Genomic DNA, 144,179 nt, shown 5'->3' with positions numbered 1-144,179 from the left:
CCCGCTCTCACCGCCCTGGCCCCTCAAGACGTCAGCTGCCTGCCGCATGCATGCATAGCAAGTAGTACTCCTTATGTGGAGGAGAGAGAGGCATTGACAAAGTCAAGGAGTGGGCTCTGCAAGAGCCCGTCTCTACACGTGCTCCTAGGTATAAAAAAATAATTCTAAAAAAGGCATAAAAACAATTGTGTCTTAAAAAAAGAAAGGTAAAAAACATTTGAGAGGAAATAGATAGAGAGAAAGTGAGAAAAAGCTGTAACCTGGGCATTACATGAGGAAGGAGGGAGTGGTGCACATGCCAAGTTCACTGGGCTGCCGTGTTTCACACTCCTCCGTCGTAACAGTGGAGACAATAGCTTTCATCAAAAATAAACAATGAATACTTGTTGCTCATCCTCTATATTGGAAAGAATACTTTCATTCACCGACATGTGGGACATCGACCATCCTGGTCCACCTGCCATGCACAAAATTATCCTGTTCTACCCCGGTCGTATCGCAGGCCCAACCTTTCCCACTGTAAGTTGTTCGGACGAAGGAACCATCATGACTTCGTTGAATTCCGCTTCTTCAAAAAAACTTACTGTACCCGCAATATTGCTACCACACGCGAAGACTGGACAGCACCGTACCATGTCATATCACTGAAACCCACTAGGCCAAACTAGCCCGCCTAGGTCATCTATTTTGGAACAGAGGGAGAACGTCTCTGCACTGCTATGATTTTGTGTTGCACGTTCTCTGTACTTTTGCTACGATTTTCCTACCCTATGAACCAAATGAGGCTTGAATGTATGTCGACTGTTGTCTGATCGATCACTAAGCCTACAATTTTAGGAGCTAGGGCTATTGGTCGATCAACGGGGGATAAGTATAAGCGTACCATGAGCTCATCAGCCCCAACATTTCTCTTCAGTGAGTGTTTTGCAAGTACTATATCTCGCACAGTAGCTAGCCTACTAACACCAAGAATCATCAAACAAGCCCTGCTGATATGATAAACAGTTCAAACTTACATCTAAGCATGCCATATATTACATCAAAAGCTGGTGAGGATACATCTGTTTCCATAACTCGGAGAGGGTTCACATGATTCATCGCATGATTCACTATCAAACAAAAGTAGCAAGATCCGCCCACACAAGACAGTGCACTAGCCCTAAGATGGTTTGATAACACGCATCGTTCTGGTAATTAAACACAGGGCAATGCAAACTACCCTGAAGGATTAGCGCGACCAACTATTTCTTGTCATCGATCTCTCGGGCAATGACCACAGCACGGACAACGGCATGGGAATCGATTTCTGGGGCGATGTCCACTGGATTGACCGCGACATCGGAATCGATCTCTGGGGCGATATCCATAGGATGGACAGCGGCATCGGAATCTATCTCCGAGGCGATGCCAACAGGACGGGCCACGACATCGGAATCATCAAGGACGTCCACCGGCACCTGCACAACCCTAACATATTAGCAAGCACATTGAAAATAATCAAAAACCACAACTATGGTAATAAGCCATTATTTTTTACCTTGTGCAGCTCACTGGGGGATCTCATCCCTCCGGGGGCCATCTCCTCGTCCTCGATGGGGGCCATCACCTTGCCAGGGAAATACTGCTTCTCAACGGTGACTATCTCCTCAAACACGGTCTTGAGCCTCACATAGGTGGCAATCAGAGTTCCTGGGGTAGGCATGGTGGGGCCCTTGCTGTTCTTCCACCTTCCTTTGAGGAGTTCGTCCGCCAACGCCCTCAACTCTTTGGCCAGTGCTTGTTTCTTGGAGCCTTCGTCTCCATGGGTTGGCCCGCCAACATGGTCAACTCGCTGGTCGGTGCTCGCTTCCTGGAGATCGCTGTCTCCAGTGGGTTGTCCGCCGGCAACTCTTTGCCTAGTGCTCCAGGATCCATCAATGAACTGACAAACAAAAAGCAATCAAAAGGAAACCACAATCACAATGAAAATGGGAAAAGAATAGGATGTGAGAATCGGTCGGTGCTTCGCAAAAAGAAGATTCTTGGAATGAAAATATAGCAACATAACTAATTCGCCCACCTTTCCTTCATCGGTACAGAAGAAAAATGGCAGAAGTGAGTAGCCTGGAGTGAGGTTTTCTTCAAGAAAGGGAAGAAAGGGCTTGAACGAGCGTTCCAGTGAAATGATGGTTGCTTCGTCCAGTCCAACTTGGAGGCCACCTTACCACTGCTGGTAAAGGTGTGGGTTTTGTGATATGACGGGTCATGACAGCCACACCGGGGTTACAGGTGAGTCTCGACTGTAGCACCTCGTTGTGATTTGGTGGATGGCACGCGGGCCCAGATGCTTTGAAATGTCCCGCATGTAGATAGAGCGGCTAGTCATATAGGAGTGCTCAATATTGTGCACCGCGACCAAGGCGGAGAGGAAAACGAGAGAACTACGCAATTAATGCATGAGTTTAATTAGGGTAGTTTTGTGAAGTACGAGATACATTCCTCCACTCGCAAAATGCCTTGGTTCATGAGATTTGAGATTTGAGACCTATAAACCGGAAGGGAGGGAGTACTGCACACGGTGTAGTCTAGTCACTTGTTGAAATCTCTAGAAAGGCAAATACTCCTTTCCGGTTTACAGGGCTATACTACTCCCTCCGTCTAGGTGTGTAAGTCATCTTACGAAAACCAAATAGTCCCAAAACACTTAGGCGCGGTGCATTAACTTCTACCTTGTTTCTTGTTTCTTGACATATCAACCAATAAGAGATGAGAGGTGTGCATGCTTTTAATGACTTGCAATGGCTAGTTCATTGCATGCAATGCTATTAATTAGCAAATAAACATTGGTGACCCCAGGAGGAAATGGTGCTAAGCGCGTGGACCTATGCAGAATGAGTATCAACCAATGGATAATGGAGTTCAATTGTTAAAAAATAGCAATTTTGTCTCATGCAAGAGCCTGGCTAGTACTCCAAGGAACTGCACCACGCGAGCGTTCGCAACTGCCACGTTCGGGTTGCGCTTGGCTCTTCGCCTCTTCGAGAAGACGAACAATGATGTTACTCCTACTTCTATAGTATCGAATCCACTGCTGCATGTCCGTCCACCTCGTGTGGGAGGGATAGCATCTAGCGAAAGCTTCTACTTACTGCTCCTGCCTTTGCGTCTATGACAGGTGGGCCCAACAGGTGGTTGGCCCTCCTGTCATGCAGCCAAAGGCAGGTGCAGTTAAGGCACCGGAGCTCAGTCCGCGAGGGAGAGGGTTTTGTAGTAATCAAATTTCTCGGTCTTGTACGAGTTGACGCAACACATCAAAGAACTGCACTCAATATAAGTCTTTTTACACATTTCAAATGGGCTACTTCATATGTAGGAGTAGACATATTCTGCTTCGTATGTAGTCACTTGTTGCAATCTCTAAAAAGACTTATATTTGGAAACAGAGGGAGTACAACGCATGCATGCATGTCGTGACTTTCCTTTTGATACTTGCATGTGTTGATTTGATGCACCTTGCCAAATTTTGACTATAAATTTAACTAACCAAATTTTCATGCATGTCATAAAAAATTACGGGGCTGTTTGGATTGTGACTATGTTTGTCTTATGTTGCCACATTATTTTTCCCGCACTTGCCACACTTGCCTAACCTGAGTTGCTCAAATTGTTAGACACACTTTGGCTTGCCTAAGGGAATCTTGCCACAATTTTTGTGTCTATGACATGTGGGGTTCACTGCTAATAAAAAAATCTTGTCTTAGGTGTGGCTAATAAAAAAGACTTATATTTAGGAACGGAGGGAGTAGAAAATATAAATAATAATGCATGTTGGGGAAACCCGTGTTTCCGCTAATTTTAGCCATGGGCTTGTTCACAATTTTTACGAGGGGGTGGTTGTTCATTTAATAGAGGGACTTGTAGTACCAGACTTGAACGATACAAAGTGCGACCTGGCACACCGTAACACCACTTGGAACAAGTGGGTAGCTATCTCAAAAAACAATCAACAACTAAAAAAACCGCGACCTGGCATGTAGTAGTACACAATTTTAAACGATTGTTTGGATGGAGTGAAAAAGGAAAACTACCCCACTACGTATATATAGGCCAGAGCCTCCGCGCTTGCTTGCTAGGGTTGCTCTATTCACACACTCTCATCCTCTCCAGATCTAAACAAGATAGGGGTAGTAACACTGTCTTTCTCCCTTCAAAAAACACTGGCTTTCTATCCTCACCACTGGTAACAGATCCGGACGTATCCCCCTTCGCCGGTGAAGGGGAGGAGGGGCAGCGTTTAGGCCGTCGTCGACAGCGAGGGAGGAGACCCACTGTCGGCCGCACTGTTATCTCTGGCCGAGCGTCGGCGCGGGAGGTCCTCCGATCCCTTCGTCGTTGCCTGTGGGCGGATCCGGCCTCCTGCCGCCCACCTATCCACATCCCTACGACCTTCAGGTATATCTTCATTCGAAACCGCCTTAGCTCTACTTCCCCAGCTCGCTATGTCGCTGCATGTGCATCATTTTCTACCTCTCAGCCCCTCTTGATCGGATGGTCCAACATCACATATTTTTTTCTTCTATTGTTAGAGGTAAAGCTACTTCATGGAGTCGAATCTTGTAGTACTTGGTTCAAACAAGAAATAAAGTGGGGGTGGGGGAATTCAGTATGTACATCGGACTTGGTACAAACAGGAAGGAAAGGGGGTGAAAGTAGTACAGACTAGTCATCCAACCGGTCTCCTGGTCGAAAAGGGAAATATAGGGGTAACGCTGTACACAGTGGTTTGACCAGGACTAGATTTGCTATCCACACATAGGAGTAGGTGGCTAGAGTGAACAAAAATGGTACCAACCCAGATATGTTTCTTGGATGTTTGTTTCTCGGGGCAACAAACTATGAATCACCACTTTATGCCCCTGTTTACGTACATGGTGCTGGACTGCTGGTGCACCCACTGTTCTTAATCTAATGTCCCTGGTAAAAATGAAGCCATGCCACTGTTATAAGCCATGACAAGTTTAGCCAAATGTTTTTGCCTGTAATTGTTTGAGACTCTGACTGTTTCATCTGTGCCTTTTTGTGCAAACAGGGATATCCAATTCACCTGATTGCTGTTGTGACCTTTTGGTGCACTGCACAAAACTCTTCTTAAAAGAAGTGACTTTTGTGCTGTTTAACTGGAATGTCAGAATGGAACAGTTGGTTCATTTTGGTGGAACTGCACAAAGGGAGATCTGTGTTCCAATCCTCATCATCCATATTTGCACCATAACCTTCCTTTAGGTAAGAATGATATTTAATGCATGTGTTCATCTCTATTTTCCGACTGCCATGAGACAATAATGCTGTTTTTTACTAGTACACTTGTACTCCCTCACTGACAAAACCAATTCTGAATTAGAAGGCTAATCATGTACTTGGTTTCACCAACTGGTGAGGAGAAAGAGAAACAGAGCATGAAGAGGAAGAAGAAGAAGAATAAACAGTGCCAAGGCGATCTTGCTGAAGCCTGAGGCCTCAGTCGAGGCCATTCAAGGGCTCCGGTAACGACTACCTTACATGTGAGACGATCCTCACACAGGTTGGTACTGGTCTTTATCCTGATTATTGTGCCTGTCATATGTATTGGTAATTTGGTATTGTGCTACTGTTTGCCGATTTCACAAAGGAGTAATTTGGAGCCTGGACTCGCAGGCAAATCATTACATCGGGTGATTTCAGTAGAACTGCACAAAATGATCAGATGGACAGGTACTTCTGCTGCTGCTATGTACTCCAAAGTTCACTCAGACAAGCATCGATGTCAACAAGAAGTGCCTATATTCATTCGAGTATCAACCGGCGTCAACCAATTGTCAAACTCCAAGTATTAGGAGAGTGTACGCCAAAAATATTGCTTGGTGCATAGCCCAGAAAAACGCAGTCTAGTCTTTGGTCCCAACTTGTGCCTTTTGGTTATCGACACATATGGTAGCGAACTATATGGCATGGAGTCTAAAGATTCCAGACAAGTTGGTTGACGCGTATATTCATCTGGCACTTAATCAGTATGCACGCCAAGGATGCTCCATTTCAGTTGAGCCGCACAAAAAATTTGGGTGGTTCATTTTCTCAACCGCCTCCTTTCTCGTCTGCAATATAGAATTTTGGCGAGATACAGGACCAAGATGAGCCAGTAAACTAGTTGGATGAAAGTAGTGGCCAAGTTGCTCAAACCTCCCTCGGCACGAGGCCACTATTTGAGGATAAACCTACAAGCAAAGTTCAGATTGTCTGTGCTGCCTCTTATGTACTCGAAAGTTTACTCGTACAAGAACTAATTTTAGCAAGAAGTACCTCCGATTGAACACCATTTACCAGTTTGTACCCTAGGTAATTAAAGTTCGTCCATGGATCATATTGGCTGTGATCTCAATCATTTGGATGTATAAACATACTGAACATGTGTATATCTGAATCTTTTTGTGAATTATGTATGAATATTGTCGTGTGATCTATCAATCATTTGGATGCATAGATATGCTGAGCTTGTGTATATATGAATCTTTTGAGTTGTTGATAGTGAATGTTGGCTATGAATATGAACGTGTCCTATGAACCTGAGTTTGATATGAATGTTTACCTTTTCTGTTGTATTTGTGTGTGAACTTGTTAGTATGCCTACTGTGGGGTATAAAATGCAGGTCTCTTATAAAAGTAATGCTGTGTCCAATTTATGTTTTCCCTTATAACCACATTATATATAATAGCAAAAGGGCCCGTGCGTTGCAATGGGAAAAAATATGGCACACCCTTACGTTCTATTCTTCTTTACCAGGTCTGTCATTACATGTGCTCCGGTGTAATAACATCATAAATTACCAAACTGCCTTAGGAGTTTTTGTCTCAAGCACCACAGTGAGAATGATTGACAATATGAGCATCACCAGCCTGAAGAAAGTTGTTGCTGTTATGACCGGCATGGCCAAGAGGATATATGATGCGCACTGACATCCAACAATAATATTTCTCATGGTTTCAGTTTTTTTCCGAACCAGTGCTATATTTGATTATTTGGCACAAAAAAGTTGTAATTCTTTCACTCCAACTATGGCCAACATGGCTCGTCATTCTTCCAAAAGATGTCCCTTATGATATTTTTTCAGAAAAAAGGAGTGCATTATCTCCTTGCTGTCGTCTAACTGAAGGAAACTGAATGCAAAAATTTAAGTGTATATAGACTGACCCACTCGGAGTGCATACAAAATATTTTTATCCAAGTCGTCAGTGCCAACACTGTACCTCCAATGTCCATCTGCATCTACATGGCTAGGTCTAATCTTAAGCAAGAATGAAACTACCAAGCAAACTGAGATAACTACATGTAGCCAACCCCGGGCAGCAGGTGGTCAGGGATCATCAGCAGAGAAACACGAAGTCGGCTGACGACCGCCGAGCATGGCCAGGCCCATCTCGCTCTCGTGGCTACCGTGGTGGCTCCCGGGCCTCTCCGTGGCTCCTCCACTCCGAGTCCACAGCCCAACCTCAGCATTCCGCCTCCATCCTCCTCCGCCCTCTGTCCCGCGTGCTCCTCCACACCTCCCTCTCCAAGCCGACGGATCCGACCTTCCCCTCGCTGGATCCGGTCCACCACGAGCCTCAAGCCACCCTGCCGCCGCGCTCGTGTCCATGTCATGCGTGGTGTAGTGGTGGCCAGCGTGTGGAACATGCTGCGTCGCAGGCATCTGCGTGCTGCGCCTCCGCTTCTTCACCTCGGCGAGCGCCGGACTGAACAGCTTCGCGCCGGACTGTCGTTTTGTTGTACAATTTCCCTTCGTTCTCATTCTGTGTTTGTTGATTCAAGAGGCTCGTTGTTGATATGCAATTTTCCTAGGTATATAAACTGGTAGACTTTCATGTAAGCAATCGAGGTGGGATTACTCCAAGTACATGTGTGAAAATCAGGTAAGGTACAGATACAAAAGCATGCATGCAGGCCGAAACATGCGTGCAGGCCCAATAAGAGAATGTGGACGTGGACCAATTGGATGGAGAAAGTTTTAGTACCGCCTCGCAGCAATTGGACGGACTGTCGATCAAAACTAACGGAAAAAACTGAAAGCGTAAATTCACGGAAAGAAGCGTATTGTGACGGTGAACCCAAAGAGTCAATCCGTGCTTTATTATTAGGGAAAGATTTATATTATTACTATTATTGTATATTTCATAGAGACTTATATATACATTATAAAAACAACCCACGTGTTATTAACTTATAAAAGTAAATGTTTAACGGAAGTTGGCAAGGAAAATCCTGGTTGTTTTTGACTCACAGGCAAGGAAAATCCTGGTGATTGCGTACAAAAGCTTGCAAAGATTTTAAGGACCAATTTATAATAACACGCTCATTTTTATTTTGAGCAATAACTCGCTAATTTCTTAATTATATATATATATAATGTGTCTCTCCGGTTTATTCTTTGATATTAATTGCTCCTTCTAACATAACATTATATATATAACGAGCCCACCTAATACGTGTATTTCAAGGAAGTGCAAATGGGCTGGGATTTCTTAGAAAATATAAATGGGCCTGATTGATGCGAAATTATTTGTTCACCCAGCCCAGCAAATGGACTGTACATTCTAGAAAACATGGGTTAAATATATGCCACATTTTTGCAGGCTGACATGTGGGCCAATAGGTCAAAGCCTACGCAGGGCGTTGTCAACTTGGTCAACAAATGATTGTGTCATCCACAGCCATTGGATTTATATCCAATGGCCGGCATGCACCTTCAATCTCTCATCTTCTTCCTCCAACGTCGCCGGGACCGCCTGGTCCAGCCTCCGGCGGCTAGCGGCTTTGCTTAGCACGCATCGCTGCGAAGCGCTACCCCACCGCCGGCCAGGCTATCCCTCCACCCCTCGACACCTCCTGTTATTCTCCACAGACTACAGCCCCACGCCACAACAGAACCAATTATAACCCTTTTCCTCCTCTCAATCTGCGACTCCACTGCCGCGTTTTCCCATCTCCGAGTCGTTCCCGTCCGGGGCCTCGCCGTCGTCCACCGCTTCGCTGCGTTCGGTGCGGCGTGGTCAACAAACGAGAGTCATCGAAAGAGGACTGTACGTGGAGAGCCTGATGGTTGGGACACACGAGGTCCATGGTCACACGCAAGGAAAGTTCCTCCTTATTAAGCTGAAAAAAAATGTTTCCTCCACCTGACAGCTGGGACCCACCGGCTGTATCTTCGCACGGAAGGAAGTGCCTCCTTGTTTTGCGAAAAAAATTATTCATCCCGTTGACAGCTGGGACTCGTCAGATTTGGTGACTGACTTATGGGCCTACTAAGAGGACGTGTACGCACGGCTTTGTCAACTTAATCAACAAATGATTCTATTAGCTGGACCGTTGGATGTTAGTCCAACAGACGTGCTCCTTCTTCAACCTCTGTTCTTGCTCCTGTCTCCCATGGGCGGCACCGCGGCTGTGCTGCCGCGCACCCGAACCAGTGAAATTTCCCACTCCTCTCCATCTGCGACTCCACTGCCCCGTCTTCCCCATCTCCGGGTCGTTCCAGTCTGGGTGCGCTCGGCACGGTGTGGTCAACGTGGTCAACTACCGAGAGTCATCGAAAGATGACTGTATGTGAGAGGCTGACAGTGGGGACGCACCACGCCCATGGACGCATGCATGCAACGGAACGCGGCGAGGTCAACGTGGTCAAGGAACGACTTCCATCGGAAGTATACTGTATGTGGAGAGTCTCAGCTGGGTCCACGGCCGCGGCAAGTAAGTGCCTCCTTATTACGCGGAAAATAATGATTCCTCCAACTGACAGCAGGGACCCACTGGACGGGCCATCGTATTTTGCGAAAAAATGTTTGCCCCCTGACTGCTGGGACCCACCTGACGGGCCACCGTATTTCGCGAAAAAAACGTTCCCCCCGCTGTCAGCTCGGACCCACCGGAAGTGCCTCCTTATTACGCACAAAAAATGAATATTTCCCCGGCTACCTGGGACCCACCTTGGTGGGAGGCTGACTTGTGGGCCTACTAAGTTGACGGGGACGAAGGGCTTTGTCAACTTAGTCAATATGAATGATTCTAGCTCCAGTGACCGTACGATGTCCATCCAAAGGCCATAGTGCTTCTTCAACTTTTGGTCTTCTTGCTCCAGCCGCCCAAAGCAGCGCCGGTCGTGCCGCATGCTCCTGCCTCCCATGGCCGGCTGTGCTGCCGCGGAGGCCTCACCGCCCCTACTATTCCCACCGCTGGCCAGGCCCTACGGCGACGGTAGCCTCACACCGCAGCCGAACCAGTGAACCCTCGTACTCCTCTCCGCGCGGGCTTCCACTGCCGCGTCTTCCCCGGCTCCGCATCGTCCCCTTCCTAGGCCTCGCCGTCGTCCACCGCCGTGGTGCTCTCCGTGCGGCGTGGTCAGCGTGGTCAAGGAACGACTTCCATCGGAAGAGTACTGTACGTGGAGAGGCTGACAGCTGGGTCCACGGCCACAACCCAGTTTTTTTTTGTGATTTGCCAAGTCGCTTTGTCAGGCCTGTTGGGCTGCAAATCTTTCAAGACGAGGAGATCTTTCATTCGGCTGGCCGAGAAAATGGCCCATTAGTAATGAGAAATGGGCTGTACATTTTTAGAACACATCAAACCGGCAATTAGTTTCAAATATCTGTTTTTCATTTCGAGATTTTAAATTACATTATTTTTTATGTGTGGAGAATTTGTTGGATTTTATATTGATATACATTTATTTTTAAAATCAGTTTGAATGTGAGTCGAAATTTCGGGATTAAAAACAGTTCGGACCGCACCGAAATATGCAAATTTCGTATAGGTTTTTAACCGTGGACACAATATGGGATGTAATGCTAACAAAAAGAATATGGGCTCCAAAAAAAACCTTAAGAATTAGCAAATGGGTTGTAAATTATTAGAAATAATGGCAGATGGGCTGTATGCTGTTTTCCACAGATTTGAGGCTTTCCTAAAAAAAGGTTGACACACAAGCAGTGACTGTTGGATGTCCATCGAACGGCCGTCGTGCTTCTTCAATCTCTGCTCTTCCTGCTCCACCGCTCAAACAAGCGCCGGCGGGACTGCCTGCTCCCTCCTCCCCGCGGCCGGCTGTGCTGCCGCGCAGGCCTCACCGCCCCGCCGTACTCCCATCGCTGGCCTAGCCATCCCTCTACTCACCCACACCTGCTGTTATTCTCCGGCGACGGCAGACAAACCAGTAAACCCTCGTACAGTCGTACTCCCCTCCGCGTGGGAAACAACTGCCGAGTCTTCCCTGCCTCCGTATCGTCCCCTTCCTAGGCCTCGCCATCGTCCACCACCGTGGTGCTCTCAGCGCGGCGTGGTCAATGTGGTCAACGACTGACTTCCACCGGAAGAGTACTGTGCGTGGATACGCTGACAGCTGGGTCCACGGTCACAGAAAGGAAGTGCCTCCTTATTACGCGCAAAATAATTATTCCTCCACCTGACAGCGGGGACCCACCGGACAGGCCACCGTATTTCACAAAACAATGTTTCCCTCCTGACTGCTGGGACCCACCAGCTACACCTTCGCACGCAAGGAAGTGCGTCCAAAAAAACAAAACGATTCGCCCCCTTGACTGCTGGGACCCACCAACTACATCTTCGCACGCAAGGAAGTGTCTGACAGTCGGGACCCACCTGGTCGAAGCGTACGTAGCGTTGTCATTCTGGTCGTGATGTGTACGTACATATATACTGGTGGATGTAGAGGCGCGCATGTGTCGTAGTAGAGGCGCGTACGTGTCGTAGTAGAGGCGCGCACGTAGCATGTACACGCACATACAGCGGCCAGGGTGCAAGAAAGAAAATACGGCCACGTCTGTGTACATACGGGCGGGGTCTCGAACGCCTACTCACGCATACGTACGGCCAGGGCTCGTGTACATGGCTGGGTCGGAATGGAGAAACATCGTCGTCGTCGTGTTCATGGGAAGGCAACAGAATGCGTCGTGTTCATGGGGAGGCACCGGAATGCGTCGTGTTCACGGGGAGGCAACGGAATGCGTCGTGTTCATCGGGAGGCAACGGAACGCGTGGGAGCCAACCGGCTAGGTCGGAACGGAATGCGTGCTCGTGTTCATCGGGAGGGCTTGGACGGAATAGGCGATGGAAACGAGGCCTAGCGTGCCGCACGAGGCCTAGCGTGCCGCACAACGGAGGAAACAGACCTCCTACGTTTGGAACGGGGTCCTGTTGATTGGGAGGGGTCTGGCGTACCGCAAAACAGAGTAAACAGACCTCCTACGGTCGAAACGGGGGTCCTGTTGATCGGGAGGGGTGTGGCGTACCGCAAAACGGATGAAACAGACCTCCTACGGTCGAAACGGGGGTCCTGTTCATCGGGAGGGGTGTGGCGTACCGCGAAACAGGACTCCACGGGATACTGTTCATCTCCACCGTCGACCTCCTCCAGCCTCCACGGGCTCCTGTTCATCCAGCCACCACCGCGCACTACTCCACCGGCTACTGTTCAACCACCCCTCCACCGTCTACTGTTCATCCAGCCCTCCACACCACGGGGTCCTGTTCAACCACCCCTCCACGGGCACCCCTCCACCGTCTACTATTCATCCAGCCCTCCACACCACGGGGTCCTATTCATCCACCCCTCCACGGGCACCCCTCCATCGTGTACTGTTCATCTAGCCCTCCACCACACCGCGGGGTCCTGTTCATCTAGAGGCAACGCCACCGCTCACTGTTCATCCAAACCGCCCCCCCCCCCCCCCGCAACACTCACTATTCATCCCAGAGGCAGCATCGATCGGCTTTAGTTAGCAGCAGTAGCGAAGGAACCGCTCGATCGGGTTCAGTTAACAGCCATCGATCGATCGCTCGGGTTCAGTAACGCGTAGCCTGCAGTGCAATCGCTCGGGTTCAGTTAGAGCCCAACGCCTCGCTCGGGTTCAGTTAGAGCCAACGCCTCGCACACACGTGCGTACGTGTACGAGAGAAACGCGCATCGCTCGGCCCCCGACCTCCCACCGTAACCGGGAACTCCCCGAAATTTTCCTCCCCCTCGCTTCTACCACGGTTTTTTTCCATCATGGACGGCCCAAAGAATGTCATGCAGCTGTGTCTCCGGCCCGCCCAGGACGAAAACCCAATTTTCTGTCATGATTTTTTGTCATAGAAGTAGGAGCCCACCACATCTATGATGATACCGGTTTTGTCACTATTATCGTCATAGAAGTGTCATACGTATGACAGAATTTTTTTCATTCGGCCCAAAATGTCACGGATGTGTCTTTTTTTTTGTAGTGCTAGGGCCGGCCTCCTCCTCCCTTGCTCCTTTATATACGGGGGCAGGGGGCACCCCAACACACACAAGTTGACCTGTTGATCTCTCCCAGCCGTGTGCGGTGCCCCCCTCCACCATATTCCACCTCGGTCATATCGTAGCGGTGCTTAGGCGAAGCCCTGCATCGGTAGCAACATCATCACCGTCATCATGCGGTCGTGCTGACGGAACTCTCCTGTGAAGCTCTGCTATCGGAGTTCGCGGGATGTCATCAAGCTGAACGTGTGCTGAACTCGGAGGTGCCGTACGTTCGGTACTTGATCGGTCGAATCGTGAAGACGTATGACTACATCATCCGCGTTGTGCTAACGCTTCCGCTTTCGATCTACGAGGGTACGTGGACAACACTCTCCCCTTTCGTTGTTGTGCATCACCATGATCCTGTGTGTGCGTGGATTTTTTTTGAAATTACTATGTTCTCCAACATCGCAATCATAAAAGATGTCCAAGATAGTGTATTTGCATGTGAATCTTCTCTTCCCTTATTAATTCTTTCATGAATTGCATCATTGACAAATGCTATGTTTGTCAATCTCCAACAAATTTTACCACTTATACTTTTCCTTATGTGATGTCATTACTTACCATAAGATTAGCATATGATCTTTTTCATTTATTTTCCTTTATTTTTATTGGAACATAAAAGTAAAGAAACAAAACTCAAACTACTCTTTATTATATATCTTGAACACGGTTACATAGATAGATAGATCACTAAGCAAACACTCGAAGAAAGATTGAACTAAAATTTTATTCAACTAATTCAAAAGATGACTAAAAATCGAACTAAGATAAATAAAGGCAAAGATAGTGGTGGTGATACGATACCGGGGCACCTCCCCCAAGCTTGGCACAAGCCAAGGGGAGTTCCCATACCATGAACTCAAGTCTCTTTTGGTGATGAAGAAGGTGGTGGTGTAGATGAGGTAGTAGCTTCATACTTAAAGCTCAAGAGATACTCCAATCTACGAATGATGGTCCGGAGGGTGATGACATGCTCTTGCAATAGAATATTTTCACAAGTAAGATATTTATTTTGCACACGAACCGCTTCGATGACCCGAAAAGCTTCAATTTCAGTAGGGGTAAGATAATCATAGTATGGTTTAAGGATGTCTTCTTCTTCTGCTGCTGGAACGGTTCGCCATATTGTTGAGGCTTGATCTCCTACAACTCCCTTGGCCTTGTAACCCTTGATGGTTTCCTCTGGTGCCTCTCTCTCTTTAGTTCTATCTTCATTAACCAAGCATCCTCTTCTACTTTGTTGGAAGAGGAGGAAGACATGATGCCTGGCTCGATGGATCTGACAGAAAAACAACAAGAAAGAAGAACAGAAGATTTCTCTGTGATACGGTGGTCAATGCATTTGGGGGGTATTTAAAGATTTTTTTTATCTTGGGAAACAAGCAAAATGAGGGGAAAATAGAGTCAGGAAGGTGCCCGAGGTGGGCACAACCCACCTGGGCGCGCCAGGCAAGCCAGGCACTCCCTGGTGTCTTGTGCCCTCATTGGTTGCCTTCCGGGTTGTTTCTTATTTTCCTAATTTTTGTAATATTCCAAATTGACAGAAAATATTTTTGCAGATTTTTTGGAGTCCGTTTACTTACGTATCATGTACCTCCTCTTTTTTTCACGATTCTAGAGTGTTCCGGAAGGTTTCTTTTATGTGTTCCTCCGGTGTCATGGTTTGAATAATATTGCTTTCAACATTAATAGGCGTACCTAAGATATAGTGTTTAATTCTTTGCCCATTGACCACCTTCGGGTTAGTACCTTCGGAATTATTTATTTTGATAGCTCTAGAATGATAAACCTCTTCGATAATTTATGTTCCTTCCCATTTGGAGAGAAGTTTTCCTGCAAAGAATCTAGAACGAGAGTTGTACAAAAGAACATATTCACCCAATTCGTGCTTTTGGATTCTTTTGTCATGCCATCTTTTAACCTTTTCTTTAAATTCTCCATTCATCTAGTGAGCTAATATCAAATAACCTCTTTTCACCAGCAAGTTTGAAGTCATAGTTGAGTTCTTTAATTACCCAATATGCTTTATGTTCTAACTCAAGAGGCAAATTACAAGCCTTTCCATAAACCATTTTATAAGGAGACATACCAATAGGATTTTTATAAGCTGTTATCTAGGCCCAAAGTGCATCATCCAATTTCTTAGACCAATTCTTTCGGGACCTATTGACAGTCTTTTTTAATATTAATTTTATTTCTCTATTGCTAAGTTCCACTTGACCACTAGATTGAGGGTGATAGGGTGATGCAATTATATGGTTGACATCATATTTAGCAAGCATTTTACGAAAAGCACCATGAATAAAGTGTGAACCGCCATCAGTCATTAAATATCTAGGGACTCCAAACCTTGGGAAATAACTTCTTTAAGCATTCTAATGGAAGTTTTATGATCAATGCTACTAGTTGGAATAGCTTCTACCCACTTAGTAACATAATCAACAACAACTAAAATATGAGTGTACCCATTAGAGGAAGGAAAAGGTCCCATATAATCAAAACCCCAAACATCAAATGGTTCAATAGCAAGTGAATAATTCATAGGCATTTCCTGACGCTTACCGATATTGCCAATTCTTTGACATTCATCACAAGATAAAACAAACTTAGGGGCATCCTTGAAGAGAGTAGGCCAATAAAAACCAGATTGTAATACCTTCTGAGCAGTTCTATCTCCCGCATGATGTCCTCCATAAGATTTGCAAGAACTACTTGATGGTCGTAAGGCTGTTGGGTGCAGATGGATTTTAAAAGGAAGACAGACAATGATGGTAAGTGTCACCATCAAGAAAGCTCGACTTGTCATTAAGATGTTTTCCGACAAGTTCAAGGAGTTGACTACGATGAGACTTTCTCACTCGTAGCGATGCTAAGAGTCTGTTGGACTTATGTTAGCAGTTACTGCATTATTTATGAAATCTTGCAGATAGGATGTCAAAACATTGTTTACTCGACGATTTTCTCGAGGAAAGGTTGTATGTGATACAACCAGAAGGTTTTGTCAATCCTGAAATATGCTAACAAGTATGCAAAGCTCCAGCAATCCTTCTAAGGACCGGAAAGCATCTCGGAGTTGGAATGTACGCTTTGATGAGATGATCAAAGATTTTGGGTTTATACAAAGTTTATGAGAAACTTGTATTTCCAAAGAAGTGAGTGGGAGCACTATAGAATTTTTAATGAGTATATGTTATTAACATATTGTTGATCAGAAATGATGTAGAATTTCTGGAAAGCATACAGGGTTATTTGAAAAGTGTTTTTTAATGGAAAACCTGGATTAAGCTACTTGAACATTGAGCATCAAGATCTATAAGGATAGATCAAAAACGCTTAATAGTACTTTCAAATGAATACATACCGTGACAAGATTTTGAAGGAGTTCAAAATAGATCAGCAAAGAAGGAGTTCTTGGCTGTGTTACAAGGTGTGAGTATTGAGTAAGACTCAAGACCTGACCATGGCAGAAGAGAGAGAAAGGACGAAGGTCGTCCCCTATGCTTTAGACGTAGGCTCTACAATATGCTATGCTGTGTACCGCACCTGAAGTGTGCCTTGCCATGAGTCAGTCAAGGGGTACAAGAGTGATCCAGGAATGGATCACATGACAGCGGTCGAACTTATCCTTAGTAACTAGTGAACTAAGGAATTTTCTTGATTATGGAGGTGGTAAAAGAGTTCGTCGTAAAGGGTTACGTCAATGCAAACTTTGACACTAATCTGGATGACTCTGAGTAGTAAACCGAATTCGTATAGTAGAGCAGTTATTTGGAATAGCTCCAAGTAGCTCATGGTAGCTGCATCTACAAGATGACATAGAGATTTGTAAAACACACATGGATCTGAAAGGTTCAGACCCATTGACTAATAAACCTCTCTCACAAGCGAGATATGAACAAACCCCATGGGTGTTGGATTCATTACAATCACATAGTGATCTGAACTAGATTATTGACTCTAGTGCAAGTGGGAGACTATTGGAAATATGCCCTAGAGGTAATAATAAAATGGTTATTATTGTATTTCCTTGTTCATGATAATTGTCTATTGTTCATGCTATAATTGTATTAACTGGAAACCGTAATACATGTGTGAATACATAGATCGTAATATGTCCCTAGTAAGCCTCTAGTTGACTAGCCCGTTGATCAATAGATGGTTATGGGTTCCTGACCATGGACATTGGATGTCATTGATAACTGGATCACATCATTAGGAGAATGATGTGATGGACAAGACCCAATTTTAAGCGTAGCACAAGATCGTGTAGTTCGTTTGCTAAAGCTTTTCTAATGTCAAGTATCATTTCCTTAGACCACGAGATTGTGCAACTCCCGGATACCGTAGGAATTCTTTGGGTGTACCAAACGTCACAACGTAACTGGGTGGCTATAAAGGTGCACTACAGGTATCTCCGAAAGTGTCTGTTGGGTTGGCACGAATCGAGACAGGGATTTGTCACTCCGTATGACGAAGAGGTATCTCTGGGCCCACTCGGTAATGCATCATCATAATGAGCTCAATGTGACTAAGGAGTTGGTCATGGGATCATGCGTTACGGAACGAGTAAAGAGACTTGCCAGTAACGGGATTGAACAAGGTATGGGGATACCAACGATCGAATCTCGGGCAAGTAACATACCAATAGACAAAGGGAATTGTATACGGGATTGATTGAATCCCCGACATTGTGATTCATCCGATGAGATCATCGTGGAACATGTGGGGAGCCAATATGGGTATCCAGATCCCTCTATTGGTTATTGGCCGGAGAGATGTCTCGGTCATGTCTGCATGGTTCCCGAACCCGTAGGGTCTACACACTTAAGGTTCGGTGACGCTAGAGTTGTTATGGGAAATAGTATGTGGTTACCGAAGGTTGTTCGGAGTCCCAGATGAGATCCCAGACATGACGAGGAGTTCTGGAATGGTCCGGAGGTGAAGATCAATATATTGGACGAAGGGTATTGGAGTCCGACATTGTTCCGGGGGTACCAAGTGACGACCAGCGTGTCCGAAAGGGGTTTCGGAGGCCCCCGCAAGCGTTGGGGGGCCTTATGGGCCAAGGGGAGGGGGCACATCAGCCCACTAAGGGGCTGAGCACCCCTCCCATCCCATCTCACGTAACTTGGAGAGGTGGGGGCGCCTCCCCTAGGGCAGCCACCCTTCCCGGCTTGGGGGCAAGTTTCCTAGGGGTGGGGGCGCCCAAACCCATCTAGGGTTTCCCCTATGGCCGCCGCCCCTCCCCTAGGGATCCCTAGGGTGCCTCCTCCACCCCCCTTCCCCCTATATATAGTGAGGGAGAGAGAGGGCAGCCACACACCCTTCCCCTGGCGCAGCCCCTCCCCCTCTCCTACACCTCCTCCTCCTCCGTAGCGCTTGGCGAAGCCTTGCCGGAGAACCACGAGCTCCATCACCACCACGCCGTCGTGTTGTTGGAGTTATCCCTCAACTTCTCCTCTCCCCTTGCTGGATCAAGAAGGAGGAGACGTCCCCGGGCTGTACGTGTGTTGAACGCGGAGGCGCCGTTGTTCAGCGCTTAGATCGGAATCGACCACGATCTGAATCGTTGCGTGTACGACTCCACCAACCGCGTTCTTGTAACGCTTCCGCTTAGCGATCTTCAAGGGTATGAAGATGCACTCCCTCTCTCTCGTTGCTAGTATCTCCTAGATTGATCTTGGTGACACGTAGGATTTTTTTTGAATTATTGCTACGTTCCCCAACACAAGGCTAAAAGTTATATATGTAATTCCGATCACGATGAACTAGATGCATAGGATAATTTTTTTGGGGAAATTCCAATTTCGATCGATTCCAATTCTAAGATCAAATATCACGCATAGTCTATACCATGCCAATGCTTTTCCCTTCAAAGATAAAGGGAAAACCTTCTTCTTAGTTTCATCTCCGTATAAACATGCAAGCTTAAACACTCCACAAATTTCATCCACATATATTAAGTGCATATGAGGATGTTCAGTTCCATCTCCTACATAAGGATTAGCTAGCAGTTGTTCTATCATACCCAAAGGAATTTCATAACCAATATTTTAAGTAGGTGCAGTAGGTTGAGGGGCAACTAATTGTGGTTTCGGTCAGTGTGAAGATACCCCGAACAAACCCCTCAAAGGATGGTTCTCCATAGTAACAAGTGATAATAAATTTCAGCACGTAGTAATATTTTTTCCTTACCGACTTCCACTTACCAAGAGTGCTTCACTCCCCGGCAACGGCGCCAGAAAAGAGACTTGGTGACCCACAAGTATAGGGGATCAATCGTATTCCTTTTGATAAGTAAGAGTGTCAAACCCAATGAGGAGTAGAAGGAAATGACAAGTGGTTTTCAGTAAGGTAATTTCTACAAGCACTAAAATTGTTGGTAACGAGTAGTTTTCTAGCAAGGTAATTTGTAACGAGCAAGTAACGGTAAATAAAGTGCAGCAAGATAGCCCAATCCTTTTGTAGCAAAGTACATGCCAAAATGGTTTCTTATAATAAGCAAAGCGTTCTTGAGGGTACACGGGAATTTCATCTAGTCACTTTCATCATGTTGGTTTGATTCGTGTTCACTACTTTGATAATTTGATATGTGGGTGGACCAGTGCTTAGGTGTTGTTTTTACTTGAACAACCTTATGATTAACCCCCTCGCAAGCATCCGCAACTACCAGAAAAGTATTAAGATAAAATCTAACCATAGCATTAAATTTTTGGATCCAAATCAGTCCCTTACGAAGTAGCGCATAAACTAGGGTTTAAGCTTCTATCACTCTACCAACCCATCATCTAATAACTACTCCACTATGCACTCCCTTAGGCCCAAATATGGCGAAGTGCCATGTAGTCGATGTTCACATCACACCACTAAGGGAATCACAACATACATATCATCAAAATATCGAACACATGTCAAGTTCACATGATTTCTTGCAACAAGATTTCTCCCGTGACCTCAAGAACAAAAGTAACTACTCACAAATGATAATCATGCTCAAGATCGGAGGGGTATTAAATAGCATAATGGATCTGAACATATAATCTTCCACCAAATAAACCATATAGTAATCAACTACAAGATGTAATCAACACTACTAGTCACCCACAGGTACCAATCTGAGGTTCCGGTACAAAGATTAAACACAATAGATGAACTAGGGTTTGAGAGGAGATGGTGTTGTTGAAGATATTGATGAATATTGGCCTCCCAAAGATGAGAGGGTTGTTGGTGATGACGATGGTGATGATTTCCTCCTTCGGGAGGGAAGTTCCCCCTACGAAATCGCTCCACCGGAGTGTAAAAGTGCTCCTGCCCAAGTTCCACCTCGAGACGGCAGCGTTCCATCCAGAAAGTCCTCCCTTTATTATTTCTAGGTCAAAATGACTTATATACCGGAAGATGGGCACTGGAGGTGGGCTGAGGAGGGCACAACCCACCAGGGCGCGCCTGGGGTGCCTACCACGCCCAGGTGGGTTGTGCCCACCTGGTGAGCTCCCTCTGGTAGTTAGTTTGCTTCAGTATTTTTCATATATTCCAAAACAATTCTCCATAAAGTTTCGGCTCATTTGGAGATGTGCAGAATAGGTGACTCTGACGTAGCTTTTTCAGGTCCAGAATTCCAGCTGCCGGCATTCTCCCTCTTTGTGTAAACCTTGCATATTATGAGAGAAACGACATTAGAATTACTCCATGAAGCATTATTATGCATAAAATATTATAAATAACAGTAGCAAAACATGATGCAAAATGGACGTATCACCTGTTTGCAAAAAAGGACATCCGAACCGCTGCACGGACGGATAGGTTACCACATTGCATAGCAAAACACGTCCAGATTGTTCGGTACGGACCGATACAGGCGGATTAAAGGTTAGTGTTTAGATGCCTTAACAACGCCAATTTTTGGCCAAGCATTTCAACGCCTTCATGTTGCCATTGGCGGAAATAATGAGGAGGTGAGCAAGGCAAGTGCGGCGAGCCAATTCTCTGGGCTGATTCAAATAGACACAAAAATCTACGGGTCAACCAAGTTTTGATAGGAATTCAAACGACCCTATATGGGTTGAATAGGAGGTCCCTGCATCTATACTTGTGGGGTCCCTTCATTTATACTTGTGGGGTGGCCGTCCCAGCTGTCGGTGTCAAAACCGGCAGACCTCGGGGTTGAAAGGATCGATATGGTTGACTAGAGGGGGGGTGAATAGGCAACTACCAATTTTTAGCTTTTCTTTACCAAATTAATCTTTGCATCAAAGTAGGTTGTCTAGATGTGCAACTAGGTGAACAACCTATATGATGCAACAACAACAAGCACACAAGCAAGTAAGGGAACAAACACTAAAGAGCTTGCACAAGTAAAGGTAAGAGATAACCAAGAGTGGATCCGGTGAAGACGAGGATGTGTTACCGAAGTTCCTTCCTTTTGAGGGGAAGTACGTCTCCGTTGGAGCGGTGTGGAGGCACAATGCTCCCCAAGAAGCCACTAGGGCCACCGTATTCTCCTCACGCCCTCACACAATGCGAGATACCGTGATTCCACTATTGGTGCCCTTGAAGGCGGCGACCGAACCTTTACAAACAAGGTTGGGGCAAACTCCACAACTTAATCGGAGGCTCCCAACAAGACCACGAAGCTTCACCACAATGGAATATGGCTCCGAGGTGACCTCAACCATCTAGGGTGCTCAAACACCCAAGAGTAACAAGATCCGCTAAGGATGAGTGGGGGAATCAAAAATCTCTCGGTGGAAGTGTAGATCGGGGCCTTCTCAACCACTCCCGAGCAAATCAACAAGTTTGGTTGGCTAGGGAGTGAGATCGGGCGAAAATGGAGCTTGGAGCAATAATGGAGCTTTAATGGTGGAAGAGGTAGGTCAAAGGGGGGAAGAAGACACCCTTTTATAGTGGGGGGGAACAATCCAACCGTTACCCCCCATTCAGCCCCGCAGAGAGCGGTACTACCGCGGGGGCAGGGCGGTACTACCGCTCATAAGCGGTACTACCGCACCCCCTCAGCGGTACTGCCGCGCTGGAAGAGAAGGGGCTGGGGCTGAGACCCAGAGCGGTACTACCGCGGAGGCAGGGCGGTACTACCGCTCACAAGCAGCACTACCGCCACTACTACCGCAGCTAGTACCGTAAAACCCGACACGAGAAAATGCGCACTCGAGTCGAGGCGGTAGGAGCATGGAGCCACAATGGTACTGCGGCTGAGGCCAACCAGCAGTACTACCGCTCCGAGGAGCGGTACTACCGCTTACTGAGCTTCAGCCGTACTACCGCTATGCTGTAGCTAGTGCCGTAAAACCCGACACGAGAAAAATGCGCACTTGGGTCGAGGCGGTAGGAGCACGGAGCCGCAGCGGTACTACAGCTGAGGCCATAAAGCGGTACTACCGCTCCGAGGAGCGGTACTGCCGCTTAGTGAGCCTCAGCGGTACTACCGCTATGGCCCGCGGTACTACCGCTGGGTCCAGGAAAAGACACAAAAAGGAAAGAAAAGAGAAGCTCCAGAGAGACGGAAAGAAACGATGGGTGTGAGAAGAACGTGTACGTGTTGATTCCACCCAAACCATACCGAAGCAGATCCCCTCTTGATAGTACGGTGACTACTACGAAACTTAGTCCACCAACAAAGTCACGAAAGAAGCTACACCGTCTTGAGTAGAGCGCCGAAGGGAAATAATCGTTTCGTGCCGAAAGATGAATATCTGAAAGAACTCAAAGCACCCGATTAGTCCGCAAATGCATTGTCATCAATCACCAAAACACCGTAGGGATAAATATGCCCTTACAATCTCCCCCTTTTTGGTGGATTGATGACAATACGGGATTTGCATAGAAAAGAGTAATGACATAGAATGCAAGAGAACCCATGCCTCTAAAAAATAGACAGGCTCCCCCTAGATGTTGTGCACACTCGATAAGTGCTTTGGACTGCACGGCACACATACTAGGATCACGGCTCCCCCTATTTTTTAGAGACCAACAACCTAAGCAAGATATATGAAAACAACATATATGATAGGATAAGCATGCAAGCTATAAGATACCGAGGTGCATAACACATAGATAAGATAACAAAGGTAGCATATGTCTTACACCATATGTCTGGAACTTAGGTCACACAAGCACAAAACCAAACAAAACCAACAACGAGAAAGCAAACGAACGACACAAAGACACACTCGCAAACACAAATCCCTAAACTCTCTCCCCCTTTGGCATCGAGACACCAAAAAGGGCAGAGAGGGACACTACGACTCCAGGTGATGGGCGAGGAAGGTCCTGAACATCACATCTCTGCATCTTCATCGTGGGTTGAAAAGTGCTCGGATCGGAGTCGATCCAGTGACAGTTCTGATGAATCCAGTCCTCCTCTTCAGTGATCTGTCCCTCAGACCCACTGACAACTGTGGCTCCCAACTGACGCATGATCTCCTTGTGGCGCGTCCTGGCATTCTTCTCCGCCACATGAGTCATGTACTGACCATGGGACTCCATGCAGAAGAGCTTCTTCATCTTGCGCTTGAGCTTCTAGGCCCAAGATGGTTCTGCACTAGAGTGGCTAACGTCCTCATCGTGGGCATCAGGAGCAGCCTCACCCTCAGTTCCCATGGCAGCAGCAGCAGCAGAAGGACCCCCTGTGTGAGGCGCTGACCAGTTGTCCTTCTTCCTCAGGCGCTTGATCTCATGTGACACCAACTCTCCAGTTTCTAGCAGCACTCTGGGATAAGTCTGTGCCCAGGCCCTCTCAATGAGCCTCATGATGAAGGGACCATAGATAGGACACTTGCGCTCAGACACGGCAGATACAAGTTCAGACCACATGACATGAGAGATATCCAGGCTTTCTCCAGTGTTTGCTTCCTTCTCATGCTGACAGAAAAGGAGCATGTCCACGAGGTAGGAGTGAACCTGATCCAGATTCCCAATGCGAGGGAAGAGAGTCTCACGGAATATGCGATGAAGAATGTCCAGATACGGACACAGCTCGTAGGTCTTCTTCTCAGTGACAGGGTGAACCTTCACAGTGCAGTAGGGCCAAAGATCTTGCTTGTGGGTGGAAGTAACATGGCGGTGAGGACGGAAACCGACAGGAGTCTCAAGCCCGTTATCCACCACATCAAGTAACTCCATGAACGCCCCCCACTTGACAGAAAGCCGCTTGCCATTGGTCATCCAAGTTAGAGTCCTGTCGCTATCTGTTCCAAGATGGACGGTGGCAAAGAATTGAGCCAACAAATCCGCATCGAAATCCTTGTTGAACTGCATGATCCTGAGAATGTTCAGCTGAGTGCACATCTGAAAGGCTTCTCCAAAGTACTCTGGATCCTTCTCCATAGCATCGGTGTCAATGGAGCGAACATCAACATAGAGATTCTTCTTGGCCTTGATCACATCAAAGTAGATGGCAAACTGAAAACGGTTCCAGAACGGACGGTTGACCAAAGTGGGTTCTTGGTCCACCGTATAGGGGTTGCGGCGACACTTCTCCCAAAACTCCTTGCTGGTCATCTCAGTCACAGCCTTCCCTTTTGGCTTGTTGGCGGCTCGCTTCGATTGCTGAGGAGGTGGAGGAACAGTTGCAGAAGCACTTGCTGGAGGCGGTTGGGTGCTCGAGTAACCACCGGCAGGCTCTGAGGTCCGGTAGCGCTTGGAGGTGGCACGCCCGGGGTTGATGCGGCGACCTTGTTGCTCGGAAATGTCATCACCTGGAGCCAAACACAAAAGGAGGCAAAACAACCAGAAGAAACGAGCATAAGCCAACAAACACAACAAAAAGATCAAGGGAAGGTAGGAAAAAGATGGAAATTGGCATGCAGCGGTAGTATCGTGATCAGCCCGCGGTAGTACCGCCCCAAACGGTAGTACCGCCCCAAAGGGAGCGGTAGTACCGCCCTAGGCCAAGCGGTAGTACCGCTCCAAAGGGAGCGGTAGTACGGCTTGAGGCTGATACACAGCAGTTTCAAAGCGCGAGGCGGTGAAACAGTGGTTTCCTACTACCGTGGACAGATTCGGCACTACCGGCCTACCAAATTCAAAAATATTCCTACCAAACATCAATCTAGATGATCTAGTTGCCTTCTCCAACCAACTCAAGCCTAGATTTAGCCAAAAATCTAGAGATGCAACCACCATTGCCCCTAAGCACAAGATCTTTGCATTGTGTTGACGTTGTGCTTCATTGGCAAAGTCAATGACGGTTTGTTGGGTCTCGCTCTTCCTCTTGAAGAAATACACCCACGTGTACCTTGAGTAGTCATCCACAATCACCAAGCAATACTTTCTACCTCCAAGACTATCGAAGGATGGAGGCCCAAAGAGATCCATGTGAAGGAGCTCCAAAGGCCTCTTTGAATAAATGATGGTCGTGGGAGGGTGAGCCTTCTCATGTAGCTTTCCTTCGATACAGGCACTGCAAACACGATCTTTAGCAAAACTAACATTCGTTAGTCCACGGACATGGTCCCCCTTTAGGAGACTTTGCAAAGATCTCATATTGACATGGGCTAAACGGCGATGCCAAAGCCATCCCACATCAACTTTAACCATTAGGCATGTCGCGGTCTTAGTGGGTCGCTCCGAAAAGTTAATCACATATAGACCGTTCTCGACATGCCCAACAAAGGCTACTTTAAGAGTCTTGCTCCACAAGAGGGCCACGGTATCGATATCAAAGAAAGTGGCAAAGCCCATGATTGCAAGTTGACGTACGGAAAGTAAATTGTATGCAAGGGACTCAACAAGCATGACCTTCTCGATCGTGAGATCATGAGAGATGACCACCTTGCCAAGTCCCAATACCTTAGAAGATGAGGCGTCACCCCACTCGACATTGGTGGGCATAGATGGAACCTTGTGCATGTCCACCACCAAGTCCTTGCTTCCGGTCATATGATTTGTAGCTCCGCTGTCGAGCAACCATGATCCACCACCGGAAGCAAACACCTACAAGAGATCAATGCTTGGTTTTAGGTACCCATTTTGTAATGGGTCCTTTGATGTTAGTAACAAGGGTCTTAGGAACCCAAATAGACCATTCAATGTGCTCATGAAGAGGACCAACAAATTTGGCATAAACATGCCCATCACTAGCACGGCACAACACATAAGAAGGATTAAAATCGCCGGCTTTGTTGGGTGAGGTGACATTGCCCTTCTTGACTTTGTTCTTATTCTTCTCCTCGGGGACACTTTCTCCCGCCCTCACAAAGGTTTGCATGAGGGGAGGAGGACGTTTGGTCTTGTCATTCTTCTTCTTGTTTTTGGAGTCGGGGACGTGCCCAACCCCTTCCTTCGCCACACCTCCCTTTTGGTTGATCAAGAGATCATTGAGGTTCTTCTTGCCTTGTATGCAAGTCGCAAGGCCTCTCTCCAGTTGCTCCTTCAACTTAGCATTTTCCTCAACAAGATGTATATGCTCACAACATGGGTTAGTAGCATTTGCATTATCAATTAAAACCATATGAGGAAAAGTTGCTTTCTCCTTAGTTAGCTTCACTTGGAGTTGATCATGAGACTCCTTGAGACTAGCGTGAATACCCTTCAAGGCCTTGTGGGCCTTGTCAAGTATATCAAACTCCTCTTTGAGTCTAGCAAGATCAACTCCGAGTTTGGCCTTCTCGGAATTTAGCACACGAGAAACAACGAGGGCATGATCATAATCTTTCTCTAACTTAGCATGATCAACGTTGTATGACTCCTCAAGATCCAAACGAAGACCACGCTCTTCCTCAAGAGCATTGGAAAGATCCAAAATCTCATCGGCATAGTCACGACTATGCCCTTCCATCTTTGAGATGGTGTCTTCGTGAGCCTCGATCATGTCATTGGCCTCACCAAGTTGTTCCAAGAGAGTAACAAAGTGCTTCTTGGATTTTCCCTTGAGTTTTCCCATAAAGCCCTCAAACTCGTTAGCCTCCACATTAGCTCCCTCAACTTCATTAATGCTCTCTGATGGGGAAGGATGATTAATGATGGTAGTTTTGATGTTGGAGGTTACCTTGTTGGTGGCTTTCGCCATGAGGCACTTGGCGTTGATGCTCTCGTTAGGTGAGTCGAAGAGAGACACCCGTGACGTTGTGACAATGGCGACGGAGGCCATGGCCACCGACTCATCATCTTCATCATCGTCATCATCCTCATTGTACTCTTCTTGCACAACCAAGGCCTTGGGAGGAGTCTTCTTGATGAAGTTGTTCTTGTTGGGGAACGACTTGGCCTTGTCCTTTCGGATGAGTTTGCCACCATTGTCTTCCCTCTTCTCATACGGGCATTCCGCAACGAAATGACTCACGTTGCCGCAATTGTAGCACGTCCTTACACGTTGCTTGCCCCTCGTGCCACTCGAGGTGTTTTTGCTAAAATTGTTCCTCGAGTTTTTCTTGCTCCAAAATTGTCTTGAAGCAAGTGCCATGTGTTCATGATATGCATACTTTGTATCTTCGGGGTTGCTCTCCTCCTCTTCCTCTTCTTCTTCTTCCACGATGAGCTTGGCCTTCAAAGCAAGGTTGGGCTTCTTTCCCCGTTGAGAACGGAGCACCGCATTGTCGGCGGTCTTGTCCAAAATGTTCATGGCCACAAACTCATCCAACACCTCGCTTGAGGTCAAAGTGTGGAAGTCCGGTCTTTGGCGAATGACGGAGGACATGGTCTTGTGATAGGGCATCATTGCCTTGAGAAATTTGTGCTTGATCCAATTGTCATCCGTGTCCTTGCTCCCGTGATCTCGTAGTGAGACCGCGAGTTTGGTGACTCTCCGATAAAGCTCACGAGGTTCTTCATCTTCCTTCATTGCAAACTCATCGGCCTCATCTTGTACCACTTCATAGTTGGAGCGTTGAATGCTTGCGCTTCCCCGGTAGAGAGACACGACACAATGCCATGCATCTTTGGCCAAGGCGTAGGGACGAAGATGAGGTAGGTCTTCGGGTGGAATTGCATCTTGAATGATGAAGAGAGCATTCTCATTGAACTGATTGTCCGCGGCTTCTCGAGGAGTGAAGTTGCTTGGATCATGTGGGTAGAAACCTTCTTCAATGATTCTCCAAAGATTAGTGTTCACATGATTTAAATGAAGTTTAAAGCGGTAAACCCAAGAATCAAAATCCTCATTTTTCACAATCTTAGGAGGAGGACCGGCATGATTCAAATGAGTAGAAGGAACCGGTCCACCATACACAAGTGGTGGTTCCACATGGGCAAAGATGCCGGTGCCATTCTTGCCACTAGAAGAAGGAGTCTTTTCACTACTAGCTTCCCCCTTGTCGGGGATAGCATCTGACACCTTGTTGGTGGGATCCCCCACTTTCAACGGTGCGGTGGATAGTTTAAGCCCCTCAAGAAATTTAGTAAACATGTTTTCAACTTCGGTCGTCATGGAGGTTTTCAATGTCTCCAAGGCTACATTGAACTCCTCACGAGAGACCGAAGTTCCCCCATCGCCCGTAGACGAGATAGGATTCACACCGGAGTGTTCCTCCGCTCCGTCTACGGTATCAACCATACTCTTTGGACGGTAAAGTCCTTAATAAAGAGACGAGGCTCTGATACCAATTGAAAGGATCGATATGGTTGACTAGAGGGGGGGTGAATAGGCAACTACCAATTTTTAGCTTTTCTTTACCAAATTAATCTTTGCATCAAAGTAGGTTGTCTAGATGTGCAACTAGGTGAACAACCTATATGATGCAACAACAACAAGCACACAAGCAAGTAAGGGAACAAACACTAAAGAGCTTGCACAAGTAAAGGTAAGAGATAACCAAGAGTGGATCCGGTGAAGACGAGGATGTGTTACCGAAGTTCCTTCCTTTTGAGGGGAAGTACGTCTCCGTTGGAGCGGTGTGGAGGCACAATGCTCCCCAAGAAGCCACTAGGGCCACCGTATTCTCCTCACGCCCTCACACAATGCGAGATGCCATGATTCCACTATTGGTGCCCTTGAAGGCGGCGACCGAACCTTTACAAACAAGGTTGGGGCAAACTCCACAACTTAATCGGAGGCTCCCAACAAGACCACGAAGCTTCACCACAATGGAATATGGCTCCGAGGTGACCTCAACCGTCTAGGGTGCTCAAACACCCAAGAGTAACAAGATCCGCTAAGGATGAGTGGGGGAATCAAAAATCTCTCGGTGGAAGTGTAGATCGGGGCCTTCTCAACCACTCCCGAGCAAATCAACAAGTTTGGTTGGCTAGGGAGTGAGATCGGGCGAAAATGGAGCTTGGAGCAATAATGGAGCTTTAATGGTGGAAGAGGTAGGTCAAAGGGGGGAAGAAGACACCCTTTTATAGTGGGGGGGAACAATCCAACCGTTACCCCCCATTCAGCCCCGCAGAGAGCGGTACTACCGCGGGGGCAGGGCGGTACTACCGCTCATAAGCGGTACTACCGCACCCCCTCAGCGGTACTGCCGCGCTGGAAGAGAAGGGGCTGGGGCTGAGACCCAGAGCGGTACTACCGCGGAGGCAGGGCGGTACTACCGCTCACAAGCAGCACTACCGCCACTACTACCGCAGCTAGTACCGTAAAACCCGACACGAGAAAATGCGCACTCGAGTCGAGGCGGTAGGAGCATGGAGCCACAACGGTACTGCGACTGAGGCCAACCAGCGGTACTACCGCTCCGAGGAGCGGTACTACCGCTTACTGAGCTTCAGCCGTACTACCGCTATGCTGCAGCTAGTGCCGTAAAACCCGACACGAGAAAAATGCGCACTCGAGTCGAGGCGGTAGGAGCACGGAGCCGCAGCGGTACTACAGCTGAGGCCATAAAGCGGTACTACCGCTCCGAGGAGCGGTACTGCCGCTTAGTGAGCCTCAGCGGTACTACCGCTATGGCCCGCGGTACTACCGCTGGGTCCAGGAAAAGACACAAAAAGGAAAGAAAAGAGAAGCTCCAGAGAGACGGAAAGAAACGATGGGTGTGAGAAGAACGTGTACGTGTTGATTCCACCCAAACCATACCGAAGCAGATCCCCTCTTGATAGTACGGTGACTACTACGAAACTTAGTCCACCAACAAAGTCACGAAAGAAGCTACACCGTCTTGAGTAGAGCGCCGAAGGGAAATAATCGTTTCGTGCCGAAAGATGAATATCTGAAAGAACTCAAAGCACCCGATTAGTCCGCAAATGCATTGTCATCAATCACCAAAACACCGTAGGGATAAATATGCCCTTACAGGGGTAGGGGGTCCCGAGCTGTGGATCTCAGATCGAGGATAACAATAACGAAGGAGACTATGTTTACCCAGGTTCGGGACCCCTTGATGGAGGTAAAACCCTACGTCCCGCTCCTGTTTATATTGATTAAGATGTATCCAGTACAAGGTTGATCTACCTCGAGATTGTAATGTGTGGTCTAACTCTAAGGCTAGATGAATGATTTTGCGTTGATGTCCCCCCACGGGCTAAACCCTATGGCTTATATACACGCCAAGGAGGGTTCTAGGGTTACAAGGTCGGCAAATAGGAGCAAGGCGGCAGGAGGGATCTTGGAGTACATGTCAAGTCTTCGACGGATGTAGTCTTGATCACGCCTCCTGTGTACGGCCTCCAGAGTCCATCTTGAGTATGAGCGAGGGCCCGTCGGGCCAGCCCGAGGAAGTTGGGTCGACTAGGTTACTACCCCCTTATACAGGACACCGTCAGCAGCCCCCGAACTGGTCTTCTATGCCGAGGACGACTTTAATAACAACCTCGGGTTCGGAGTCCTTGGCTCGACAGATGAGTTCCACCTTATGATCTTTGGTCCACTCCTTCAAAGGAGCGATGCCACACGAGGCCCAACCGAACTTGTACCCTCTACCCGAAGAGAACGGATAACTTAGCCTCGAAGGCCAACCATCTTGGTGTGAATAGTCTCATGTAGTTTGACAACTTTATCGAAACGGCTCACCCCACCTAGTCTGACACTTTTCAAATCCATGATCAAAATTTAGAAAACTCAACCTTTTTGAAATAATGGAATTTTAATGAATCTGTGAACAAGGTTTGAAATTTCAAACAAGATTTGTAAATGTGAATAGATTTTTAAAATAATAAAATTTTGTACAAGAGGAACATTTTTCAAATTCATAATTTTTTTGAATATGCGAACAAATTTTGAAAACATATATTTTTTTGCATTTGTGAATAAATTTTAACAGGAACAAATTTTGAAATTTCCGAACATTATTTGAATTTGTGAACAAATATAAGAAAACTGAGTTTTTTGGTAAAAGTGAACAGTTCATAAATCTCATAAACAAATCTATACATGTAAACAATCTTTTAGAAACACAAACAGTTTCTAAAGTTTGCAAGCAACTTTTTAAACTAGATTTTTTTTTGCTCTTTTTTATAAAAAATAAAAAATAATGAATATTTGGTGAAAACGTGAACGCTTTTTAAATTATGTGAACATATTTTAAAAAAATTAAAACATTTTCAGAAAATATGAACATTTTTATGAATATTTTTATAAAAGGGGAACATTTTATGAAACTAATAACAAAGTTTGAAAATGAGAAAAACATTCGGAAAAGCACAGATTTTTAAAAAACATGATTTTTTTTGAAAGTCCCCAAATAAAATTTAAAACACAAACATTTACTGATATTTAAGAACAATTTTCGAAAATGACAACATTTCTTGGAACCGCAAACATGTTTTGCACACGTGAACATTTTTTGAAACTCCCGAACAAATTTGAAATGTGAACAATTTTTGGCAATGTGAACATTTTTCAAATTTGCAAACAATTTATGGAATAGACAAACATTTAAAGAAATTGAAAAGGGAAAAAATTAAACAAAAAAGGAAGATTTTTTTTGAAAAATGAGATAAAAGCAAAAAGGGAAACAGAAAAGAAGAAAAACGAAAAAGATACAGCAACAGAACAAATAAGGAAGGAAAAAAACCGGTTGAGAAACCTTAATGTTCCCCAAACCGGATAAAACCAGCTGGGAATCTAACAAGCCGGCCCAGATCGCGTCGGTCGCTCATCACGCCTGTGCGAATCCTCGACAACTTGACGCAACGTGCGTTGTATAGGATTTTCGAGGATTTGCCGCCTGAAAGTATCCGTCTCGCCTGAACGCGCGCGGTTATAAGGCTGGCCCATTAGCTCGCGGTACTGGTTTTGTTCAGTTCTTTTATTCTTTTATTTTGTTTTTGTTTTCTTTTGTTTCCTCGTCATATTTTTCACATTTCCGTTTTTCTTTCATGGTTTCACTTTTACTTTTTCCTTTCTTTGTCTTTTGTCGGTTCTCATTGTTTTTATTTTTCTTTATTTTGATGTCAACTTTTTTACATACACATTCAACATTTTACATACACATCAGGAACATTTTTATGTACTCGTTAGCATTTTCCAAATACAATATTTTACTTGTTGAAATCTTTTTTACGGCTACATGTTTTGTATCAATGTTGAATATTTTATACATAATAAATATTTTTAAATAGTTGGTTGGCATTTTCTTAAACCTATATTTTATGTCTATTCTTGCATTATTATATTACATTTTTTATAAATATCAGGGATATTTCATATATACATGGTTAAAATTTTACAAATATATGATTAACCTTTTCTAAAGCATATAGTTTTTACATATAATTTATCTATGTCGCACATTTTTCTTGTACATCATGAATATTTATTATAAACAATTTCTAATATTTCTCATGTACATATATTTTTTATGTCTACTTTTCCATTCACAATCTACTTGTTTTTGTATGCATCAGGAATTTTTTTTATATACGCTTAACATTTTTGAAATACATGACTATCATTTTATTGAACATACAATTTTTTATGTCTACTTTCCCATAAACATTGTACATTCTTTGTATATATATCATGAACGTTTTTTGTATGGATTTTTAATATTTTTAAATACATGATTAATGCTTTTTTCTACATATGTTTTGAGACCAATTATTTTCATATAAAATGTAAAAAAATTCTATACATTAGAAACATTTTCTATACGTGTTTAACAAATTTCTTAATGCATGATTAACAATATTTTACTTTGTATATGTACTGATTTGTATAATAGATATATTCAGAATGTTTCAAAATAAATGCAGAGGTAAAAAATAAAGGAAACGAAAAAGGAAGAAAAAGAAAGCGTTGATAGTTTGTGGTCCGCGCTGAGTTGGCCGAATCTGGCGGCAGCGTTAATCTCGTCTGGTGCACGCACAGCGGATACCTGACTGGGCCGGCCCAAGCTAGGAACCAGCGGAACCGGTATTGTAGCCCGAGTCTGTTGACCTCAAAAAATATCGAGTAGACATAATCTCTACGAATGATTAAATCGGCAGCGCAATTTTATAAGAACCAAAAACAACGCAGATCCATATTTTTTTCCTTTTTCTGATTTTCTTTTTGGTGTTTTTAATTTTTGCTCGAAATTCCTGAAAATTTTCATGATACTGAAATTTGTTCAGAAATTCAATAAAATGTTGCTCTTTTCAGAAATTATTCGTATTTTTAAAAAAAATCGTCAGGATTTCAAAATTTGTTTAATATTATGTAAATCAGATTTAGTTTTTGAAAATAAATTGTTTTATGACACGCGAACTGTTTCCATTTTTTCTTATTTTCTTGTTGGAAAAGATGAAGTATTTTCTGTAAATATGAACTTCTTAAAAATTAGGAACATTTTTTTTGAACATACGAACATTTTCTGGAACCGGAAAAAATATTGTGAAACACTTAAGATTATTAGAAAACGTCAATTTTTTATAAACTCCCAAAAATTTAGAAAAAAGTTAAAAAACTGAAATTTCTGAACAATTTTTGAAAAGTGGAACAATTTTGGAAGTACCAGAAAAAAATAAAACATGAACATCTATTGAAACTGCAGAACAAATTTGAAAACGTGAACAATTTTTGGAAACAGAAACAATTTTTGAAATTTGGAACAACTTTTGACAACAGAAATAATTTTTAGAAACACAAAAGATTTATGAAAAATGGGAACATTTTTAAAATTTGTAGAATAAATCTGAGAACGTGAACAATATTTGGAACCATGAACAATTTTTTGAAAACGAGAACATATTTTGAAAATGGGAACAGTATTTGAAACACTCAATTTTTTGTAAAATGCAAACATTTTTATTAATTTGTGGACAAGTTTCTAAAAACACAAACATTTTTCGAAAATAAAAATGAGAAAGAAAAATAAACAGAAAAGCAATAGTAAAAAAGGAACAAAGAAGATTTAATTGAAACAGAAAAAACCGGTTCAGGAACCTCCTAGAAGGTTCCCAAAATCGAAAAATCCAGCTAGGAAGGTTCCCAAAGCCGGGATGGGTGAAGCGCTGAGCGGGCCGGTGCAGATCATACCTCGCTGTCGAATTCCTCTTGTGCGAAAGCTGGACAAATGGACGCACCATGCGGCGTATAGGATTTTGCTAATATATACCTACTATTAAAGGGAATAGGTATTCTTGGTTTGGTCCCGCTTTGTTTCGTTCCTTTTTTCTATCTTCGTCCGTCCGTCTTTCCTTTTCTCGTAAGTCAACAAGTGCCTTCGTACGTCATGATCGATTGTTTTTGGTTTTCTGGTTTGTTCACCCATCGCTTGGCTGGGCCTCAGCCCGTTAAATTAAACACGGTTGAACGTGCGCTGTAAGCTAGCCCAGCTACGAGGCCTGCCGCGCGCTATAAGCCGGCCCAACTACACTAGCTAAGTCACTTTTGTGCTAGATAGAGACGCAAAGGTTGGTTTTGTTTAGTCCCACCTCGGTTTCTTGCACACAATACAACCAGTTTATATACATTTTAAGTTTCCTGGTTATCAAGGAGTTGTCCCAGGAAATAAAGAAAGGAGAATCAAGAAAGGAAAGGAAATTGAGAAACGAAAGATAATCGAGGGAAAAATCATGCCACCTTTGAAAAAGTAAATAAGGAAAGCGAATTGAGGGGAAATCGTGCGATTGTGTGCTCAAAGAGGTGTGAGACCTTCGAGCCGCTGCCAGCTATGCATAGGTGGACTGCATGAGGCAAGAATGAAGCAGCATAAGGCCACGCACCAACGTGGTGCAGCCTACTGAAAGACAAGATCAAGCACATACATGTTGACATAGGGGGCTAAACCTGAATTTTTTTTTGTGAGCTTTTGATGCCCGACAAAACTACAGTTGTTGCCTGCTTCCTGCTGCGCTCGGGATTTTTCTATGTCCATGTTGAGTTGTCGGTGAAACTAAGAATGTAAACGAAAAAATAAACATCATATATGACTTTGTTTTTAACAAGAGCCGTGGTGAGCCCAAAACACTATTTTAGTACAATATTTTTAAAATCTAGAAAATATCCAAATACCCCCACTCGAACAAGCCCAAAAATATAATAGTTGTTGCGAAGGTATGCTATCTCTCTCCGAATTTTGTGAGCGGTATTGGCTAAACTTTACCGAGTTCCTAATTTCTTTTAAGGAGAAGTTTGTAATTTTATTTTGTTTCATGGAGGAAAGTATGTTGATGTAGGTAAAGAAATATTCTATAAGATTAGCATCTCCTATTTCGATAATTTTGGATCTTAAAAAAATTTGACTAAAATTTGCATAAACAACGAATGTATTTTTGCACATATTATTATAAATACACTTGAATATAAACTGATTTTTCCGTTGCAACGCACGGGCATTTGTGCTAGTCTATATCTATATCTATACCTACTATTAAAGGGTTAAACGCTTCTTCCTCTATAAATTTCGTCGCTTCGATCCGAGTTACACGCCCAGCGCGTACGCACAGTCGGTTTCTCGACCCAACTTGGCGCTGTGGCCCACGAAAGAAGGCCCACATAAGCCAAGGCAAAAAATATTTGCTCTTGTAGAGAATTGAACTTGCGACCTCCCTCTCATAGATCCATTGTTGCAACCAACTGAGGTACCCCAGTGTTTTATGTAGATAAAATTGTTCTATCTAGTAAATAGTTGCACCTCACCTTCTTTCGTCTAATCCTCTCAATTTATATACGCCTTTGAGCTTCTATGTATCAAGGAGCTATCTCGGGAATAAATAAATGACGGAAAAAAATAGGACGACATCTTTACCTACTAATAAAGGGACTATCGCTTCTGGTCGCCCGTCATTAAAATTACCCTTCAAGTTACTAAAAATTACCCACCAGTGCCATCCATAAGTGGGAAAATGATTCGTTTTTTACTTCTTAACTCGCCACCGATAGTTCTTGGTTCATCTAACGAAACGCCCTTATACAACACAGGACAACAGACCAACCTACTGGCCTGGGTGTTTCTCCACCATTCAGGACACCTGGGTTCGAAACCTGGTCATCCCCATTTTTGTAGCTTTTTTTTCGCGAATTTCAGTTAGCGTAGTATAGAGCTATTTTGCCAAGTGTCGCTTAACAGATGGTCTACAAGATACAATACGGTCAAAATATTCTCTTTTAATTCTTTTTTTGCAGATTCAAGTATTTTTTAAATATTTATATCTTTCAAACCTCAACTCCAAATTTAGCATGCTAGATATGAAAATCGCCCTTAAAATTTTGTAGATTCTAAATATAATGTTATCTTCCATGTTAATTATTTTTAAAATTATTTTTATGTTGCACCTTTAATTAGTACTTTCCTTTTTTATTAAAGACACGAATGTTTCTTACTCCCTTTTTTTATACGTCCCTTATTACCAGATTTTCATCCATCATTTGTTCGTCCATTTGCACATAAAATAAAATATGTTCACAATTTTAAAAACTGTTTGCAAATAGTGTAAAATGTTCATGAATTCAAAAAAATATTTTTAATTTTAGAAAATGTTCAAAAATTTGAAAAAGTGTTCACAAATTTTAAAAATGTTCATGATTTCAAATATGTGCATGAGTTTTAAAAAATGATGATGATTTTAAAAATTGTTCATGATTTCACGAAATTGAGAGTGATAGTGTATCTCGATGATGCAACAAAATGTGGCCATGGCCATTGAAGATTATGAAAAAAAATCTCCCGTTACAACGTACGGGCTCTTTTGCTAGTGCATAGAAAAGAAAGGAAGGAATTTCAGTTAGCGTAGTATAGAGCTATTTTGCCAACTGTCGCTTAACAGATGGTCTACAAGGTAAAATACGGTCAAAATATTCTCTTTTAATTCTTTTTTTGCAGATTCAAGTATTTTTTAAATATTTATATCTTTCAAACCTCAACTCCAAATTTAGCATGCTAGATATGAAAATCGCCCTTAAAATTTTGTAGATTCTAAATATAATGTTATCTTCCATGTTAATTATTTTTAAAATTATTTTTATGTTGCACCTTTAATTAGTACTTTCCTTTTTTATTAAAGACACGAATGTTTCTTACTCCCTTTTTTTATACGTCCCTTATTACCAGATTTTCATCCATCATTTGTTCGTCCATTTGCACATAAAATAAAATATGTTCACAATTTTAAAAACTGTTTGCAAATAGTGTAAAATGTTCATGAATTCAAAAAAAATTTAATTTTAGAAAATGTTCAAAAATTTGAAAAACTGTTCACAAATTTTAAAAATGTTCATGATTTCAAATATGTGCATGAGTTTTAGAAAATGATGATGATTTTAAAAATTGTTCATGATTTCACGAAATTGAGAGTGATAGTGTATCTCGATGATGCAACAAAATGTGGCCATGGCCATTGAAGATTATGAAAAAAAAAATCTCCCGTTACAACGTACGGGCTCTTTTGCTAGTGCATAGAAAAGAAAGGAAGGAAATAAGAGGACAGCATGCATAGATATAGAAAGAAAGGAAGGAAGGAAATAAGAGGACGGCATGCATAGAAAGAAAGGAAGGAAGGAAATAAGAGGACGACATGCATAGAAAGAAAGGAAGGAAGGAAATAAGATCTCGATGTGCATAAAATTGAGTTCCTCTTTCTTTACAGAGTAAGAAAAGAAAGGAAAGCAGTCCAAATGAAGGAGCAGTAAGCAAGGAAGGAAAGAGGACGACATGCATAGAATGCAAGGAAGGGAAATAAAATGATTTCAACCGACGTGTAGAGAAATATAAGGAAGGAGGGCAGCCTTTCTATATAACCCTCAATTTCGCAGAGAAAATAATGATAAGCTTGAATTAGTGAAAAAGATTGGTGGTCTCTGTTTCACTTTTGGACATTCATGTGAGCATATCTTGATTCTGCTTTTGCTTATCAGCTCACAACGCATGGTTTAGTGTTTGTGTGATTATTCAAGTTGCGGCTATGTGTTACATTAGGATCAAATAGATAACAAAAAGTTAAATAATTAGAGGTAGACTCTGCTATGATTTTTTAAGCTCTCACTGTATATATGATTTTTTCAGCATGATGCCTCTGACTCATATTCATATTTCTAATTTCATGGCTAAAATGGAGTTTTTGTGTTAAACATTTAGTTCTTTCTAAAGAATACTTCTATATATTTGGTTCTTGTTTCCACCACCACTCTAAATATATTGGTGTATTGAATAATATGTGTCTCAATCCCAACCTTTCTATCTCAGTGTTAACAGCTAATCAAAGTTTTGCTAGCTTAAAAATATTTCTTAATATAGCCAAAATTTAGCTAGCATAGGCCACATAACTTGGCTTGTTCATTGCAACATTTTATTAGGTAGATATTTATCAGTTTACATGTATTCTGTTTTTTAGAAGGAGAGTGTGGGAAAAAAATCTATTGCGACTAGAGGCGCTTGCGAAAGCAGCTTGTGACCGTGTGATACCTCATCGTGTTGAATTTTATGATGTTTGTCGTGAATAGGTGGACAATATGACCATGGTGGCGAAGAGAGTAGTAAGACGGGTGGGTCGCTTGGAGCATGCGAGGATTTGCTTCCCCCGTAGCAACGCACGGGCATATGTGCTAGTGTTTCTAAAAAAATTGTATCTCGTGTAATGCGAGACCAGCCACGCGCGAAGCCACTTGTTTTTCGTAACGATTGACGTAGAAATCGTATCCTAGATTGGAATCGAACCCGTGACCTTGCACTCTGACGCGTGATGCTTTCCGCTCGACCTGTTGACTACTGATGATGATTAAAAGCACGATATATATAAGAACACATAGCAACTTTTATATTTAAAAGCATTTTTTAAAAAATTGAAAACATTTTTTGAAGAAATGTCAACAATCCTTAAATGGCATAAATTTCACGAAAACAATTTATCAAATTCAGTTTTTCGTTTATAAATGTGAACAGCTTTTGGAATTCGAACTTGTTTTGAGAAAAACAAACATTGTGAAATCCCAACCAATTTTTAAAAATACGAATATTTTTTGGAAAACAAAAATCATTTTTTGAAAACACTTTTTAAAAATGCAAATAAATTTTTGAAAAGCGAATATTTTTGGATTTGTCAACACTTTTTTAAAGTGGGATCAATTCTTCAATTCTGAATTATTTTTGAATTTGCGCAAAAACTGAATAGATGTACATTTTTTGAACTTCAAGACAAGTTTTAAAAAATGTAATTTTTTAAATTCTCAAACATTTTTGTAAAATGATATATTTTTAACTTTTTTAACTAAAATTGAAAACGATGGCATTTCTTTTAGGTTTTACCAACTTATGAAAAATGCAAACTTTTTTAAAATTCACGAACATTTTTCTAAAAGCACAAGTTTTTTTGAAAAATAAAAATGAACTTTGAAAAATAATACATAGGTGGAAAAAAAAATAGGAAAGGTTAAAGAGACAAACGAAGTGAAGAAACATGAAAAAAAAACCCAAAAAAACAGCAAAAAAAAGAAAAAAACTGGTTCAGGAACATCGTAGAATGTTACCAAAACCGGAAGAAGGCTGCTAATACCTTCTTGAAGGTTCTCAAAATAAGAATGTGAAATCTGTGTAAAGGCCGGCACAAGTCGATCCGTGTGCGATAGGTATACAATCTGCTGCAGAATGCGACACATAGGATTTTCCAGCGCTCTAGTGGTCGAGAGGAAGAGGAGAACTGCACTGTCGTGGATCAAAGAGCAATGCAGTTCAAGGACCCGGATTGTAGGCAAAACCATGGGTCCATCGGTCCAAGGCTCTGCTCCAAGAATCAAGGTGTTAGTTACTAATAAAAAGAATCTAGGTGTCATAAAGTAAGAATCTTGCAAAAAAAAGTTGCTAAAAAAGAATCTAGGTGTCATGTGGAGTGCAAATCATAGCGCTGGGAGGAGAGGATGCATGGTCGATGTTGCTTTTGTAGCGAACAATAGCAATTTGATGCCTCTTGTTTGTTATCCTAGTGTCCAGAATAAATCTTACTCATGCTACTAGCTCTGAAATGTTCGGGAATCAGTTTCGAGTTTATAAGGTTGACTTAGGGCAGTAATTCCCACGAGATCAGGTGATTTATGTTGGCTCCTGCCGTATGTGAACGGTCGGAGCTCGAAGTTGGCCACCCCATGTTGATCTCGAGGTAGATGTCGCGCGGAGCCCCGCCTGAGCATGATGGTCGGTGTAAAGCTGACTGAAGAGCCGCTCCGCCTCCCTTTGGCGAACACACTCGCGCTCCAGGCTCCTGCACAACTCCGCGGCGTCACCCTCTCAGCGAAGATTAGTGCTGCTCCAAAGCACCGAGAAGCTCGCACACCTCTGCCTCCTTTGCGATGAGACACGCTCACAGTCGCTGCACCTCGAACTCGGACACCTCATGCACAGACATGGCGACGGCGAAGAGGGAGGTGAGGCAGCAAGAGGTGGCAGCAACGAAAGAACTAAGAAATTGCAGTACCGGGAGGGCAAGGAAGAAGAAGCTGACGAGTGAGGAGGAGGAGAGACTGCGCTCCACCTTTTATAGGTTGAATCTCGCAGTAGATCGACTCCTGTCGAAGGCAATTAATCCGATTAATTGACCTTTGGGTTCCCCATGCAAACCCAAGCGACAACGTCACATCACCCCGCGATGGGTTTTATTGGCAAGAGCCATCATGACACTTCCTGCTTCGTGCGAAGACCGAAGCAACGCAGGATCGATGGCAAGACCGAAGCATCCAAACTCCTTTAACCAAGTTGTGCCAAATGAGTCCACCATACCTACGTATATGTGGTATTTCTATGAAGTTCCAAATAAATTTGTATGTGCCAACTCTAATTTTCGAAATGAATTTTTTTTGTGTGCCCCTACCGCTCATGAAGCGCAGGGGGTGGCCAATATTTTCCATGCTAGATGTGTTATTCTCAAGATGAGTGTTTATTCACTTGTCATTGCTTGAGAGTGTGGCAGGTAATAGGGATGCCCAGACCCAAAATGAAAATAAATTTTATTTATGTTGTCAATAATAAATTTCTTGGAAAGTGTTGATATGGAAGGCACCCGTGGATACGGCTAGCCATGGACTGTGAAAAAATGGTGGAAAAAGGAATAACTTTATTTTATGTTTGGGAACCGCCTATGATGTATCTAGCATGGAAAGTATTGGGAATTCTCGGTCGTTTTCGTTGATAAGAAAAGCATGCCTCTCAAAACAATTTTATCAACCAATTTAAGCTTTGAGATCTGGCACCTCTACAAATCTCCGCTTCCATTTGCGAAGGGCCTATCTATTTACTTTATGCAATTTTTATTTTTATTGAGTCTCCATCTTCTCTTGTAAAGAACCAACTAGGGAACAATATTGTCATACTTGTGCATTGGGCATAGTTAATATTCGAGTGTGTTTCATGAATGGATCAATGATTGAGCATAATAGGCTAGGGTTAGCTTTCTTTAATTGATATTTTAAAAGACATGGTTGCTTGTTGATATGCTTGAGTATTCATGTCCTCGTGTCAAATTATAGACTATTGCTTTGAATCATGCAAGTCCAAATATTCATGCTATAAAAGAAAAGAGTATATGAGGAATATGATAGATAGCATTCCACATCAAAAATTCCGTTTTCAACAGCTACTTTATCATGATGAGTTTTATCAGAAAGAGTTGATGTTATGATGCTAGGAAAAGTGACTGAAATTATCATTGATCAAACTTATGCACTATGCTAGCATTCACACTTCATAAATTATTTCTTTTATCATTTATCTACTCGAGGATGTGTAGGAATTAAGCTTGGGGATGCTGATACGTCTCCATCATATCTATAATTTATGAAGTATTCATGCCATGTTTACAACAATTCTATATGGTTTTGGTATGGTTTGAATGGAACTAACCTGGACTGACGTTGTTTTCAGCAGAACTACCATGATGTTATTTTTTGTGTAGAAATAAAAGTTCTCTAAATGCAATAAAACTTTTTGATGATTTTTTTGGAACAAAAGAGGCTCTAGAAGCTTCGTGGGAGCACCAGAAGGTGAAGGAGGTGGCCACCACCCACCAGGGCGCCCCAAGGGACTTGCCTGTGTGCTGGTGGGTGGTGGGCCCCTCGAAGCCCATCTTCGTGTGAAACCAACGCCAAAAAATCCTATAAATATAAAAAAACCTAGAAATAATGTGACGACCCGAGACCGACGTTCCAGATGCCTTCCATGTATTTTGCGTTTCGCAGTGTGAATTGTTTGTTTGTTGCATTGCATCATGTCATTAATTTTGCAACCGTTTTAATACTTAAATATTTTTTTCATTTAAATTGAGGGAATTCACATGGTGAGTTCTCTTTATAACATATCCTCCCAATATTTAAGGAGCTACTATAAATATTTCATTAATTTGGAATTGAGCATCACACACTTGCAAAATAAATCCCAATGTCTTTGTTATCACAATTCTTGGTCTCTTACTTTGCCTATATATCCTTTCATCACTTTTCCAAGCACCACCAAAATTCTCGGCATTTTTGGACACTCCTATAATCTCGTCCTAGTTCAAACCATTTGAACTAAATTCAAATGAGTTTGAATTCAACTCTTCCATATCGCATGAAACTTCTTTTCTTGGGCTAAGTATAATTCTTAGACTCTGTAGGAGAAGTTCCAGCATTTTTCAAAGCCCCTAGCTATTTCTTTCCTTCTCTTTTCCTTCTTTTTGTAGATGGGAAATAGCGAGAAGGTTGGACTTTTTGCTCCGAAGCTGCAACCAGCCCATCTAACATCCCAGGCCCAGCCTCCAAGGCCCATGTTAACCCTAGCCCCGACCCCCTCCTTTCGCTCCCTCTCGATCCCGCAGCGCCGCCATCTCTGCTCACATCGATCTCCCTCACTCCTGCTACTTCGTCCCCGTGCCACCCGGTGACCCCGCCGCCGCTCCGGCCGGCGAGTCCAGAGGCCGCCGAGCTCTGCCGCCGCCTTCCTCTCCTACTGTTGCGCCGCCGGCCTCGATCTCCTCCCTCGCGCGGCTCTTCCCTACCTCCACCGCGAGCTCACCATGGTGCCGCTGCCTCGCTGTAGCTTCTGCTATGCTTGCTGCTGCACCTCCCGCCGGCCCCTGCTGATGCCATGGCCGCCTCGTCAGCAAGCTCGCCTCCGCCTCTCCTGCTGCATCGCCGACCCGCCTCGCCTCGGTACCCCTACGCTCTTCTTCGCCACCATTCCGAGCCTCAGCAACACCCATGGCTGCGGCCTCCTGTGCTCGTGCGCCTTGCCTGCTTTCGCGTCATCCCGTGACCACACTCAGTCATGGCCGGTTTAGTTGCCTCCTGGCAGGAGCACCAGCAGATCCACCCCAACCACTTTCAGGACCGTGCGCCCGTTGTGCGTGCCGCAGCTGCCTAGCGCCGTTGACGTCAAGATCGTGGTCACAACAACCATGGGTGCCAAGTTCCTCTTTCGGAGTCATCAAGTGCACGAGGACCCCGATCCCGAAAACGACTACCACATCGGAACGCCAAGTACATGAATACGCCAAGTTCCTCTCCGATACGTGTACGACTACCATCATTGTGGATCCCACAAGACCTCTGAGATCGACTTCATGGACCGACAAGTACCATGACGATCATTGTTCGCCAAGTACCCCTTCAGACCGCCAAGTTCGACTACAATCATTGTGAACCGCTTCTAGAATGTGTACCACTACTTCCACTACGACCGTCTCGAGAATGTCTACTTCCCCTACACCGCATCGAACCCGATCCGCTCCGAAAATGCACGCTTCAAAGGTATAACCCTGAGATGACGCCCGTGAATGAATGCATGTGTGCTGTATGAGATGCTCGTGTTTGCACCATGTCCGAGTTGTCATTGCACGTTCCTCCTCGTTTGCCATGCCGTTGACTCGTGGGAACCGGTAACCGGGATCACCCCACCAACTTTTGCATGTTCCGTACATTCACACTTTCTTTTGAACCGACATCTCGACGAGTTGTCGGATCATCAGAATGTTGCCGTGGCACCATTTCCGTTGTTGTTGCCGTGGCACCCCTTTTGTTCCGCCATGATGACCAAATGCTTCATAACATGCTCATGTCAACATTTTCATAGAAATTGCATAAAACTTGTATATGTATTTCGCATCATGATAACAACATTTAAAATGTTTAAAATTGTTGTTTGCATTAAATTGCTAAATGACATGTGGGGATTTTCTGGAGTTGTTTGTTGTCTCCGGCCTAATTTAAACTTGCCTAGATAGGTAGTTTAATTATGCTTCACCTCTTGCCATGTTAGCCAACATTAAATATTGATGAGTAGCATAAACGAGAGTGAACTAAATATTCGAATGTGGTGTTTTGTCAATATGCAACTCGTTGCATATTGAGCTCCACTTAATTTGTAGTATTTGTTTGTTGCACTTTGCCATGCCATGCATTATTAAAATGGACATGCATCATATTTGATTGTGCATCATGCCATGTTTATGCTAGTGTGTTTACCATGTTGTTTGCTTCTTTCCGGTGTTACTTCTTCTCGACAGTTCCGGTTACGTTGCGATTGTGAGGATCCGTTCGACTACTTTGGTTCGTCCACTTCATGGATTCGGTCTTCTTCCTAGCGGGATTTCAGGCAAGATGGCCGTTACCCTGGATACCACTACTATCTTTGCTTTGCTAGTTGTCTCGGTGCTATCGCTATGTCGCGCTACCCACCACTTGTTATCAAGTCTCCCCAATTGCCATGATGCAGCCTCTAACCTTCTTCATCATCCTAGCAAACCATTGTTTGGCTATGTTACCGCTTTGCTCAGCCCCTCTTATAGCGTTGCTAGTTGCAGGTGTAGTGCAGGTTGTCCATGTTGGGACATGGATATCATGGGATATCACAATATCTCTTATTTAATCAATGCATCTATATACTTGGTAATGGGTGGAAGGCTCGGCCTTTTGCCTGGTGTTTTGTTTCACTCATGCCTCCCTAGTTTCCGTCATACCAGTGTTATGTTCCTTGATTTTGCGCTCCTAACACGGTCGGGGTTTATGGGCCCCCCTTGACAGTTCGCTTTGAATAAAACTCCTCCAGCAATGCCCAACATTGGTTTTAACATTTTCCCAACATAATAATAAACATGATAATAAATTTGACGCATAGGGAGTTAGCGATACCCGAGGTTTGTTATTCAGCATAATACAGGGGGGGGGCGGTGCTGAAGGTGCTGGTCCAAACCGGGCAGCCTGCGGGGCCACCACGGGGAAACTCGAGGTCTGGTTTACTCTTAGCTTGATCCATCTGATCGTGTCCTGAGACGAGATACGCACGACTACTATCAGGGTGTCGGCACGTCGGGAGGTCTTGATGGACTTGTTTTACCATTGTCAAAATGTTTTGTGAATCGGGATTCCGAGCTTGATCGAGTTGTTCTGGGAAGAGGATTTTCCTCCTTGATCGTGAGAGTTTGTGATGGACTAAGTTGGGACACCCCTGCAAGGTTTAATCTTTCGAGAGCCATGCCCGCGGTTATGTGGCAGATGGGAATTTTTAATATCCGGTTGTAGAGAACTTGACACTAGATCTGAAATAAAATACACCAACCGTGTGTGTAACCGTGACTGTCTCTTTTCTAGTGAGTTCGAGAAGAGAACACACTGGGGTTATGTTTGACTCGTAAGTAGTTCAGGATCACTTCTTGATCATTACTAGATTGCGAGCGTTATGCACAGTTTCTCTTCTTGTTCTTGTACTTGTAAGTTAGCCACCATACAAATGCTTAGTGTTGCCGCAACCTCACCACTTATCCATTCCATACCCATTAAGCTTTGCTAGTCTTGATACCCATGGTAATGGGATTGCTAAGTCCTCGTGGCTCACAGATTACTACAGCAACACTTGCAGGTACAAGTAATGGCATGATTTGATGAGAGAGCGATGCTTGCTTGTTTGGAGTTCTTCTTCCACTTCTTGTTCTTCGATCAAGGGATAGGTTCTGGGTCGGGAGCCTGTGATTAGCAGGGTGGATTTCGTTCTTATTTTTTGATTGATTTCATCCGTAGTCAGATCCTGCTCTTCTATATGATGATTGCTATGTATTGATGCATTGTTGTATTCATGTTGTAGCTTGTGGCGAGTGTAAGCCTTTATCTTGTATTCTCATCTATTCAGTACATGGTATGTTGTAATGATATCCACCTTGCTATGCGCTCGAAATGCGGTTGTGCCTCAATCATGAGTTCATCATGTGATTGGGATAGAATCGCATCTTGGGCGCTACAAATAACTCTAAAATAGAAGTTCCACCGCCGCAAGCCTCTATAGCCACTAAAAACCAATCTAGACCATGTTTCGTCACCCTACAGGAGGAAGAAATCATCACCAGTGGCCATCTTCATCATCCCGACGGCCACCATGATTAGGAGGGAGTAGTCCACCCTCGGGGCTGAGGGTTTGTACCAGTAGCTATGTGTTTGGCACGATCTTGATGTATCGCGAGCTTTGTTAATATAGTTGGATCATTCTCTTGCTTCAATTAGATTTATTTGAGAGTTAGTAAAATTTTGAAGAAATTCACTCTTGCTTCACTTAAATTATTTTTGAGAGAAAGAAAATTTGTTATGCTCATGATCTTCACTTATATTTGTTTGACCTTATGGAAAGCAACACATGAAAATTAGTCCCAAAGTGATAGATATCCGAGAAGGATAAAAGAAAAAATAAGGAGGAAAAAATGTCATGAAGATCATTGGACAAAATAAACTTGATTCTTAGTAATAGTTTTGAGATATGATAATGTGATATGTGAGTCATCTTGATGAGTAATTATGCTTTAGCAGGAATATTGGTGTTAAGGTTTGTGATTACCTATGCATGAATGAAAGTCAATAATCATGCAATGAAATTATATCCTACTTGTGGTGCATTATTCGGTGTTAATTATGCTTAATGCTTGGTTATGAGATTATTCGTTTCTTGGTTGGTCGCTTCTCAATCTTTTTGCTAGCCTTCATTTTGCACTAAGTATGACCTCTACTTGTGCATCCAAAATCCTTTAAACCAGTTTTGCCACATGAGTCCACTATATCTACCTATATGCTGTATTCTTTTGCCGTTCTAAGCAAATTTGCATGTGCCATCTCTAATTTTCAAAATAAACTTCTCTTTTGTGTGTTTGTTTCGCTCGCGGAGCGGTGAGGGGTGGCTAATATTTTCCATGCTAGATGTGTTATTCTCAAGATGAGTGTTTATTCACTTGTCATTGCACGTGAGTAAGGCAAAGGTATCAGGGATGCCCAGTCCCGAAATGCAAAAATAAATGAATTTACTTTATGTTGTCAAATAATAAATTCATTGGAAAGTGTTGGTATGGAGGGCACCCGTGGATACGGTTAGCCATGGAAAGTGAAAGTTATGGTGGAAAAAGGAATAAACTTTATTTTCTGTTTGGGAACCGCCTATGATATATCTATGCATGGAAAGTATTGGTAACTCTAAGTCGTTTTTGTTGGTGGGATGAATACACATCTCAAAATGCTTTTATCTCAAATTTTCACTTTGAGATCTGGCACCTCTACAAATCCCTACTTCCCTCTACGAAGGGCCTATCTTTTACTTTATGCAATTTTTATTTTGAGTCTCCATCTTCTCTTATAAAAGCACAAACTAGGAGGCAATATGATCATGCTTAAGTATTGGGTGTAGTTAGTATTCGAGTGTGTTTCATGAATGGATCAATGTTTCAGCATGATGGGCTAGGGATAACTTATTTTAGCATTGATATTTTGAAGGACATGGTTGCTTATTGATATGCTTGAATATCTAAATTATTATGCCAAAACTAGACTATTGCTTTGAATAAAATAAAAGTCCAAATGCCCATGCTATAAATAAAATAATATGATATGACATGATGAACAACACTCCACATCAAAAAAATTATTTTTATCACTTACCTACTCGAGGACGAGTAGGAGTTAAGCTTGGGGATGCTGATACGTCTCCAACGTATCTATAATTTTTGATTGTTCCATGCTGTTTTATTATCAATCTTGGATGTTTTATAATCATTTTATAGTCATTTTATATCACTTTTTGGTACTAACCTATTGACATAGTGCCAAGTGTCAGTTGCTGTTTTTTCCATGTTTTTTACGTCGCAGAAAATCAATATCAAACGGAGTCCAAATGCCACGAAATTTTACGGAGATTTTTTATGGACCAGAAGGAAGATATTGGGCCCTGGAAGCACATGGGGGGGGGAGTCCCGAGGAGGGGATAACCCACCAGGGCGCGCCAGGAGGCCCAGGCGTGCCCTGGTGGGTTGTGCCCACCTCGGGTGCCCCCCGGACCGCCTCTTTGCTCTATAAATACCCCAATATTCCCAAAACCCTAGGGGAGTCGACGAAATATTCATCCAGCCGCCGCGGAGTCCAGAACCAGCAGATCCAATCTAGACACCATCACGGAGGGGTTCACCACTTCCATTGGTGCCTCTCCGATGATGCGTGAGTAGTCTTTGTAGACCTTCGGGTCCGTAGTTAGTAGCTAGATGGCTTCATCTCTCTCTCTCTCTCTCTTGATTCTCAATACAATGGTCTCTTGGAGATCCATATGATGTAACTGTTTTGTGGTGTGTTTGTTGGGATCAATGAACTTTGAGTTTATGATCAGATCTATGTTTTTATATCCATGAAAGTATTTGAGTTTCTTTGATCTCTTGTATGCATGATCTCTTATAGCCTCGTATTTCTTCTCCGATATTTGGTTTTTTGCCAACTTGATCTATTTATCTTGCAATGGGAAGAGGTTTCCGGTAGTGGGTTCGATCTTATGGTGCTCAATCCCAGTGACAGAAAGGGAACCGACACGTATGTATCGTTGCTACTAAGGATAAAAAGATGGGTTCTGTTCGTGTCGTGACCTTCCTGGAAGTGTTGTCAGGGCCTTGGGGCTCGGTTGGGAGTGCAGAGGATCTGCAGGTGGAGTGGATGGGACCAGTGGCCGCAGGTGGTGTTCATGAAGGAGAAGCGGCATTGTAGCTGACACTCGACAACGGCAGGTCTTAGCAGCATGGAGCAGCGGGTCTCGCTGCTGGGCGTGTGTTGATGGACGAGCGTAGGATGGTGGCGTTGTCTGGCGTCATGGTGGCGTCGACGACAACTAGACCGGGCAAGGTTGATGCGTCAGTACAGTTATGAAGATGGATTGGTGGCAGTTGGCGGCGACGGTCTTTGTGTGTGCGTCGGACCGGTGTGTGCCCCATACCCGGTAGGTGTCTTGGTTGGGGCCTCATGTCTTAGATGTTAGGCTTGGCTGTGAGGTCTGTTTGGTATTAGGCCTAGACTATCAGCATCCCTTCATCAACTGGATAGGAGTATCAATAGATGTTGCCTAGACGGTGGCTTCAGACTGACTGTTGTATTTCTTTGTAAGGTCTTCTGTGAATAATTAATAAATTGGTTGCATGCATCGCCCAGATGCAGAGGCCGGGGGTCTTCCTCCTTTTCAAAAAAAATATTGCTACAATTGCACCTCAACCGAATCAAGGATATGGAAGAGATACTTCCGAGTTTTGGAGGTAGCTGCCACAACAAATCTCCACAATAACCATCAAAGGAACAAGCATGAGTTTATGGGTAAAGACATACTCTACTCCTAGGCTTGTTCTAAGAGCATCTCCACTCGTTCGGCAACCCAGCGCACCCGGCGATTGTGGTTTCGCCCAAGCGTCGGCGCTTTTTTGGCCTTGGGGGTGATCTAGTTCCCAGCCACACCCCAGGTTTCGGCCCAAAGACGCGCATAAATTCAAACTTGCCATTTATCGCTACCCAAAAAAATGCCACAAGTTCAGCGATCAACGGCCACAAAGTTCGGTGATCACCATGCCACAATTCGGTGATCAAACATACTCGAAAGTTTGGCGTTCAAAAGGAAGGACGTGTAGGCAATGCATCAAACGACGATGGGCTCCTCCGGCGTCGGACTGGCGGGCGTAGGCATGCTCGGCGTCGGCGTCGCTTCTGTGCTTGGTTTGTCGGCGTCGGCGTGGCTTCTGTGCTGGGCATCATTGCGACATCATCACTCGGGCTTGGTGGCGGCATTGGGGTCGTTGTGGGAGTTGGCGCGGTCGTCGATGGAATCTGGTTCAAGATGAGGCCGCGCTCGGCCAAGTTCCACGCCTTGACCTGCTCGTCCATCGTCGACATGTCCCCCCATCAAGGACACCAAGTCGGTGTTCCTATTCTTCACGACGACATTGATCCGAAGTAGGTCGAGCTTGACGGCGTTGTTCGTCATCAATGCCGACCACCGCGCCTCAGATTTCTCTTCCCTCTGGGCAGCGTGGTTCTTGGCGTCGGTGATGCACTGCTTGATGGACGCTTGCAGCCGCTCGGCAGCCGGCGTGGCATCCTTTGCCGTCTTGGCTCGTTTGTTGCCGTTTGGGTGCCCATTGGCTGCCCCCGGCGTCGCCGCGTCCGGCTTGTACGTCTCCTTGGCCTTGGAGAGGGTGGGCCAGACATCCGCCCACTTCTCGCACTTCTCGATGCGGGTGAACACGTGGAGGAATTTGAACTCTTGGTCGCTGCTTTCCTGGCGGTACATGGTGAACATCTGAACCATCTGCGCCGAGGAACAGATGTCGGCGACGTATACATTGCGAAAAGAAGCGAAAGCCGAAAAGAAGTAAAACCCTGAAGGAAATATGCCCTAGAGGCAATAATAAAGTTATTATTTATTTCCTTATATCATGATAAAAGTTTATTATTCATGCTAGAATTGTATTAACCGGAAACATAATACATGTGTGAATACATAGACAAACAGAGTGTCACTAGTATGCCTCTACTTGACTAGCTCGTTAATCAAAGATGGTTATGTTTCCTAACCATGGACAAAGAGTTGTTATTTGATTAACGGGATCACATCATTAGTTGAATGATCTGATTGACATGACCCATTCCATTAGCTTAGCACACGATCATTTAGTATGTTGCTATTGCTTTCTTCATGACTTATACATGTTCCTATGACTATGAGATTATGCAACTCCCGTTTGCCGGAGGAACACTTTGTGTGCTACCAAACGTCACAACGTAACTGGGTGATTATAAAGGAGCTCTACAGGTGTCTCCAAAGGTACATGTTGGGTTGGCGTATTTCGAGATTAGGATTTGTCACTCCGATTGTCGGAGAGGTATCTCTGGGCCCTCTTGGTAATGCACATCACATAAGCCTTGCAAGCATTGCGACTAATGAGTTAGTTGCGGGATGATGGATTACGGAACAAGTAAAGAGACTTGCCGGTAACGAGATTGAACTAGGTATAGGATACCGACGATCGAATCTCGGGCAAGTAACATACCGATGACAAAGGGAACAACGTATGTTGTTATGTGGTCTGACCGATAAAGATCTTCGTAGAATATGTAGGAGCCAATATGAGCATCCAGGTTCCGCTATTGGTTATTGACCGGAGACGTGTCTTGGTCATGTCTACATTGTTCTCGAACCCGTAGGGTCCGCACGCTTAAGGTTTCGATGACAGTTATATTATGAGTTTATGAGTTTTGATGTACCGAAGTTAGTTTGGAGTCCCAGATGTGATCACGGACATGACGAGGAGTCTCGAAATGGTCGAGACATAAAGATTGATATATTGGATGGCTATATTCGGACACCGGAAGTGTTCCAGGGATGTTTTGGATAAAACCGGAGCACCGGGGGGTTACCGGAACCCCCCGGGGGGTTAATGGGCCTCATGGGCCTAAAGTGGAGAAGAGGAAGGGGCTGCCAGGGCAGGCCGCGTGCCCCCTCTCCCCCTAGTCCGAATTGGACAAGGAGGGAGGGGCGGCGCCCCCCCTTTTTTCCTTCTCTCCTTCCCCCTCTCCTACTTGGACAAGGAAAGGGAGGGGAGTCCTACTCCCGGTAGGAGTAGGACTCCTCCTGCGTGCCTCCTACTAGGGCCGGCCGCACCCCCCCTTGGATCCTTTATATACGGAGGCAAGGGGCACCCCTAGAAAGACAAGTTGATCCACGTGATCATATTCTTAGCCGTGTGCGGTGCCCCCTTCCACCATAGTCCTCGATAATATTGTAGCGGTGCTTAGGCGAAGCCCTGCGACGGTAGTACATCAAGATCGTCACCACGCCGTTGTGCTGACGGAACTCTTCCCCGACACTTTGCTGGATCGGAGTCCGGGGATCGTCATCGAGCTGAACGTGTGCTAGAACTCAGAGGTGCCGTAGTTTCGGTGCTTGATCGGTCGGGCCGTGGAGACGTACGACTACATCAACCAAACGCTTCCGTTGTCGATCTACAAGGGTACGTAGATCATACTCTCCCCTCTCATTGCTATGCATCACCATGATCTTGCGTGTCCGTAGGAATTTTTTTTGAAATTACTACGTTCCCCAACAGTGGCATCCGAGCCTAGGTTTTATATGTTAATGTTATATGCACGAGTAGAACACAAGTGAGTTGTGGGCGATATAAGTCATACTGCTTACCAGCATGTCATACTTTGGTTCGGCGGTATTGTTGGATGAAGCGGCCCGGACCGACATTACGCGTACGCTTACGCGAGACCGGTTCTCCCGACGTGCTTTGCACATAGGTGGCTTGCGGGTGACAGTTTCTCCAACTTTAGTTGAACCGAGTGTGGCTACGCCCGGTCCTTGCGAAGGTTAAAACAGCACCAACTTGACAAACTATCGTTGTGGTTTTGATGCGTAGGTAAGATTGGTTCTTGCTTAAGCCCGTAGCAGCCACGTAAAACTTGCAACAACAAAGTAGAGGACGTCTAACTTGTTTTTGCAGGGCATGTTGTGATGTGATATGGTCAAGACATGATGCTAAATTTTATTGTATGAGATGATCATGTTTTGTAACCGAGTTATCGGCAACTGGTAGGAGCCATATGGTTGTCGCTTTATTGTATGCAATGCAATCGCACTGTAATGCTTTACTTTATCACTAAGCGGTAGCGATAGTCGTAGAAGCATAAGATTGGCGAGACGACAACGATGCTACGATGGAGATCAAGGTGTCGCGCCGGTGACGATGGTGATCACGACGGTGCTTCGAGGATGGAGATCACAAGCACAAGATGATGATGGCCATATCATATCACTTATATTGATTGCATGTGATGTTTATCTTTTATGCATCTTATCTTGCTTTGTTTGACGGTAGCATTATAAGATGATCTCTCACTAAATTTCAAGATAAAAGTGTTCTCCCTGAGTATGCACCGTTGCCAAAGTTCGTCGTGCCCAGACACCACGTGATGATCGGGTGTGATAAGCTCTACGTCCATCTACAACGGGTGCAAGCCAGTTTTGCACACGCAGAATACTCAGGTTAAACTTGACGAGCCTAGCATATGCAGATATGGCCTCGGAACACTGAGATCGAAAGATCGAGCGTGAATCATATAGTAGATATGATCAACATAGCGATGTTCACCATTGAAAACTACTCCATTTCACGTGATGATCGGTTATGGTTTAGTTGATTTGGATCACGTGATCACTTAGATGATTAGAGGGATGTCTATCTAAGTGGGAGTTCTTGAGTAATATGATTAAATTGAACTTAAATTTATCATAAACTTAGTCCCTGATAGTATCTTGCTTGTTTATGTTAATTGTAGATAAATGGCCCGTGCTGTTGTTCCGTTAAATTTTAATGCGTTCCTTGAGAAAGCAAAGTTGAAAGATGATGGTAGCAATTACACGGACTGGGTCCGTAACTTGAGGATTATCCTCATTGCTGCATAGAAGAATTACATCCTGGAAGCACCGCTGGGTGCCAGGCCTGCTGCAGGAGCAACACCAGATGTTATGAACGTCTGGCAGAGCAAAGCTGATGACTACTCGATAGTTCAGTGTGCCATGCTTTACGGCTTAGAATCGGGACTTCAACGACGTTTTGAACGTCATGGAGCATATGAGATGTTCCAGGAGTTGAAGTTAATATTTCAAGCAAATGCCCGGATTGAGAGATATGAAGTCTCCAATAAGTTCTATAGCTGCAAGATGGAGGAGAACAGTTCTGTCAGTGAACATATACTCAAAATGTCTGGGTATAATAATCACTTCATTCAGATGGGAGTTAATCTTCCAGATGATTGCGTCATTGACAGAATTCTCCAATCACTGCCACCAAGCTACAAGAGCTTTGTGATGAACTATAATATGCAAGGGATGAATAAGACTATTCCCGAGCTCTTCGAAATGCTGAAAGCTGCAGAGGTAGAAATCAAGAAGGAGCATCAAGTGTTGATGGTCAACAAGACCACTAGTTTCAAGAAAAAGGGCAAAGGGAAGAAGAAGGGGAACTTCAAGAAGAAAAGCAAGCAAGTTGCTGATCAGGAGAAGAAACCCAAGTCTGGACCTAAGCCTGAAACTGAGTGCTTCTACTGCAAGCAGACTGGTCACTGGAAGCGGAACTGCCCCAAGTATTTGGCGGATAAGAAGGATGGCAAGGTGAACAAAGGTATATGTGATATACATGTTATTGATGTGTACCTTACTAGAGCTCACAGTAGCACCTGGGTATTTGATACTGGTTCTGTTGCTAATATTTGCAACTCGAAATAGGGACTACGGATTAAGCGAACACTGGCAAAGGACGAGGTGACGATGCGCGTGGGAAATGGTTCTAAAGTCGATGTGATCGCGGTCGGCACGCTACCTCTACATCTACCTTCGGGATTAATATTAGACCTAAATAATTGTTATTTGGTGCCAGCGTTGAGCATGAACATTATATTTGGATCTTGTTTAATGCGAGACGATTATTCATTTAAATCAGAGAATAATGGTTGTTCTATTTATATGAGTAATATCTTTTATGGTCATGCACCTTTGAAGAGTGGTCTATTTTTGATGAATCTCGATAGTAGTAACACACATATTCATAATGTTGAAGTCAAAAGATGCAGAGTTGATAGTGATAGTGCAACTTATTTGTGGCACTGCCGTTTAGGTCATATCGGTGTAAAGCGCATGAAGAAACTCCATACCGATGGACTTTTGGAACCTCTTGATTATGAATCACTTGGTACTTGCGAACCGTGCCTCATGGGCAAGATGACTAAAACACCGTTCTCCGGTACAATGGAGAGAGCAACAGATTTGTTGGAAATCATACATACAGATGTATGTGGTCCGATGAATGTTGAGGCTCGTGGCGGATATCGTTATTTTCTCACCTTCACAGATGATTTAAGCAGATATGGGTATATCTACTTAATGAAGCATAAGTCTGAAACATTTGAAAAGTTCAAAGAATTTCAGAGTGAAGTCGAAAATCATCGTAACAAGAAAATAAAGTTTCTGCGATCTGATCGTGGAGGAGAATATTTGAGTTACGAGTTTGGTCTACATCTGAAACAATGCGGAATAGTTTCGCAACTCACGCCACCTGGAACACCTCAGCGTAATGGTGTGTCCGAACGTCGTAATCGTACTTTACTTGATATGGTGCGATCTATGATATCTCTTACAAATTTACCGTTATCTTTTTGGGGTTATGCTTTAGAGACGGCCGCATTCACGTTAAATAGGGCACCATCAAAATCCGTTGAGACGACACCTTATGAACTATGGTTTGGCAAGAAACCAAAGTTGTCGTTTCTTAAAGTTTGGGGCTGCGATGCTTATGTGAAAAAGCTTCAACCTCATAAGCTCGAACCCAAATCGGAGAAATGTGTCTTCATAGGATACCCAAAGGAGACTGTTGGGTACACCTTCTATCATAGATCCGAAGGCAAGACATTCGTTGCTAAGAATGGATCCTTTCTAGAGAAGGAGTTTCTCTCGAAAGAAGTGAGTGGGAGGAAAGTAGAACTTGACGAGGTAACTGTACCTGCTCCCTTATTGGAAAGTGGTACATCACAAAAACCTGTTTCTGCGACACCCACACCAATTAGTGAGGAAGCTAATGATAATGATCATGAAACTTCAGAACAAGATACTACTGAACCTCGTAGATCAACCAGAGAAAGATCCACGCCAGAGTGGTACGGTAATCCTGTTCTGGAAGTCATGCTACTAGATCATGATGAACCTACGAACTATGAAGAAGCGACGGTGAGCCCAGATTCCGAAAAATGGCTTGAAGCCATGAAATCTGAGATGGGATCCATGTATGAGAACAAAGTATGGACTTTGGTTGACTTGCCCGATGATCGGCAAGCAATTGAGAATAAATGGATTTTCAAGGAGAAGACTGACGCCGACGGTAATATTATTGTCTACAAAGCTCGACTTGTCGCAAAAGGGTTTCGTCAAGTTCAAGGGGTTGAATACGATGAGACCTTCTCACCCGTAGCGATGCTTAATGGGCCTCATGGGCCTAAAGTGGAGAAGAGGAAGGGGCTGCCAGGGCAGGCCGCGCGCCCCCTCTCCCCCTAGTCCGAATTGGACAAGGAGGGAGGGGCGGCGCCCCCCTTTTTTCCTTCTCTCCTTCCCCCTCTCCTACTTGGACAAGGAAAGGGAGGGGAGTCCTACTCCCGGTAGGAGTAGGACTCCTCCTGCATGCCTCCTACTAGGGCCGGCCGCACCCCCCCTTGGATCCTTTATATACGGAGGCAAGGGGCACCCCTAGAGAGACAAGTTGATCCACGTGATCATATTCTTAGCCGTGTGCGGTGCCCCCTTCCACCATAGTCCTCGATAATATTGTAGCGGTGCTTAGGCGAAGCCCTGCTACGGTAGTACATCAAGATCGTCACCACACCGTTGTGCTGACGGAACTCTTCCCCGACACTTTGCTGGATCGGAGTCCGGGGATCGTCATCGAGCTGAACGTGTGCTAGAACTCGGAGGTGCCGTAGTTTCGGTGCTTGATCGGTCGGGCCGTGGAGACTTACGACTACATCAACCAAACGCTTCCGTTGTCGATCTACAAGGGTACGTAGATCATACTCTCCCCTCTCGTTGCTATGCATCACCATGATCTTGCGTGTGCGTAGGAAATTTTTTGAAATTACTACGTTCTCCAACAAACCCTACGTCCTGCTTGATTGACTTTGATGAGTATAGGGGTTACAAGAGTTGATCTACCACGAGATCGTAATAGCTAAACCCTAGATGTCTAGCCTGTATGATTATGATTGCCTCTATGGACTAAGCCCTCTAGTTTATATAGACAACGGAAGGGGCTAGGGTTATATAGAGTCAGTTTACAAAGAAAGGAATCTTCATATCCGCACACCGAGCTTGCCTTCCATGCCAAGGAGAGTCCCATCGGGATACGGGGGGAAGCCTTCTATCTTGTATCTTCGCAGCCCATTAGTCCGGCCCATGTTACATAGCCCGGATGCCCGAGGACCCCCTAATCCAGGACTCCCTCAGTAGCCACTGAACCAGGCTTCAATGACGATGTATCCGACGTAGATTGTCTTCGGCATTGCAAGGCGGGTCGTCCTTCGAATACTCCAAAGTAGTTGATCAACAAGAACTATGTCTGGATTTGTTTAACAGTCACAATATCGCTACCACAAGGGCATAATACTTAATCAAAAAACATGATATGTCTTTACTGACAGTTTTTGCTGGTGAGACGTTACGTCTGGCCTCTTTATTATTTTGAATCACTTTTCAATCTCCCGTTTCGCGTTTCGAGACGCAGACTCCGCTGACACGTCCTCTTATCTCGGGATCTTCATCAATACGGGTTTGGGTAATCCAACTGTGCCGTACGCACGACATGGGCCGCTCCTCCCGAGTTCAAGTCCGGGTCTCCATTGCGGCTGACATCCTGGCTCAACAAGGGCCTGGACTGGGCATCATACGACGTGGTGATGATGATGCAGAAGCGCATCAAGAGTATGGTAGACAAGAATACCAGACTTGCCAGCGTAATCCAGGTAGTGCTCTTTCGCCGGATTCTCCCCTGCCAAGACCGGACTCAACACATGTGGGAGTTCGACCCGGCCGGTCCCCGGACCCTACGGCAATTCTTCAGCATGGAGCACGAAGACATGTGGAAGCTGCTGTTCAAGACCCAAAAGACGTGGCCAGAAACGACCGAGGATCTCAGCCTCGACTGTACTCACGCATCGTCTCCCATAAGTTTTTATGATAACTTTATTATTTGCAAATCCAAGGGGTTTACTAAGCTTTCCATTCTTCCCACAGGGCTGGACAAAGAAGGCGGAGCGGATTCACTGTCCGGCTCCACTACCCGAAGACCCAGCCATCCCTCTGTTAACGAGGATGTTGGTTCCGGCGCCATATCAGGCACCGGAAAAGCGGGCCAAGAAGAAGGGCAAGGCGGCCAAAAGTGGCCTCCGCTATAAAGCTGCTTCGGACGTAGTGTACGAACACACCGAGACCCACTCCTCCCTTGACAAAGATGAATGGGAGGAGGAAGAGAGTACATCTCCCCTTATGGGGGGAAGAAGAAAAGGGGGGCTTCCACGGATCTGGAGGCGGAGGCATCCAAGAAAGGGAGAATCTCCCTCACGGATGACTTCGAATCAGATGCTGATGAATGGCGCCCTAGGCCGAAGCCCCTGGCCGGATCTTAAGTACCCCCAAAGGTACTTGTACTTATATAATCTATCCGGCTTTCCGCTTTGTGATCTTAATATACTGCATTACGTGCTATAGTCCGGCCCGCGTCCTCCCCCAGCAATCCTCATCTTCGGGGAATTCGCTGGATCCGAACGTGATGGACAGCGGGTCGCCTCCGCTGGCCTCCTCTCCCAAAGCTACGGATAATGCCGAAGTGTTGTCCCAAAGGACCCTTCCGGGTCAGGGGAAGGTGCGGGGAGCTGCCACGGTGGCGCCAGAGGGCGATATCCTTGCTACCGGAAACATGGGGGAATCGACCCCCATGGAGACTGACGACGGGGGCCATGCCCAATTCGTCCCCCAACCGAATATTATTCCAGAGACCTATACGGCTCCGGAATCAGGTGGGCAACCTCCTTCGAAAGAAGGGGGTGCGCAAATCCCACCAGTGACCTTTGTCAATTTCGAGGCGCCGGATACTCTGGTGGAAGCACTTCAGAGTGCCATCATTGTAGAAGAACATCGTACCCTTATGGGTACGGTGGTTGAAAGGGTTCAGTCCGCCAAAAGTGGATTGAATGAGGCCTATACTAGCCTTTTGAGAGGCTTTGAGGTACGTAATATAATACCTTTTGGCTATATGAGAAAAAGTGTATGTGTATAGGTAGTAGCCCCTGATACTATGTTCGGTTCACAAGGATAGGCCGAACAGAGGATCTATTGACTCAGTCAGGAGATTAACCCACATATCTATTTGAACCAAACAGGCTGCGATGCAGGCGTCAGCTACCCATGCCGCCGAAGTGCCTGAGATGAGGCGGAAGTTAGCGGATAAGCAAGGTACGTGATACCGCAAACGCTTCTGAAATAATATCAGCAATAATTTGCCATCTGAATGAGTCTTATAACTTTGCTCATAGCTGACACGCGTGAGGTCGATACCCTCAAGAGCATGCTGGCTGAGGCCAAGAAAGGGCGGAGGAGGAACGAGCCGCCCGCCTAAGACATGAGTCAAGGGTGGAGGAAGTCCAACAAGAGCTCAAGGATGCTATAAGAAAATGTGAGTCCTTAGAGCACAAAATTTTGGATCAAAAATCTGAACTTGCTAAGGCCCTCCAAAGTGCTCAGCAGGCTCGGACTGAAGCCCAAAAACGCCTGCCGAGAGATCTAGGAGGCGGAGCAAATTGCGGCTGGTAAGGCCTTTAACATGTAGAGCAAATTTGTGAGGAAAAAATACATCTTACTGACCCGTATTTGGAGTTCTCCAGGAGCGTTTGCGGACCTGCCCCAGAGTGTTGCTGGTGCTGCGGAGTTCTTCCGAGCCAAAGAGGGGAGCTCAACGGAAAAGATATTCTGGTCGCAACACCTTGCGCCTGGGCATCCCATGCCCCTCAGCGATCAGCTGAAGCAATTGGCCGAAATGCATAGGGTGGCCGAATTGGCCATGAGGGATTTTATAATCCGCCTATGGCCTGCCGAACCCATACCCAGCAGCTACCTCGGGCTCATGAAGCGGCTGGTCAGTGCCTGCCCCGGCTTGATGTCATGAAGCGGTCAGTCTGCATCGAAGGTGCGCGGATGGCCTTCGCCCGTATCAAAGTGCAGTGGGCGAAGATGGACGCCATCAAGCTCGCAACCGAGGGACCGCTCGCAGGCAAAGAGCACCGCACGCCGGAGCGGTATTTCGATGATGTCCTAGAAGGATCCCGCATTGTAGGGGGCTAGTGTTCGAAGGACATCATTTTTGAATGAATGTATCCTATGTTGTCCAATCCTGTATTATGAAACAAGGCTTATGTATGATATGTTGATTGCTTTATTTTAAAATATTTTCCTCCTGTGCGGCCGTTTACGACATTTGAGAGTTGGCCAGTCGTCGGCTTCAGCCCCCATGTAGGTAGTACATGGGTGTTCGAGATAGCACCTAAACACACTTGACCCACTGACTTGGTCCGTGAAGGAGGTGTTAGTGCAGCGAACCAGGCAATCGAACTATATGGCTTTATCACTCTCACTTAGCCATTGGAGTTTTATAATGGGAGTATAGGCACAACCCCTAGTATTGTTCGGTTATCTGAACTAGGGTGTTGTGGATGCTCGGCCGGGTGAAGGCCGGCCTGTCGCGTAATGCGGAAAAAATCACAAGAGATTTATACTTTGTCACCGAATAGCTGACCAGCTCTCGCCGCATCATGACAGTCAGTTTTCGGCTTTCTCTACTGAGGTGTCTGTCCGGATGAACCAGAAACACAAGCAGTAGTTCTCCCTTTACTACCTTAGCCGAACAAGCATAACGTAAGGTAGTAACCACAGGAGCCGGGAAACCCAACTATTGACCAAAGACATGATTCAGAGCCGATGCATATAATGCTATATTGGGACGCCGAATTGCACTGTGAAAGTGTTCAGACTTTGTTTAGTTTAAAAAATGTATGTGGCTCAATAGAGCCCCTGGCGATTTAAGTCGTACCGAGGTGTACACAACAATCGGACAAAAACAGGGAGGCACAGATTAAGAAATAGGCCAATACCGCATAGGTTGGGCTAGAAACTGTTTCCATTATAGTCTGATTGATACGTCAAAACGTATTGATACAAATAGTGAAGTAAGCAATGAGGCTATTTTACATGCCGAGCACAAGGGAAAGCTGTGTATCTGTCCTGAAAATGGACGAGGTGATCTTTAAAGACCCTATAGGTACTCTGCCACGCGTCTACGCTGCTTTTTCCCCCTTGGTGTATTGTCCTTCGAGAGGATCATCGATCGGTTCTTTCATGATAGGCCTCGAAAAGAGGCCTTGGTACCGTCAAAAAGGTGATGTGGGTTGTGAGGAACCTGGAAAGGTAAAAAAGAAAAAGGAAATATGAGTGTCCGGATAGGGTCTAGCCGTATTGTGGGCTTCATCTTTATTATGCCTCCATCCTTTCTCATGGTATCTTTAGTGCGTAATTATGCACGCGTGGCACATATGCCACAATTTGGTAGGGGCTGAGATGGAGGCCGAATTGCTAATCGAGCTCTTGAAGAGTTGGACTGTCGTACTGTGGGGTAGTCCGGACTCGTTTGACAGTGTCCGGGGACTTGGCCGCCGATGTAATAGTCGGCTTGATAAGGCCGCCCTGTACTTCCGCTGCTAGGGCCGCAGTGTGCTCCTCTGTACGGAGGGAGCGTTCCATGTTTCCATTGACTGTTATAATGCCACGTGGTCCGGGCATCTTGAGTTTGAGATAGGCATAGTGTGTGACCGCATTGAAGTGAGCGAACACGGTACGTCCGAGCAATGCATGGTAGCCGTTGTGGAAGGGGACGATGTCGAAGATCAAGTCTTCACTTCGGAAGTTATCCGGCGAACCGAAGACAACCTCCAATGTGATTGAGCCCGTGCAGCGGGCCTCTACACCAGGTATTACTCCTTTAAAGGTAGTTTTAGTAGGCTTGATTCTTGACAGATCAACACCCATCTTGCGGACTGTGTCCTGATAGAGCGGGATAAGGCTGCTGCCGCCGTCCATGAGGACTCGCGTAAGGTGGAATCTGTCAATGATTGGGTCGAGGACTAGTGTGGCCAAACCTCCATGATGGATACTGGTCGGATGGTCCCTGCGATCGAAGGTGATCAGACATGCTGACCATGGGTTGAATTTTGGGGCGACTGGCTCTATCTCATAGACGTCCCTTAGCGCGCGCTTGCGCTCCCTCTTGGGGATATGAGTGACGTATATCATATTTACCGTTTTGACTTCAGGGGGGAATTCCTTCTGCCCCCCTGTGTTCGGTTGACGAGGCTCCTCGTCGTCGTCCTCGCTGGGCGACCCTTTCTCCTTATGTTCGGTATTTAACTTACCGGCCTGTTTAAAGACCCAATAACTTCGGTTGGTATGATTGGCAGCCTTGTCGGGGGTGCCGTGAATCTGGTAGGGTCAATCAAGTATTCGGTCCAAGCTCGATGAGCCCTCTCTGTTTCTTTTGAATGGCTTCTTCCGCTGACCGGACTTGGAGCCGCTGAATCCGACGTTGAACATCATGTCTTTGGTATTGTCATTATTGCTGTGGCGCTTGTGTTTGTTGCGTCGGGGCCTGCCGTTGTTATTCTTAGCTTCCGAAGTGCCAGGCTCACTTGTACTATTACTGCTACGGGCTAGCTAGTTGTCTTTGCCCACGCAAAAGCGGGTCATGAGTGTTGTGAGGGCTGCCATGGACTTCGGCTTCTCTTGGCCGAGGTGTCGGGCGAGCCATTCATCGTGAATGCTATGTTTAAAGGCCGCTAGGGCTTCGGCGTCTGGACAATCGACAATCTGGTTCTTTTTAATGAGGAACCTAGTCCAGAATTTTCTGGTGGACTCTCTGGGCTGCTGGACAATATGACTTAGGTCATCAACATCTGGAGGCCGGATGTAGGTGCCTTGGAAGTTGTCTCTAAAGGTGTCCTCCAGGTCATCCCAGCTTCCAATAGAGTTTTCTGGGAGGCTGTTTAACCAGTGCCGAGCTGGCCCCTTAAGTTTTAAGGGGAGGTATTTGATGGCGTGTAGATCGTCATCGCGAGCCATGTGAATGTGGAGAAGAAAATCTTCAATCCATACTGCCGGATCTGTTTGTGCCGTCGTATGATTCAATGTTCACGGGTTTAAACCCTTCCGGGAACTGGTGCTCCATTACCTCATCGCTGAAACATAAGGGGTGTGCGGCGCTTCTATATCGGGCCATGTCACGACGCAGTTCGGATGAAGTCCGTATGCGGTTTTCGGCCTGGGCGTGGTTGTGCTTGTCGCACCAAGATTGATAACCGTCCTCTCACACCGAGGCACGCCCCCGCGATCCATAGATTGATCTGGTCTGACCTGCTCTATTTTCTAGGTCCTGTCGTAGGTCATATGTGTATCCTCGAGCAGTTGTTTCTCTGCTTTTACGGCGAGGTGGTGCGGGCTGGTGTTCAGCTTGGGTTGCCGTTATGTCCCAGCCACATGGTGGTCGGTCAGGTCCGTCAGCTACATTACGCGCGGGTGGTATGGGCTCCAGCGCCTCGTCGTCGAATTGGGGTAGCAACTTACGCTTCGGGTAACTCTTTGTTTGGCATTCGAGGCCGTATTCTTCGGCTGCCAGGACATTAGTCCATCTGTCGTTGAGCAGACCTTTTTCAGCTTGAAGCTTCGGCTGCTTCTTTTTTAGGCTTCTTTTTTAAGCTTCTGGCATGATAAAATCTTCGTTGCTGAGGCTCACGTCGTCCTTGGACAGTGGTAGATAGTTTATATCCTCCGAGTCTTCGTTCCCTGCTTGCTCGTCAGGGTTGACTTGCCCGTCCTCCAGATCATCCTGTTCGGATGTTGGTTCGATGGGGTCTTCTTGGTCATCGGCGTTCTCTGGAGTATCATTGTTTCCGGTGTCGGTATTGCTGTCTTTTCTGCGATGCGATTTAGAGCGGAGCCGCTGACGTCGATGTTTCGGTGGTATCTCGGGAGGTTCATCCTCGTCTGGGTCCTTCTCATCATTTTTGTTGTCTTCTCTAGGTGTGTCCACCATGTACACGTTGTATGAGGAAGAGGCCTTCCAGCATCCGGTGAACGGCGGGTTTTGGGCCTGCTCCTCTCCAGCATCCCCGTCCATACCGTTGATGTATTCAGAGGCATAGTCGAGCATGTCGATTAGATCCTCGACAGTGGCTATAAAGTGGGTGTGGGTGGGAAGTAAAATTCCCTATTTTCAGCCCCTAGTCCGGGCTGGGCGCAATTCGGAAGCGGTTCCTCCGTGATGGCGATGGATCGCATTAAGTCCAGAGCCCCATTTAAGAGCAAGGTTTGGACGGGGACCAAAGTTCCCTGGCCGAGCTTGCATGACGCGGATTCGAGGGTTCGGAGCTAGTGTCCGGAGAAGGGCCTGGCTTTGTGATGACTGCCGGTGGTGCTATCCTCTCCGGTTCTCTAGTGTTGAGCTCTATAGCCGCAGAGAGTCCGTCGGGCTCTAGACTCCCGTCTTAGGACCTGGTGATGCGCTCTGGATCTAAGGCCGGAGCGGTGGTTGGAGCCGCGAACCCTTGGAACATCAAGTCTTTTCGAATATCAGCGACATAGTTTAGATTTCCAAAACTGATCTGGTGACAAGGGGCGTAGCTGTTGATCTGCTCCAGGTGGCCAACCGAGTTGGCGTGCAGTGCGAAGCCACCGAATACGAAGATCTAGCCGGGGAGAAAAATCTCCTTTCCTGGCAGCATTGTTGTAGATGATCGATGGAGCCATCGAGCCTTTCGACGACTGCACAGTGGAACTCTCAATGAGAGCATCAATGTTGGTGCCAAAACCGGCAGATCTCAGGTAGGGGGTCCCGAACTGTGCGTCTAAGGATCAAGGGTAACAAGAGGCAGGGGACACGATGTTTACCCAGGTTCGGGCCCTCTTGATGGAGGTAAAACCCTATGTCCTGCTTGATTGACTTTGATGAGTATAGGGGTTACAAGAGTTGATCTACCATGAGATCGTAATAGCTAAATCCTAGATGTCTAGCCTATATGATTATGATTGCCTCTATGTACTAAACCCTCCGGTTTATATAGACATCGGAGGGGGATAGGGTTGTACAGATTCGGTTTATGGAGAAAGGAATCTTCATATCCGCATGCCAAGCTTGCCTTCCACGCCAAGGAGAGTCCCATCCAGATACGTGGGGAAGCCTTCTATCTTGTACCTTTGCAGCCCATTAGTCCGGCCCATGTTACATAGCCCGGACGCCCGAGGACCTCCTAATCCAGGACTCCCTCACCCGCTTCTTCTTTTTCCCTTTCCTTGCCGGCGCGGGCGCCTACTCCTCCTCCTCCTCCTCCTCCTCACCATCGTCGAGCTCACCGTCCATGTCACCGGTGAGGTCCATTGTATCGTCTTGCGCGTGGAACCCGGGGGAGGCAGCGGCGGCCGAGCCGCTCGTGATGATCTCCTCCATGTCGTCTTCCATCGTGTTGAAGGAAATATGCCCTAGAGGCAATAATAAAGTTATTATTTATTTCCTTATATCATGATAAATGTTTATTATTCATGCTATAATTGTATTAACAGGAAACTTAGTACATGTGTGAATACATGGACAAACAGAGTGTCACTAGTTTGCCTCTACTTGACTAGCTCGTTGAATCAATGATGGTTATGTTTCCTAACCATATACATGAGTTGTCGTTTGATTAACGGGATCACATCATTATAGAATGATGTGATTGACTTGACCCATTCCGTTAGCTTAGCATTTGATCGTTTAGTATATTGCTATTTCTTTCTTCATGACTTATACATGTTCCTATGACTATGAGATTATGCAACTCCCGAATACCGGAGGAACGCTTTGTGTGCTACCAAACGTCACAACGTAACTGGGTGATTATAAAGGTGCTCCACAGGTGTCTCCGATGCTACTTGTTGAGTTGGCATAGATCGAGATTAGGATTTGTCACTCCGATTGTCGGAGAGGTATCTCCGGGCCCTCTCGGTAATGCACATCACTATAAGCCTTGCAAGCAATGTGACTAATGAGTTAGTTGCGGGACATTGCATTACGGAACGAGTAAAAGAGACTTGCCGGTAACGAGATTGAGCTAGGTATTGGGATACCGACGATCGAATCTCGGGCAAGTAACATACCGATGACAAAGGGAACAACGTATATTGTTATGCGTTTTGACCGATAAAGATCTTCATAGAATATGTAGGAACCAATATGAGCATCCAGGTTCCGCTATTGGTTATTGATCGGAGACATGTCTCGGTCATGTCTACATAGTTCTCGAACCCGTAGTGTCCGCACGCTTAAAGTTCTGTGACGGTCGGTATTATGAGTTTATATGTTTTGATGTACCGAAGGTAGTTCGGAGTCCCGGATATGATCACAGACATGACGAGGAGTCTCGAAATGGTCAAGACATAAAGATTGATATATTGGAAGCCTACATTTGGACATCGGAAGAGTTCTGGGTGAAATCGGGATTTTACCGGAGTGCTGGAGGGGTTACCGAAACCCCCCGGGGGTTAATGGGCCTTGTTGGGACCTAGTGGAGAGAGAGGGGCCGGCCAGGGCAGGCCGCACGCCCCTCCCCTCTGGTCTGAATTGGACTAGGAGGGGGGGCGCCCCCCTTTCCTTCTCCTTCTCCCCCTTCCTTTCCCCCTCCTAGTAGGAGTAGGAAAGAGGGGAATCCTACTCCTACTAGGAGGAGGATTCCTCCTCCTGGCGTGCCCTCTAGGGTCGGCCGGCCTCCCCCCTTGCTCCTTTATATACGGGGGCAGGGGGCACCTCTAGACACACAAGTTGATCATTGATCTCTCCCAGCCATGTGCGGTGCCCCCCTCCACCATAATCCACCTCGGTCGTATTGTAGTGGTGCTTAGGCGAAGCCCTGCAACGGTAGATTCATCAACATCGTCACCACGCCGTCGTGCTGAGGAAACTCTTCCCCGGGCTCTACTGGATCGTGAGTTCGCGGGACATCACCGAGCTGAACGTGTGTTGAACGCGGAGGTGCCGTACGTTCGGCACTGAGTATCGGTCGATCGTGAAGACGTACGACTACATCAACCGCATTGTCATAACGCTTCCACTTAACGGTCTACGAGGGTACGTGGACGACACTCTCCCCTCTCCTTGCTATGCATCACCATGATCTTGCGTGTGTGTAGGAATTTTTTTGAAATTACTACGTTCACCAACAATGGTATCAGAGCCAGGTTTATGCGTAGATGTTATATGCACGAGTAGAACACAAGTGAATTATGGGCAATACAAGTCATACTGCTTACCAGCATGTCATACTTTAGTTCGGCGGTATTGTTGGATGAAGCGGCCCGGACCGACATTACGCGTACTCTTACGCGAGACTGGTTGTACCGACGTGCTTTGCACACAGGTGGCTGGCGGGTGTCAGTTTCTCCAACTTTAGTTGAACCAAGTGTGGCTACGCCGGGTCCTTCATAAGGTTAAAACATCATTAACTTGACGAACTATCGTTGTGTTTTTGATGCGTAGGTAAGAACGGTTCTTGCTCAGCCCGTAGCAGCCACGTAAAACTTGCAACAACAAAGTAGAGGACGTCTAACTTGTTTTTGCAGGGCATGTTGTGATGTGATATGGTTAAGACATGATGAGATATAAATTGTTGTATGAGATGATCACGTTTTGTTAAAGTTATCGGCAACTGGCTGAAGCCTTATGGTTGTCTCTTTATTGCATAAGATGCAAGCGTCATACAATTGCTTTACTTTATCGCTATGCGATAGCAATAGTTGCAAAAGCAATAGTTGGTGAGATGACCATATGACGACACGTTGATAGAGATCAAGATGATGGAGATCATGGTGTGTGCGAGGCAATAGTTGAGGCTTGATCCACCGGCTACTGTTCAACCACCCCTCCACCGTCTACTGTTCATCCAGCCCTCCACACCAGGGTCCTGTTCAACCACCCCTCCACGGGCACCCCTCCACCGTCTACTATTCATCCAGCCCTCCACACCACGGGGTCCTGTTCATCCACCCCTCCACGGGCACCCCTCCATCGTGTACTGTTCATCTAGCCCTCCACCACACCGCGGGGTCCTGTTCATCCAGAGGCAACGCCACCGCTCACTGTTCATCCAAACTGCCCTCCCGCAACGCTCACTGTTCATCCCAGAGGCAGCATCGATCGGCTTTAGTTAGCAGCAGTAGCGAAGGAACCGCTCGATCGGGTTCAGTTAACAGCCATCGATCGATCGCTCGGGTTCAGTAACGCGTAGCCTGCAGTGCAATCGCTCGGGTTCAGTTAGAGCCCAACGCCTCGCTCGGGTTCAGTTAGAGCCAACGCCTCGCACACACGTGCGTACGTGTACGAGAGAAACGCGCATCGCTCGGCCCCCGACCTCCCACCATAACCGGGAACTCCCTGAAATTTTCCTCCCCCTCACTTCTACCACGGTTTTTTCCATCATGGACGGCCCAAAGAATGTCATGCAGCTGCGTCTCCGGCCCGCCCAGGACGAAAACCCCATTTTCTGTCATGATTTTTTGTCATAGAAGTAGGAGCCCACCACATCTATGATGATACTGGGTTTTGTCACAATTATCGTCATAGAAGTGTCATATGTATGACAGAATTTTTTTCATTCGGCCCAAAATGTCACGGATGTGTCTTTTTTTGTAGTGCTAGGGCCGGCCTCCTCCTCCCTTGCTCCTTTATATACGGGGGCAGGGGGCACCCCAATACACACAAGTTGACTTGTTGATCTCTCCTAGCCGTGTGCGGTGCCCCCCTCCACCATATTCCACCTCGGTCATATCGTAGCGGTGCTTAGGCGAAGCCCTGCATCGGTAGCAACATCATCACCGTCATCATGCGGTTGTGCTGACAGAACTCTCCCGTGAAGCTCTGCTGGATCGGAGTTCGCGGGACGTCATCAAGCTGAACGTGCGCTGAACTCGGAGGTGCCGTACGTTCGGTACTTGATCGGTCGAATCGTGAAGACGTATGACTACATCAACCGTGTTGTGCTAACGCTTCCGCTTTCGATCTACGAGGGTACGTGGACAACACTCTCCCCTTTCGTTGTTGTGCATCACCATGATCCTGTGTGTGCGTGGATTTTTTTTTGAAATTACTATGTTCTCCAACATCGCAATCATAAAAGATGTCCAAGATAGTGTATTTGCATGTGAATCTTCTCTTCCCTTATTAATTCTTTCATGAATTGCATCATTGACAAATGCTATGTTTGTCAATCTCCAACAAATTTTACCACTTATACTTTTCCTTATGTGATGTCATTACTTACCATAAGATTAGCATATGATCTTTTTCATTTATTTTCCTTTATTTTTATTGGAACATAAAAGTAAAGAAACAAAACTCAAACTACTCTTTATTATATATCTTGAACACGGTTACATAGATAGATAGATCACTAAGCAAACACTCGAAGAAAGATTGAACTAAAATTTTATTCAACTAATTCAAAAGATGACTAAAAATCGAACTAAGATAAATAAAGGCAAAGATAGTGGTGGTGATACGATACCGGGGCACCTCCCCCAAGCTTGGCACAAGCCAAGGGGAGTGCCCATACCATGAACTCAAGTCTCTTTTGGTGATGAAGAAGGTGGTGGTGTAGATGAGGTAGTAGCTTCATACTTAAAGCTCAAGAGATACTCCAATCTACGAATGATGGTCCGGAGGGTGATGACATGCTCTTGCAATAGAATATTTTCACAAGTAAGATATTTATTTTGCACACGAACCGCTTCGATGACCCGAAAAGCTTCAATTTCAGTAGGGGTAAGATAATCATAGTATGGTTTAAGGATGTCTTCTTCTTCTGCTGCTGGAACGGTTCGCCATACTGTTGAGGCTTGATCTCCTACAACTCCCTTGGCCTTGTAACCCTTGATGGTTTCCTCTGGTGCCTCTCTCTCTTTAGTTCTATCTTCATTAACCAAGCATCCTCTTCTACTTTGTTGGAAGAGGAGGAAGACATGATGCCTGGCTCGATGGATCTGACAGAAAAACAACAAGAAAGAAGAACGGAAGATTTCTCTGTGATACGGTGGTCAATGCGTTTGGGGGGTATATAAAGATTTTTTTTTATCTTGGGAAACAAGCAAAACGAGGGGAAAACAGAGTCAGGAAGGTGCCCGAGGTGGGCACAACCCACCTGGGCGCGCCAGGCAAGCTAGGCACTCCCTGGTGTCTTGTGCCCTCATTGGTTGCCTTCCGGGTTGTTTCTTATTTTCCTAATTTTTGTAATATTCCAAATTGACAGAAAATATTTTTGCAGATTTTTCGGAGTCCGTTTACTTAACGTATCATGTACCTCCTCTTTTTTTCACGATTCTGGAGTGTTCCGGAAGGTTTCTTTTATGTGTTCCTCCGGTGTCATGGTTTGAATAATATTGCTTTCAACATTAATAGGCGTACCTGAGATATAGTGTTTAATTCTTTGCCCATTGACCACCTTCGGGTTAGTACCTTCGGAATTATTTATTTTGATAGCTCTAGAATGATAAACCTCTTCGATAATTTATGTTCCTTCCCATTTGGAGAGAAGTTTTCCTGCAAAGAATCTAGAACGAGAGTTGTACAAAAGAACATATTCACCCAATTCGTGCTTTTGGATTCTTTTGTCATGCCATCTTTTAACCTTTTCTTTAAATAGTTTGGCATTTTCATAAGCTTGGATTCTCCATTCATCTAGTGAGCTAATATCAAATAACCTCTTTTCACCAGCAAGTTTGAAGTCATAGTTGAGTTCTTTAATTACCCAATATGCTTTATGTTCTAACTCAAGAGGCAAATGACAAGCCTTTCCATAAACCATTTTATAAGAAGACATACCAATAGGATTTTTGTAAGTTGTTATCTAGGCCCAACGTGCATCATCCAATTTCTTAGACCAATTCTTTCGGGACCTATTGACAGTCTTTTTTAATATTAATTTTATTTCTCTATTGCTAAGTTCCACTTGACCACTAGATTGAGGGTGATAGGGTGATGCAATTATATGGTTGACATCATATTTAGCAAGCATTTTACGAAAAGCACCATGAATAAAGTGTGAACCACCATCAGTCATTAAATATCTAGGGACTCCAAACCTTGGGAAATAACTTCTTTAAGCATTTTAATGGAAGTTTTATGATCAATGCTACTAGTTGGAATAGCTTCTACCCACTTAGTAACATAATCAACAACAACTAAAATATGAGTGTACCCATTAGAGGAAGGAAAAGGTCCCATATAATCAAAACCCCAAACATCAAATGGTTCAATAGCAAGTGAATAATTCATAGGCATTTCCTGACGCTTACCGATATTGCCAATTCTTTGACATTCATCACAAGATAAAACAAACTTAGGGGCATCCTTGAAGAGAGTAGGCCAATAAAAACCAGATTGTAATACCTTCTGAGCAGTTCTATCTCCCGCATGATGTCCTCCATAAGCTTTGGAAGAACTACTTGATGGTCGTAAGGCTGTTGGGTGCAGATGGATTTTAAAAGGAAGACGGACAATGATGGTAAGTGTCACCATCAAGAAAGCTCGACTTGTCATTAAGATGTTTTCCGACAAGTTCAAGGAGTTGACTACGATGAGACTTTCTCACTCGTAGCGATGCTAAGAGTCTGTTGGACTTATGTTAGCAGTTACTGCATTATTTATGAAATCTTGCAGATAGGATGTCAAAACATTGTTTACTCGATGATTTTCTCGAGGAAAGGTTGTATGTGATACAACTAGAAGGTTTTGTCAATCCTGAAATATGCTAACAAGTATGCAAAGCTCCATCAATCCTTCTAAGGACCGGAAAGCATCTCGGAGTTGGAATGTACGCTTTGATGAGATGATCAAAGATTTTGGGTTTATACAAAGTTTATGAGAAACTTGTATTTCCAAAGAAGTGAGTGGGAGCACTATAGAATTTTTGATGAGTATATGTTATTAACATATTGTTGATCAGAAATGATGTAGAATTTCTGGAAAGCATACAGGGTTATTTGAAAAGTGTTTTTCAATGGAAAACATGGATTAAGCTACTTGAACATTGAGCATCAAGATCTATAAGGATAGATCAAAAACGCTTAATAGTACTTTCAAATGAATACATACCATGACAAGATTTTGAAGGAGTTCAAAATAGATCAGCAAAGAAGGAGTTCTTGGCTGTGTTACAAGGTGTGAGTATTGAGTAAGACTCAAGACCTGACCATGGCAGAAGAGAGAGAAAGGACGAAGGTCGTCCCCTATGTTTTAGACGTAGGCTCTACAATATGCTATGCTGTGTACCGCACCTGAAGTGTGCCTTGCCATGAGTCAGTCAAGGGGTACAAGAGTGATCCAGGAATGGATCACATGACAGCGGTCGAACTTATCCTTAGTAACTAGTGAACTAAGGAATTTTCTTGATTATGGAGGTGGTAAAAGAGTTCGTCGTAAAGGGTTACGTCGATGCAAACTTTGACACTAATCTGGATGACTCTGAGTAGTAAACCGAATTCGTATAGTAGAGCAGTTATTTGGAATAGCTCCAAGTAGCTCATGGTAGCTGCATCTACAAGATGACATAGAGATTTGTAAAACACACATGGATCTGAAAGGTTCAGACCCATTGACTAATAAACCTCTCTCACAAGCGAGATATGAACAAACCCCATGGGTGTTGGATTCTTTACAATCACATAGTGATCTGAACTAGATTATTGACTCTAGTGCAAGTGGGAGACTATTGGAAATATGCCCTAGAGGTAATAATAAAATGGTTATTATTGTATTTCCTTGTTCATGATAATTGTCTATTGTTCATGCTATAATTGTATTAACTGGAAACCGTAATACATGTGTGAATACATAGATCGTAATATGTCCCTAGTAAGCCTCTAGTTGACTAGCTCGTTGATCAATAGATGGTTATGGGTTCCTGACCATGGACATTGGATGTCATTGATAACGGGATCACATCATTAGGAGAATGATGTGATGGACAAGACCCAATTTTAAGCGTAGCACAAGATCGTGTAGTTCGTTTGCTAAAGCTTTTCTAATGTCAAGTATCATTTCCTTAGACCACGAGATTGTGCAACTCCCGGATACCGTAGGAATGCTTTGGGTGTACCAAACGTCACAACGTAACTGGGTGGCTATAAAGGTGCACTACAGGTATCTCCGAAAGTGTCTGTTGGGTTGGCACGAATCGAGACAGGGATTTGTCACTCCGTATGACGAAGAGGTATCTTTGGGCCCACTCATTAATGCATCATCATAATGAGCTCAATGTGACTAAGGAGTTGGTCATGGGATCATGCGTTACGAAACGAGTAAAGAGACTTGCCAGTAACGAGATTGAACAAGGTATGGGGATACCAACGATCAAATCTCGGGCAAGTAACATACCAATAGACAAAGGGAATTGTATATGGGATTGATTGAATCCCCGACATCGTGATTCATCCGATGAGATCATCGTGGAACATGTGGGGAGCCAATATGGGTATCCAGATCCCTCTATTGGTTATTGGCCGGAGAGATGTCTCGGTCATGTCTGCATGGTTCCCGAACCCGTAGGGTCTACACACTTAAGGTTCGGTGACGCTAGAGTTGTTATGGGAAATAGTATGTGGTTACCGAAGGTTGTTCGGAGTCCCAGATGAGATCCCAGACGTGACGAGGAGTTCTGGAATGGTCCGGAGGTGAAGATCAATATATTGGACGAAGGGTATTGGAGTCCGACATTGTTTCGGGGGTACCAAGTGACGACCAGCGTGTCCGAAAGGGGTTTCGGAGGCCCCCGCAAGCGTTGGGGGGCCTTATGGGCCAAGGGGAGGGGGCACATCAGCCCACTAAGGGGCTGAGCACCCCTCCCATCCCATCTCACGTAACTTGGAGAGGTGGGGGCGCCTCCCCTAGGGCAGCCACCCTTCCCGGCTTGGGGGCAAGTTTCCTAGGGGTGGGGGCGCCCAAACCCATCTAGGGTTTCCCCTATGGCCGCCGCCCCTCCCCTAGGGAACCCTAGGGTGCCTCCTCCACCCCCCTTCCCCCTATATATAGTGAGGGAGAGAGAGGGCAGCCACACACCCTTCCCCTGGCGCAGCCCCTCCCCCTCTCCTACACCTCCTCCTCCTCCGTAGCGCTTGGCGAAGCCTTGCCGGAGAACCACGAGCTCCATCACCACCACGTCGTCGTGTTGTCGGAGTTATCCCTCAACTTCTCCTCTCCCCTTGCTGGATCAAGAAGGAGGAGACGTCCCCCGGCTGTACGTGTGTTGAACGCGGAGGCGCCGTCGTTCAGCGCTTAGATCGGAATCGACCACGATCTGAATCGTTGCGTGTACGACTCCACCAACCGCGTTCTTGTAACGCTTCCGCTTAGCGATCTTCAAGGGTATGAAGATGCACTCCCTCTCTCTCGTTGCTAGTATCTCCTAGATTGATCTTGGTGACACGTAGGATTTTTTTTGAATTATTGCTACGTTCCCCAACACAAGGCTAAAAGTTGTATATGTAATTCCGATCACGATGAACTAGATGCATAGGATAATTTTTTGGTGAAATTCCAATTTCGATCGATTCCAATTCTAAGATCAAATATCACGCATAGTCTATACCATGCCAATGCTTTTCCCTTCAAAGATAAAGGGAAAACCTTCTTCTTAGTTTCATCTCCGTATAAACATGCAAGCTTAAACACTCCACAAATTTCATCCACATATATTAAGTGCATATGAGGATGTTCAGTTCCATCTCCTATATAAGGATTAGCTAGCAGTTGTTCTATCATACCCAAAGGAATTTCATAACCAATATTTTAAGTAGGTGCAGTAGGTTGAGGGGCAACTAATTGTGGTTCCGGTCAGTGTGAAGATACCCCAAACAAACCCCTCAAAGGATGGTTCTCCATAGTAACAAGTGATAATAAATTTCAGCACGTAGTAATAATTTTTCCTTACCGACTTCCACTTACCAAGAGTGCTTCACTCCCCGGCAACGGCGCCAGAAAAGAGACTTGGTGACCCACAAGTATAGGGGATCAATCGTAGTCCTTTTGATAAGTAAGAGTGTCAAACCCAATGAGGAGTAGAAGGAAATGACAAGTGGTTTTCAGTAAGGTAATTTCTACAAGCACTGAAATTGTTGGTAACGAGTAGTTTTCTAGCAAGGTAATTTGTAACGAGCAAGTAACGGTAAATAAAGTGCAGCAAGATAGCCCAATCCTTTTGTAGCAAAGTACATGCCAAAATGGTTTCTTATAATAAGCAAAGCGTTCTTGAGGGTACACGGGAATTTCATCTAGTCACTTTCATCATGTTGGTTTGATTCGTGTTCACTACTTTGATAATTTGATATGTGGGTGGACCAGTGCTTAGGTGTTGTTTTTACTTGAACAACCTTATGATTAACCCCCTCGCAAGCATCCGCAACTACCAGAAAAGTATTAAGATAAAATCTAACCATAGCATTAAATTTTTGGATCCAAATCAGTCCCTTACGAAGTAGCGCATAAACTAGGGTTTAAGCTTCTATCACTCTACCAACCCATCATCTAATAACTACTCCACTATGCACTCCTTAGGCCCAAATATGGCGAAGTGCCATGTAGTCGATGTTCACATCACACCACTAAGGGAATCACAACATACATATCATCAAAATATCGAACACATGTCAAGTTCACATGATTTCTTGCAACAAGATTTCTCCCGTGACCTCAAGAACAAAAGTAACCACTCACAAATGATAATCATGCTCAAGATCGGAGGGGTATTAAATAGAATAATGGATCTGAACATATAATCTTCCACCAAATAAACCATATAGTAATCAACTACAAGATGTAATCAACACTACTAGTCACCCACAGGTACCAATCTGAGGTTCCGGTACAAAGATTAAACACAATAGATGAACTAGGGTTTGAGAGGAGATGGTGTTGTTGAAGATATTGATGAATATTGGCCTCCCAAAGATGAGAGGGTTGTTGGTGATGACGATGGTGATGATTTCCTCCTCCGGGAGGGAAGTTCCCCCTACGAAATCGCTCCACCGGAGGGTAAAAGTGCTCCTGCCCAAGTTCCACCTCGAGACGGCAGCGTTCCATCCAGAAAGTCCTCCCTTTATTATTTCTAGGTCAAAATGACTTATATACCGGAAGATGGGCACTGGAGGTGGGCTGAGGAGGGCACAACCCACCAGGGCGCGCCTGGGGTGCCTACCACGCCCAGGTGGGTTGTGCCCACCTGGTGAGCTCCCTCTGGTAGTTAGTTTGCTTCAGTATTTTTCATATATTCCAAAACAATTCTCCATAAAGTTTCGGCTCATTTGGAGATGTGCAGAATAGGTGACTCTGACGTAGCTTTTTCAGGTCCAGAATTCCAGCTGTCGGCATTCTCCCTCTTTGTGTAAACCTTACATATTATGAGAGAAACGGCATTAGAATTACTCCATGAAGCATTATTATGCATAAAATATTATAAATAACAGTAGCAAAACATGATGCAAAATGGACGTATCACCTGTTTGCAAAAAAGGACATCCGAACCGCTGCACGGACGGATAGGTTACCACATTGCATAGCAAAACACGTCCAGATTGTTCGGTACGGACCGATACAGGCGGATTAAAGGTTAGTGTTTAGATGCCTTAACAACGCCAATTTTTTGCCAAGCATTTCAACGCCTTCATGTCGCCATTGGCGGAAATAACGAGGAGGTGAGCAAGGCAAGTGCGGCGAGCCAATTCTCTAGGCTGATTCAAATAGACGCAAAAATCTATGGGTCAACCAAGTTTTGGTAGGAATTCAAACGACCCTATATGGGTTGAATAGGAGGTCCCTGCATCTATACTTGTGGGGTCCCTTCATTTATACTTGTGGGGTGGCCGTCCCAGCTGTCGGTGTCAAAACCGCCAGACCTCGGGGTAGGGGGTCCCGAGCTGTGGATCTCAGATCGAGGATAACAATAACGAAGGAGACTATGTTTACCCAGGTTCAGGACCCCTTGATGGAGGTAAAACCCTACGTCCCGCTCCTGTTTATATTGATTAAGATGTATCCAGTACAAGGTTGATCTACCTCGAGATTGTAATGTGTGGTCTAACTCTAAGGCTAGATGAATGATTTTGCGTTGATGTCCCCCCATGGGCTAAACCCTATGGCTTATATACACGCCAAGGAGGGTATCTAGGGTTACAAGGTCGGCAAATAGGAGCAAGGTGGCAGGAGGGATCTTGGAGTACATGTCAAGTCTTCGACGGATGTAGTCTTGATCACGCCTCCTGTGTACGGCCTCCAGAGTCCATCTTGAGTATGAGCGAGGGCCCGTCGGGCCAGCCCGAGGAAGTTGGGTCGACTAGGTTACTACCCTCTTATACAGGACACCGTCAGCAGCCCCCGAACTGGTCTTCTATGCCGAGGACGACTTTAATAACAACCTCGGGTTCGGAGTCCTTGGCTCGACAGATGAGTTCCACCTTATGATCTTTGGTCCACTCCTTCAAAGGAGCGATGCCACACGAGGCCCAACCGAACTTGTACCCTCTACCCGAAGAGAACGGATAACTTAGCCTCGAAGGCCAACCATCTTGGTGTGAATAGTCTCATGTAGTCTGACAACTTTATCGAAACGGCTCACCCCACCTAGTCTGACACTTTTCAAATCCATGATCAAAATTTAGAAAACTCAACCTTTTTGAAATAATGGATCTATACATGTAAACAATCTTTTGGAAACACAAACATTTTCTAAAGTTTGCAAGCAACTTTTTAAACTAGAATTTTTTTTGCTCTTGTTTATAAAAAATAAAAAATAATGAATATTTGGTGAAAACGTGAACGCTTTTTAAATTATGTGAACATATTTTAAAAAAATTAAAACATTTTCAGAAAATATGAACATTTTTATGAATATTTTTATAAAAGGGGAACATTTTATGAAACTAATAACAAAGTTTGAAATGAGAAAAACATTCGGAAAAGCACAGATTTTTAAAAAACATGATTTGTTTTGAAAGTCCCCAAATAAAATTTAAAACACAAACATTTACTGATATTTAAGAACAATTTTCGAAAATGACAACATTTCTTGGAACCGCAAACATGTTTTGCACACGTGAACAATTTTTGAAACTCCCGAACAAATTTGAAATGTGAACAATTTTTGGCAATGTGAACATTTTTCAAATTTGCAAACAATTTATGGAATAGACAAACATTTAAAGAAATTGAAAAGGGAAAAAATTAAACAAAAAAGGAAGATTTTTTTTGAAAAATGAGATAAAAGCAAAAAGGGAAACAGAAAAGAAGAAAAACGAAAAAGATACAGCAACAGAACAAATAAGGAAGGAAAAAAACCGGTTGAGAAACCTTAATGTTCCCCAAACCGGATAAAACCGGCTGGGAATCTAACAAGCCGGCCCAGATCGCGTCGGTCGCTCATCACGCCTGTGCGAATCCTCGACAACTTGACGCAACGTGCGTTGTATAGGATTTTCGAGGATTTGCCGCCTGAAAGTATCCGTCTCGCCTGAACGCGCGCGGTTATAAGGCTGGCCCATTAGCTCGCGGTACTGGTTTTGTTCAGTTCTTTTATTCTTTTATTTTGTTTTTGTTTTCTTTTGTTTCCTCGTCATATTTTTCACATTTCCGTTTTTCTTTCATGGTTTCACTTTTACTTTTTCCTTTCTTTGTCTTTTGTCGGTTCTCGTTTTTATTTTTCTTTATTTTGATGTCAACTTTTTTACATACACATTCAACATTTTACATACACATCAGGAACATTTTTATGTACTCGTTAGCATTTTCCAAATACAATATTTTACTTGTTGAAATCTTTTTTACGGCTACATTTTTTGTATCAATGTTGAATATTTTATACATAATAAATATTTTTAAATAGTTGGTTGGCATTTTCTTAAACCTATATTTTATGTCTATTCTTGCATTATTATATTACATTTTTTATAAATATCAGGGATATTTCATATATACATGGTTAACATTTTACAAATATATGATTAACCTTTTCTAAAGCATATAGTTTTTACATATAATTTATCTATGTCGCACATTTTTCTTGTACATCATGAATATTTATTATAAACAATTTCTAATATTTCTCATGTACATATATTTTTTATGTCTACTTTTCCATTCACAATCTACTTGTTTTTGTATACATCAGGAATTTTTTTATATACGCTTAACATTTTTGAAATACATGATTATCATTTTATTGAACATACAATTTTTTATGTCTACTTTCCCATAAACATTGTACATTCTTTGTATATATATCATGAACGTTTTTTATATGGATTTTTAATATTTTTTAAATACATGATTAATGCTTTTTTTTCTACATATGTTTTGAGACCAATTATTTTCATATAAAATGTAAAAAAATTCTATACATTAGAAACATTTTCTATACGTGTTTAACAAATTTCTTAATGCATGATTAACAATATTTTACTTTGTATATGTAATGATTTGTATAATAGATATATTCAGAATGTTTCAAAATAAATGCAGAGGTAAAAAATAAAGGAAACGAAAAAGGAAGAAAAAGAAAGCGTTGATAGTTTGTGGTCCGCGCTGAGTTGGCCGAATCTGGCGGCAGCGTTAATCTCGTCTGGTGCACGCACAGTGGATACCTGACTGGGCCGGCCCAAGCTAGGAACCACCGGAACCGGTATTGTAGCCCGAGTCTGTTGACCTCAAAAAATATCGAGTAGACATAATCTCTACGAATGATTAAATCGGCAGCGCAATTTTATAAGAACCAAAAACAACGCAGATCCATATTTTTTTTCCTTTTTCTGATTTTCTTTTTGGTGTTTTTAATTTTTGCTCGAAATTCCTGAAAATTTTCATGATACTAAAATTTGTTCATAAATTCAATAAAATGTTGCTCTTTTCAGAAATTATTCGTATTTTTAAAAAAATCGTCAGGATTTCAAAATTTGTTGAATATTATGGAAATCAGATTTAGTTTTTGAAAATAAATTGTTTTATGACACGCGAACTGTTTCCATTTTTTCTTATTTTCTTGTTGGAAAAGTTGAAGTATTTTATGTAAATATGAACTTCTTAAAAATTAGGAACATTTTTTTTGAACATACGAACATTTTCTGGAACCGGAAAAAATATTGTGAAACACTTAAGATTATTAGAAAACGTCAATTTTTTATAAACTCCCAAAAATTTAGAAAAAAGTTAAAAAACTGAAATTTCTGAACAAATTTTGAAAAGTGGAACAATTTTGGAAGTACCAGAAAAAAATAATACATGAACATTTATTGAAACTGCAGAACAAATTTGAAAACGTGAACAATTTTTGGAAACAGAAACAATTTTTGAAATTTGGAACAACTTTTGACAACAGAAATAATTTTTAGAAACACAAAAGATTTATGAAAATGGGAACATTTTTAAAATTTGTAGAATAAATCTGAGAACGTGAACAATATTTGGAACCATGGACAATTTTTTGAAAACGAGAACATATTTTGAAAATGGGAACAGTATTTGAAACACTCAATTTTTTGTAAAATGCAAACATTTTTATTAATTTGTGGACAAGTTTCTAAAAACACAAACATTTTTCGAAAATAAAAATGAGAAAGAAAAATAAACAGAAAAGCAATAGTAAAAAAGGAACAAAGAAGATTTAATTGAAACAGAAAAAACCGGTTCAGGAACCTCCTAGAAGGTTCCCAAAATCGAAAAATCCAGCTAGGAAGGTTCCCAAAGCCGGGATGGGTGAAGCGCTGAGCGGGCCGGTGCAGATCATACCTCGCTGTCGAATTCCTCTTATGCGAAAGCTGGACAAATGGACGCACCATGCGGCGTATAGGATTTTGCTAATATATACCTACTATTAAAGGGAATAGGTATTCTTGGTTTGGTCCCGTTTTGTTTCGTCCCTTTTTTCTATCTTCGTCCGTCCGTCTTTCCTTTTCTCGTAAGTCAACAAGTGCCTTCGTACGTCACGATCGATTGTTTTTGGTTTTCTGGTTTGTTCACCCATCGCTTGGCTGGGCCTCAGCCCGTTAAATTAAACACGGTTGAACCGTGCGCTGTAAGCTAGCCCAGCTACGAGGCCTGCCGCGCGCTATAAGCCGGCCCAACTACACTAGCTAAGTCACTTTTGTGTTAGAGATAGAGACACAAAGGTTGGTTTTGTTTAGTCCCACCTCGGTTTCTTGCACACAATACAACCAGTTTATATACATTTTAACTTTCCTGGTTATCAAGGAGTTGTCCCAGGAAATAAAGAAAGGAGAATTCAAGGAAGGAAAGGAAATTGAGAAACGAAAGATAATCGAGGGAAAAATCATGCCACCTTTGAAAAAGTAAATAAGGAAAGCGAATTGAGGGGAAATCGTGCGATTGTGTGCTCAAAGAGGTGTGAGACCTTCGAGCCGCTGCCAGCTATGCATAGGTGGACTGCATGAGGCAAGAATGAAGCAGCATAAGGCCACGCACCAACGTGGTGCAGCCTACTGAAAGACAAGATCAAGCACATACATGTTGACATAGGGGGCTAAACCTGAATTTTTTTGTGAGCTTTTGATGCCCGACAAAACTACAGTTGTTGCCTGCTTCCTGCTGCGCTGGGGATTTTTCTATGTCCATGTTGAGTTGTCGGTGAAACTAAGAATGTAAACGAGAAAATAAACATCATATATGACTTTGTTTTTAACAAGAGCCGTGGTGAGCCCAAAACACTATTTTAGTACAATATTTTTAAAATCTAGAAAATATCCAAATACCCCCACTCGAACAAGCCCAAAAATATAATAGTTGTTGCGAAGGTATGCTATCTCTCTCCGAATTTTGTGAGCGGTATTCGCTAAACTTTACCGAGTTCCTAATTTCTTTTAAGGAGAAGTTTGTAATTTTATTTTGTTTCATGGAGGAAAGTATGTTGATGTAGGTAAAGAAATATTCTATAAGATTAGCATGTCCTATTTCGATAATTTTGGATCTTAAAAAAAATTGACTAAAATTTGCATGAACAACGAATGTGTTTTTGCACATATTATTATAAATACACTTGAATATAAACTGATTTTTCCGTTACAACGCACGGGCATTTGTGCTAGTCTATATCTATATTTATACCTACTATTAAAGGGTTAAACGCTTCTTCCTCTATAAATTTTGTCGCTTCGATCCGAGTTACACGCCCAGCGCGTACGCACAGTCGGTTTCTCGACCCAACTTGGCGCTGTGGCCCACGAAAGAAGGCCCACATAAGCCAAGGCAAAAAATATTTGCTCTTGTAGAGAATTGAACTTGCGACCTCCCTCTCATAGATCTATTGTTGCAACCAACTGAGGTACCCCAGTGTTTTATGTAGATAAAATTGTTCTATCTAGTAAATAGTTGCACCTCACCTTCTTTCGTCTAATCCTCTCAATTTATATACGCCTTTGAGCTTCTATGTATCAAGGAGCTATCTCGGGAATAAATAAATGACGGAAGAAAATAGGACGACATCTTTACCTACTAATAAAGGGACTATCGCTTCTGGTCGCCCGTCATTAAAATTACCCTTCAAGTTACTAAAAATTACCCACCAGTGCCATCCATAAGTGGGAAAACGATTCGTTTTTTATTTCTTAACTCGCCACCGATAGTTCTTGGTTCATCTAACGAAACGCCCTTATACAACACAAGCCAACAAACCAGCCTACTGGCCTGGGTGTTTCTCCACCATTCAGGAGACTTGGGTTCGAAACCCGGTCATCCCCATTTTTGTAGCTTTTTTTTCGCGAATTTCAGTTAGCGTAGTATAGAGCTATTTTGCCAAGTGTCGCTTAACAGATGGTCTACAAGGTACAATACGGTCAAAATATTCTCTTTTAATTCTTTTTTTGCAGATTCAAGTATTTTTTAAATATTTATATCTTTCAAACCTCAACTCCAAATTTAGCACGCTAGATATGAAAATCGCCCTTAAAATTTTGTAGATTCTAAATATAATGTTATCTTCCATGTTAATTATTTTTCAAATTATTTTTATGTTGCACCTTTAATTAGTACTTTCCTTTTTTATTAAAGACACGAATGTTTCTTACTCCCTTTTTTTATACGTCCCTTATTACCAGATTTTCATCCATCATTTGTTCGTCCATTTGCACATAAAATAAAATATGTTCACAATTTTAAAAACTGTTTGCAAATAGTGTAAAATGTTCATGAATTCAAAAAATATTTTTAATTTTAGAAAATGTTCAAAAATTTGAAAAAGTGTTCACAAATTTTAAAAATGTTCATGATTTCAAATATGTGCATGAGTTTTAAAAAATGATGATGATTTTAAAAATTGTTCATGATTTCACGAAATTGAGAGTGATAGTGTATCTTGATGATGCAACAAAATGTGGCCATGGCCATTGAAATCATGCACATTTTACACTTTTTCAGTTAGCGTAGTATAGAGCTATTTTGCCAAGTGTCGCTTAACAGATGGTCTACAAGGTACAATACGGTCAAAATATTCTCTTTTAATTCTTTTTTTGCAGATTCAAGTATTTTTTAAATATTTATATCTTTCAAACCTCAACTCCAAATTTAGCATGCTAGATATGAAAATCGCCCTTAAAATTTTGTAGATTCTAAATATAATGTTATCTTCCATGTTAATTATTTTTAAAATTATTTTTATGTTGCACCTTTAATTAGTACTTTCCTTTTTTATTAAAGACACGAATGTTTCTTACTCCCTTTTTTTATACGTCCCTTATTACCAGATTTTCATCCATCATTTGTTCGTCCATTTGCACATAAAATAAAATATGTTCACAATTTTAAAAACTGTTTGCAAATAGTGTAAAATGTTCATGAATTCAAAAAATATTTTTAATTTTAGAAAATGTTCAAAAATTTGAAAAAGTGTTCACAAATTTTAAAAATGTTCATGATTTCAAATATGTGCATGAGTTTTAAAAAATGATGATGATTTTAAAAATTGTTCATGATTTCACGAAATTGAGAGTGATAGTGTATCTTGATGATGCAACAAAATGTGGCCATGGCCATTGAAGATTATGAAAAAAAAATCTCCCGTTACAACGTACGGGCTCTTTTGCTAGTGCATAGAAAAGAAAGGAAGGAAATAAGAGGACGGCATGCATAGATATAGAAAGAAAGGAAGGAAGGAAATAAGAGGACGGCATGCATAGAAAGAAAGGAAGGAAGGAAATAAGAGGACGACATGCATAGAAAGAAAGGAAGGAAGGAAATAAGATCTCGACGTGCATAAAATTGAGTTCCTCTTTCTTTACAGAGTAAGAAAAGAAAGGAAAGCAGTCCAAATGAAGGAGCAGTAAGCAAGGAAGGAAAGAGGACGACATGCATAGAATGCAAGGAAGGGAAATAAAATGATTTCAACCGACGTGCAGAGAAATATAAGGAAGGAGGGCAGCCTTTCTATATAACCCTCAATTTCGCAGAGAAAATAATGATAAGCTTGAATTAGTGAAAAAGATTGGTGGTCTCTGTTTCACTTTTGGACATTCATGTGAGCATATCTTGATTCTGCTTTTGCTTATCAGCTCACAACGCATGGTTTAGTGTTTGTGTGATTATTCAAGTTGCGGCTATGTGTTACATTAGGATCAAATAGATAACAAAAAGTTAAATAATTAGAGGTAGACTCTGCTATGATTTTTTAAGCCCTCACTGTATATATGATAAAATCTGTACTGTATTCAGCATGATGCCTCTGACTCATATTCATATTTCTAATTTCATGGCTAAAATGGAGTTTTTGTGTTAAACATTTATTTCTTTCTAAAGAATACTTCTATATATTTGGTTCTTGTTTCCACCACCACTCTAAATATATTGGTGTATTGAATAATATGTGTCTCAATCCCAACCTTTCTATCTCAGTGTTAACAGCTAATCAAAGTTTTGCTAGCTTAAAAATATTTCTTAATATAGCCAAAATTTAGCTAGCATAGGCCACATAACTTGGCTTGTTCATTGCAACATTTTATTAGGTAGATATTTATCAGTTTACATGTATTCTGTTTTTTAGAAGGAGAGTGTGGGAAAAAAATCTATTGCGACTAGAGGCGCTTGCGAAAGCAGCTTGTGACCGTGTGATACCTCATCGTGTTGAATTTTATGATGTTTGTCGTGAATAGGTGGACAATATGACCATGGTGGCGAAGAGAGTAGTAAGACGGGTGGGTCGCTTGGAGCATGCGAGGATTTGCTTCCCCCGTAGCAACGCACGGGCATATGTGCTAGTGTTTCTAAAAAAAATGTATCTCGTGTAATGCGAGACCAGCCACGCGCGAAGCCACTTGTTTTTCGTAACGATTGACGTAGAAATCGTATCCTAGATTGGAATCGAACCCGTGACCGTGCACTCTGACGCGTGATGCTTTCCGCTCGACCTGTTGACTACTGATGATGATTAAAAGCACGATATATATAAGAACACATAGCAACTTTTATATTTAAAAACATTTCTGAAAAAATTGAAAACATTTTTTGAAGAAATGTCAACAATCCTTAAATGGCATAAATTTCACGAAAACAATTTATCAAATTCAGTTTTTCGTTTATAAATGTGAACAACTTTTGGAATTCGAACTTGTTTTGAGAAAAACAAACATTGTGAAATCCCAACCAATTTTTAAAATACGAATATTTTTTGGAAAACAAAAATCATTTTTTGGAAACACTTTTTAAAAATGCAAATAAATTTTTGAAAAGCGAATATTTTTGGATTTGTCAACACTTTTTTAAAGTGGGATCAATTCTTCAATTCTGAATTATTTTTGAATTTGCGCAAAAACTGAATAGATGTACATTTTTTGAACTTCAAGACAAGTTTTAAAAAATGTAATTTTTTAAATTCTCAAACATTTTTGTAAAATGATATATTTTTAACTTTTTTTAACTAAAATTGAAAACGATGGCATTTCTTTTAGGTTTTACCAACTTATGAAAAATGCAAACTTTTTTAAAATTCACGAACATTTTTCTAAAAGCACAAGTTTTTTTGAAAAATAAAAATGAACTTTGAAAAATAATACATAGGTGGAAAAAAATAAAAAAATAGGAAAGGTTAAAGAGACAAACGAAGTGAAGAAACATGAAAAAACCCCCAAAAAAACAGCAAAAAAAAGAAAAAAAAACTGGTTCAGGAACATCGTAGAATGTTATCAAAACCGGAAGAAGGCTGCTAATACCTTCTTGAAGGTTCTCAAAATAAGAATGTGAAATCTATGTAAAGGCCGGCACAAGTCGATCGCATGTGCGATAGGTATACAATCTGCTGCAGAATGCGACACATAGGATTTTCCAGCGCTCTAGTGGTCGAGAGGAAGAGGAAAACTGCAGTGTCGTGGATCAAAGCGCAATGCAGTTCAAGGACCCGGATTGCAGGCAAAACCATGGGTCCATCGGTCCAAGGCTCTGCTCCAAGAATCAAGGTGTTAGTTACTAATAAAAAGAATCTAGGTGTCATAAAGTAAGAATCTTGCAAAAAAAAGTTGCTAAAAAAGAATCTAGGTGTCATGTGGAGTGCAAATCATAGCGCTGGGAGGAGAGGATGCATGGTCAATGTTGCTTTTGTAGCGAACAATAGCAATTTGATGCCTCTTGTTTGTTATCCTAGTGTCCAGAATAAATCTTACTCATGCTACTAGCTCTGAAATGTTCGGGAATCAGTTTCGAGTTTATAAGGTTGACTTAGGGCAGTAATTCCCACGAGATCAGGTGATTTATGTTGGCTCCTGCCGTATGTGAACGGTCGGAGCTCGAAGTTGGCCACCCCATGTTGATCTCGAGGTAGATGTCGCGCGGAGCCCCGCCTGAGCATGATGGTCGGTGTAAAGCTGACTGAAGAGCCGCTCCGCCTCCCTTTGGCGAACACACTCGCGCTCCAGGCTCCTGCACAACTCCGCGGCGTCACCCTCTCAGCGAAGATTAGTGCTGCTCCAAAGCACCGAGAAGCTCGCACACCTCTGCCTCCTTTGCGATGAGACACGCTCACAGTCGCTGCACCTCGAACTCGGACACCTCATGCACAGACATGGCGACGGCGAAGAGGGAGGTGAGGCAGCAAGAGGTGGCAGCAACGAAAGAACTAAGAAATTGCAGTACCGGGAGGGCAAGGAAGAAGAAGCTGACGAGTGAGGAGGAGGAGAGACTGCGCTCCACCTTTTATAGGTTGAATCTCGCAGTAGATCGACTCCTGTCGAAGGCAATTAATCCGATTAATTGACCTTTGGGTTCCCCATGCAAACCCAAGCGACAACGTCACATCACCCCGCGATGGGTTTTATTGGCAAGAGCCATCATGACACTTCCTGCTTCGTGCGAAGACCGAAGCAACGCAGGATCGATGGCAAGACCGAAGCATCCAAACTCCTTTAACCAAGTTGTGCCAAATGAGTCCACCATACCTACGTATATGTGGTATTTCTATGAAGTTCCAAATAAATTTGTATGTGCCAACTCTAATTTTCGAAATGAATTTTTTTTGTGTGCCCCTACCGCTCATGAAGCGCAGGGGGTGGCCAATATTTTCCATGCTAGATGTGTTATTCTCAAGATGAGTGTTTATTCACTTGTCATTGCTTGAGAGTGTGGCAGGTAATAGGGATGCCCAGACCCAAAATGAAAATAAATTTTATTTATGTTGTCAATAATAAATTTCTTGGAAAGTGTTGATATGGAAGGCACCCGTGGATACGGCTAGCCATGGACTGTGAAAAAATGGTGGAAAAAGGAATAACTTTATTTTATGTTTGGGAACCGCCTATGATGTATCTAGCATGGAAAGTATTGGGAATTCTCGGTCGTTTTCGTTGATAAGAAAAGCATGCCTCTCAAAACAATTTTATCAACCAATTTAAGCTTTGAGATCTGGCACCTCTACAAATCTCCGCTTCCATTTGCGAAGGGCCTATCTATTTACTTTATGCAATTTTTATTTTTATTGAGTCTCCATCTTCTCTTGTAAAGAACCAACTAGGGAACAATATTGTCATACTTGTGCATTGGGCATAGTTAATATTCGAGTGTGTTTCATGAATGGATCAATGATTGAGCATAATAGGCTAGGGTTAGCTTTCTTTAATTGATATTTTAAAAGACATGGTTGCTTGTTGATATGCTTGAGTATTCATGTCCTCGTGTCAAATTATAGACTATTGCTTTGAATCATGCAAGTCCAAATATTCATGCTATAAAAGAAAAGAGTATATGAGGAATATGATAGATAGCATTCCACATCAAAAATTCCGTTTTCAACAGCTACTTTATCATGATGAGTTTTATCAGAAAGAGTTGATGTTATGATGCTAGGAAAAGTGACTGAAATTATCATTGATCAAACTTATGCACTATGCTAGCATTTGTTGGGGAACGTAGTATAAATTCAAAATTTTCCTACGTGTCACCAAGATCAATCTATGGAGAGACTAGCAACGAGGGGAAGGAGAGTGCATCTACATACCCTTATAGATCGCTAAGCGGAAGCGTTCAAGAGAACGGGGTTGATGGAGTCGTACTCGTCGTGATCCAAATCACCGATGACCAAGTGCCGAACGGACGGCACCTCCGCGTTCAACACACGTACAGCCCGGTGACGTCTCCCATGCCTTGATCCAGCAAGGAGAGAGGGAGAGGTTGAGGAAGACTCCATCCAGCAGCAGCACAACGGCGTGGTGGTGGTGGAGGAGCGTGGCTATCCTGCAGGGGTTCGCCAAGCACCACAGAAGAGGAGGAAGAAGAGATGCAGGGCTGCACCAACGAGAGATCGAATCGCGTCATATGGGCAGCCCTAGGCCTCACTATATATAGGGGAGAGGGAGGAGGGTGCGCCCCCTCTAGGGTTCCCACCCCTAGGGGGGGCGGCAGCCCTAGATGGGAAACAAGGGGCGGCCAAGAGGGGAGAGAGGGAGGCGCCCCCTAGGGTGGGCCTTAGGCCCATCTAAGCCTAGGGTTTCCTCCTTTTTTCCTCCTAGCTGCCCCTTGGGCCTTGTGGGAGGCGCACCAGCCCACTCAGGGGCTGGTCCCTCACCACTCTTGGCCCATGCAAGCCTCCGGGGTTGGTGGCCCCACTTGGTGGACCCCCGGGACCCTCCCGGTGGTCCCGGTACATTACCGATAAACCCCAAAACTCTTCCGGTGACCAAAACAGGACTTCCCATATATAAATCTTTACCTCCGGACCATTCCAGAACTCCTCATGACGTCCGGGATCTCATCCGGGACTCCGAACAACATTCGGTAACCACATACAAACTTCCTTTACAACCCTAGCGTCATCTAACCTTAAGTGTGTAGACCCTACGGGTTCGGGAGACATGCAGACATGACCGAGACGTTCTCCGGTCAATAACCAACAGCGGGATCTGGATACCCATGTTGGCTCCCACATGTTCCACGATGATCTCATCGGATGAACCACGATGTCAAGGACTTAATCAATCCCGTATACAATTCCCTTTGTCTAGCGGTATTGTACTTGCCCGAGATTCGATCGTTGGTATACCGATACCTTGTTCAATCTCGTTACCGGCAAGTCTCTTTACTCGTTCCGTAACACATCATCCCGTGATCAACTCCTTGATCACATTGTGCACATTATGATGATGTCCTACCGAGTGGGCCCAGAGATACCTCTCCGCTTACACGGAGTGACAAATCCCAGTCTCGATTCGTGCCAACCCAACAGACACTTTCGGAGATACCTGTAGTGCACCTTTATAGTCACCCAGTTACGTTGTGACGTTTGGTACACCCAAAGCATTCCTACGGTATCCGGGAGTTGCACAATCTCATGGTCTAAGGAAATGATACTTGACATTAGAAAAGCTTTAGCATACGAACTACACGATCTTTGTGCTAGACTTAGGATTGGGTCTTGTCCATCACATCATTCTCCTAATGATGTGATCCCGTTATCAATGACATCCAATGTCCATGGTCAGGAAACCGTAACCATCTATTGCTCAACGAGCTAGTCAACTAGAGGCTTACTAGGGACATGGTGTTGTCTATGTATCCACACATGTATCTGAGTTTCCTATCAATACAATTATAGCATGGATAATAAACGATTATCATGAACAAGGAAATATAATAATAACTATTTATTATTGCCTCTAGGGCATATTTCCAACAGTCTCCCACTTGCACTAGAGTCAATAATCTAGTTCACATCGCCATGTGATTAACACTCACAGGTCACATCGCCATGTGACTAACACCCAAGAGTTTACTAGAGTCAGTAGTCTAGTTCACATCACTATGTGATTAACACTCAATGAGTTCTAGGTTTGATCATGTTGCTTGTGAGAGAGGTTTTAGTCAACGGGTCTGAACCTTTCAGATCCGTGTGTGCTTTACAAATCTCTATGTCATCTCCTAGATGCAGCTACCACGCTCTATTTGGAGCCATTTCAAATAACTGTTCTACTTGGAGTTATTCTAAATTGTTGCTCCATTATACGTATCCGGTATCTCTACTCAGAGCTATCCGGATAGGTGTTAAGCTTGCATCGTCGTAACTCTTTACGTCGAACTCTTCATCACCTCCATAACCGAGAAAATTCCTTAGTCCACTAGTTACTAAGGATAACTTTGACCACTGTACTGTGATCCATTCTTGGATCACTCTTGTACCCCTTGACTGACTCATGGCAAGGCACACTTCAGGTGCGGTACACAGCATAGCATACTGTAGAGCCTATGTCTTAAGCATAGGGGACGACCTTCGTCCTTTCTCTCTATTCTGCCGTGGTCGAGCTTTAAGTCTTAACTTCATACCTTACAACTCAGGCAAGAACTCCTTCTTTGACTGATCCATCTTGAACACCTTCAAGATCATGTCAAGGTATGTGCTCATTTGAAAGTACCATTAAGCGTTTTGATCTATCCTTATAGATCTTGATGCTCAATGTTCAAGTAGCTTGATCCAGGCTTTCCATTGAAAACCACTTTCCAAATAACCCTATATGCTTTCCAGAAATTGTACGTCATTTCTGATCAACAATATGTAAACATATATTTATCAGAAATTCTATAGTGCTCCCACTCACTTCTTTGGAAATAAAAGTTTCTCATAAACCTTGTATACACCCAAAATCTTTGATCATCTCATCAAAGCATACATTCCAACTCCGAGATGCTTACTCCAGTCCTTAGAAGGATTGCTGGAGCTTTGCATGCTTATTAGCATCTTTCAGGATTGACAAAATCCTTCCGGTTGTATCACAGTCAACCTTTCCTCAAGAAAATCATCGAGGAAACAATGTTTGACATCCTATCTGCAAGATTTCATAAATAATGCAGTAATCGCTAATAATTCCAACAGACTCTTAGCATCGCTACGAGTGAGAAAGTCTCATCGTAGTCAACTCTTTGAACTTGTCAGAAAACATCTTAACGACAAGTCGAGCTTTCTTAATGGTGACATTTACCATCATTGTCCGTCTTCCTTTTAAAATCCATCTGCACTCAACAGCCTTATGACCATCGAGCTGTTCTGTCAAAGTCTACACTTTGTTTTCATATATGGATCCTCTCTCGGATTATATGGCCTCGAGCCATTTTGGAATCCAGGCCCACCATCGCTTCTCCATAGCTCATAGGTTCATTGTTGTCTAGCAACATGACTTCCAAGATAGGATTACGTACCACTCTGAAGTAGTACGCATCCTTGTCATCCTACGAGGTTTGGTAGTGACTTGATCTAAAGTCTCATGATCACTATCATAAGCTTCCACTTCAATTGGTGTAGGTGCCACAGGAACAACTTCCTGTGCCCTGCCACACACTAGTTGAAGAGACGGTTCAATAACCTCATCAAGTCTCCACCATCCTCCCACTCAATTCTTTCGAGAGAAACTTTTCCTCGAGAAAGGACCCGATTCTAGAAACAATCCCTTATTGCTTTCGAATCTGAGACAGGAGGTATACCCAACTGTTTTGGGTGTCCTATGAAGATGCATTTATCCGCTTTGGGTTCGAGCTTATCAGCCTGAAACTTTTTCACACAAGCGTCGCAGCCCCAAACTTTTAAGAAATGACAGCTTAGGTTTCTCTAAACCATAGTTCATACGGTGTCATCTCATCGGAATTACGTGGTGCCCCTTTTAAAGTGAATGTGGTTGTCTCTAATGCCTAACCCATAAACTATCGTGGTAATTCGATAAGAAACATCATGGTATGCATCATATCCAATAGGGTGCAGTTATGATGTTCGGACACACCATCACACTATGGTGTTCCAGGCTGTATTAGTTGTGAAACAATTTCCACAATGTCTTAATTCTGTGCCAAACTCGTAATTCAGATATTCATCTCTATGATCATATCATAGATCTTTTATCCTCTTGTCACGATGATCTTTCAACTTCACCCTGAAATTACTTGAACCTTTCAATAATTCAGACTCGTGATTCATCAAGTAAATATACTCAACATCTACTCAAATCATCTGTGAAGTAAGAACATAACGATATCCACTACACGCCTCAGCACTCATTGGACTGCACACATCAAAATGTATTTCTTCCAACAAGTTGCTTTCTAGTTCCATTTTACTGAAAAACGAGGCTTTCAGTCATCTAGCCCATGTGGTATGATTTGCATGTCTCAAGTGATTCAAAATCAAGTGAGTCCAAACGGTCCATTTGCATGGAGTTTCTTCATGCATATACACCAATAGACATGGTTCGCATGCCTCAAACCTTTCAAAAAAAAACGAGTGAGCCCAAAGATCCATCAACATGGAGCTTCTTCATGCGTTTTATACCGATATGACTTACGTGGCAGTGCCACAAGTAGGTGGTACTATCATTACTATCTTTTGGCATGAACATGTGTATCACTACGATCGAGATTCAATAAAGCATTCATTTCAGGTGTAAGACCATTTGAAGGTATTATTCAAATAAACAGAGTAACTATTATTCTCCTTAAATGAATAACCGTATTGCGATAGTCATAATCCAATCATGTCTATGCTCAACGCAAACACCAATCTCGATGGTAGAGGGACGTGCGATGCTTGATCATATCAACACTGGAAACACTTCCAACACATATCGTCAGCTCACCTTTAGCTAGTCTCCGTTTATTCCGTAGCTTTTACTTCGAGTTACTAACACTTAGCAACCGAACCGGTATCTCATACCCTGGTGCTACTAGGAGTACTAGTAAAGTACACATCAACACAATGTATATCCAATATACTTCTATCGACCTTGCCAGCCTTCTTATCTACCAAGTATCTAGGGTAATTCTGCTCCAGTGGCTGTTCCCTTTATTACAGAAGCACTTAGTCTCGGGTTTGGGTTCAACCTTGGGTCTCTTCACTAGAGCAGCAGCTGAATTGCCGTTTCATGAAGTATCCCTTCTTTCCCTTGCCCTTCTTGAAACTAGTGGTTTCACCAACCATCAATAATTGATGCTCCTTCTTGATTTCTACTTTTGTGGTGTCAAACATCGCGAATATCTCAAGGATCATCATATATGTCCCTGATATATTATAGTTCATCACGAAGCTCTAGCAGCTTGATGGTAATGACTTCGGAGAAACATCACTATCTCATCTGGAAGATCAACTCCCACTCGATTCAAATGATTGTTGTACTCAGAAAATCTGAGCACAAGCTCAACAATTGAGCTTTTCTCCCTTAGTTTGCAGGCTAAGAAAATCGTCGGAGGTCTTATACCTCTTGACGTGGGCATGAGCCTGAAATCCCAATTTCAGCCCTCGAAACATCTCATATGTTTCGCGACGTTCCAAAACGTCTTCGGTGCCTCAACTCTAAACCGTTTAACTGAACTATCACGTAGTTATCAAAGTGTGTATGTCAGATGTTCGCAACATCCACAGACAACGTTCGAGGTTCAGCACACTGAGCGGTGCATTAAGGACATAAGCCTTCTATGAAGCAATGAGGACAATCCTCAGTTTACGGACCTAGTCCGCATAATTTCTACTATCAACTTTCAACTAAATTTTCTCTAGGAACATATCTAAACAGTAGAACTGAAGCGCAAGCTACGACATAATTTGCGAAGATCTTTTGACTATGTTCAGGATAATTAAGTTCATCTTATGAACTCCCACTTAGATAGACATCCCTCTAGTCATCTAAGCGATTACATGATCCGAGTCAACTAGGCCGTGTCCGATCATCACGTGAGACGGACTAGTCATCATTGGTGAACATCTTCATGTTGATCGTATCTACCATACGACTCATGCTCGACCTTTCGGTCTCTGTGTTCCGAGGCCATGTCTGTACATGCTAGGCTCGTCAAGTTAACCCTAAGTGTTTTGCATGTGTAAAACTGTCTTACACCCGTTGTATGTGAACGTAAGGATCTATCACACCCGATCATCACGTGGTGCTTCGAAACGACGAACTTTAGCAATGGTGCACAGTTAGGGGAGAACACTTCTTGAAATTGTTGTAAGGGATCATCTTATTTACTACCGTCGTTCTAAGTAAATAAGATGTATAAACATGATAAACATCACATGCAATCAAATAGTGACATGATATGGCCATCATCACTTTGCTCCTTTTGATCTCCATCTTCAGGGCTCCATGATCATCATCGTCACCGGCATGACACCATGATCTCCATCATCATGATCTCCATCATCGTGTCTTCGTGAAGTTGTCACGCCAACTATTACTTCTACTACTACAGCTAACAGTTAGCAATAAAGTAAAGTAATTACATGACGTTTATGTTGACACGCAGGTCATAAATAAATTAAGACAACTCCTATGGCTCCTGCCGGTTGTCATACTCATCGACATGCAAGTCGTGATTCCTATTACAAGAACATGATCAATCTCATACATCACATATATCATTCATCACATCCTTTTGGCCATATCACATCACATAGCATACCCTGCAAAAACAAGTTAGACGTCCTCTAATTGTTGTTTGCATGTTTTACGTGGCTGCTATGGATTTCTAGCAAGAACGTTTCTTATCTACGCAAAAACCACAACGTGATATGCCAATTGCTATTTACCCTTCATAAGGACCCTTTTCATCGAATCCGATCCGACTAAAGTGGGAGAGACAGACACCCGCCAGCCACCTTATGCAACTAGTGCATGTTTGTCAGTGGAACAGGTCTCACGTAAGCATACATGTAAGGTTGGTCCGGGCCGCTTCATCCCACGATGCCGCCGAATCAAGATAAGACTAGTAACGACAAGCATATTGAACAAAATCAACGCCCACAACTACTTTGTGTTCTACTCGTGCATAGAAACTACGCATAGACCTAGCTCATGATGCCACTGTTGGGGAACGTAGCATAAATTCAAAATTTTCCTACGTGTCACCAAGATCAATCTATGGAGAGACTAGCAACGAGGGGAAGGAGAGTGCATCTACATACCCTTGTAGATCGCTAAGCGGAAGCGTTCAAGAGAACGGGGTTGATGGAGTCGTACTCGTCGTGATCCAAATCACCGATGACCAAGTGCCGAACGGACGGCACCTCCGCGTTCAACACACGTACAGCCCGGTGACGTCTCCCATGCCTTGATCCAGCAAGGAGAGAGGGAGAGGTTGAGGAAGACTCCATCCAGCAGCAGCACAACGGCGTGGTGGTGGTGGAGGAGCGTGGCTATCCTGCAGGGGTTCGCCAAGCACCACAGAAGAGGAGGAAGAAGAGATGCAGGGCTGCACCAACGAGAGATCGAATCGCGTCATATGGGCAGCCCTAGGCCTCACTATATATAGGGGAGAGGGAGGAGGGTGCGCCCCCTCTAGGGTTCCCACCCCTAGGGGGGGCGGCAGCCCTAGATGGGAAACAAGGGGCGGCCAAGAGGGGAGAGAGGGAGGCGCCCCCTAGGGTGGGCCTTAGGCCCATCTAAGCCTAGGGTTTCCTCCTTTTTTCCTCCTAGCTGCCCCTTGGGCCTTGTGGGAGGCGCACTAGCCCACTCAGGGGCTGGTCCCTCACCACTCTTGGCCCATGCAAGCCTCCGGGGTTGGTGGCCCCACTTGGTGGACCCCCGGGACCCTCCCGGTGGTCCCGGTACATTACCGATAAACCCCGAAACTCTTCCGGTGACCAAAACAGGACTTCCCATATATAAATCTTTACCTCCGGACCATTCAGGAACTCCTCGTGACGTCCGGGATCTCATCCGGGACTCCGAACAACATTCGGTAACCACATACAAACTTCCTTTACAACCCTAGCGTCATCGAACCTTAAGTGTGTAGACCCTACGGGTTCGGGAGACATGCAGACATGACCGAGACGTTCTCCGGTCAATAACCAACAGCGGGATCTGGATACCCATGTTGGCTCCCACATGTTCCACGATGATCTCATCGGATGAACCACGATGTCAAGGACTTAATCAATCCCGTATACAATTCCCTTTGTCTAGCGGTATTGTACTTGCCCGAGATTCGATCGTCGGTATACCGATACCTTGTTCAATCTCGTTACCGGCAAGTCTCTTTACTCGTTCCGTAACACATCATCCCGTGATCAACTCCTTGATCACATTGTGCACATTATGATGATGTCCTACCGAGTGGGCCCAGAGATACCTCTCCGCTTACACGGAGTGACAAATCCCAGTCTCGATTCGTGCCAACCCAACAGACACTTTCGGAGATACCTGTAGTGCACCTTTATAGTCACCCAGTTACGTTGTGACGTTTGGTACACCCAAAGCATTCCTACGGTATCCGGGAGTTGCACAATCTCATGGTCTAAGGAAATGATACTTGACATTAGAAAAGCTTTAGCATACGAACTACACGATCTTTGTGCTAGACTTAGGATTGGGTCTTGTCCATCACATCATTCTCCTAATGACGTGATCCCGTTATCAATGACATCCAATGTCCATGGTCAGGAAACCGTAACCATCTATTGATCAACGAGCTAGTCAACTAGAGGCTTACTAGGGACATGGTGTTGTCTATGTATCCACACATGTATCTGAGTTTCCTATCAATACAATTATAGCATGGATAATAAACGATTATCATGAACAAGGAAATATAATAATAACTATTTATTATTTCCTCTAGGGCATATTTCCAACAGCATTCACACTTCATAAATTATTTCTTTTATCATTTATCTACTCGAGGATGTGTAGGAATTAAGCTTGGGGATGCTGATACGTCTCCATCATATCTATAATTTATGAAGTATTCATGCCATGTTTACAACAATTCTATATGGTTTTGGTATGGTTTGAATGGAACTAACCTGGACTGACGTTGTTTTCAGCAGAACTACCATGATGTTGTTTTTTGTGTAGAAATAAAAGTTCTCTAAATGCAACAAAACTTTTTGATGATTTTTTTTGGAACAAAAGAGGCTCTAGAAGCTTCGTGGGAGCACCAGAAGGTGAAGGAGGTGGCCACCACCCACCAGGGCGCCCCAAGGGACTTGCCTGTGTGCTGGTGGGTGGTGGGCCCCTCAAAGCCCATCTTCGCGTGAAACCAACGCCAAAAAATCCTATAAATACAAAAAAACCTAGAAATAATGTGACGACCCGAGACCGACGTTCCAGATGCCTTCCATGTATTTTGCGTTTCGCAGTGTGAATTGTTTGTTTGTTGCATTGCATCATGTCATTAATTTTGCAACCGTTTTAATACTTAAATATTTTTTTTCATTTAAATTGAGGGAATTCACATGGCGAGTTCTCTTTATAACATATCCTCCCAATATTTAAGGAGCTACTATAAATATTTCATTAATTTGGAATTGAGCATCACACACTTGCAAAATAAATCCCAATGTCTTTGTTATCACAATTCTTGGTCTCTTACTTTGCCTATATATCCTTTCATCACTTTTCCAAGCACCACCAAAATTCTCGGCATTTTTGGACACTCCTATAATCTCGTCCTAGTTCAAACCATTTGAACTAAATTCAAATGAGTTTGAATTCAACTCTTCCATATCGCATGAAACTTATTTTCTTGGGCTAAGTATAATTCTTAGACTCTGTAGGAGAAGTTCCAGCAATTTTCAAAGCCCCTAGCTATTTCTTTCCTTCTCTTTTCCTTCTTTTTGTAGATGGGAAATAGCGAGAAGGTTGGACTTTTCGCTCCGAAGCTGCAACCAGCCCATCTAACATCCCAGGCCCAGCCTCCAAGGCCCATCTGCAGCCCAGTCAGCACCATGTTAACCCTAGCCCCGACCCCCTCCTTTCGCTCCCTCTCGATCCCGCAGCGCCGCCATCTCTGCTCACATCGATCTCCCTCACTCCTGCTACTTCGTCCCCGTGCCACCCGGTGACCCCGCCGCCGCTCCGGCCGGCGAGTCCAGAGGCCGCCGAGCTCTGCCGCCGCCTTCCTCTCCTACTGTTGCGCCGCCGGCCTCGATCTCCTCCCTCGCGCGGCTCTTCCCTACCTCCACCGCGAGCTCACCATGGTGCCGCTGCCTCGCTGTAGCTTCTGCTATGCTTGCTGCTGCACCTCCCGCCGGCCCCTGCTGATGCCATGGCCGCCTCGTCAGCAAGCTCGCCTCCGCCTCTCCTGCTGCATCGCCGACCCGCCTCGCCTCGGTACCCCTACGCTCTTCTTCGCCACCATTCCGAGCCTCAGCAACACCCATGGCTGCGGCCTCCTGTGCTCGTGCGCCTTGCCTGCTTTCGCGTCATCCCGTGACCACACTCAGTCATGGCCGGTTTAGTTGCCTCCTGGCAGGAGCACCAGCAGATCCACCCCAACCACTTTCAGGACCGTGCGCCCGTTGTGCGTGCCGCAGCTGCCTAGCGCCGTTGACGTCAAGATCGTGGTCACAACAACCATGGGTGCCAAGTTCGACTACAATCATCGTGAACCGCTTCTAGAATGTGTACCACTATTTCCACTACGACCGTCCCGAGAATGTCTACTTCCCCTACACCGCATCGAACCCGATCCGCTCCGAAAATGCACGCTTCAAAGGTATAACCCCGAGATGACGCCCGTGAATGAATGCATGTGTGATGTATGAGATGCTCGTGTTTGCACCATGTCCGAGTTATCATTGCACGTTCCTCCTCGTTTGCCATGCCGTTGACCCGTGGGAACCGGTAACCGGGATCACCCCACCAACTTTTGCATGTTCCATACATTCACACTTTCTTTTGAACCGACATCTCGACGAGTTGTCGGATCATCAGAATGTTGCCGTGGCACCATTTCCGTTGTTGTTGCCGTGGCACCCCTTTTGTTCCGCCATGATGACCAAATGCTTCATAACATGCTCATGTCAACATTTTCATAGAAATTGCATAAAACTTGTATATGTATTTCGCATCATGATAACAACATTTAAAATATTTAAAATTGTTGTTTGCATTAAATTGCTAAATGACATGTGGGGATTTTCTGGAGTTGTTTGTTGTCTCCGGCCTAATTTAAACTTGCCTATATAGGTAGTTTAATTATGCTTCACCTCTTGCCATGTTAACCAACATTAAATATTGATGAGTAGCATAAACGAGAGTGAACTAAATATTCGAATGTGGTGTTTTGTCAATATGCAACTCGTTGCATATTGAGCTCCACTTAATTTGTAGTATTTGTTTGTTGCACTTTGCCATGCCATGCATTATTAAAATGGACATGCATCATATTTGATTGTGCATCATGCCATGTTTATGCTAGTGTGTTTACCATGTTGTTTGCTTCTTTCCGGTGTTACTTCTTCTCGACAGTTCCGGTTACGTTGCGATTGTGAGGATCCGTTCGACTACTTTGGTTCGTCCACTTCATGGATTCGGTCTTCTTCCTAGCGGGATTTCAGGCAAGATGGCCGTTACCCTAGATACCACTACTATCTTTGCTTTGCTAGTTGTCTCGATGCTATCTCTATGTCGCGCTACCCACCACTTGTTATCAAGTCTCCCCAATTGCCATGATGCAACCTCTAACCTTCTTCATCATCCTAGCAAACCATTGTTTGGCTATGTTACCGCTTTGCTCAGCCCCTCTTATAGCGTTGCTAGTTGCAGGTGTAGTGCAGGTTGTCCATGTTGGGACATGGATATCATGGGATATCACAATATCTCTTATTTAATCAATGCATCTATATACTTGGTAATGGGTGGAAGGCTCGGCCTTTTGCCTGGTGTTTTGTTTCACTCATGCCTCCCTAGTTTCCGTCATACCAGTGTTATGTTCCTTGATTTTGCGCTCCTAACACGGTCGGGGTTTATGGGCCCCCCTTGACAGTTCGCTTTGAATAAAACTCCTCCAGCAATGCCCAACATTGGTTTTAACATTTTCCCAACATAATAATAAACATGATAATAAATTTGACGCATAGGGAGTTAGCGATACCCGAGGTTTGTTATTCAGCATAATACAGGGGGGGCGGTGCTGAAGGTGCTGGTCCAAACCGGGCAGCCTGCGGGGCCACCACGGGGAAACTCGAGGTCTGGTTTACTCTTAGCTTGATCCATCTGATCGTGTCCTGAGACGAGATACGCACGGCTACTATCAGGGTGTCGGCACGTCGGGAGGTCTTGATGGACTTGTTTTACCATTGTCAAAATGTTTTGTGAATCGGGATTCCGAGCTTGATCGGGTTGTTCTGGGAAGAGGATTTTCCTCCGTTGATCGTGAGAGTTTGTGATGGACTAAGTTGGGACACCCCTGCAAGGTTTAATCTTTCGAGACCATGCCCGCGGTTATGTGGCAGATGGGAATTTTTAATATCCGGTTGTAGAGAACTTGACACCAGATCTGAAATAAAATACACCAACCGTGTGTGTAACCGTGACTGTCTCTTTTCTAGTGAGTTCGAGAAGAGAACACACTGGGGTTATGTTTGACTCGTAAGTAGTTCAGGATCACTTCTTGATCATTACTAGATTGCGAGCGTTATGCGTAGTTTCTCTTCTTGTTCTTGTACTTGTAAGTTAGCCACCATACAAATGCTTAGTGTTGCCGCAACCTCACCACTTATCCATTCCATACCCATTAAGCTTTGCTAGTCTTGATACCCATGGTAATGGGATTGCTAAGTCCTCGTGGCTCACAGATTACTACAACAACACTTGCAGGTACAAGTAATGGCATGATTTGATGAGAGAGCGATGCTTGCTTGTTTGGAGTTCTTCTTCCGCTTCTTGTTCTTCGATCAAGGGATAGGTTCTGGGTCGGGAGCCTGTGATTAGCAGGGTGGATTTCGTTCTTATTTTTTGATTGATTTCATCCGTAGTCAGATCCTGCTCTTCTATATGATGATTGCTATGTATTGATGCATTGTTGTATTCATGTTGTAGCTTGTGGCGAGTGTAAGCCTTTATCTTGTATTCTCATCTATTCAGTACATGGTATGTTGTAATGATATCCACCTTGCTATGCGCTCGAAATGCGGTTGTGCCTCAATCATGAGTTCATCATGTGATTGGGATAGAATCGCATCTTGGGCGCTACAAATAACTCTAAAATAGAAGTTCCACCGCCGCAAGCCTCTATAGCCACTAAAAACCAATCTAGACCATGTTTCGTCACCCTACAGGAGGAAGAAATCATCACCAGTGGCCATCTTCATCATCCCGACGGCCACCATGATGAGGAGGGAGTAGTCCACCCTCGGGGCCGAGGGTTTGTACCAGTAGCTATGTGTTTGGCACGATCTTGATGTATCGCGAGCTTTGTTAATATAGTTGGATCATTCTCTTGCTTCAATTAGATTTATTTGAGAGTTAGTAAAATTTTGAAGAAATTCTCTCTTGCTTCACTTAAATTATTTTTGAGAGAAAGAAAATTTGTTATGCTCATGATCTTCACTTATATTTGTTTGACCTTATGGAAAGCAACACATGAAAATTAGTCCCAAAGTGATAGATATCCGAGAAGGATAAAATAAAAAATAAGGAGGAAAAAATGTCATGAAGATCATTGGACAAAATAAACTTGATTCTTAGTAATAGTTTTGAGATATGATAATGTGATATGTGAGTCATCTTGATGAGTAATTATGCTTTAGCAGGAATATTGGTGTTAAGGTTTGTGATTACCTATGCATGAATGAAAGTCAATAATCATGCAATGAAATTATATCCTACTTGTGGTGCATTATTCGGTGTTAATTATGCTTAATGCTTGCTTATGAGATTATTCGTTTCTTGGTTGGTCGCTTCTCAATCTTTTTGCTAGCCTTCATTTTGCACTAAGTATGACCTCTACTTGTGCATCCAAAATCCTTTAAACCAGTTTTGCCACATGAGTCCACTATATCTACCTATATGCTGTATTCTTTTGCCGTTCTAAGCAAATTTGCATGTGCCATCTCTAATTTTCAAAATAAACTTCTCTTTTGTGTGTTTGTTTCGCTCGCGGAGCGGTGAGGGGTGGCTAATATTTTCCATGCTAGATGTGTTATTCTCAAGATGAGTGTTTATTCACTTGTCATTGCACGAGAGTAAGGCAAAGGTATCAGGGATGCCCAGTCCCGAAATGAAAAAATAAATGAATTTACTTTATGTTGTCAAATAATAAATTCATTGGAAAGTGTTGGTATGGAGGGCACCCGTGGATACGGTTAGCCATGAAAAGTGAAAGTTATGGTGGAAAAAGGAATAAACTTTATTTTCTGTTTGGGAACCGCCTATGATATATCTATGCATGGAAAGTATTGGTAACTCTAAGTCGTTTTTGTTGGTGGGATGAATACACATCTCAAAATGCTTTTATCTCAAATTTTCACTTTGAGATCTGGCACCTCTACAAATCCCTACTTCCCTCTACGAAGGGCCTATCTTTTACTTTATGCAATTTTTATTTTGAGTCTCCATCTTCTCTTATAAAAGCACAAACTAGGAGGCAATATGATCATGCTTAAGTATTGGGTGTAGTTAGTATTCGAGTGTGTTTCATGAATGGATCAATGTTTCAGCATGATGGGCTAGGGATAACTTATTTTAGCATTGATATTTTGAAGGACATGGTTGCTTATTGATATGCTTGAATATCTAAATTATTATGCCAAAACTAGACTATTGCTTTGAATAAAATAAAAGTCCAAATGCCCATGCTATAAATAAAATAATATGATATGACATGATGAACAACACTCCACATCAAAAAAATGTTTTTATCACTTACCTACTCGAGGACGAGTAGGAGTTAAGCTTGGGGATGCTGATACGTCTCCAACGTATCTATAATTTTTGATTGATCCATGCTGTTTTATTATCAATCTTGGATGTTTTATAATCATTTTATAGTCATTTTATATAACTTTTTGGTACTAACCTATTGACATAGTGCCAAGTGTCAGTTGCTGTTTTTTCCATGTTTTTTACGTCACGGAAAATCAATATCAAACGGAGTCCAAATGCCACGAAATTTTACGGAGATTTTTTATGGACCAGAAGGAAGATATTGGGCCCTGGAAGCACATGGGGGGGGGGGAGTCCCGAGGAGGGGATAACCCACCAGGGCACGCCAGGAGGCCCAGGCGTGCCCTGGTGGGTTGTGCCCACCTCGGGTGCCCCCCGGACCGCCTCTTTGCTCTATAAATACCCCAATATTCCCAAAACCCTAGGGGAGTCGACGAAATATTCATCTAGCCGCCGCGGAGTCCAGAACCAGCAGATCCAATCTAGACACCATCACGGAGGGGTTCACCACTTCCATTGGTGCCTCTCCGATGATGCGTGAGTAGTCTTTGTAGACCTTCGGGTCCGTAGTTAGTAGCTAGATGGCTTCATCTCTCTCTCTCTTTCTCTCTCTCTTGATTCTCAATACAATGGTCTCTTGGAGATCCATATGATGTAACTGTTTTGTGGTGTGTTTGTTGGGATCAATGAACTTTGAGTTTATGATCAGATCTATGTTTTTATATCCATGAAGGTATTTGAGTTTCTTTGATCTCTTGTATGCATGATCTCTTATAGCCTCGTATTTCTTCTCCGATATTTGGTTTTTTGCCAACTTGATCTATTTATCTTGCAATGGGAAGAGGTTTCCGGTAGTGGGTTCGATCTTATGGTGCTTGATCCCAGTGACAGAAAGGGAACCGACACGTATGTATCGTTGCTACTAAGGATAAAAAGATGGGTTCTGTTCGTGTCGTGACCTTCCTGGAGGTGTTGTCAGGGCCTTGGGGCTCGGTTGGGAGTGCAGAGGATCTGCAGGTGGAGTGGATGGGACCAGTGGCCGCAGGTGGTGTTCATGAAGGAGGAGCGGCGTTGTAGCTGACACTCGACAACGGCAGGTCTTAGCAGCATGGAGCAGCAGGTCTCGCTGCTGGGCGTGTGTTGATGGACGAGCGCAGGATGGTGGCATTTTCTGGCGTCATGGTGGCGTCGACGACAACTAGATCGGGCAAGGTTGATGCGTCAGTACAGTTATGAAGATGGATTGGTGGCAGTTGGCGGCGACGGTCTTTGTGTGTGCGTCGGACCGGTGTGTGCCCCATACCCGGTAGGTGTCTTGGTTGGGGCCTCATGTCTTAGATGTTAGGCTTGGCTGTGAGGTCTGTTTGGTATTAGGCCCAGACTATCAGCATCCCTTCATCAACTGGATAGGAGTATCAATAGATGTTGCCTAGACGGTGGCTTCAGACTGACTGTTGTATTTCTTTGTAAGGTCTTCTGTGAATAATTAATAAATTGGTTGCATGCATCGCCCAGATGCAGAGGCCGGGGGTCTTCCTCCTTTTCAAAAAAAACATTGCTACAATTGCACCTCAACCGAATCAAGGATATGGAAGAGATACTTCCGAGTTTTGGAGGTAGCTGCCACAACAAATCTCCACAATAACCACCAAAGGAACAAGCATGAGTTTATGGGTAAATACATACTCTACTCCTAGGCTTGTTCTAAGAGCATCTCCACTCGTTCGGCAACCCAGCGCACCCGGCGATTGTGGTTTCGCCCAAGCGTCGGCGCTTTTTTGGCCTTGGGGGTGATCTAGTTCCCAGCCACACCCCAGGTTTCGGCCCAAAGACGCGCATAAATTCAAACTTGCCATTTATCGCTACCCAAAAAAATGCCACAAGTTCGGCGATCAACGGCCACAAAGTTCGGTGATCACCATGCCACAATTCGGTGATCAAACATACTCGAAAGTTTGGCGTTCAAAAGGAAGGACGTGTAGGCAATGCATCAAACGACGATGGGCTCCTCCGGCGTCGGACTGGCGGGCGTAGGCATGCTCGGCGTCGGCGTCGCTTCTGTGCTTGGTTTGTCGGTGTCGGCGTGGCTTCTGTGCTGGGCATCATTGCGACATCATCACTCGGGCTTGGTGGCGGCATTGGGGTCATTGTGGGAGTTGGCGCGGTCGTCGACGGAATCTGGTTCAAGATGAGGCCGCGCTCGGCCAAGTTCCACGCCTTGACCTGCTCGTCCATTGTCGACATGTCCCCCCATCAAGGACACCAAGTCGGTGTTCCTATTCTTCACGACGACATTGATCCGAAGTAGGTCGAGCTTGACGGCGTTGTTCGTCATCAATGCCGACCACCGCGCCTCAGATTTCTCTTCCCTCTGGGCAGCGTGGTTCTTGGCATCGGTGATGCACTGCTTGATGGACGCTTGCAGCCGCTCGGCAGCCGGCGCGGCATCCTTTGCCGTCTTGGCTCGTTTGTTGCCGTTTGGGCGCCCATTGGCTGCCCCCGGCGTCGCCGCGTCCGGCTTGTACGTCTCCTTGGCCTTGGAGAGGGTGGGCCAGACATCCACCCACTTCTCGCACTTCTCGATGCGGGTGAACACGTGGAGGAATTTGAACTCTTGGTCGCTGCTTTCCTGGCGGTACATGGTGAACATCTGAACCATCCGCGCCGAGGAACAGATGTCGGCGACGTATACATTGCGAAAAGAAGCGAAAGCCGAAAAGAAGTAAAACCCTGAAGGAAATATGCCCTAGAGGCAATAATAAAGTTATTATTTATTTCCTTATATCATGATAAAAGTTTATTATTCATGCTAGAATTGTATTAACCGGAAACATAATACATGTGTGAATACATAGACAAACAGAGTGTCACTAGTATGCCTCTACTTGACTAGCTCGTTAATCAAAGATGGTTATGTTTCCTAACCATGGACAAAGAGTTGTTATTTGATTAACGGGATCACATCATTAGTTGAATGATGTGATTGACATGACCCATTCCATTAGCTTAGCACCCGATCGTTTAGTATGTTGCTATTGCTTTCTTCATGACTTATACATGTTCCTATGACTATGAGATTATGCAACTCCCGTTTGCCGGAGGAACACTTTGTGTGCTACCAAACGTCACAACGTAACTGGGTGATTATAAAGGAGCTCTACAGGTGTCTCCAAAGGTACATGTTGGGTTGGCGTATTTCGAGATTAGGATTTGTCACTCCGATTGTCGGAGAGGTATCTCTGGGCCCTCTTGGTAATGCACATCACATAAGCCTTGCAAGCATTGCGACTAATGAGTTAGTTGCGGGATGATGGATTACGGAACAAGTAAAGAGACTTGCCGGTAACAAGATTGAACTAGGTATAGGATACCGACGATCGAATCTCGGGCAAGTAACATACCGATGACAAAGGGAACAACGTATGTTGTTATGTGGTCTGACCGATAAAGATCTTCGTAGAATATGTAGGAGCCAATATGAGCATCCAGGTTCCGCTATTGGTTATTGACCGGAGACGTGTCTTGGTCATGTCTACATTGTTCTCGAACCCGTAGGGTCCGCACGCTTAAGGTTTCGATGACAGTTATATTATGAGTTTATGAGTTTTGATGTACCGAAGTTAGTTTGGAGTCCCAGATGTGATCACGGACATGACGAGGAGTCTCGAAATGGTCGAGACATAAAGATTGATATATTGGACGGCTATATTCGGACACCGGAAGTGTTCCGGGGATGTTTTGGATAAAACCGGAGCACCGGGGGGTTACCGGAACCCCCCGGGGGGTTAATGGGCCTCATGGGCCTAAAGTGGAGAAGAGGAAGGGGCTGACAGGGCAGGCCACGTGCCCCCTCTCCCCCTAGTCCGAATTGGACAAGGAGGGAGGGGCGGCGCCCCCCCTTTTTTCCTTCTCTCCTTCCTCCTCTCCTACTTGGACAAGGAAAGGGAGGGGAGTCCTACTCCCGGTAGGAGTAGGACTCCTCCTGCGCGCCTCCTACTAGGGCCGGCCGCACCCCCCCTTGGATCCTTTATATACGGAGGCAAGGGGCACCCCTAGAAAGACAAGTTGATCCACGTGATCATATTCTTAGCCGTGTGCGGTGCCCCCTTCCACCATAGTCCTCGATAATATTGTAGCGGTGCTTAGGCGAAGCCCTGCGACGGTAGTACATCAAGATCGTCACCACGCTGTTGTGCTGACGGAACTCTTCCCTGACACTTTGCTGGATCGGAGTCCGGGGATCGTCATCGAGCTGAACGTGTGCTAGAACTCAGAGGTGCCGTAGTTTCGGTGCTTGATCGGTCGGGCCGTGGAGACGTACGACTACATCAACCAAACGCTTCCGTTGTCGATCTACAAGGGTACGTAGATCATACTCTCCCCTCTCATTGCTATGCATCACCATGATCTTGCGTGTCCGTAGGAATTTTTTTTGAAATTACTACGTTCCCCAACAGTGGCATCCGTGCCTAGGTTTTATATGTTAATGTTATATGCACGAGTAGAACACAAGTGAGTTGTGGGCGATATAAGTCATACTGCTTACCAGCATGTCATACTTTGGTTCGGCGGTATTGTTGGACGAAGCGGCCCGGACCGACATTACGCGTACGCTTACGCGAGACCGGTTCTCCCGACGTGCTTTGCACATAGGTGGCTTGCGGGTGACAGTTTCTCCAACTTTAGTTGAACCGAGTGTGGCTACGCCCGGTCCTTGCGAAGTTTAAAACAGCACCAACTTGACAAACTATCATTGTGGTTTTGATGCGCAGGTAAGATTGGTTCTTGCTTAAGCCCGTAGCAGCCACGTAAAACTTGCAACAACAAAGTAGAGGACGTCTAACTTGTTTTTGCAGGGCATGTTGTGATGTGATATGGTCAAGACATGATGCTAAATTTTATTGTATGAGATGATCATGTTTTGTAACCGAGTTATCGGCAACTGGCAGGAGCCATATGGTTGTCGCTTTATTGTATGCAATGCAATCGCGCTGTAATGCTTTACTTTATCACTAAGCGGTAGCGATAGTCGTAGAAGCATAAGATTGGCGAGACGACAACGATGCTACGATGGAGATCAAGGTGTCGCGCCGGTGACGATGGTGATCACGACGGTGCTTCGAGGATGGAGATCACAAGCACAAGATGATGATGGCCATATCATATCACTTATATTGATTGCATGTGATGTTTATCTTTTATGCATCTTATCTTGCTTTGTTTGACGGTAGCATTATAAGATGATCTCTCACTAAATTTCAAGATAAAAGTGTTCTCCCTGAGTATGCACCGTTGCCAAAGTTCGTCATGCCCAGACACCACGTGATGATCGGGTGTGATAAGCTCTACGTCCATCTACAACGGGTGCAAGCCAGTTTTGCACACGCAGAATACTCAGGTTAAACTTGACGAGCCTAGCATATGCAGATATGGCCTCGGAACACTGAGATCGAAAGATCGAGCGTGAATCATATAGTAGATATGATCAACATAGCAATGTTCACCATTGAAAACTACTCCATTTCACGTGATGATCGGTTATGGTTTAGTTGATTTGGATCACGTGATCACTTAGATGATTAGAGGGATGTCTATCTAAGTGGGAGTTCTTGAGTAATATGATTAAATTGAACTTAAATTTATCATAAACTTAGTCCCTGATAGTATCTTGCTTGTTTATGTTAATTGTAGATAAATGGCCCGTGCTGTTGTTCCGTTAAATTTTAATGCGTTCCTTGAGAAAGCAAAGTTGAAAGATGATGGTAGCAATTACACGGACTGGGTCCGTAACTTGAGGATTATCCTCATTGCTGCATAGAAGAATTACGTCCTTGAAGCACCGCTGGGTGCCAGGCCTGCTGCTGGAGCAACACCAGAGGTTATGAACGTCTGGCAGAGCAAAGCTGATGACTACTCGATAGTTCAGTGTGCCATGCTTTACGGCTTAGAATCGGGACTTCAACGACGTTTTGAACGTCATGGAGCATATGAGATGTTCCAGGAGTTGAAGTTAATATTTCAAGCAAATGCCCGGATTGAGAGATATGAAGTCTCCAATAAGTTCTATAGCTGCAAGATGGAGGAGAACAGTTCTGTCAGTGAACATATACTCAAAATGTCTGGGTATAATAATCACTTCATTCAGATGGGAGTTAATCTTCCAGATGATTGCGTCATTGACAGAATTCTCCAATCACTGCCACCAAGCTACAAGAGCTTTGTGATGAACTATAATATGCAAGGGATGAATAAGACTATTCCCGAGCTCTTCGCAATGCTGAAAGCTGCAGAGGTAGAAATCAAGAAGGAGCATCAAGTGTTGATGGTCAACAAGACCACTAGTTTTAAGAAAAAGGGCAAAGGGAAGAAGAAGGGGAACTTCAAGAAGAAAATCAAGCAAGTTGCTGATCAGGAGAAGAAACCCAAGTCTGGACCTAAGCCTAAAACTGAGTGCTTCTACTGCAAGCAGACTGGTCACTGGAAGCGGAACTGCCCCAAGTATTTGGCGGATAAGAAGGATGGCAAGGTGAACAAAGGTATATGTGATATACATGTTATTGATGTGTACCTTACTAGAGCTCGCAGTAGCACCTGGGTATTTAATACTGGTTCTGTTGCTAATATTTGCAACTCGAAATAGGGACTACGGATTAAGCGAACACTGGCAAAGGACGAGATGATGATGCGCGTGGGAAATGGTTCTAAAGTCGATGTGATCGCGGTCGGCACGCTACCTCTACATCTACCTTCGGGATTAATATTAGACCTAAATAATTGTTATTTGGTGCCAGCGTTGAGCATGAACATTATATTTGGATCTTGTTAATGCGAGACGGTTATTCATTTAAATCAGAGAATAATGGTTGTTCTATTTATATGAGTAATATCTTTTATGGTCATGCACCTTTAAAGAGTGGTCTATTTTTGATGAATCTCGATAGTAGTAACACACATATTCATAATGTTGAAGCCAAAAGATGCAGAGTTGATAGTGATAGTGCAACTTATTTGTGGAACTGCCGTTTAGGTCATATCGGTGTAAAGCGCATGAAGAAACTCCATACCGATGGACTTTTGGAACCTCTTGATTATGAATCACTTGGTACTTGCGAACCGTGCCTCATGGGCAAGATGACTAAAACACCGTTCTCCGGTACAATGGAGAGAGCAATAGATTTGTTGGAAATCATACATACAGATGTATGTGGTCCGATGAATGTTGAGGCTCGTGGCGGATATCGTTATTTTCTCACCTTCATAGATGATTTAAGCAGATATGGGTATATCTACTTAATGAAGCATAAGTCTGAAACATTTGAAAAGTTCAAAGAATTTCAGAGTGAAGTTGAAAATCATCGTAACAAGAAAATAAAGTTTCTGCGATCTGATCGTGGAGGAGAATATTTGAGTTACGAGTTTGGTCTACATCTGAAACAATGCGGAATAGTTTCGCAACTCACGCCACCTGGAACACCTCAGCGTAATGGTGTGTCCGAACGTCGTAATCGTACTTTACTTGATATGGTGCGATCTATGATGTCTCTTACAAATTTACTGCTATCTTTTTGGGGTTATGCTTTAGAGACGGCCGCATTCACGTTAAATAGGGCACCATCAAAATCCGTTGAGACGACACCTTATGAACTATGGTTTGGCAAGAAACCAAAGTTGTCGTTTCTTAAAGTTTGGGGCTGCGATGCTTATGTGAAAAAGCTTCAACCTGATAAGCTTGAACCCAAATCGGAGAAATGTGTCTTCATAGGATACCCAAAGGAGACTGTTGGGTACACCTTCTATCATAGATCCGAAGGCAAGACATTCGTTGCTAAGAATGGATCCTTTCTAGAGAAGGAGTTTCTCTCGAAAGAAGTGAGTGGGAGGAAAGTAGAACTTGACGAGGTAACTGTACCTGCTCCCTTATTGGAAAGTGGTACATCACAGAAACCTATTTCTGCGACACCCACACCAATTAGTGAGGAAGCTAATGATAATGATCATGAAACTTCAGAACAAGATACTACTGAACCTCGTAGATCAACCAGAGAAAGATCCACGCCAGAGTGGTACGGTAATCCTGTTCTGGAAGTCATGCTACTAGATCATGATGAACCTACGAACTATGAAGAAGCGATGGTGAGCCCAGATTCCGAAAAATGGCTTGAAGCCATGAAATCTGAGATGGAATCCATGTATGAGAACAAAGTATGGACTTTGGTTGACTTGCCCGATGATCGGCAAGCAATTGAGAATAAATGGATTTTCAAGAAGAAGACTGACGCCGACGGTAATATTATTGTCTACAAAGCTCGACTTGTCGCAAAAGGGTTTTGGCAAGTTCAAGGGGTTGAATACGATGAGACCTTCTCACCCGTAGCGATGCTTAAGTCTGTCCGAATCATGTTAGCAATTGTCGCATTTTATGATTATGAAATTTGGCAGATGGATGTCAAAACTGCATTCCTGAATGGATTTCTGGAAGAAGAGTTGTATATGATGCAACCGGAAGGTTTTGTCGATCCAAAGGGAGCTAACAAAGTGTGCAAGCTCCAGCGATCCATTTATGGACTGGTGCAAGCCTCTCGGAGTTGGAATAAACGCTTTGATAGTGTGATCAAAGCATTTGGTTTTATACAGAGTTTTGGAGAATCCTGTATTTACAAGAAAGTGAGTGGGAGCTCTGTAGCATTTCTGATATTATATGTGGATGACATATTACTAATCGGAAATGATATAGAATTTCTGGATAGCATAAAGGGATACTTGAATAAGAGTTTTTCAATGAAAGACCTCGGTGAAGCTGCTTACATATTAGGCATAAAGATCTATAGAGATAGATCAAGACATTTAATTGGACTTTCACAAAGCACATACCTTGACAAGATTTTGAAGAAGTTCAAAATGGATCAAGCAAAGAAAGGGTTCTTGCCTGTGTTACAAGGTGTGAAGTTGAGTCAGACTCAATGCCCGACCACTGCAGAAGATAGAGAGAAAATGAAAGATGTTCCCTATGCTTCAGCCATAGGCTCTATCATGTATGCAATGCTGTGTACCAGACCTGATGTGTGCCTTGCTATTAGTCTAGCAGGGAGGTACCAAAGTAATCCAGGAGTGGATTACTGGACAGCGGTCAAGAACATCCTGAAGTACCTGAAAAGGACTAAGGATATGTTTCTCGTATATGGAGGTGACAAAGAGCTCATCGTAAACGGTTACGTTGATGCAAGCTTTGACACTGATCCGGACGATTCTAAATCGCAAACCGGATACGTGTTTACATTAAACGGTGGAGCTGTCAGTTGGTGCAGTTCTAAACAAAGCGTCGTGGCGGGATCTACGTGTGAAGCGGAATACATAGCTGCTTCGGAAGCAGCAAATGAAGGAGTCTGGATGAAGGAGTTCATATCCGATCTAGGTGTCATACCTAGTGCATCGGGTCCAATGAAAATATTTTGTGACAATACTGGTGCAATTGCCTTGGCTAAGGAATCCAGATTTCACAAGAGAACCAAGCACATCAAAAGACGCTTCAATTCCATCCGGGATCTAGTCCAGGTGGGAGACATAGAGATTTGCAAGATACATACGGATCTGAATGTTGCAGACCCGTTGACTAAGCCTCTTCCACGAGCAAAACATGATCAGCACCAAGGCTCCATGGGTGTTAGAATCATTACTGTGTAATCTAGATTATTGAGTCTAGTGCAAGTGGGAGACTGAAGGAAATATGCCCTAGAGGCAATAATAAAGTTATTATTTATTTCCTTATATCATGATAAAAGTTTATTATTCATGCTAGAATTGTATTAACTGGAAACATAATACATGTGTGAATACATAGACAAACAGAGTGTCACTAGTATGCCTCTACTTGACTAGCTCGTTAATCAAAGATGGTTATGTTTCCTAACCATGGACAAAGAGTTGTTATTTGATTAACGGGATCACATCATTAGTTGAATGATCTGATTGACATGACCCATTCCATTAGCTTAGCATCCGATCGTTTAGTATGTTGCTATTGCTTTCTTCCTGACTTATACATGTTCCTATGACTATGAGATTATGCAACTCCCGTTTGCCGGAGGAACACTTTGTGTGCTACCAAACGTCACAACGTAACTGGGTGATTATAAAGGAGCTCTACAGGTGTCTCCAAAGGTACATGTTGGGTTGGCGTATTTCGAGATTAGGATTTGTCACTCCGATTGTCGGAGAGGTATCTCTGGGCCCTCTTGGTAATGCACATCACATAAGCCTTGCAAGCATTGCGACTAATGAGTTAGTTGCGGGATGATGGATTACGGAACAAGTAAAGAGACTTGCCGGTAACGAGATTGAACTAGGTATAGGATACCGACGATCGAATCTCGAGCAAGTAACATACCGATGACAAAGGGAACAACGTATGTTGTTATGCGGTCTGACCGATAAAGATCTTCGTAGAATATGTAGGAGCCAATATGAGCATCCAGGTTCCACTATTGGTTATTGACCGAAGACGTGTCTCGGTCATGTCTACATTGTTCTCGAACCCGTAGGGTCCGCACGCTTAAGGTTTCGATGACAGTTATATTATGAGTTTATGAGTTTTGATGTACCGAAGTTAGTTCGGAGTCCTAGATGTGATCACGGACATGACGAGGAGTCTCGAAATGGTCGAGACGTAAAGATTGATATATTGGACGGCTATATTCGGACACCGGAAGTGTTCCGGGGAAGTTTTGGATAAAACCGGAGCACCGGGGGGTTACCGGAACCCCCCGGGGGGTTAATGGGCCTCATGGGCCTAAAGTGGAGAAGAGGAAGGGGCTGCCAGGGCAGGCCGCGCGCCCCCTCTCCCCCTAGTCCGAATTGGACAAGGAGGGATGGGCGGCGCCCCCCTTTTTTCCTTCTCTCCTTCCCCCTCTCCTACTTGGACAAGGAAAGGGAGGGGAGTCCTACTCCCGGTAGGAGTAGGACTCCTCCTGCATGCCTCCTACTAGGGCCGGCCGCACCCCCCCCCCTTGGATCCTTTATATACGGAGGCAAGGGGCACCCCTAGAGAGACAAGTTGATCCACGTGATCATATTCTTAGCCGTGTGCGGTGCCCCCTTCCACCATAGTCCTCGATAATATTGTAGCGGTGCTTAGGCGAAGCCCTGCTACGGTAGTACATCAAGATCGTCACCACGCCGTTGTGCTGACGGAACTCTTCCCCGACACTTTGCTGGATCGGAGTCCGGGGATCGTCATCGAGCTGAACGTGTGCTAGAACTCGGAGGTGCCGTAGTTTCGGTGCTTGATCGGTCGGGCCGTAGAGACTTACGACTACATCAACCAAACGCTTCCGTTGTCGATCTACAAGGGTACGTAGATCATACTCTCCCCTCTCGTTGCTATGCATCACCATGATCTTGCGTGTGCGTAGGAAATTTTTTGAAATTACTACGTTCTCCAACAAACCCTACGTCCTGCTTGATTGACTTTGATGAGTATAGGGGTTACAAGAGTTGATCTACCACAAGATCGTAATAGCTAAACCCTAGATGTCTAGCCTGTATGATTATGATTGCCTCTATGGACTAAGCCCTCTAGTTTATATAGACAACGGAAGGGGCTAGGGTTATATAGAGTCAGTTTACAAAGAAAGGAATCTTCATATCCGCACACCAAGCTTGCCTTCCATGCCAAGGAGAGTCCCATCGGGATACGGGGGGAAGCCTTCTATCTTGTATCTTCGCAGCCCATTAGTCCGGCCCATGTTACATAGCCCGGATGCCCGAGGACCCCCTAATCCAGGACTCCCTCAGTAGCCACTGAACCAGGCTTCAATGACGATGTATCCGACGTAGATTGTCTTCGGCATTGCAAGGCGGGTCGTCCTTCGAATACTCCAAAGTAGTTGATCAACAAGAACTATGTCTGGATTTGTTTAACAGTCACAATATCGCTACCACAAGGGCATAATACTTAATCAAAAAACATGATATGTCTTTACTGACAGTTTTTGCTGGTGAGATGTTACGTCTGGCCTCTTTATTATTTTGAATCACTTTTCAATCTCCCGTTTCACGTTTCGAGACGCAGACTCCGCTGACACGTCCTCTTATCTCGGGATCTTCATCAATACGGGTTTGGGTAATCCAACTGTGCCGTACGCACGACATGGGCCGCTCCTCCCGAGTTCAAGTCCGGGCCTCCATTGCGGCTGACATCCTGGCTCAACAAGGGCCTGGACTGGGCATCATACGACGTGGTGATGATGATGCAGAAGCGCATCAAGAGTATGGTAGACAAGAATACCAGACTTGCCAGCGTAATCCAGGTAGTGCTCTTTCGCCGGATTCTCCCCTGCCAAGACCGGACTCAACACATGTGGGAGTTCGACCCGGCCGGTCCCCGGACCCTACGGCAATTCTTCAGCATGGAGCACGAAGACATGTGGAAGCTGCTGTTCAAGACCCAAAAGACGTGGCCAGAAACGACCGAGGATCTCAGCCTCGACTGTACTCACGCATCATCTCCCATAAGTTTTTATGATAACTTTATTATTTGCAAATCCAAGGGGTTTACTAAGCTTTCCATTCTTCCCACAGGGCTGGACAAAGAAGGCGGAGCGGATTCACTGTCCGGCTCCACTACCCGAAGACCCAGCCATCCCTCTGTTAACGAGGATGTTGGTTCCGGCGCCATATCAGGCACCGGAAAAGCGGGCCAAGAAGAAGGGCAAGGCGGCCAAAAGTGGCCTCCGCTATAAAGCTGCTTCGGACGTAGTGTACGAACACACCGAGACCCACTCCTCCCTTGACAAAGATGAATGGGAGGAGGAAGAGAGTACATCTCCCCTTATGGGGGGAAGAAGAAAAGGGGGGCTTCCGCGGATCTGGAGGCGGAGGCATCCAAGAAAGGGAGAATCTCCCTCATGGATGGCTTCGAATCAGATGCTGATGAATGGCGCCCTAGGCCGAAGCCCCTGGCCGGATCTTAAGTACCCCCAAAGGTACTTGTACTTATATAATCTATCCGGCTTTCCGCTTTGTGATCTTAATATACTGCATTACGTGCTATAGTCCGGCCCGCGTCCTCCCCCAGCAATCCTCATCTTCGGGGAATTCGCTGGATCCGAACGTGATGGACAGCGGGTCGCCTCCGCTGGCCTCCTCTCCCAAAGCTACGGATAATGCCGAAGTGTTGTCCCAAAGGACCCTTCCGGGTCAGGGGGAGGTGCGGGGAGCTGCCACGGTGGCGCCAGAGGGCGATATCCTTGCTACCGGAAACATGGGGGAATCGACCCCCATGGAGACTGACGACGGGGGCCATGCCCAATTCGTCCCCCAACCGAATATTATTCCAGAGACCTATACGGCTCCGGAATCAGGTGGGCAACCTCCTTCGAAAGAAGGGGGTGCACAAATCCCACCAGTGACCTTTGTCAATTTCGAGGCGCCGGAACTCTGGTGGAAGCACTTCAGAGTGCCATCATTGTAGAAGAACATCGTACCCTTATGGGTACGGTGGTTGAAAGGGTTCAGTCCGCCAAAAGCGGATTGAATGAGGCCTATACTAGCCTTTTGAGAGGCTTTGAGGTACGTAATATAATACCTTTTGGCTATATGAGAAAAAGTGTATGTGTATAGGTAGTAGCCCCTGATACTATGTTCGGTTCACAAGGATAGGCCGAACAGAGGATCTATTGACTCAGTCAGGAGATTAACCCACATATCTATTTGAACCAAACAGGCTGCGATGCAGGCGTCAGCTACCCATGCCGCCGAAGTGCCTGAGATGAGGCGGAAGTTAGCGGATAAGCAAGGTACGTGATACCGCAAACGCTTCTGAAATAATATCAGCAATAATTTTCCATCTGAATGAGTCTTATAACTTTGCTCATAGCTGACGCGCGTGAGGTCGATACCCTCAAGAGCACGCTGGCTGAGGCCAAGAAAGAGGCGGAGGAGGAACGAGCCGCCCGCCTAAGACATGAGTCAAGGGTGGAGGAAGTCCAACAAGAGCTCAAGGATGCTATAAGAAAATGTGAGTCCTTAGAGCACAAAATTTTGGATCAAAAATCTGAACTTGCTAAGGCCCTCCAAAGTGCTCAGCAGGCTCGGACTGAAGCCCAAAAACGCCTGCCGGGAGATCTAGGAGGCGGAGCAAATTGCGGCTGGTAAGGCCTTTAACATGTAGAGCAAATTTGTGAGGAAAAAATACATCTTACTGACCCGTATTTGGAGTTCTCCAGGAGCGTTTGCGGACCTGCCCCGGAGTGTTGCTAGTGCTGCGGAGTTCTTCCGAGCCAAAGAGGGGAGCTCAACGAAAAAGATATTCTGGTCGCAACACCTTGCGCCTGAGCATCCCATGCCCCTCAGCGATCAGCTGAAGCAATTGGCCGAAATGCATAGGGTGGCCGGATTGGCCATGAGGGATTTTATAATCCGCCTATGGCCTGCCGAACCCATACCCAGCAGCTACTTCGGGCTCATGAAGCGGCTGGTCAGTGCCTGCCCCGGCTTGATGTCGTGAAGCGGTCAGTCTGCATCGAAGGTGCGCGGATGGCCTTCGCCCGTATCAAAGTGCAGTGGGCGAAGATGGACGCCATCAAGCTCGCAACCGAGGGACCGCTCGCAGGCAAAGAGCACCGCACGCCGGAGCGGTATTTCGATGATGTCCTAGAAGGATCCCGCATTGTAGGGGGCTAGTGTTCGAAGGACATCATTTTTGAATGAATGTATCCTATGTTGTCCAATCCTGTATTATGAAACAAGGCTTATGTATGATATGTTGATTGCTTTATTTTAAAATATTTTCCTCCTGTGCGGCCGTTTACGACATTTGAGAGTTGGCCAGTCGTCGGCTTCAGCCCCCACGTAGGTAGTACATGGGTGTTCGAGATAGCACCTAAACACACTTGACCCAGTGACTTGGTCTGTGAAGGAGCTGTTAGTGCAGCGAACCAGGAAATCGGACTATATGGCTTTATCGCTCTCACTTAGCCATTGGAGTTTTATAATGGGAGTATAGGCACAACCCCTAGTATTGTTCGGTTATCCGAACTAGGGTGTTGTGGATGCTCGGCCGGGTGAAGGCCGGCCTGTCGCGTAATGCGGAAAAAATCACAAGAGATTTATACTTTGTCACCGAATAGCTGACCAGCTCTCGCCGCATCATGACAGTCAGTTTTCGGCTTTCTCTACTGAGGTGTCTGTCCGGATGAACCAGAAACACAAGCAGTAGTTCTCCCTTTACTACCTTAGCCGAACAAGCATAACGTAAGGTAGTAACCACAGGAGCCGGGAAACCCAACTATTGACCAAAGACATAATTCAGAGCCGATGCATATAATGCTATATTGGGACGCCGAATTGCACTGTGAAAGTGTTCAGACTTTGTTTAGTTTAAAAAATGTATGTGGCTCAATAGAGCCCCTGGCGATTTAAGTCGTACCGAGGTGTACACAACAATCGGACAAAAACAGGGAGGCACAGATTAAGAAATAGGCCAATACCGCATAGGTTGGGCTAGAAACTGTTTCCATTATAGTCTGATTGATACGTCAAAACGTATTGATACAAATAGTGAAGTAAGCAACGAGGCTATTTTACATGCCGAGCACAAGGGAAAGCTGTGTATCTGTCCTGAAAACGGACGAGGTGATCTTTAAAGACCCTATAGGTACTCTGCCACGCGTCTACGCTGCTTTTTCCCCCTTGGTGTATTGTCCTTCGAGAGGATCATCGATCGGTTCTTTCATGATAGGCCTCGAAAAGAGGCCTTGGTACCGTCAAAAAGGTGATGTGGGTTGTGAGGAACCTGGAAAGGTAAAAAAGAAAAAGGAAATCTGAGTGTCCGGATAGGGTCTAGCCGTATTGTGGGCTTCATCTTTATTATGCCTCCATCCTTTCTCATGGTATCTTTAGTGCGTAATTATGCACGCGTGGCACATATTCCACAATTTGGTAGGGGCTGAGATGGAGGCCAAATTGCTAATCGAGCTCTTGAAGAGCTGGACTGTCGTACTGTGGGGTAGTCCAGACTCGTTTGACAGTGTCCGGGGACTTGGCCGCCGATGTAATAGTCGGCTTGATAAGGCCGCCCTGTACTTCCGCTGCCAGGGCCGCAGTGTGCTCCTCTGTACGGAGGGAGCGTTCCATGTTTCCATTGACTGTTATAATGCCACGTGGTTCGGGCATCTTGAGTTTGAGATAGGCATAGTGTGTGACCGCATTGAAGTGAGCGAACACGGTACGTCCGAGCAATGCATGGTAGCCGTTGTGGAAGGGGACGATGTCGAAGATCAAGTCTTCACTTCGGAAGTTATCCGGTGAACCGAAGACAACCTCCAATGTGATTGAGCCCGTGCAGCGGGCCTCTACACCAGGTATTACTCCTTTAAAGGTAGTTTTAGTAGGCTTGATTCTTGACAGATCAACACCCATCTTGCGGACTGTGTCCTGATAGAGCGGGATAAGGCTGCTGCCGCCGTCCATGAGGACTCGCGTAAGGTGGAATCTGTCAATGATTGGGTCGAGGACTAGTGTGGCCAAACCTCCATGACAGATACTGGTCGGATGGTCCCTGCGATCGAAGGTGATCAGACATGCTGACCATGGGTTGAATTTTGGGGCGACTGGCTCTATCTCATAGACGTCCCTTAGCGCGCGCTTGCGCTCCCTCTTGGGGATATGAGTGACGTATATCATATTTACCGTTTTGACTTCAGGGGGGGAATTCCTTCTGCCCCCCTGTGTTCGGTTGACGAGGCTCCTCGTCGTCGTCCTCGCTGGGCGACCCTTTCTCCTTATGTTCGGTATTTAACTTACCGGCCTGTTTAAAGACCCAATAACTTCGGTTGGTATGATTGGCAGCCTTGTCGGGGGTGCCGTGAATCTGGTAGGGTCAATCAAGTATTCGGTCCAAGCTCGATGAGCCCTCTCTGTTTCTTTTGAATGGCTTCTTCCGCTGACCGGACTTGGAGCCGCTGAATCCGACGTTGAACATCATGTCTTTGGTATTGTCATTATTGCTGTGGCGCTTGTGTTTGTTGCGTCGGGGCCTGCCGTTGTTATTCTTAGCTTCCGAAGTGCTAGGCTCACTTGTACTATTACTGCTACGGGCTAGCTAGTTGTCTTTGCCCACGCAAAAGCGGGTCATGAGTGTTGTGAGGGCTGCCATGGACTTCGGCTTCTCTTGGCCGAGGTGTCGGGCGAGCCATTCATCGTGAATGCTATGTTTAAAGGCCGCTAGGGCTTCGGCGTCTGGACAATTGACAATCTGGTTCTTTTTAATGAGGAACCTAGTCCAGAATTTTCTGGTGGACTCTCTGGTCTGCTGGACAATATGACTTAGGTCATCAACATCTGGAGGCCGGATGTAGGTGCCTTGGAAGTTGTCTCTAAAGGTGTCCTCCAGGTCATCCCAGCTTCCAATAGAGTTTTCTGGGAGGCTGTTTAACCAGTGCCGAGCTGGCCCCTTAAGTTTTAAGGGGAGGTATTTGATGGCGTGTAGATCGTCATCGCGAGCCATGTGAATGTGGAGAAGAAAATCTTCAATCCATACTGCCGGATCTGTTTGTGCCGTCGTATGATTCAATGTTCACGGGTTTAAACCCTTCCGGGAACTGGTGCTCCATTACCTCATCGCTGAAACATAGGGGGTGTGCGGCGCTTCTATATCGGGCCATGTCACGACGCAGTTCGGATGAAGTCCGTATGCGGTTTTCGGCCTGGGCGTGGTTGTGCTTGTCGCACCAAGATTGATAACCGTCCTCTCACACCGAGGCAAGCCCCCGCGATCCATAGATTGATCTGGTCTGACCTGCTCTATTTTCTAGGTCCTGTCGTAGGTCATATGTGTATCCTCGAGCAGTTGTTTCTCTGCTTTTACGGCGAGGTGGTGCGGGCTGGTGTTCAGCTTGGGTTGCCGTTATGTCCCAGCCACATGGTGGTCGGTCGGGTCCATCAGCTACATTACGCGCGGGTGGTATGGGCTCCAGCGCCTCGTCGTCGAATTGGGGTAGCAACTTACGCTTCGGGTAACTCTTTGTTTGGCATTCGAGGCCGTATTCTTCGGCTGCCAGGACATTAGTCCATCTGTCGTTGAGCAGACCTTTTTCAGCTTGAAGCTTCGGCTGCTTTTTTAGGCTTCTTTTTTAAGCTTCTGGCATGATAAAATCTTCGTTGCTGAGGCTCACGTCGTCCTTGGAGAGTGGTAGATAGTTTATATCCTCCGAGTCTTCGTTCCCTGCTTGCTCGTCAGGGTTGACTTGCCCGTCCTCCAGATCATCCTGTTCGGATGTTGGTTCGATGGGGTCTTCTTGGTCATCGGCGTTCTCTGGAGTATCATTGTTTCCGGTGTCGGTATTGCTGTCTTTTCCGTGATGCGATTTAGAGCAGAGCCGCTGACGTCGATGTTTCGGTGGTATCTCGGGAGGTTCATCCTCGCCTGGGTCCTTCTCATCATTTTCGTTGTCTTCTCTAGGTGTGTCCACCATGTACACGTTGTATGAGGAAGTGGCCTTCCAGCATCCGATGAACGGCGGGTTTTGGGCCTGCTCCTCTCCAGCATCCCCGTCCATACCGTTGATGTATTCAGAGGCATAGTCGAGCATGTCGATTAGATCCTCGACAGTGGCTATAAAGTGGGTGTGGGTGGGAAGTAAAATTCCCTATTTTCAGCCCCTAGTCCGGGCTGGGCGCAATTCGGAAGCGGTTCCTCCGTGATGGCGATGGATCGCATTAAGTCTAGAGCCCCATTTAAGAGCAAGGTTTGGACAGGGACCAAAGTTCCCTGGCCGAGCTTGCATGATGCGGATACGAGGGTTCGGAGCTAGTGTCCGGAGAAGGGCCTGGCTTTGTGATGACTACCGGTGGTGCTATCCTCTCCGGTTCTCTAGTGTTGAGCTCTATAGCCGCAGAGAGTCCGTCGGGCTCTAGACTCCCGTCTTAGGACCTGGTGACGCGCTCTGGATCTAAGGCCGGAGCGGTGGTTGGAGCCGCGAACCCTTGGAACATCAAGTCTTTTCGAATATCAGCGACATAGTTTAGATTTCCAAAACTGATCTGGTGACAAGGGGCGTAGCTGTTGATCTGCTCCAGGTGGCCAACCGAGTTGGCGTGCAGTGCGAAGCCACCGAATACGAAGATCTAGCCGGGGAGAAAAATCTCCTTTCCTGGCAGCATTGTTGTAGATGATCGATGGAGCCATCGAGCCTTTCGACGACTGCACAGTGGAACTCTCAATGAGAGCATCAATGTTGGTGCCAAAACCGGCAGATCTCAGGTAGGGGGTCCCGAACTATGCGTCTAAGGATCAAGGGTAACAAGAGGCAGGGGACACGATGTTTACCCAGGTTCGGGCCCTCTTGATGGAGGTAAAACCCTATGTCCTGCTTGATTGACTTTGATGAGTATAGGGGTTACAAGAGTTGATCTACCATGAGATCGTAATAGCTAAATCCTAGATGTCTAGCCTATATGATTATGATTGCCTCTATGTACTAAACCCTCCGGTTTATATAGACATCGGAGGGGGATAGGGTTGTACAGATTCGGTTTATGGAGAAAGGAATCTTCATATCCGCATGCCAAGCTTGCCTTCCACGCCAAGGAGAGTCCCATCCAGATACGTGGGGAAGCCTTCTATCTTGTACCTTCGCAGCCCATTAGTCCGACCCATGTTACATAGCCCGGACGCCCGAGGACCTCCTAATCCAGGACTCCCTCACCCGCTTCTTCTTTTTCCCTTTCCTTGCCGGCGCGAGCGCCTACTCCTCCTCCTCCTCCTCCTCCTCACCATCGTCGAGCTCGCCGTCCATGTCACCGGTGAGGTCCATTGTATCGTCTTGCGCGTGGAACCCGGGGGAGGCAGCGGCGGCCGAGCCGCTCGTGATGATCTCCTCCATGTCGTCTTCCATCGTGTTGAAGGAAATATGCCCTAGAGGCAATAATAAAGTTATTATTTATTTCCTTATATCATGATAAATGTTTATTATTCATGCTATAATTGTATTAACAGGAAACTTAGTACATGTGTGAATACATGGACAAACAGAGTGTCACTAGTTTGCCTCTACTTGACTAGCTCGTTGAATCAATGATGGTTATGTTTCCTAACCATATACATGAGTTGTCGTTTGATTAACGGGATCACATCATTATAGAATGATGTGATTGACTTGACCCATTCCGTTAGCTTAGCATTTGATCGTTTAGTATATTGCTATTTCTTTCTTCATGACTTATACATGTTCCTATGACTATGAGATTATGCAACTCCCGAATACCGGAGGAACGCTTTGTGTGCTACCAAACGTCACAACGTAACTGGGTGATTATAAAGGTGCTCCACAGGTGTCTCCGATGCTACTTGTTGAGTTGGCATAGATCGAGATTAGGATTTGTCACTCCGATTGTCGGAGAGGTATCTCCGGGCCCTCTCGGTAATGCACATCACTATAAGCCTTGCAAGCAATGTGACTAATGAGTTAGTTGCGGGACATTGCATTACGGAACGAGTAAAAGAGACTTGCCGGTAACGAGATTGAGCTAGGTATTGGGATACCGACGATCGAATCTCGGGCAAGTAACATACCGATGACAAAGGGAACAACGTATATTGTTATGCGTTTTGACCGATAAAGATCTTCGTAGAATATGTAGGAACCAATATGAGCATCCAGGTTCCGCTATTGGTTATTGATCGGAGACATGTCTCGGTCATGTCTACATAGTTCTCGAACCCGTAGTGTCCGCACGCTTAAAGTTCTGTGACGGTCGGTATTATGAGTTTATATGTTTTGATGTACCGAAGGTAGTTCGGAGTCCCGGATATGATCACAGACATGAAGAGGAGTCTCGAAATGGTCAAGACATAAAGATTGATATATTGGAAGCCTACATTTGGACATTGGAAGAGTTCTGGGTGAAATCGGGATTTTACCGGAGTGCTGGAGGGGTTACCGAAACCCCCCGGGGGTTAATGGGCCTTGTTGGGACCTAGTGGAGAGAGAGGGGCCGGCCAGGGCAGGCCGCACGCCCCTCCCCTCTGGTCCGAATTGGACTAGGAGGGGGGGCGCCCCCCTTTCCTTCTCCTTCTCCCCCTTCCTTTCCCCCTCCTAGTAGGAGTAGGAAAGAGGGGAATCCTACTCCTACCAGGAGGAGGATTCCTCCTCCTGGCGTGCCCTCTAGGGTCGGCCGGCCTCCCCCCTTGCTCCTTTATATACGGGGGCAGGGGGCACCTCTAGACACACAAGTTGATCATTGATCTCTCCCAGCCATGTGCGGTGCCCCCCTCCACCATAATCCACCTCGGTCGTACTGTAGTGGTGCTTAGGCGAAGCCCTGCAACGGTAGCTTCATCAACATCGTCACCACGCCGTCGTGCTGAGGAAACTCTTCCCCGGGCTCTACTGGATCGTGAGTTCGCGGGACATCACCGAGCTGAACGTGTGTTGAACGCGGAGGTGCCGTACGTTTGGCACTGAGTATCGGTCGATCGTGAAGACGTACGACTACATCAACCGCATTGTCATAACGCTTCCGCTTAATGGTCTACGAGGGTACGTGGACGACACTCTCCCCTCTCCTTGCTATGCATCACCATGATCTTGTGTGTGTGTAGGAATTTTTTTGAAATTACTACGTTCGCCAACAATGGTATCAGAGCCAGGTTTATGCGTAGATGTTATATGCACGAGTAGAACACAAGTGAATTATGGGCAATACAAGTCATACTACTTACCAGCATGTCATACTTTAGTTCGGCGGTATTGTTGGATGAAGCGGCCCGGACCGACATTACGCGTACTCTTACGCGAGACTGGTTGTACCGACGTGCTTTGCACACAGGTGGCTGGCGAGTGTCAGTTTCTCCAACTTTAGTTGAACCAAGTGTGTCTACGCCCAGTCCTTGATAAGGTTAAAACATCATTAACTTGACAAACTATCGTTGTGTTTTTGATGCGTAGGTAAGAACGGTTCTTGCTCAGCCCGTAGCAGTCACGTAAAACTTGCAACAACAAAGTAGAGGACGTCTAACTTGTTTTTGCAGGGCATGTTGTGATGTGATATGGTCAAGACATGATGAGATATAAATTGTTGTATGAGATGATCATGTTTTGTTAAAGTTATCGGCAACTGGCTGAAGCCTTATGGTTGTCTCTTTATTGCATAAGATGCAAGCGTCATACAATTGCTTTACTTTATCGCTATGCGATAGCAATAGTTGCAAAAGCAATAGTTGGTGAGATGACCATATGACGACACGTTGATAGAGATCAAGATGATGGAGATCATGGTGTCATGCCGGTGACGATGGAGATCATGACAGTACTTTGGAGATGGAGATCAAAGGCGCAAGATGATCATGGCCATATCATGTCACATATATTGATTGCATGTGATGTTTATCCTTTATGCATCTTATTCTGGTTAGTTTGGCGGTAGAATTATAAGATGATCTCTCACTAAATTTCAAGGTAAAAGTGTTCTTCCTGAGTATGCACCGTTGCCAAAGTTCGTCGTGCCGAGACACCACGTGATGATCGGGTGAGATAAGCTCAACGTTCATCTACAACGGGTGTAAGACAGTTTTGCACACGCAGAAATACTCGGGTTAAACTTGATGAGCCTAGCATATGCAGATATGGCCTCGAAACACTGGAGAATGAAAGGTCGAGCGTGGATCATATAGTAGATATGATCAACATAATGATGTTCACCATTGAAAACTACTCCATCTCACGTGATGATCGGACATGGTTTTGTTGATTTGGATCGCGTGATCATTTAGATGACTAGAGGGTTGTCTATATAAGTGGGAGTTATTAAGTAATATGATTAATTGAACTTAAATTTATCATGAACTTAGTCCTGATAGTATTTGCATATCTATGTTGTAGATCAATAGCTCGCACATAGCTTCCTCGTTTATTTTTGATATGTTCCTAGAGAAAAATAAATTGAAAGATGTTAGTAGAAATGATGCGGATTGGATCCGTGATCTGAGGATTATCCTCATTGCTGCACATAAGAATTATGTCCTTGATGCACCGCTAGGTGATGGACCTATTGCAGGAGCATATGCAGAGGTTATGAACATTTGGCAAAGCTCGGTATGATGACTACTTGATAGTTTAGTGCACCATGCTTTACGGCTTAGAACCGGGACTTCAAAATGTTTTAAACGCCACGGAGCATATAATATGTCCCAAGTGTTGAAATTAGTATTTTATACTCATGCCCGTGTCGAGAGGTATGAGACCTCTGACAATACTTTGCCTACAAAGATGGAGGAGAATAGCTCAACCAGTGAGCATGTGCTCAGATTGTCTGGGTACTGCAATTGCTTGAATCAAGTGGGAGTTAATCTTCCAGATAAGATAGTAATTCACAAAGTTCTCTAGTCACTATCACCAAGTTACTAGAACTTAGTGATTAACTATAATATGCAAGGGATAACAGAAACGATTCCCAAGCTCTTCGTGATGCAGAAATCGACGAAGGTAGAAATCAAGAAAAGCATCAAGTGTTGATGGTTGACAAGACCACTAGTTTCAAGAAAAGGGAAAAGGGAAGAAGGGGAACTTCAAGAAGAACGGCAAGCAAGTTGCTACTCAAGTGAAGAAGCCTAAGTCTAGACCTAAGCCTGAGACTAAGTGCTTCTACTGCAAAGGGACTGGTCACTAGAAGCAGAACTGCCCCAAGTATTTGGCGGGTAAGAAGGATGGCAAAGTGAACAAAGCTATATTTGATATACATGTTATTGATGTGTAATTTACTAGTGTTTATAGCAACCCCTCAGTATTTGGTACTAGTTCAGTTGCTGAGATTAGTAACTCGAAACGGGAGTTGCAGAATGAACAGAGACTAGTTAAGGGTGAAGTGACGATGTGTGTTGGAAGTGGTTCCAAGATTGATATGATCATCATCGCACACTCCCTATACTTTCGGGATTAGTGTTGAACATAAATAAATGTTATTTGGTGTTTGCGTTAAGCATGAATAAGATTTGATCATGTTTATTGCAATACGGTTATTCATTTAAAGTCAGAGAATAATTGTTGTTCTGTCTGCATGAATAAAACATTCAATGGTCATACACCCAAGGTGAATGGTTTATTGAATCTCGATCGCAGTGATACACATATTCATAATATTGAAGCCAAAAAGATGCAAAGTTAATAATGATAGTGCAACATATTTGTGGCACTGCCGTTTAGGTCATATTGGTGTAAAGCGCATGAAGAAAATCCATGCTGATGGGCTTTGTTTGGGGAACGTAGCAGAAAACAAAAATTTTCCTACGGTTTCACCAAGATCCATCTAGGAGTTCATCTAGCAACGAGTGATTAGATGCATCTACGTACCTTGTAGATCGCGAGCGGAAGCGTTCAAAGAACGTGGATGCGGGAGTCGTACTCGACGTGATTCGAATCACCGAAGATCCTAGCACCGAACGGACGGCACCTCCGCGTTCAACACACGTACGGAACAGCCACGTCTCCTTCTTCTTGATCCAGCAAGGGGGAAGGAGAGGTTGAGGGAGATGGCACCAGCAGCAGCATGACGGCGTGGTGATGATGGAGCTGCAGTACTCCGTCAGGGCTTCGCCAAGCGCTATGGAGGAGGAGGTGTTGGAGAGGGAGAAGGAGGCAACCAAAGGTGTGGGATGAAAGCCCTCCTTCCCCCACTATATATAGGAGGGCCAAGGGGGGGGCGCCGGCCCTAGGAGATCCAATCTCCTAGGGTGGGGCGGCAGCCAAGGAGGGTTTCCCTCCCCCCCAAGGCACCTAGGAGGTGCCTTCCCCTCCTAGGACTCTTTCCCCTTGTAACCCTAGGCGCATGGGCCCTCTTGGGGCTGGTGCCCTTTGCCCATGTAGGCCAAGGCGCACCCCCTACAGCCCATGTGCCCCCCGGGACAGGTGGCCCCACCCGGTGGGCCCCCGGGACCCTTCCGGTGGTCTCGGTACAATACCGATAACCCCGAAACTTGTCCCGATGGCCGAAATAGTACTTCCTATATATAATTATTTACCTCCGGACCATTCCAGAACTCCTCGTGACGTCCGGGATCTCATCCGGGACTTCGAACAACATTTGGGTTACTGCATATACATATCCCTACAACCCTAGCGTCACCGAACCTTAAGTGTGTAGACCCTACGGGTTCGGGAGACATGTAGACATGACCGAGATTGCTCTCCGGTCAATAACCAACAGCCGGATCTGGATACCCATGTTGGCTCCCACATGCTCCACGATGATCTCATCGGATGAACCACGATGTCGAGGATTCAAACAACCCCGTATGCAATTCCCTTTGTCAATCGGTATGTTACTTGCCCGAGATTCGATCGTCGGTATCCCAATACCTTGTTCAATCTCGTTACCGGCAAGTCACTTTACTCGTACCGTAATGCATGATCCCGTGACCAAACACTTGGTCACCTTGAGCTCATTATGATGATGCATTACTGAGTGGGCCCAGTGATACCTCTCCATCATACGGAGTGACAAATCCCTGTCTTGATCCGTGTCAACCCAACAGACACTTTCGGAGATACATGTAGTGCACCTTTATAGTCACCCAGTTACGTTGTGACGTTTGGTACACCCAAAGCACTCCTACGGTATCCGGGAGTTACACAATCTCATGGTCTAAGGAAAGGATACTTGACATTGGAAAAACTCTAGCAAACGAACTACACGATCTTTATGCTATGTTTAGGATTGGGTCTTGTCCATCACATCATTCTCCTAATGATGTGATCTCGTTATCAATGACATCTAATGTCCATAGTCAGGAAACCATGACTATCTGTTGATCAACGAGCTACTCAACTAGAGGCTTACTAGGGACATGTTGGTGTCTATTATTCACACATGTATTACGATTTCCGGATAATACAATTATAGCATGAATAAAGACAATTATCATGAATAAGGAAATATAATAATAATGCTTTTATTATTGCCTCTAGGGCATATTTCCAACAGTCTCCCACTTGCACTAGAGTCAATAATCTAGTTACATTGTGATGAATCGAACACCCATGGAATTCTGGTGTTGATCATGTTTTGCTCTAGGGAGAGGTTTAGTCAACGGATCCGCTACATTCAGGTCCGTATGTACTTTACAAATCTCTATGTCTCCATCTTGAACATTTTCACGAATGGAGTTGAAGCGACGCTTGATGTGCCTTGTCTTCTTGTGAAACCTGGGCTCCTTGGCAAGAGCAATAGCTCCAGTGTTGTCACAGAAGAGCTTGATCGGCCCCGACGCATTGGGTATGACTCCTAGGTCGGTGATGAACTCCTTCACCCAAATTGCTTCATGTGCTGCCTCCGAGGCTGCCATGTACTCCGCTTCACATGTAGATCCCGCCACGACGCTCTGCTTGCAACTGCACCAGCTTACTGCCCCACCATTCAAAATATACACGTATCCGGTTTGTGACTTAGAGTCATCCGAATCTGTGTCGAAGCTAGCGTCGACGTAACCCTTTACGACGAGCTCTTCGTCACCTCCATAAACGAGAAACATTTCCTTAGTCCTTTTCAGGTACTTCAGGATATTCTTGACCGCTGTCCAGTGTTCCTTGCCGGGATTACTTTGGTACCTTCCTACCAAACTTACGGCAAGGTTTACATCAGGTCTGGTACACAGCATGGCATACATAATAGAACCTATGGCTGAGGCATAGGAGATGACACTCATCTCTTCTATATCTTCTGCCGTGGTCGAGCATTGATCTGAGCTCAATTTCACACCTTGTAACACAGGTAAGAACCCCTTCTTAGAATGATCCATTTTGAACTTCTTCAAAATCTTATCAAGGTATGTGCTTTGTGAAAGACCTATGAGGCGTCTTGATCTATCTCTATAGATCTTGATGCCTAATATATAAGCAGCTTCTCCAAGGTCCTTCATTGAAAAACTCTTATTCAAGTAGGCCTTGATGCTGTCCAAGAGTTCTATATCATTTCCCATCAAAAGTATGTCATCTACATATAGTATGAGAAATGCTACAGAGCTCCCACTCACTTTCTTGTAAACGCAGGCTTCTCCATAAGTCTGCGTAAACCCAAACGCTTTGATCATCTCATCAAAGCGAATGTTCCAACTCCGAGATGCTTGCACCAGCCCATAAATCGAGCGTTGGAGCTTGCACACCTTGTTAGCATTCTTAGGATCGACAAAACCTTCCGGCTGCATCATATACAACTCTTCCTTAAGGAAACCATTAAGGAATGCCGTTTTGACGTCCATTTGCCATATCTCATAATCATAGAATGCGGCAATTGCTAACATGATTCGGACGGACTTTAGCTTCGCTATCGGTGAGAATGTCTCATCGTAGTCAACCCCTTGAACTTGTCGATAACCCTTAGCGACAAGCCGAGCTTTATAGATGGTCACATTACCATCCGCGTCTGTCTTCTTCTTAAAAATCCATTTATTTTCTATGGCTCACCGCTCAACGGGCAAGTCAGTCAAAGTCCATACTTCATTTTCATACATGGATCCTATCTCGGATTTCATGGCTTCTAGCCATTTGTCGGAATCCGGACCCGCCATCCCTTCTTCATAGTTCGAAGGTTCACCGTTGTCTAACAACATGATTTCCAAGACAGGGTTGCCGTACCACTCTGGTGCGGAACGTGTCCTTGTGGACCTTCGAATTTCAGTAGGAGCTTGATCAGAAGTATCTTGATCATCATCATTAACTTCCTCTCTAGTCGGCGCAGGCACCTCAGGAACATTTTCTTGAGTTGCGCCATTTTCCGGTTCAAGAGGTAATACTTCATCAAGTTCTACTTTCCTCCCACTTACTTCTTTCGAGAGAAACTCTTTCTCCAGAAAGAGTCCGTTCTTGGCAACAAATATCTTGCCTTCGGATCTTAGGTAGAAGGTATACCCAATGGTTTCCTTAGGGTATCCTATGAAGATGCATTTTTCCGACTTGGGTTCGAGCCTTTCAGGTTGAAGTTTCTTGACATAAGCATCGCATCCCCAAACTTTTAGAAACGACAGCTTAGGTTTCTTCCCAAACCATAATTCATACGGTGTCGTCTCAACGGATTTCGACGGAGCCCTATTTAAAGTGAATGCGGCAGTCTCTAAAGCATAGCCCCAAAAAGATAGCGGTAAATCGGTAAGAGACATCATAGATCGTACCATATCTAATAGAGTGCGATTACGACGTTCGGACACACCATTACGCTGAGGTGTTCCAGGCGGCGTGAGTTGTGAAACTATTCCACATTTTCTTAAGTGTGTGCCAAATTCGTGACTCAAGTATTCTCCTCCACGATCTGATCGTAGAAACTTGATTTTCCTGTCACGTTGATTCTCAACCTCACTCTGAAATTCCTTGAACTTTTCAAAGGTTTCAGACTTGTGTTTCATTAAGTAGATATACCCATATCTACTCAAATCATCAGTGAGGGTGAGAACATAACGATAGCCACCGCGAGCCTCAACACTCATTGGACCGCACACATCAGTATGTATGATTTCCAATAAGTTGGTTGCTCGCTCCATTGTTCCTGAGAACGGAGTCTTGGTCATTTTACCCATGAGGCATGGTTCGCACGTGTCAAATGATTCATAATCAAGAGACTCTAAAAGTCCATCTGCATGGAGCTTCTTCATGCGTTTGACACCTATGTGACCAAGGCGGCAGTGCCACAAGTATGTGGGACTATCATTATCAACTTTACATCTTTTGGTACTCACACTATGAATATGTGTAGCATTACATTCGAGATTTATTAAGAATAAACCATTGACCATCGGAGCATGACCATAAAACATATCTCTCACATAAATAGAACAACCATTATTCTCAGATTTAAATGAGTAGCCATCTCGTATTAAACGAGATCCTGACACAATGTTCATGCTCAAACTTGGCACTAAATAACAATTATTGAGGTTTATAACTAATCCCGTAGGTAAATGTAGAGGTAGCATGCCGACGGCGATCACATCGACCTTGGAACCATTCCCGACGCGCATCGTCACCTCGTCCTTTGCCAGTCTCCGTTTATTCCGCAGCTCCTGCTGTGAGTTACAAATATGAGCAACGACACCGGTATCAAATACCCAGGAGTTACTACGAGTACTGGTAAGGTACACATCAATTACATGTATATCAAATATACCTTTGGTGTTGCCGGCCTTCTTGTCCGCTAAGTATTTGGGGCAGTTCCGCTTCCAGTGACCCTTCCCTTTGCAATAAAAGCACTCAGTCTCGGGCTTGGGTCCATTCTTTGGCTTCTTCCCGGCAGCTTTCTTGCCAGGTGCGGCAACTTCCTTGCCATCCTTCTTGGAGTTCTTTTTACCCTTGCCCTTCTTGAACTTAGTGGTTTTATTGACCATCAACACTTGATGTTCCTTATTGACTTCTACCTCTGCTGATTTCAGCATAGCAAATACTTCAGGAATGGTCTTTTCCATCCCCTGCATATTGAAGTTCATCACAAAGCTCTTGTAGCTTGGTGGAAGCGACTGGAGGATTCTGTCAATGACCGCGTCATCCGGGAGATTAACTCCCAGCTGAGTCAAGCGGTTATGTAACCCAGACATAGTGAGTATGTGCTCACTGACAGAACTATTTTCCTCCATCTTACAGCTGAAGAATTTGTCGAAGACTTCATATCTCTCGATCCGGGCATGAGCTTGAAAAACCATTTTCAGCTCTTCGAACATCTCATATGCTCCATGTCTCTCAAAACTCTTTTGGAGCCCCGGCTCTAGGCTGTAAAGCATGCCGCACTGAACGAGGGAGTAGTCATCAGCACGTGTCTGCCAAGCGTTCATAACGTCTTGGTTCTGTGGGACGGGTGGATCACCTAGCGGTGCTTGTAGGACATAATCTTTCTTGGTAGCTATGAGGATGATCCTCAGGTTCCGGACCCAGTCCGTATAGTTGCTTCCATCGTCTTTCAGCTTGGTTTTCTCTAGGAACGCGTTGAAGTTGAGGACTACGTTGGCCATTTGATCTACAAGACATATTGTAAAGATTTTAGACTAAGTTCATGATAATTAAGTTCATCTAATCAAATTATTTAATGAACTCCCACTTAGATAGACATCCCTCTAGTCGTCTAAGTGTTACAAGATCCGAGTCGACTAGGCCGTGTCCGATCATCACGTGAGACGGACTAGTCATCGTCGGTGAACATCTTCATGTTGATCGTATCTTCTATACGACTCGTGTTCGACCTTTCGGTCTCTGTGTTCCGAGGCCATGTCTGTACATGCTAGGCTCGTCAAGTTAACCCTAAGTGTTTTGCATGTGTAAAACTGTCTTACACCCGTTGTATGTGAACGTAAGGATCTATCACACCCGATCATCATGTGGTGCTTCGAAACGACGAACTTTAGCAACGGTGCACAGTTAGGGGAGAACACTTCTTGAAATTGTTGTAAGGGATCATCTTATTTACTACTGTCGTTCTAAGTAAACAAGATGCAAAACATGATAAACATCAAATGCAATCAAATAATAATAGTGACATGATATGGCCAATATCACATAGCTCCTTTGATCTCCATCTTGGGGCTCCATGATCATCTTGTCACCGGCATGACACCATGATCTCCATCATCATGATCTCCATCATCGTGTCTCCATGAAGTTGCTCACCAACTATTACTTCTACTACTATGGCTAACGTGTTTAGCAATAAAGTAAAGTAATTTACATGGCGTTTCTCAATGACACACAGGTCATACAAAAATATAGACAACTCCTATGGCTCCTGCCGGTTGTCATACTCATCGACATGCAAGTCGTGATTCCTATTACAATAGCATGAACATCTCATACATCACATATAGATCATTCATCATTCGTCACAACTTTGGCCATATCATATCACAAAGCACTTGCTGCAAAAACAAGTTAGACGTCCTCTAATTGTTGTTGCATGTTTTACGTGGCTGAAGTAGGGTTCTAGCAAGAACGTTTTCTTACCTACGTGAAAGCCACAACGTGATTTGTCAACTTCTATTTACCCTTCATAAGGACCCTTTTCATCGAATCCGCTCCAACTAAAGTAGGAGAGACAGACACCCGCCAGCCACCTTATGCAACTTGTGCATGTTAGTCGGTGGAACCGGTCTCACATAAGCGTACGTGTAAGGTTGGTCCGGGACGCTTCATCCCACAATACCGTTGAAGCAAGATAAGACTAGTAGCGGCAAGAAAGTTGACAACATCAACGCCCACAACCAATTGTGTTCTACTCGTGCAAGAGAACTACGCATAGACCTAGCTCATGATGCCACTGTTGGGGAACGTAGCAGAAAACAAAAATTTTCCTACGGTTTCACCAAGATCCATCTAGGAGTTCATCTAGCAACAAGTGATTAGATGCATCTACGTACCTTGTAGATCGCGAGCGGAAGCGTTCAAAGAACGTGGATGCTGGAGTCGTACTCGACGTGATTCGAATCACCGAAGATCCTAGCACCGAACGGACGGCACCTCCGCGTTCAACACACGTACGGAACAGCCACGTCTCCTTCTTCTTGATCCAGCAAGGGGGAAGGAGAGGTTGAGGGAGATGGCACCAGCAGCAGCACGACGGCGTGGTGATGATGGAGCTGCAGTACTCCGTCAGGGCTTCGCCAAGCGCTATGGGGGAGGAGGAGGTGTTGGAGAGGGAGAAGGAGGCAACCAAAGGCGTGGGATGAAAGACCTCCTTCCCCCACTATATATAGGAGGGCCAAGGGGGGGCGCCGGCCCTAGGAGATCCAATCTCCTAGGGTGGGGCGGCGGCCAAGGAGGGTTTCCCTCCCCCCCAAGGCACCTAGGAGGTGCCTTCCCCTCCTAGGACTCTTTCCCCTTGTAACCCTAGGCGCATGGGCCCTCTTGGGGCTGGTGCCCTTGGCCCATGTAGGCCAAGGCGCACCCCCTACAGCCCATGTGGCCCCCCGGGACAGGTGGCCCCACCCGGTGGGCCCCCGGGACCCTTCCGGTGGTCCCGGTACAATACCGATAACCCCAAAACTTGTCCCGATGGCCGAAATAGTACTTCCTATATATAATTCTTTACCTCCGGACCATTCCGGAACTCCTCGTGACGTCCGGGATCTCATCTGGGACTCCGAACAACATTTGGGTTACTGCATATACATATCCCTACAACCCTAGCATCACCGAACCTTAAGTGTGTAGACCCTACGGGTTCGGGAGACATGTAGACATGACCGAGATCGCTCTCCGGTCAATAACCAACAGCGGGATCTGGATACCCATGTTGGCTCCCACATGCTCCACGATGATCTCATCGGATGAACCACGATGTCGAGGATTCACACAACCCCGTATGCAATTCCCTTTGTCAATCGGTATGTTACTTGCCCGAGATTCGATCGTCGGTATCCCAATACCTTGTTCAATCTCATTACCGGCAAGTCACTTTACTCGTACCGTAATGCATGATCCCGTGACCAAACACTTGGTCACCTTGAGCTCATTATGATGATGCATTACTGAGTGGGCCCAGTGATACCTCTCCATCATACGGAGTGACAAATCCCTGTCTTGATCCGTGTCAACCCAACAGACACTTTTGGAGATACCTGTAGTGCACCTTTATAGTCACCCAGTTACGTTGTGACGTTTGGTACACCCAAAGCACTCCTACGGTATCCGGGAGTTACACGATCTCATGGTCTAAGGAAAGGATACTTGACATTGGAAAAACTCTAGCAAACGAACTACACGATCTTTATGCTATGTTTAGGATTGGGTCTTGTCCATCACATCATTCTCCTAATGATGTGATCCCGTTATCAATGACATCTAATGTCCATAGTCAGGAAACCATGACTATCTGTTGATCAACGAGCTACTCAACTAGAGGCTTACTAGGGACATGTTGGTGTCTATTATTCACACATGTATTACGATTTCCGGATAATACATTTATAGCATGAATAAAGACAATTATCATGAATAAGGAAATATAATAATAATGCTTTTATTATTGCCTCTAGGGCATATTTCCAACAGGCTTTTGGAATCACTTGATTATGAATCGGTTGATGATTGCGAACCATGCCTCATGGGCAAGATGACTAGACTGTTCTCCGGAACAATGGAGCAAGCAACAGACTTGTTGGAAATAATACATACTGATGTATACAGTCCGGTGAGTGTTGAGGCTCGTGGCAGGTATCGTTATTTTCTGACCTTCACAGATGATTTGAGTAAGATATGGGCATATCTTCTTGATGAAACATAAATCTGAAACATTTGAAAAGTTCAAATAATTTCAGAGTGAAGTGGAAAATCATCATAACAAGAAAATAAAGTTTCTATGATCTGATTGTGGAGGAGAATATTTGAGTTACGAGTTTGGTCTTCATTTGAAACAATGCGGAATTGTTTCACAACTCACGCCACCTGGAACACCACAACATAATGGTGTGTTCGAACATCGTAACCGTACTATATTAGATATGGTGCAATCTATGATGTCTCTTACTGATTTACCACTATCATTTTGGGGTTATGCATTAGAGACAGCTGCATTCACGTTAAATAGGGCACCATCTAAATCTGTTGAGACGACGCCATATGAACTGTGGTTTGGCAAGAAACCAAAGTTGTCGTTTATTAAAGTTTGGGGTTGCGATACTTATGTGAAAAAGTTTCATCCTGATAAGCTCAAATCCAGATCAGACAAATGTGTCTTCATAGGATACCCAAAGGAGACAGTTGGGTACACCTTCTATCACAGATCCGAAGGCAAGACATTCGTTACTAAGAATGGATCCTTTCTAGAGAAGGAGTTTCTCTCGAAAGAAGTGAGTGGGAGGAAGGTAGAACTTGATGAGGTAACTGTACCTGCTCCCTTATTGGAAAGTAGTTCATCACAGAAATCTGTTGCTGTGACTCCTACACCAATTAGTGAGGAAGCTAATGATGATGATCATGTAACTTCAGATCAAGTTACTACCGAACCTCGTAGGTAAACCAGAGTAAGATCCGCACTAGTGCGGTACGATAATCCTGTTCTGGATGTCATGTTACTTGACCACGACAAACCTACGAACTATGAGGAAGCGATGATGAGCCCAGATTCCGCGAAATGGTTTAAGACCATGGAATCTGAGATGGGATCCATGTATGAGAACAAAGTATGGACTTTGATTGACTTGCCCGATGATCGGTGAATCATTAAGAATAAATGAATCTTCAAGAGGAAGACAGACGTTGATAGTAGTGTTAATATCTACAAAGCTCGAATTGTCGCAAAATGTTTTCGACAAGTTCAAGGTGTTGACTACGATGAGATTTTCTCACTCGTATCGATGCATAAAAGTCTGTCCGAATCATGTTAGCAATTGCCGCATTTTATGAAATCTGGCAAATGGATGACAAAACTGTATTCCTTCATGGATTTCTTAAAGAAGAGTTGTATATGATGCAACCAAAAAGGTTTTGTCGATCCTAAAAGGTGCTAACAAAATGAGCAAGCTCCAGCGATCCAACTATGGACTGGTGCAAGCATCTCGGAGTTGGAATACATGCTTTGATAAAGTGATCAAAGCATATGGTTTTATACAGACTTGCGGTGAAGCCTGTATTTACAAGAAAGTGAGTGGGAGCACTACAACATTTCGGATAAGTATATGTGAATGACATATTGTTGATCGGAAATAATGTAGAATTTTCTGGAAAGTATAAAGGAGTGTTTGAAAAGAATTTTTCAAAGAAAGACCTCGATGAAGCTGCTTACAAATTGAGCATCAAGATCTATAGAGATAGATCAAGACGCTTGATAAGTTTTTTCAATGAGTACATACCCTGACAAGATTTTGAAGTAGTTCAAAATGGAACAATCAAAGAAGGAGTTCTTGCCTGTGTTGCAAGGTGTGAAGTTGAGTAAAGACTCAAAATCCGACCACGGCAGAAAATAGAAAGAGAATGAAAAGTCATTCCCTATGCCTCAGTCATAGGTTCTATAAAGTATGCTATGCTGTTTACTAGTCCTATTGTATACCTTAGCATGATTCTGGCAAGGGAGTACAATAGTGATCTAGGACTAGATCACTGGACATCGGTCAAAATTATCCTTAGAGGACTAAGGAAATATTTCTCGGTTATGGAGGTGATAAAAAGAGTTCGTCGTAAAGAGTTACGTCGATGCAAGCTTTTTACGTCGATCTAGATGGCTCTAAGTCTCAATCTGGATACATATTGAAAGTGGGAGCAATTAGCTAGAATAGCTATGTGCATAGCATTGTAGACATAGAAATTTGTGAAATACATACAGATCTGAATGTTGCAGACCCGTAGACTAAACTTTTCTCACAAGCAAAACATGATCACTCTTTGGATGTTAATCACATAGCGATGTGAACTAGATTATTGACTCTAGTAAACCCTTTGGGTATTAGTCACATGGAGATGTGAACTAGCACTAGTAGAAAACGGAGCTTTAAAACCGGTTTGTAAGGGCCTTTAGTGCTGGTTATGGAACCGACACTAAAGTGTGGGCACTAAAGCCCCCCCCCTTTAGTACCGGTTCGGCACGAACCGGCGCTAAAGTGCCACCACGTGGCGTGAGCTCACGCCCTGGTATGGGAGACCTTTAGTACCGGTTGGTGTTACCAACCGGCACTAAAGGTTTTCTTTTGAATTTTTTTTTGAAAATTTTGGAAAAAAATGATTTTTTTTTCAATTTTTAATTTTTCTGAATTATTTGATGATTTAGTCTCTAATCACCTCTCTTAACTGCTCAAGTGTGGATCACTAATTCCAAATCATCTAACTTCCCGACCGGTCACCCATCCCTATCACTACTCCAGCCCGAGCACGCTTAACTTTCGGGTTCTATTCTCCTTCGTTTCCAAGTCTGCACTTGTTGTTTTCCTGACAATAGTAAGATGTTAATCCTATTAACCCTCAGGAGTTTAGCTTGAGCATGAAGTCACACATTTCACCGTTTGAGTTTGAAACTATTATTCTAAAAAAACAGTAATTGTTTAGTAACGCTAATATTTCTTGAATAAGTTTGACCATAGTTTGACCACAGTTTGACCATAGTTTGACCAGATTTGACCAAAATTCAAAAAATTGAAATAATTATTTAGTAACACTAATATTCTTGAATAATTATGCAATAACATTAATACTTCTTGAATAAGTAGTTTGACCAGATTTAACCAATTTTTTTAAAAAAACTGAAATTTAACCATATCTTTTTTTCCTTTTGGAATTTGAGGATTCTAAAAAATTCCAAACAAGCCCTAGGCTGTCTCCATTGGATGCGAATTTTCGTGCTGAATTTTTTGATATATTATACGTTTTTTCCGACATCGTATGCAAAAGTTATAGCCGTTTTACATTTTCCCTACACTTTTTGCAAAACATGTCCAAATTTAAGTTTTCAAATTTTCCTAACTAGTAGATATAGTAATATAACTACCTCTCGAAGGATTTTATTTTTTGAAGTTTTTATCATTTTCTTTTGATTTTTTCAGAACTGAAATGGCGACACACAGGGGGGGAGGGGGGGTAGAGTTTGAAAATTGCCCTATAGTGCCGGTTTGTGTCACAAACCGGTACTATAGGTCAGACCCCTTTAGTACCGGTTCATGGCACAAACCGGTACTAAAGGTTAGCCCTTTAGTAGCGGTTTGTGACACGAACCGGTACTAAAGGTGATCGTGGGGCCCCGTCCTGACGCCAGCCTGCCATCACCCCTTTAGTACCGGTTCGTGGCACGAACCGGTATTAAAGGTTCAACACGAACCGACATTAATGCATAGCCGTTCGAACCGGCACTAATGGTACAATTAGTGTCGGCTCAAATTCAAACCGGCACTAATGTGCTTCACGTTTGACCCTTTTTCTACTAGTGTAGTCACATAAAGATGTGAACTAGATTATTGACTCTAGTGCAAGTGGGAGACTGAAGGAAATATGCCCTAGAGGCAATAATAAAGTTATTATTTATTTCATTATATCATGATAAATGTTTATTATTCATGCTAGAATTGTATTAACCGGAAACATAATACATGTGTGAATACATAGACAAACAGAATGTCACTAGTATGCCTCTACTTGACTAGCTCGTTGATCAAAGATGGTTATGTTTCCTAGCCATAGACATGAGTTGTCATTTGATTAACGAGATCACATCATTAGGAGAATGATGTGATTGACTTGACCCATTCCGTTAGCTTAGCACTTGATCGTTTAGTATGTTGCTATTGCTTTCTTCATGGCTTATACATGTTCCTATGACTATGAGATTATGCAACTCCCGAATACCGGAGGAACACTTTGTGTGCTACCAAACGTCACAACGTATCTGGGTGATTATAAAGGTGCTCTACAAGTGTCTCCAATGGTACTTGTTGAGTTGGCATAGATCGAGATTAGGATTTATCACTCCGGTTGTCAGAGAGGTATCTCTGGGCCCTCTCGGTAATGCACATCACTATAAGCCTTGCAAGCAATGTGACTAATGAGTTAGTTGCGGGATGTTGCATTACGGAATGAGTAAAGAGACTTGCCGGTAACGAGATTGATCTAGGTATTGGGATACCGACGATTGAATCTCGGGCAAGTAACATACCGATGACAAAGGGAACAACTTATATTGTTATGCGGTTTGACCGATAAAGATCTTCGTAGAATATGTAGGAACCAATATGAGCATCCAGGTTCCGCTATTGGTTATTGACCGGAGACATGTCTCAGTCATGTCTACATAGTTCTCGAACCCGTAGGGTCCGCACGCTTAAAGTTCTGTGACTATCGGTATTATGAGTTTATATGTTTTGATGTACCGAAGGTAGTTCGGAGTCCTGGATATGATCACATACATGACGAGGAGTCTCGAAATGGTCGAGACATAAAGATTGATATATTGAAAGCCTACATTTGGACATCGGAAGAGTTCCGGTAGAAATCGGGATTTTACCGGAGTGCCGGAGGGATTACCGGAACCCCCCGGGGGTTAATGGGCCTTGTTGGGCCCTAGTGGAGAGAGAGGGGGGGCTTTCCTTCTCCTTCTCCCCCTTCCTTTCCCCCTCCTAGTAGGAGTAGGAAAGAGGGGAATCCTACTCCTACTAGGAGGAGGATTCCTCCTCCTGGCGCGCCCTCTAGGGCGGGCTGGCCTCACCCTTGCTCCTTTATATACGGGGGCAGGGGGGCACCTCTAGACACACAAGTTGATCATTGATCTCTCCCAACCGTGTGCGGTGCCCCCCTCCACCATAACCCGCCTCGGTCATACTGTAGCGGTGCTTAGGCGAAGCCCTGCAATGGTAGCTTCATCAACATCGTCACCACGCCGTTGTGCTGACGAAACTCTTCCCCGGGCTCTACTGGATCGTGAGTTCACGGGACGTCACCGAGCTGAACGTGTGCTGAACGAGGAGGTGCCGTACGTTCGGTATTGAGGATCGGTCGATCGTGAAGACGTACGACTACATCAACCGCATTGTCATAACGCTTCCGCTTAATGGTCTACGAGGGTACGTGGATGGCACTCTCCCCTCTCGTTGCTATGCATCACCATGATCTTGCGTGTGCGTAGGAATTTTTTTGAAATTACTACGTTCCCCAACACGTGTTGGGGTTGCCAAAATGTGACGACGAGGCTTGCGAGAAGGGCAGGGCGCCATGACGCAGAGGCGGCGTCGGGGAGGCTGCGTACGCCGGCGGCGAGTAGTTGTACGGGGGGTACTGGACGCCGGCAAACGCAGGCGAGGGTGTGCATTGGTCGGTGTTCAGGCCGGAGTGTGAGGTGCGCTGGCCATGGGGAAAGGTGATGTTGGGGTTGAACCCACCATGCGCGTCGCCGTCGGCGTAGCCAGGCGAAGGTGCTACCCCGATGGCGTAGCCGGTGGCGTTGACGAGAAGCTGGCCGGCGACCCGGCGCTCTGCTGGCTCCAAGCAGCTTGTGGGACGTGGCCGCCGGGCAGATTCATCATCCCCGCACGAGACGCCTCTGCCTCCGCCGCCGTCGCCGTGTCCCGCGCCCTCTTGGCGTTGAGCTTGTCCCGCCGGTCGGTGGTGACAGCTTCCCCGCACTGAACCTCCGCCCTCCAGTCGGCGTTCGACATGCCCGGTGGTTTCGCCGGCAGCGCCCTTGACTTCCTCTGCATCTGTTGGGTGGCATCGGTAGCGGCAGCGGCGCGAGGGGCCGAGTACTTCTTCGGTGGCATGGCGGGATGGCGGGGAGTGGGAGGAGAATGGCGGGAGAAGATGGGGAGAAGGGGGAAGCAATGGGAAATGGAGGGAAAAGTGGGGAATCGGCACGAAAAGGCCTGTCTCTCGCCAACAGAGCGGACCCACGCGCCTTTTGGCTTCGGCCGGCGCCCCCCAGGTGCCCCCAGGGGCTTGGGTTCGGCTCGGGATCGCCGGCTGTTATTTCAGCCCAAACCAGCGATAAACAAGGTACTGGGGGCGCGATTGGGCCGATTTTTCGGTGCCGGCGCTAAAAAAAGAGCCCTGGGGGCATGTGGGGGGGGGGGGGGGGGGGGCGAGTGGAGATGCTCTAAATTATGAGGAATGATATGTCCTAGACGTATTTGTTTGTTTCATGCTACAATTATATCACTTTGGCATAGTTTTAGAATCAAATTTAATATCTTTTTTTGTCTAATCTATCATTTTTGTGTTGTTGTTTTAGGCTATTTTTGGACTTTTCAGAAAAATCAACTTACTAAGCTAAAAAAATGAAAAATAAATACAGAATTCTTGGCATGGCCACCGCCACCGTCACCTGCACTGAAAACGTCGACGAGGAGACAAGAGGAGCCATCGCTTGGTATTATAAATGCATACGAGGGTTTGGTGTACTCACTCCAGTGCCATTCTAGAAGCACGAACAAATTAACGAGGGAATTGCTATTAAATTTAGGCTCCGTTTTTGCACAAAGAGAACCATAGAAATTTGGAGGATCGAATACCTATAGGAAAAAAATCCTGGGGTGTCAATAGGAACAAATGAATGGCTGGCCAAGATTCCGGCCAAAACCCTATGGAATTCATGGGGTAATCTGTAGGAATTTCGGAGAAAAACACCTCATGGTTTCTCCTCCTTGGGTTTATAATTCCTGTGATGTATCCAAATGGCAGTTTTGGAGCATTCGCGTGTTTCAAATTTCCTGTATGACCTAAAATTACATTAGATCCCAATTTCTACAGGTTTTGCCTCCTTGCATACACATTTTTAGTCCCTGCGTCTAAATAGGTTGGTTATTAGTTGGACAATACTGCTGTCCAAAAACGGTCCGTATTGATGTGGAACAGTGATGCACATACTGAGGTTGCTGTTTGGTAGCTGTACAGCCTGCAAACATACGCGTGCAGTCGCCGTCCATGGAATGCGATAAGATTTTGTTCCTAAAGGGTTCGATTGTCCTTAGCATCGACATCGGCAAGCCAACAAAAAGCATCAACATCAGTACATAGTGCATACACGTCGGGTTTTCAGTTAC

This window comes from Triticum urartu, chromosome 2A (assembly GCF_056163025.1).
Source record: "Triticum urartu cultivar PI428250 chromosome 2A, HENAU_Tu73, whole genome shotgun sequence".
In the NCBI taxonomy this organism is placed as follows: Eukaryota; Viridiplantae; Streptophyta; class Magnoliopsida; order Poales; family Poaceae; genus Triticum; species Triticum urartu.
This window is presented reverse-complemented; position numbering follows the sequence as displayed.